The 142,227-nt window shown below is 49.9% G+C and overlaps 3 protein-coding genes across 4 annotated transcripts in view; 1 reads left to right on the plus strand and 2 right to left on the minus strand.

Moving 5' to 3' along the window:
* The first annotated feature begins 6,398 nt into the window (after positions 1 to 6,398).
* On the plus strand, positions 6,399 to 29,686 carry EIF2D (eukaryotic translation initiation factor 2D). Its single transcript, XM_056118950.1, has 15 exons — positions 6,399 to 6,655; positions 7,534 to 7,724; positions 8,866 to 8,949; positions 9,412 to 9,502; positions 12,636 to 12,743; positions 14,922 to 15,151; positions 15,566 to 15,683; positions 20,213 to 20,258; positions 20,683 to 20,786; positions 20,908 to 21,057; positions 21,395 to 21,484; positions 23,142 to 23,237; positions 24,549 to 24,669; positions 28,147 to 28,321; positions 29,530 to 29,686. Exons 1-15 carry the CDS (start codon positions 6,600 to 6,602, stop codon positions 29,598 to 29,600), a joined length of 1,731 nt encoding a protein of 576 aa, XP_055974925.1. The 5' UTR covers positions 6,399 to 6,599; the 3' UTR covers positions 29,601 to 29,686.
* Positions 29,687 to 36,802: 7,116 nt separating this feature from the next.
* Positions 36,803 to 114,729, minus strand: RASSF5 (Ras association domain family member 5). Its single transcript, XM_056118953.1, has 6 exons — positions 114,198 to 114,729; positions 90,573 to 90,694; positions 41,666 to 41,782; positions 40,285 to 40,582; positions 39,592 to 39,707; positions 36,803 to 37,406 (listed from the first exon to the last, which is right to left on the minus strand). Exons 1-6 carry the CDS (start codon positions 114,652 to 114,654, stop codon positions 37,254 to 37,256), a joined length of 1,263 nt encoding a protein of 420 aa, XP_055974928.1. The 5' UTR covers positions 114,655 to 114,729; the 3' UTR covers positions 36,803 to 37,253.
* Positions 114,730 to 127,776: 13,047 nt separating this feature from the next.
* IKBKE (inhibitor of nuclear factor kappa B kinase subunit epsilon) overlaps positions 127,777 to 142,227 on the minus strand; it is a 19,405-nt gene continuing 4,954 nt past the window's right edge. Inside the window, exons 5-21 of one of the 2 annotated variants that reach the window (XM_056119046.1) lie at positions 142,119 to 142,227; positions 141,813 to 141,973; positions 140,991 to 141,101; positions 140,583 to 140,762; positions 139,999 to 140,195; positions 139,274 to 139,338; positions 139,101 to 139,192; positions 138,894 to 138,980; positions 136,860 to 136,929; positions 136,649 to 136,761; positions 135,198 to 135,274; positions 133,229 to 133,268; positions 132,461 to 132,562; positions 130,413 to 130,509; positions 129,755 to 129,867; positions 129,426 to 129,497; positions 127,777 to 128,439 (exon numbers count right to left, since the gene is read on the minus strand). The exon at positions 142,119 to 142,227 is cut by the window's right edge and continues 73 nt beyond it. In XM_056119046.1, the coding sequence (XP_055975021.1) occupies positions 128,406 to 128,439; positions 129,426 to 129,497; positions 129,755 to 129,867; positions 130,413 to 130,509; positions 132,461 to 132,562; positions 133,229 to 133,268; positions 135,198 to 135,274; positions 136,649 to 136,761; positions 136,860 to 136,929; positions 138,894 to 138,980; positions 139,101 to 139,192; positions 139,274 to 139,338; positions 139,999 to 140,195; positions 140,583 to 140,762; positions 140,991 to 141,101; positions 141,813 to 141,973; positions 142,119 to 142,227 (1,720 nt within the window). In that variant the 3' untranslated portion in view covers positions 127,777 to 128,405. Of the gene's footprint in view, positions 128,440 to 129,425; positions 129,498 to 129,754; positions 129,868 to 130,412; positions 130,510 to 132,460; positions 132,563 to 133,228; positions 133,269 to 135,197; positions 135,275 to 136,648; positions 136,762 to 136,859; positions 136,936 to 138,893; positions 138,981 to 139,100; positions 139,193 to 139,273; positions 139,339 to 139,998; positions 140,196 to 140,582; positions 140,763 to 140,990; positions 141,102 to 141,812; positions 141,974 to 142,118 lie in introns of both variants that reach the window. The other variant, XM_056119045.1, reaches the window with a different exon arrangement.

Consider the following 142,227-nt stretch of genomic DNA (forward strand, 5'->3'; position numbering starts at 1 on the left):
AATAAACATTTTTTTGGAGTATTTCACTTGTGTACAAAATTGATCAATAAAAAAACAAAATTAAAATAAAATATGGACACCGACAATAAAACTGAAGTAATCAAGGGGACAATGTTTGTGGAAGGAGTTGGGAATAAGAGTGGATTGGTTTCAATCATGGCCATGCTCATGGCCAGACTCCACAGGCTCAGATGAGCCTCATCCAGGAATGAATCTGTTGAAAAACTCAAGTATGTGGGTTTTGTGATCGAAACCTCCAGGCTCTCACGGAGTCAGGGATGGGTGGCCTCCCCCCACCCCCCTGAACTGCTTCTGGAGACATATAAGCTCATTAACCGACCATGATCCAGTACTTATAAATAAATCTCGAAAGAGACCAGCAAGCTACAGAGATGTTTCTGGACCCCAAAGTCACCATCCAGTTAAACATTTAACTCCAGCTGTATCATCCCATAACAATTTTAGAGTTTCTAGAGCAAGCGAGACATCTCATACTCTACACCACTGATATACCAGGTATTGCACACCATATTGGATGGCATATAAAGTAGAAGGCAACCAATTCCAATTAAGAAAAAACATTAACACACATGTAACAACATGTTAGTAATCTCTTATATAGGGCTTAATAGCTCCAGGGTGAGATACAACAATCTTCACACACTTTCTTCTAAGGAAATCTTTTATGATCATGTTTAGTGAATCAATCAAAACAAGCAATAGAAAATAAATCATTTAGGGTCTGTTATTGGGGCAGGACTGGGTGGTGGTTGGGAAAACTGGAAATAATGGTGGTGGGGAGGTGTAAAGGTGTTCAAATTGGTGTTGGAATATTGAATAATAAATCACTATGAACAACTTTATAAAAATTTAAAAAAAGAGTCGATGGGTCTGATGAATAATGGTGGTGTTCGAAAAAAGAAAACACTCTTTGGTGGGAGATAACAGCCTTAATGATGCATGCACAAAGCAAAAATAAGTAAATTGGTTATTTCAAATAACCTCTCCCACCATTGCGCCAGATAACACATGCCAGAACATAGAGGAATTTGGACAAGAAAACAAGTGCACATACAGAACTGTCATTTTCTTCAAAGCAATCACAAACCAAGCCTTTAAGAGCACTTTTGGGTATGGGGATGGAATGATAGAACAGTGGGTAGGACATCTGTCTTGCACATGGCTGAACTTGGGTTTGATCTGCACCACATATGGTCCCCCAAGCCCACCAAGAGTGTCCCTAAGTGCAGAGCCAGGAGTCAGCCTTGCACCGCTGAGTGTGACCCAACCCCCAAAAAAGATCATTGTTAGGTAAAAAATTTTACATATTAAAATATTAAAATATTACATATTAAAATTGGGGTTGGAGTAGTAGTGCAATTGGTAGGGAGCTTGCCTTGCATGCAGTAGATCCAGGTTCAATCCCTGGCACCACATATGGGATCCCAAGTCTTTGGCGGGAGATAACAGCCTTAATGATGCCAGGAGTGATCCCCAAGTACAGATTCAGGAATAAGCCCTGAGCACCAATGAGTGTGGCCCCAAAATAAAAAATTATGATAACTTATGGGGCTGGAGCAATAGCACAGTGGTAGGGCATTTGCCTTGCACCTGGCCAACCCGACTGACCCGGGTTCAATTCCTCTGCCCCTCTCGGAGAGTCCAACAAGCTACTGAGAGTATCTCACCTGCACTGCAAAGCCTGGCAAGCTACCCGTGACACATTCGATATGCCAAACACAGTAACAACAAGTTTCACAATGGAGACATTACTGGGCCCGTTCGAGTAAATTGATGAACAATGGGAGGCCAGTGACAGGACCGTGACAGTGACAGTGATAACATATAAATAATAACAGTTTAAAACTAAGGCCAACAAGATAGCTCAAAGTTTTGGGACTCATATCTCATACGTGTGAGACCCAAGTTCAATCCCCACTACCACATTGCCCCTCAGGCACCACTGGGTTTGCCCTGGTAGTCCCTAGCACCAGAGGACTCAAACAGCCTTTCATCACTGGGATTGATCCATTTGCCCCAGTTAGCCACTTGTAACTGGGAGTGGTTCTAGGGTTCCCTGTGTATTGATTGGGAGGCCCCCAGCCCTCCAAAAGAAAAACTGGAGGAAGTATGGCATTCAGAATAAATCCCACAGCACCTGCATCTCAGATTCTGTGTAATTCTGTATAATCTACCGATGCAATTCCAACAATGAGTTTTGTTGGATATTAACCTAAATGTTTTAGGCTTCATTAGTGAATTGCACCTTTTCCTCCTCCCAGAGAAACTTAAGTGCTCTTCGAGCACCCCTAATCCCCTGAGTTTATCTTTAACCTTTCTTTTGTGCTTTACCTCTCATTGTTACATCCCCCTAGTCAGTTTTGGTTACTTATAAGCCAAAACTTCTGGTGATTCTGGACTTTGTATTTGAAGTGAATTACATACTTTTATATTTCCCCTATAGTCTTTTAATATTTTACCATAGAGCAGTGTTCTTTGATTAAACACAGAAAGACTATTTATTCTGTGCTACTAATATTTGGGCACTGACTGACTCTGATATATATATCTATTTATGGGATTCCATCATAATTACTTTACTCAGGTGTTGGTTGTGTAGTTCCTAACACCCCATAAAAGGGAGTCCCACTGTGGGCCTTAGATGGACCCTGGGGAGAGCAGCAAATCTACCCCAGCATCAAAATGGGACAGTCTAGAAAGCATAAAAGCATTGTCTATTTGCAAGCTGTTATGACTTAAGAGACAGGACCCCCATGGGGAAGGACAAGCTGAACCAGCCTGTGGACCTACTCTGGGATTTACGGTAAAGGCCTTGCCTACCCTTAGAGCCCCAAGAACTAAGTTTTGGAACCTGTATCTCTTACTGTTTTTATACAAATAACTGCAAGTATTAATAAGAAGTTTCATATGTACAACTAAAGGGAAAGAGAAAGAAATATAGATGTCTCTGGGAAACAGAATGTCTCCTTGAGTTAATCCCCCCTATAGAATTGCCTCCACTGAAGTACTTTACCTCTATAAATGATCGGTCACACCTACATGCAGTCCTATACCTTGAACCCCCTCAGATGTTCTATAAGCATGCCAACAGTTTTAAACAGGTCATTTTCACCATCTATCTGTGGTCCCCCGTCTCTCTGTTCCTCTGCTGGGGAGCTGGGGAGTTGGTTCTCTGCCACTGAACACGATGTCACTCACCCACACTTTGAACTCACAGGTTTGATGACAGGATCCTAAAGTATATTAAACAGTAGTTAAAAAGGAGTCTGGTATCATTTAAAATTCTGTTAATGAAGTTTAAGAAAATCTTGACCTACCCAGCTAAACTCTGCTAATCCTCTGCCTTGTTTCCTTTAGAACCACAGAAGAACCCTATTTCTAACAGCCAGGTTTCCTCCCTCTTCCCTCTCTCACTACACACTTTGCCTTTCCCTTCTCCCAGTGACGTATACCAAGTTACAGAGTTTATAGGACTGTGGAGATGGGGACATCTGTTAAGGTTTCCTTCATCTGTGAAGTTTTCCCAGAGTCCATTAGGTTCTGAGAGTCTCCAAAGTCAGGTTTTGGTACCTCAGATCACTTCTTTATAGATTCATGCCAGGCAAGGAAAGAACTAATCTTCTAAGACATAGATGGTTCTACTTTTGAGAAGTTATACGAATATTTTTTTGTCCCATTGCCAGTCTGAAGTCTTCTTTAGGTTTTCCTTGGTATCATCAGATACAATAGTCTAGGAAAGTCAATGAAGAAGAAAGGGGATTTTGAAAACCCAGTAGATTGGTTTGAGCAGTCCCCCAAAGGAGGTCATCATATACACAGAGTCGTCACTGTTTGTTGGAGCTCTCATGACATTTTCAGTTGGCTGGCTGGGAAGTGGGTACAGTTATTCTCATGCGTGCTGTGGTATTGCTGGCCTTCCAACAGAGACCAGGAACTCTGTCTTCTTCAAATTCTCCTTCTGGTTTCCATTTGCAGGTATGAGCCTCCTAATATACATTCATAAAAACTCACAAATGTTACAGATTTATTGGCAAATGTTTTAAAATTGGGCAGGAGCGATAGCACAGCGGGTAGGGCCTTTGCCTTGCGTGCAGTTGACCCGGGTTCGATTCCTGTGTCCCTCTCAGAGAGCCCAGTAAGCTATCAAGAGTATCCCACGTACATGGCAGAGCCTGTCAAGCTCCCCGTGGCATATTCAATATGCCAAAAACAGTAACAATAAGTCTCACAATGGAGACGTTACTGGTGCCCGATTGAGCAAATCGATGAACAATGGGAGGACAGTGCTACAGTGCTGCCATTTCATGGTTTCTATAGGTAAGAAACTCAGGAAGGGAGAAAACATAGTGATATAGTGTAGGTGGCTAATCTCTGTTCCCTAGTAGCTGGGGCCTCATTTAGAATAATGAAATTTGTGGGAGTCTTGTCTAGGGATAGAGGCTGTTTCCAGGGTGGGTTGGTTACAGAGCAAGCAAGTTGGAACCATCAGGTTCCTTTCTACATGAACCTTTTTTACAGGCTTCTTGAAGTGACCTTTTAAGGTTGTGACTAACTTTCCCTAAAGTCAGAAATCTAGGAGACCAAATAGAAGCTACAGTCTTTTATGAGCTAATTTCAGAGTTATCCATTGTCACTTTGGTCATTACCCTATGGTTGCAGATGTTTGCCCTAAATTATATGGGAAGAGACCATAGAAGGGCATGAAGATTATGTAAAGATCTCTAAGGACCTTCTTCCAGATGGCTCCATAATCATCCTGGCCCCTCATGTTTGGTGACCTTCTTACATGCAAACCTCTCTCCACAGGCATACCCACAAACCTAAGCACGAATGCACAGCTGTTCCTCCCAGAGAAAACCCATCCCTCATCCCTGAGATTTCAAAGAAAACTCTTGCCTACTATTAATTGTAAATTCGCAAAGGACTATGCACCATCACACATACAGTACCTCAAGTGATTCTCAAGAAAAGTCGCTAAGGTACATATGACATTTATATATACCTCTCTGAGGTATATATTACAAAGAATACAAGCGTCAGAACCATAGGGCGACTGCCACAGAGGCAGGGTGGGAGGGATACTGGGATTAGTGGTGGTGGAGAATGGGCACTGGTGGAGGGATGGGTACTCGATCATTGTATAACTGAAACCCAAGCACAAAAATTTGTAAGTTTACAACTGTACCTCATGGTGTTTCACAATAAAAATTAAAAAATAAAAATAAACCATAGGGTGAAACCAAGCCATATTTTGATCCAAATCTGTCTTTGATTTTTAAAAAATAATACTTTGTTATTACTGTGGAAACACACAGACCCCCAATCCCCCCTACACAATAAAGATCATTTGTAGTCTTTCCTTGTGATATGAGAGACAAACCTGGGGCAAGAGTGAATTTCCTCTTGTTATTACCGATCCTTGTAAATGAAAAAAAAAGAAACAGGGCACAGAGACTCTTGAAGGGAATCCTCCCCGAGGCCTCCTGCATACAACAAAATGTAAGGTTTTTAATAAAGAGACAAAACACAAGAATTCAGTTAACGTAGAACTGAACGAAAAGGAGCTAGCAGAGCACCTACGCAACGCACGATGCCTACAGAGTGGAAAAGCTGTCAGCCGCGGCAGGTCACTACCTAGACAGGCGCCACTCCAGGGCTGCGTGAACCTGGCGCAGAAACTGACGCTGCGGGATCCGCCTCTCCCCGCCTCCCGCCTCTTGGGCCCCGCCTCCAGGGCTTCGCCCCGCCCCTAGTCCTGCATCTCCGTCTTCCGGACCCCTCCTCCTACCTTCCCGGCCCCGTATCCCCACCTCCCGGGCTCCGCCCCCCGCCTCTCAAGCCCCGCCTCCCGCCCTCCGGCCCCGCCTCCCTGGCTCCGCCCCGCCCCGCCTCCCCGCCTCCCGGCCCCCGCCCCGCCCCTAGCCTCCACATCGCAGTCTCCCGGATTCCGCCTCCTACCTTCCCGGCCCCGTACCCCGACCTCCGGGCTCCGCCCCGCCCCGGGGCCCGCCTCCCGCCTCTCTAGCCCCGCCTCCCGCCCCTCCGGTCCCGCCTCCCCGCCTCCCGGGTTCCGCCCCGCCCCGGATCCCTTCTTCAAGGCCCCGCCTCCCCGCCTACCGGACTCCGCCTCGCCCCGTATCTCTTCTCCAAGGCCCCGCCTCCCGCCTCCCGAGCCACGCCTCTCCCCTCCCGGGCTCCGCCCCACCACGGGCTCCGCCTCCAGGGCCCGGCCTCCCGACTCCCGAGCCCCGCCTCCAGTCCCCGAGCTCCGCCTCCCCGCCTCCCGGGCCACGCCTCCCGGGCTCCGCCCCGCCCTGGGCCCCGCCTCTCCGGCCGTCGGGCCCACCTCCCGGTCCGGCGTCTCCTTTCCCCGCGTCGCCGCTAGGGGCGGCCGCTGCCGCCAGCGCTGCGGTGGCCTCAGAGCAGGGCGGCCCGGGTTTCCAGCCGAGCCACTTTCCGAGCCGGGCCCCAGCATGGCTGCCCGCAGGGCCGCGGGTCGGAGCGCTGCCACGCGCTCGCCTTCCTGACGGCCCCGACTCTGTGCTGTCCCCCGTCTTCCTCAGGCCACTACCGCAGACATGTTTACCAAGGCCTTTCGGGTCAGATCGAATACAGCCATCAAGGGGTCCGACAGGTGAGGGAGGGCCGGGGCCCGCTCCCCCACGAGGACACCCCGGCGTCCGCCTCCCACAGCCCCATCTGGGTTCAGCCGAGCAGGGGTGGAGGCCCGCGGGGACAGCCGGGCGGGAAGGAACCCGGAGGGTAAGGGTGAGTTAGACACATCCTCGGGATGAAATAGAAGGACCCGACTGAGCGCCTCAACTCTCTTTGGATACTCCGCGTTTAAAGGAAAACGTGATTGATCGTCGTTTGTTGGTTGCAGACTATTTCAGGATGCAAAAAATTTGAAGGATGCAAAAAAAAAAAAAAGGAAGGAATATAGGGCTTTTAACCCGCAAAGAGCCTCTTGGGAGAGAGCTAGTGAGTAGTACCAGGAACTGGCTATAGAAGGAACAGCCAGTGTCTAGTGATAACTTCTGGCAGGAGAGAGATGGAAGGTGAGGTAGAAGAGGAGAAGGCATCTGTGGTCCGGAGTACTGCGTCTTTTCAGTATTGCAAATACGGATAGCACGTTGGGAATTTAGGGATGAGTGTTCGAAGTGTATCAAGAGTGAGTTGTCATTCTAGGTGTTCTGGTATAACTAATGATTAGTTGGCTGACAGATTTGCCACGTACATATGAGAGAAGCATGGGTCCAAGAGGTAAGTATGGACTGAATTTCCAGTGTCAGTCTGCTCACTGGAGCTCAGCTTTTCCTGTACAATTGTAAAAACACACCTAGCAGCATGTGAAAATAGGGGTATGTTGAATTGGATGGAAAGGAGGAAAAGGTGAGAAGTGGGCATTTTTCTTCGGCCCTTATGATTTGACAGTAAGCTCTTTGAGTTCTCAGTATTTATTAAACTTAAACCAAACAGCATTCATACCTGGTATCGATGCCTTTTCTGCAGGAGAAAGCTTCGGGCTGATGTGATGACTGCTTTTCCCACCCTGGGAACTGATCAGGTCTCTGAATTAGTGCCCGGAAAGGAGGAACTCAACATTGTCAAGTTGTATACTCACAAAGGGACTGCAGTGACTGTTTACATGAGTGGTGGTAATCCCATCCTATTTGAGCTGGAGAAAAATCTGTATCCAACAGGTATGACAATAGGTTGAAGTTGGCTATTAGAGAGACCTTGTTTCTCTCTGTCAACCTGTCTTTCATAAACAAGCAAAAAATCTTCCAATACCATCTCAAAGATCTTTGTGGGGATGGAGACATAGTACAGCAAGGTAGACACTAGCCTTGCATGTAGCTAACCTGGTTTCAATTCCCAGCACTCCATGTGGTCTGCTGAACCCCATCAGGAGTGATCCCTGACCGTCGAGTCAGGTCATGTAAAAAATGGTTCTTAAAACTTCCACTATTTGGGCTAAAATAGCACAGTGGGTAAGGTGCTTGCCCAAGTTCTATCCCTAAGTCCTGCTGGGAGTGATCCCTGAATGCAGAGCCAGGAATAAGCCCTGAGCACAGCCAGGTGTGGCCAGAAACCCAAAATAAACCCAACAAACCCGAAAACAAACAAACTCCCGTTCCTAGCAGGATTTTCTTAAAATGTTGAGGCATTCCTGTGATAGCAAAGAATTTGGATTAATTGAACTACATACCCAGTCTCTCAGTGGTATGTTTCCATGGAAATCTCACAGGGATTCTGTCTTGTCTCTCACTGTCTCTCTCTTTGTCAGGAACAGAGTCTCTTTTTTGTTCTGTAGCTGTGGACCCTCACTTTTTACTTGGGGCTTTTTTTCTTTGTAGCTTGGTTGTAACAGTGCATTGTGGTTTCCCCGGACCACACCTTGCCCCACCCCTCTTTGCTGCCATACAAATGTGATCTATTAGTCACTATGGAAATAGAAGAATTAAAAATAATAAAAACATAGGAAAGTCTTAACATTTTTTTCAGGCTGATGTCCCATTCTTGAGGTACTTGCTTATGCGGTTATAAATAGCATCTTCATTGGATTTCTGTAGCCACCTTTATCCACCATGGCCATTTTTTACTGTTGCAATCCAGATGGAACAGTCTGGCGACAGTCCGAGTCTGAAATGTCAAATTACCCTCAATTTTCTCTGCTGAATTCAGGAGTCAAACCTCTTTGGCCTCGCCCTCACAGATTCTCTCTTTGAGTCAAGTTTCTCTTCTGTATCTTAATTAAAATGATTGTGGTGTTTGGTTTGCCAATTTCCTGGGGGGAATGACTTTTTTGGCATTGTTTTTCTGGGTTTCTTTTTTGGACAGTGTACACCCTGTGGACTTATCCTGATCTTCTCCCAACCTTTACAACATGGCCTCCAGTGCTTGAGAAAATGGTGGGGGGAGCAGGTAAGATGATTTTCTTATGTTCTAACTGAAACTTATAGTAAGAGACAACTAATTTAATAAATGTTCCCATTTCCTGTGTTTATATGGCTAAAAAAAATGTGCATTGCATTCTCACTTGACTGGTTTCATGAGCTCTCCGGGCCTCTTCGATGTTGTTGGAAGGCTTAAATAAATGATGTGAAAGTACTTTGAAATGCCAAATACTGTACTTTAAATCAGTAAGCTGAATGTAGGAAGCCAGGATAGGTTAGATCATGGAATTGATCCCTTTGCTTGGTGTTTCAGTTTGACCACTTTCTCGAGAGGAAAGGTCTGATATTCAGGTTCCCATTTTTAATTTTCATTATGAATAATGTATTTGATACTTAATAAATGTTTTGTTGAATGCATGAATAAATGATGAAGTAAATGTGGAATTAGAGGGAAGCATAATGTAGGTTGTGATGCTTATATTTGCTGCAGATTTGATGCTGCCTGGACTAGTGGTTCCCCCTGCTGGTCTGCCTCAGGTACAGAAGGGAGACCTCTGTGCCATTGCTTTGGTGGGAAACAGGTACTGTGCCAATCAGCTGAGACTGTGGGGATAAAACTAAGGTAAAAGAGGGGCATGTGGTGGGGAACGACGACTTCCAATACACATGGGTAAAGTGTTAAATGGAAATAAAACCCTGGGTTCATCTGGAAGAACCAGAGAGTGGCCCAGGGGAAATGACAGTGAGCCTGTGGGATGGTGCTTCTGGGCTGAGTGAATTTGTTGTTGCTGCTGTTTCTCCTTTCAATTTTTTTTTCCTTTTTTTTGGTGGGGAGGTTGCTTCAGGGAGTTGTTCAAGAGGCTCAAGACTCCATACCAATGATTTCCAGCCAACCAACTTGTGGTTCAATGCAAGGGCTAGAGGATTCAGCAGATGCGGTGCTCTAGGGTACTAGGGATTACCTGGGCCACCCTGGTAGTACTCGGAGATCTCTAGGACTGCACCTGGTGATGCTCAGAGGCCTCTAGGCCTGCACCTTGTAATGCTAGAGGACTTTGTGGTGCTGGGAATTGAACCTGGGTCAGCCACATGCAGGGAAAATGCCTTTACCCCTGTACTAACTCTCCAACCCAGTGTGAATATTTTTCATGTTGGTAAGCACAGATATACTGAGTCTTTTTACCAGCTCTGTGTGATAGGAAAGGTCCTCTTGTAATGGACTTTGTGGTTATTGCCAGTATTTTGCAAAAGTGAATACTATGAAAACTAAGTAGACTGAAGATCATCTGTATTTTCTGTTATCCAACAGAAATGTTGTATCACTTTTCACTATGCCTAAAGGGTCTCTGAACTCATTTCCATACATTCTCATGGCCCTTGATATGATGGGTCACTTTTATTTGTATGATTCTTATGAAAAATGTAATCATTCTTTTTATTACTCATTGTTACTTCATTGCCCCTTTGATATAGGAAAGGGAGATTGTAGGTATGAGAGGTGTTTAAATACCTTTTTGCTCCTTAGGTTCTCCTGTTTTCCTTCCAAAACCAAGCACCTTCATGTTTTCTTCCTTTTTTACCTTAGGTATAGTGGGTTGGAGGCATCTTACAGTTAAAAATAATGACGGTGTTATTGTTTCTGCCTCCTTATACCACCCATTCTATCTGGGTTAGGGAGAACTACACTGTGGTTGTATTGACCTGTTCAATTTGACCCAAAGGGGAGTACACATAGGGGCGAAGGCAGGAAGGATGACTGCAACAGGGCTTATTAAAATTAGAAGTCATAGTCAAGACTAAAGTTCTTGAGCCACTTTAAGAGCACTTCTAGCTGTTAAAGAAATAGGAACTGACTTTTAGAAACCAAAAAAGGAACCAGATTCAAAGTTTCTGTTGCAGATTGTGAGCTATTGACATAGTAAGTCGAAACAGCAGGTTGAGACCAGTTTGTGAAGTTCAGGTGTCTGTATAGCTAGCTGCCCTTGAGGTTTCTCCCATGGATGTAGATAGCTTGCTTTGCTGTGTGCCCCCTATTATAAGCAGACTTAGAGGATCAATTTGGCAAAGCCTCCAACTGGGCTCTGTAGGTTCTTGTAGTTACTATAAATATGGTTGTTTTATATTTTGTTGGACACTCAGATATGCCCAATGGTAAATCAACCTTGAAGGAACCTCTTTAGTTTGCACCACTGTATAACTTTTCTCACTTCCCTAGAAAACCCTCAGGCTGATTCATGGCATCTGAACCACCTCCCTTCTCCGCTTCTTTATAGGGTAACTATACTTTCTTTAAGATAGGGGAGGTTAGGCCAGAGCATTACACTTAGTACACTTACCTTACACGTTCACAATCTGGGTTCAACCCCTGGCACCACATTGGTCCCCTAAGCCCCAGGATCATGAGTGATCCTGAATGCAGAATTAGGAATAAGCCCTAGGCACTGGGTGTGACTCAACAAATCAACCAAAAAATAGTAATGTAATTTAAGTATTTTTAAAATTTATTTGTATTTGCTTTCCTAATTCGGCTTTTAGAGCATAGTTTTAGCTGCCTTTTCTTTTCAACAGTAACGTTTAGAGACATTAATATTATTATTAGTGTTAGAAACTTATTTAAACATCTTTTTTTTTTTTTTTTTTTTGCTTTTTGGGTCACACCCAGCAATGCACAGGGGTTACTCCTGGCTCATGCTCAGGGGACCATATGGGATGCTGGGAATCGAACCCAGGTTGGGTACGTGCAAGGCAAACGCCTTACCCACTGTGCTACACAGAGGGTTAAACATCCGTTTAAATAAAGGATATACAGAGTTTTTCACAAATGTTTTTCAGCATTCTCACACCAGTCCCACCACCAGTGTGACCTTACTGCTACCATTGTCCCCAGTTTCCCACCTATCCCTCAAGGCTGCCTCGTTAGCAGGCAAAACCAAATTTGCTTTATTTGGCTTGTTACAATATATATTTCACAATGGTGCTACTGAAGTCATAGAGGATTTGTTGAGCTGTTAGTTGCTGTTGAGCCTTCTGTATTACTGTTTTTGCTCATTGAGCTCAGTGGGCTTCTATGCAACTTTTTTTTTTTATCTAATTTGCTGTGCTCCCATTGGATTGTCATTGGTATGAAATTTGGAGATGTTGCAACCACTCCAGGAGCTGTGGAAATGGAATGATTCAGCAGCATGGCTTCTCTGCCATTTGTATGATGGAGGAGGCCAGGTGTGGGTGGGGCCTGGGCCATCCAGCAGGGTGGGGGACCTGTTCCACCTCCTTCCGCAAGAGGCTCCAGTGATCTCAGCTCCGAGACCTGACCTACCTGTGGTGACTCAGTCACGGTGTCTCTCCAATATTGTTCATTTATATTTTTGAAATGAAAACAGTTTTTTAAAAAAATATCTTTCCTTGTCCTACCTGGATATAATTCAGAATAGGGATAAAGCAAACGGACTGATAAGGTTCAACAAAGGAGTTGCCTATACAGAAGAGGTAACTTCTGTATAGGTAAAGGATTTTTGAAATCCTTCTGTTTGGTGAAGGATTTTTGAAAGTCATCATTGATAGGTAATCTGAAGAAAATTGAATAGACTGGGTCTAATTCTATGGATGCTTTGTATTTGTAACTGGGTACTTTTAGCACATGTATGGAGAGATGGTCCTGACATCTGCCTTCCCAGAAGACACCCGTGATCCTTGTCTCTGGCCTCCTCTTTATAGAGCCCCTGTTGCCATTGGAGTTGCTGCCACATCGACATCTGAGATGCTGACTGCCAACCTGAAGGGAAGGGGCTTCTCTGTGCTCCACACTTACCAGGACCACCTGTGGTGGGTTCCATCTTTCTTCTGCTTTACAGAGAGTTGAGGAGGGTTGAGATGGGGAGAGCACAGGACCTGAGAGTTCAGAAGTGAAACTTTTGGTCCTTACTGTATTTTTAGGTATGGTGCTACCCCCAGACTCATTTCCTTGTTGAATGTGGAGCAGTTATTATTACTGTTATTATTTTGAGGTTTGGGTCACCCAGCAGTACTGAAGGGTCAGTCCTACAGGGTTAGGGGTGATGTACCAGGGATTGAAGCTGGGCGCTTCCTACTGGCAAAGCATGTGCTAGCTTTTTGAGCTATCTCCCAGCTAGGAAATATTTTTTGTTGCCTATTCAGAGAAGAAGTTAGAATTTTGATTATTTTCTGGGTGGATTGTATTTTATAGGCCTGGAAGAAGACTTTAGGGATTATCTTCTTTGTCCTTCAGCATAGCATCTTGATTTATTTTCTCATTCTGGTCGATCTGACTTTGACTTTTGGCCTTCACATTTTTGTTTTGTTTTGTTTTGTTTTTTTTTTGCTGCATGATGAGGGCTCTGAGCAGTTTCATTTCTAAAGCCAAATCCTCAGACTCCAAGCGAGAAACTGATTACTCATGTTGTATCATCTCACATTTTGAAGCTCCATTTCTTTACAGTTGCAATTACTTTTTCCAGCCATATAACATCAATTTATTTTCTGATTAGTCTTTGTCATTCTAATAGAAGAGCAAATGGTGATGCTCTCAAAAGCACTGGTCTTTTTGTTGTTGTTGTTGTTGTTGTTTGGGCCACCCCTAGTGATGCTCAATGGTTACTCCTGGCTCTCACTCAGGAATCTTTCCTGATGGTGCTTTGGGGACCCTTTGGGATGCCAGGGATCGAACCTGAATCTGCCATATGCAAGACTTGTGCCTTATGTGCTATGCTATCACTCTGGTCCTTGCTCTGGTCTTCTGTTGTGACCTGCTTTTTTTTGACTTGGGGATCAAATCTGGGGCTCCGACATGGCAAAGCATGTGCTCAGCCCTTTGTATGGTTTCGTCAGTTCTGCTTTGTAAGAACTTATTATCCTATATTTTAGCAGACATGTGAAGGCTGCATATTGATATTTGTCTGCATCTGTAGTCTGGGCAACTCTCATCGAAATTCTGTAACTTACCAAAATTGTTTTATTAAAAGTTTTATTGCTCCTCCATCCCTCTATCCTCCTCCTCTCAGCCCCCCTGTACACACACATACTTAGAATAGTTATGTTATTTGCCTGATCAGACTGGCCTAGACATACTCTCTGGCTCTTCTGTTAATAATACTAATGAATCATGCCACTATTAGCTGAAACTTGTTTGATTTCTATAATCTTGATTAGAGTGAGACTCCTTACTTTCACCTCTCTACATGCTCTCTGGCATCAGATCTTTTTCTGTCTTCCTGAGGTTTAGTCTCCGTAAGTGAGATTGTATTCCAATTTAACATAGCAGTCTTTGCTTTTGTAGTCCTTAAGGAGATTATGTGTTTTACACTTTGGGCTGAGACTGTATTTCACCAGACTGAAACTGCAGATAGATTTGAAACCTTGATTTTATTATTTAATTCAAAATATATTTATTATTTCTAACTCAAATAAAGAAATACTCTTTTTTAAAAGTCGATTTTATTTATTTTTTATTTTTTAATTTTTTGGGTCACACCCGGCGATGCTCAGGGGTTCCTCCTGGCTCATGCACTCAGGAATTACTCCTGGCGGTGCTCAGGGGACCATATGGGTTGCTGGGAATCGAACCTGGGTTGGCTGCGTGCAAGGCAAACGCCCTACCCACTGTGCTACCGCTCCAGCTCCCAAGAAATACTTTTTAAGGGGTGGGGTCTTACAAATTGCTTCCCCCCCCCCCCCCCCGTCCCCATCTTTCTCTGTCTTAAGCCTATCTATTGATAATACTCATTCCTTGGGGATAGGGAGGAGGCCAGAATTGTTCTCCCAATTTCAGAGGTGAGGAAACCGAGGCATGGTACTGTCCTGGGCTCAGAATTGGAACTGTAGTAAGAGAGAGAGAGAGAGAGAGAGAGAGAGAGAGAGAGAGAGAGAGAGCAGGCTCTCTGCCTTCTTGATGCCTATATGCTTTGGGACTTTTGGCTGAGCACGTGGCCAGGGTTGGAAAATTTTGTGATACTGCTTGGTGTTCCTGACATAAGATTTTTCCAGGCAATCTGGGCAAAAGTCCTCACCACCCTTTATCGCTCCACTGACCCTGGATTCCTCAGAACTCAGGGAAGAGAAGGGGTCTGTCCATTCAGATCCCACTCTGCAGGAAGCCATGAGAGGCCTGATTCTGGAGGGAGAGGAGGAGAAGAATGGAGAGTGTCCTCAGCTCTGTGGGATGGAGTCCCTATCAGAAGCCTCAGAAGATCCCAAGGACAGCAGGACCCTTCAAGGTTTGGCGCTTTGTGTGTGGGGCTGTCTCCCTTCTCCCAGTTCAGGGAGAAGCTGTGCTCTGCTTCTGCCTCTGGCAGCACAAACCTCTGGAGAGGGGTAAAGGCCCGTTTTGGGCTAAGGGTGGCAATAGCTTTTGCCTGAAGTCCTTTCCACGTAACGCACATTTCTTGGGAGTCAGTCTGACCTCATGTATCCTTGTTCTTAATGGTTTAGCTTGTGGTCTAACTGCTTCTCTGGGGCCAGCCCTTTTTTAAAGGCTCAGTGCTCAAAGAGCCTGAGAGCTTTGGACCCTGGGTATGGGTTCCATGGGAGGTAAGAGGGTGGAACAGAGAGGGAACTGGGGGAGCGTTTGTTACTCTGTGGAATGCATGTCTCTCCCTCAAATGTTGTGGCTCCCTGTCTTTCCCTTGCAGAGCAAATGGATGAACTGTTGCTGCAATGCTTCTTGCATGCTTTGAAGTACCGAGTCAAAAAGGCCGACCTCCCTTTGCTCACCAGCACACTCCTTGGCAGTCACATGTTCTCCTGCTGGTATGGAAGGTGTTGGGGGTGGGGGTGGGGGCTGGCTCCGGCTGGTTGGAAGTCTGAATGTTGAATGGGACATGTAGGGGAGAGAAAGCAATGGAGGATTTATCTGGCCAATGAATTAGGTCCTAGATTATTTATTTCTATACATTTAATTTTGTGGTGCCTTGAGCTAAACTCAGCATCTCATACATGCGAAATAACATGTATGAGACTTACTGAGTCTCCTTCCCTCTCTCACTCTACCACTGAGCCATATCCCCAATCTTGAGGTCCTTAGTTTTAAAAATGCAAATTGTAAGACCAAAGAGATAATTAAGGCACTTGCCTTGTACGCAGCTGATCTTGGTTCCATTCCCAAAGCACAATATGCCCCCGCCCCCCCGCACTGTCAGGGGAGGAGCACATGAGCACAGAATAAGCCCCATGAATAAACCCTGAGCCATTGCCGGATGTGGCCCCAAACCCCCCTTTCCCAAAGCCATATTGTAGCCAAGTGAAAAGGTATTGAGGAAATGGAAGGTTGCACTCACCAAGATTTTTGAGTCCTGCTTCTCCTGTACTGATCCCAGGCTGTCTCTTAAAAAAACTTTTTCCCTTTTATTTAAACATCTTGATTTACAAAGTTGTTCACAAAACGTTTGTTACAGGCATACAGTAGCATTCCACCAACAATCCCATCACCATTGGCCCTATTTTCCCAACCACTCCCTAAGCCTATCCCCTTAGCAGGCAGAAAATAATTCATTTTATATTGCTTATTATAGCTAGCTAATGGAACTATAAAAAATTACTTCAGTAAAAGAAAATTTATGAAAATGGTTATATCTCACCATGGGGTCAATAAGTCCTTATCTGAGGATTTACTGAGCTCTTTGTTACTAACTGAGCCTTTGGTGCGACAAATGCGACCTCATGCTCCAGAAATTCCAGGATATTTAACTGGGCTAAGAATTTTCATGGCAGCAGGCATGAGATGTGGGTGTAGCTGCTATGGCTTCCGGAAGTATGGGTTGGGGGAGGTTGCCTGCTCCCACTCTGAGAAGACCCCAGAGTTCTCAGCCTGAGGACTGATGCACCTGGAATTTTCGGCAGTTTGGTGTTGGCAGAGATTCTCTGTGAAGCTGTGGACTTGGGCAGTTTGCATGGCGGCAGCTGTGGGGCTGTGAGTGCCTCTGTGGGGGTCTCAGCCGAGTTGGGACTCTGCTCGCCCCTCTCCTAATGACACCCCAGAGTTTTCAGCTGGGAGACCTGGTGTACCTGTGGATTTTTGTGGCTTGGCGTGCTTTCTTCCAAGATTTAATCACGGTCTGTGAAGCTGATGCCAGGCTCTCTCTTCTTCTGGCTAGGAAGGGTGCTGGCTCCCCTGTGTCCAGAGACTGTGGAACTTCATACTTCAAAAAGAGTAGGAGATGAGAATAGATTGTATTAAGAGGAAAAATCATTGTAAACCCTCTTTCCCCATTCCCAAACTAGGGTCAGCAGGACAGAGTGTTGCACGTGGATAGGACCTTTGCAGGCAGAGCCATTTCAGCTCCAATGCTGGCTCTCCACAGTGTTGATGCAGTTTGAATTCAAACTCAATTCTGGGCTTCTCTGAGCCCTCAAGTTCAGCACTTGTTGAATTGCTGTTATAAGAACCTGATAAATACTAATGTCAGAATGTTTGCTCATAGGGTTTTTTCTTTTTTTTTTAGAATTTCACTGTGTTTCATTTTGAATTTGTTTTCTTTTTAAAATGTAATGTTTTAATTCCCTCTGCTCCCCTTCCCTTTGCTCATATTGTTTTGTTGATGTTGTAATGACCCTCAGTTTACAATGCTCTCCAAGATGCTTGTACACGTGCTCCCTGGGGGTTGCCCTTTTAATAAGGCCCACGAGTTATGGTCATGCTTTAGGGAAGGTGGGGTTGTGAGAGTGGAGTTCACACACATTCTCACCAGGGGCCACGCTTCCCAGCTGCGTTGCTCATGCATCTTTTAGTTATGGTGCTCACTGGGGGTCTCAGCCCATTGTTGTGTTTATACACACCTGGCTCTGCTAAAGCTGAAAATCATTTGCAGTGGTAGGGATCACTGCACAGTGATTAATTTTTCTTTCTTATTTATTTATTTTGTTAAATTTATTTATTGAATCACTGTGAGAAAAGTTACAAAGCTTTCAGGTTTAACTCTTGGTCATACAATGATCAAATACCCATCCCTTCACCAGTAATTATTTTTCACCACCAAGAACCCCAATGTACCCCTCCTCCCACCCCTCCCGATGCCTGTGAGGCAGATGATTTCTACTTAACTCTCTCTCTACTTTGATTACATTCATTATTTCGGCAAAAGATGCACCATTATTGTTTGGAGTTTTCCCCCAACAATCAGAACTGCTGAAAAGGCATTGTGAAATAATTGGTTTTTTATTGCTGATTATGAAAAACACAGTAACACGAGTCTCATGATGGAGACGTTACTGGGCCCGCTCGAGCAAATCGATGAACAACGGGAGGACCGTGACCGTGACCGTGATTATGAAAACCATGTGATGTCACATGGCTGCTATTGCGGCTGTGCAATTGGCTGTGTGATTTTGGATTTCTGATATTTTACTAATTAAGTCTGGAGGGATTTCTGCCAAGAGCCGCATAATTACGAGATTGGTTTGTGTGCCTCCGGTGCCATGGCTGTGCTGGACAGCCACTCGTGTGGGGCAACTCGTGGCCTCGGTAGGGCGTGAAGGAAGTGCTGGTTCCGCCCCCCCATCCCATGAGGCTGCAGTTGCCCCGTCACCGCAGGCTCATTCCTGGCTGTCTGATAAGCTCTGAGGTGGCGGCCACCTGCTGCTGGGGGGAAAAAGGCAGAAAAGACAGACACCCTTTCCCTCCCGGGGGGGGGCATGACACCATAGTTTAACTAACGCATAGTCTCCATTCACATTTCTGCCACAAGCTGCTGGGCTCTGGATTAGGTCCGTGTGCCTCTGGTGCTATGGCCGTGCTGGAGAGCCGCTCATGGGGGGCAACTCGTGGCCTCGTCTCTCTCTCTCTCTCTTTTTTAAATTATGGTGACAGCCAGTGGTACTCAGGGGTCCTGAGATCTACTCTTTTCCTCTTTTTTTTCCCCCCATTTTTTGCTTTTTTGGGTCACGCCCAGTGATACGCAGGGGTTACTCCTGCCTCTGCACTCAGGAATTAATCCTGGTGATGCTTGGGGGACCATATGGGATGCAGGGGATTGAATCTGGATTGACTGCGTGCAAGGCAAATGACCCATCTGCTGTACTATTGCTCCAGCCCTTGGGATCTACTCTTGACAGTTCTCAGTCTGGCAGTGCAGGCCTGATGGTTTGTGCTAAGGCTCAGCACTGTGGTGCATGAATCCAGTGATGCTGGGGACCCTGTCAGTGCTTGGGGATCAGCAGGCCTAGAGCTGGCAGTGACTGGGGTCAGCGGGGCTATATTGGGAGTGCTCAGGGGACCATGTGGTGACTGTGCTCAAACTCAGAGCCTGACACATGCCAGGCCTATCTCTGGTCTTTTGCTATATTTATTTATATTTATATTTATTTTATTATTATTGGGATCACTTGTATGGCTCTGGGATTTGAACTCAGGTTTGCCACTTGCAAGACCTTATCTTCTGGCCCTTGCTCTAATTTTCAGAAAGTAGATTTATTGTAATTCTTTTCATGTTTAGGTGTGGGCTTCTGGAAGGCCGATAGAAGTGTGGGGTCTGGAGTCTATGGTGGAATTCTTGGTAGTTCTTATCTTTATAGGGAATTGGGAAAAGGATCTTGGAAAACACCCTAGGGTAGAATTTCTTAGCTTAGGGAGAGTTCTAGGAGGGTTCTCTGTGCATCCCATTGCCATTCTTTGTCACAATTTGAAAAGCAGGTGTAACTTCTGGAGAAAGGAAAGAAATAATACTGCTCTCTTTAGGAGCCTCCCCAGGAATATGATAGCTCTAGGGTAAAGAGTAGCAACTTTTCGAGAGTAAATATTGAAATACTGTAGGTTTTGCAGGTTAGATAATCTCCATTGCACCTCCTTGGCTCTGACACTGAGACGCCAAGTCCACTGGAGACCACAGATGCGACTGTGCAGGCGAGTTTGTGGTCCTGCTCTAGCCCCAGCCACCACGGAGACTTTGGTGTCAGAAAGGTTCACCAGGCGTAAACTTTTGAGACCATAGAAGGTTGTCTCCTTCGAGTGGATTCTAAAGTTCTCTCTACGGCGGTCGTTGCTAGCCACATGTTGCTACTTAAATTTAAATAAATGGAAATGAAGGAAAGTGTACCACTCCATTCCTCAGTCCCAGTCCTCATATTTCACATGCTTACGAGCCACATTTGGCTAGCAGCTGCAGTAATGACAAGAGAACCTTCGTCTTTACTGAAGCATCTGTTAGATGCTGCCAGCTAGTCTCACAGCGACTGCCTCTTTGACCACAGGGCAGGAGGCCTGGGGAAGCTGCCCTCCTCAGAGCCAGGCGGGTGCTACCACTACTGCCCTGTTGGTTTAACTTGCCTTTTCCATCTGCCATCAGCCCCGAAGGACAACAGCTGGACATAAAGAAGTCAAGTTACAAAAAGGTAAGCGGTACCTTCTCTGCACAGCCAGCCCGATATGCAGGGCACTCAGCACCTGGGCTGGACGGACATGGACGCAGCCTTGTTTCCAGGGCTGGAATGAAGCTTTCTGATCTTTGATATCCCCCAGGGATAAGGTGGGGGAAAGATAAACTCCCCCAGGAGAGACAGTTGGGTGGGCCCCCATTCCCCTCTCTCCTATCAACCCCCTTCTGTTTGATCCTCGCTTTGCCAGACTCTACCACTTAGTGTCCAGTGTCCTCCCTCTTCTCAGGTAGGGCCTCGAGTGGTCTCAGAGTTGAATGAGGGCAAGGACTGTTACACATCCCTCCCCAGGACCTGCCTAGCCCAGTGTCCGGCACATGGAGTGTGCTTGGTATGTGCGTGGAATTGATGAAGTCCCCTACCACTGCCCTCTCTCCCTTAGCTCTCTAAGTTCCTGCAGCAAATGCAGCAGGAGCAGATTTTACAGGTGAAGGAGCTGAGCAAAGGGGTGGAGAGCATTGTGGCTGTGGACTGGAAACACCCGAGGTGAGTGCAGGGGGGCCTGCTCGCTGGAGCTAGCGGGCCCCACAAGACCTGGGCCACATCCTGGGAGTTTCTGAGACACGAGTATGAAATGTGTTTTTTCTTTCCTTCTGCTGGGTTTTAGGATTACATCTTTCGTCATACCTGAGCCCTCCCCGACCTCCCAGACTATCCAGGAGGGTAGCAGGGAACAGCCCTATCACCCTCCAGATATAAAATCCCTCTACTGTGTCCCAGCCAGCATGACCCTGCTCTTCCAGGAGTCTGGTCACAAGTGAGTTTTTGGAGCGCAGAGCCCCTCTTTGCCTGCTTGGTATTCTGGCCTGTAGTTCTTAATCTGACTAGTGTTCTGTGACGGGCAAACGTGTTCTACTCTGGCCTCCTTTTCTCCTGGACCCTCTTTAAGCCTTCTTCCCCCGGGACATGTCTCTGGACTCTGAGCAAGAGAGTAGGTCTTTTCTACCTGTAATTACTCTCCACACAGTCCTTGCAGTCCTTGCTTGCAGGAAAAAGGAAGAAGGAGGAGGAAAAGGTGCCTTGCAGAGCAGGGCATGAGTCTCTGTATTTGGAGTTTTCTCCAGCCCTACATGAACCATCACTTCTCCTCATAGGAAGGGGAGCACGCTTGAGGGCAGTGAGGTCCGATCAGTCATCATTGACTATGCCAAGAAAAATGACCTGGTGGATGCAGATAACAAAAAGTGAGTGACTCTTTAATTTGATGTAGTCTCATTTGTTTATTGTTCCCGTTATTTTTGATATGTGCCATTCTCACTGGTGTGACATGGTATCTCATTGTTGTCTTGATTCGAATTTACTTAATAGTAAGTGATGATGAGCATTTTTTCATGTGCCTGTTGGCCATCTGTTGGTCTTCCTCAGAGAAGTCCCTTCTTGCCAATTTTTGTCAGGGTTTTTAGATATTTTTGTTGCTGATCTTTGTGAATACTTCATATATCCTGGATATCAGTCCTTTATCTGATATGTTAACTGCAAATATTTTCTCCCATTCAGTTAACTTGTCTTTTAGTTTTAGTCTGTGTTTCTTTTGCCGTGCACAAACCAACTATGAGTAACTTTGTAGCTCGTAGTGCTTTAATAAAATAAAATTTGGGAGGAAAAAGTGCGTGAATGGAAGCTTAGGCATGGGGTCTGTGTCTTGTGAAGTTTTTCTTTTTAGCAGTCTTAGAAAAAATTGTTAAAGTCTGTGATGGAGGAGAGTGAAAAGACCAAAGCCTTTTAGAAATGACCAAGACGAGTATTTTCTTTCTTTTTTTTTTCTTTTTCTTTTTCTTTTTGGGTCACACCTGGCAATGCTCAGGGGTTACTCCTGGCTATGTACTCAGGAATTACTCCTGGCAGTGCTCAGGGGACCATATGGGATGCTGAGAATCGAACCCGGGTCGGCTGTGTGCAAGGGAAATGCCGTACCCTCTGTGCTATTGCTCCAGCCCCAAGACAAGTATTTTCCAGTCATGAGGGCGACTGCCTGGAGCTACCTTCTAGGGCAATCAGGTAGTTGGATGCGTTATCAACACTGATAGTTGACTGAGCAAAGATCTCTAACATACCCATTACTGATTTTCAAATGCAGATGTTTCACTAAAGTCATACAATTTTTTTGGTACTAGTCTGTATTTTCTGAATAAAATGAAAGACATTTCATCACTTTTATTTATTTTTATCTTATTTAATTTGCTTTTAACTTCCAAAAAACAGCCCATGAAGAACCTAATTGTCATAGTAGCTGAGCTGAACCAAGACTCTTGGTCTTTGGATGACATCCCCCAGCCCCCCTTTCCCCTCTGCCTTTTCTCTAGAATCTGGCTCTGGGAAGGTGTACTTAACCTCCTCCCTGCCTCATGCACTGTGTTCTCATCATAATCCTGATGACCTGGAGGCCACATCAGAGAGGGATCCTAAATTGACGTTTAGGTCATTACTTTTTGGGTCACACCCGGCGATCCACGGGGGTTACTCCTGGCTCATGCACTCAGGAATCACTCCTGGTGGTGCTCAGGGTACCATAGGAAATGCTGGGAACCGAATGCGGGTCGGCTGCATGCAAGGCAAACGCCCTATCCACTGTACTATCCCTCCAGCCCCGACCTTTGGGTCATTAATGGCAGGGATTTCTTGTCCTATTTTTTTTTTTTGGTGAAGTACAAAAGTTTTATTAAAACTTATTTATTTACAAGATGTGAGGGTAGAGAGAAGTCCATATTTGAGAGAGAACACAGGCTTCTCTAGAGTAAAAATAGGCAAGCATCGAGATAAGTGAGTTACACATTCAAGGGAGAACACGGGCTAGAAGAGCAAGCGGGCAGGGATTTCTTTACTACTCTTCTTTCCCTCTAGTCTTGTGAAATTGGATCCTATCCTGTGTGACTGCCTCTTAGAAAAAAGTGAACAGCACCAAGTCATGAAACTTCCCTGGGATGGTCTCCTGACTAGGTAATTCTGGCTGTCCCTCTTCAGTGCTCTCTCCCCTCTGGTTGATATCTATCTATAATGTGGTACTTTTGTTTGAGTGTTGTGGGTGGGTGGGGCAAGGGTGTGGAGGTTGTCTCCGGAGCAGTGCTTGGGGTTCAAGAGCCATTGCTAGCAATACTTAGCCCACCGGGCCAGTAGTTCAGTACAAGAGCCCCAGGATTTGGCGTAGTGCCAGGGCCTGTCCCAGCAGTGCTTGGGGGGTCATGTGGTTCCAGGGGTCCAAACTAGGTGCACCCTGATTGTATCGTGTCCAAGTTTACATTTACCATGTTTTCTCTCTGACTTGTTCTATGATTCACACCTGGTCAGTTAACATAAATACAGAGTTAGGTAGTTCTAATAATTTGAGCCAACATAATGCAGGAAAACTTTAGATGGAAAAAGAAAAGGAATATTAAATTGAAAATAAGAACTTCAAAAAGATTTAGAAGTGAAAGAAGGCATGGGGGAAAGAAATTCCAACAGAAATAAAGCTAAAAAGAATATATATTAGGAATTAGCAAACTGGACCAGATCTGCTGCCTCTTTGTGTGGATAGGTTTTATTGGAATGCAGCCCACCCTGTTTGGTTTTGGGGTCATACCCAGGGGTACCCAGGACTTACTCCTGGCTCTGTGCTCAGGGATCAGTGGAGGTGCTCTGGGTCAGCCATGTGCGAAGCGAGCACCTTACCCACTGTACCATCTCTCTGGCCCCCAGCCCACCCGCATGCATATTTTGTGCTGAGCTACTTGAGCTGCTATGGCAGAAATGAGTAGTTCCAACCTGAAAGAGTTACCGACTGGCCGTGTAAGAGAAAAAGTCGGTCCTGATATATATATATATATATATATATATATATATATATATGTATATAAAGGTGACTAGATGCAAGGGTGGTGGTCTGTAAAAGCTGCATTACTGGGACATGTGGGAAGATGAAAGAGCATTCCCAGGCTCGGGGAAGGGTCCTGGCTGAGCATTATGCTCCCAGGGCAGCCCAGGGCCATGGTCTGAAGGCAGATCCGAGATAGGTATGGAATCACAGACACTCCTTTCCCTGATTAGGTGGGCGTCCGCGTGGGCTGCTCCTTGGGGAACTTCTAAATTCAGAAATTCTGAGTCAGTTGGTCTAGGATACAGTTCCCGAGGTGATGAATGAGTCTCCTGTGCAGCCAGCCTGCCACTCCTTGCAAAGACACCTCCATCCATCCCCAACTCCTGAGAGCTACTGGGTGTGAGGCAATGGTGTCTGTTAGCTCTCAACCTGTTACTCATTAACTACTGTTTCAGGTGTTTCGAAAAACTGCAGCCTGCCTATCAAGTGACTTTTCCTGGACAAGAGCCCATTGTGAAGAAGGGGAATATTTGCCCAATTGACATCTCCCTGGTACAGAGGGCTTGTAACAAAAAGGTGATATTAAAAAGGCAGTGCTTTATGTTTCTGCTAAGGGGAGGGGTGTAGTTTGGCCTCAAGGACCTAAGGTGGTTTTTTTTTTTTTTTTTTTTGCTTTTTGGGTCACACCCAGTGATGCTCAGGGGTTACTCCTGGCTCTGTGCTCAGGAATTACTCCTGGTGGTGCTTGGGGCACCACATGGGATGCCAGGGATCAAACCTGGGTCGGCTTCATGCAAGGCAAATGACCTACCTGTTGTACTATTGCTCCAGCCCATTTTTTTAAAATTTAATTTGATTTTTATAAAATTGTTCATGGTAATTGATTACATTCAATATTCCAGCACCAGTCCCACCACCACTACACCTTCCCACCACCATATTTCCATTTATTCCACTCTGATCCCCAAATTCTGCCCCATAAGCATAACCTAAATAGTTTATTTTATTTTTTTTTAAATTTTTATTAGTGAGACACCATGAGGTACAGTTGTAGACGTACAAATTTTTGTGCTTGGGTTTCAATTATACAATGATCAAATACCCATCGCTCCACCAGTGCCCATTTCCCACCACCACGGATCCCAGTATCCCTCCCACCCCCCATCCCCCCTATCCCACCCTGCCTCTGTGGCAGGGCATTCCCTTTTGTTCTCTCCTATTGGGTGTTGTGGTTTGCAAAAGAGGCATTGAGTGGCAATCATGTTCGGTCCATAGTCTACTTTCAACATGCATCTCCATCCTGGGAGGATCCTCCCAACACTCTATTTGGTGCTCCCTTCTCTATCTGAGCTCCCTTTTCCCCTAGCATGTGTGGCTGGCCTCCAAGCCATGGAGTAAAATTCCTGGTACTAATCTCGGCCATTCTTAAGTGTTAGTCTCCTATTTTGTTACTGTATGTTCCCCAGATGAATGCAGTCTTTCTGTGTCTATCCCTTTCTTAGTCATTTCAGCTTAACATGATACTTGCCATGTAGTACCACTTGTATGTAAATTTCGTGACTTCGTCTTTTCTAACAGCTACATAGTACTCCATTGTGTAAATGTACCAAAGTTTCTTTAACCAGTCTAAATAGTTTATTTTTATTGCTTGTTATGAATATATGCTAAAATGATCCAAAAATGTTTCCTTAGAGGAAAGTGTGTGAAGATTGTTGTATCACCCTGGAGCCATTAAGCTCTTATATAGAGTATGAGATGTCCATACTCCAGGAATTCTAAGATTTTCTTTATTTTTTTCTTTTTTTTTCCTTTTTGGGTCACACCCAGCAACGCACAGTGGTTACTCGTGGCTCTGCACCCAGGAGTCACCCCTGGTGGTGCTCAGGGGACCATATGGGATGCTGGGAATCAAACCCGGGTCGGGCGCATGCAAGCACCCTACCCGCTGTGCTATAATCGCTCCAGCCCCTTCTAAGATTTTAAATAGGGTAATACAGCAAGAATTAAACCTTTAACTGGATGGTGACTTTGGAGTCCAGAGACATCTCTGCAGCATGTTGCTCTCTTCCAAGGTTTATTTGTGAGCCTGTGAATCATGGCCGTTAATGGGCTTATATGGCGCCAGAGGCAGTTCCTTTGGTGTGACTGCCAAGGAGATGGGAGAAGGTCACTCATTCTTGACTCCGTGCAAGCCTGGTTTTTTCAGTAGATTCACTCATGGATGGGGCTCGTCTGAGCCTGTGGAGATAGACTGTGAGCATGGCGGTGATTGAGTTCTGGAGGTTTTTGGCTGCCAGGGCCCTTTTGGGGCAGGTAGTAGGACTCAACTGCACCCGTTTCAGGTTGCCCCAGATGAGACAGGCTGGTGTGGGGTCCATTGGCATCTCAGCAGCATGTTGCTCTCTTCCAGGATTTATTGTGAGTCAGAACCTCAGGGTTTTTTTAATGGGATACCCAGGTTTGAGTGGTCTTCTGGTAGTATCAGTAAAACTAACCCCTCACTGAGTGTCCTTTGCATTTTGTGCTAGGAAATGTACTGGAGCCTGGTTTTGATTTTCTTAAAACTATGTTATGGGACTTCAGCTTTTACTTTTGCTCAGTGAAAATAACTGGCAAAAAATTGCTGAAGGAACTGAGTTTTTAGCTTGCTCACACAAAGCTAGAGATGACAAACCACATCTGTCCTCTAGCCTATGAAAGTGAAGTAATTAGTAGGTCTTGAGATGACAAGTAAGATTATGGAGAGGAAGCAGACAAATGAGTTGAAATACTTTGTAATACTATGTGGTTTTGAACATGGACTTGGAGTTTGAGACCTGGGTTCAGTTGTAGCTATTGTCTCACTGCTCAAGTTACTGTCTTTTTCACCTGAGTTTCCTTATGTGAAAAGTGAGGCTACTTCCTACTTTTTCTACACTGTGGAGATCAAGTGAAGAGATATATATGGGTCAAACACTTAGAATAGTACATGGCCTATTCATTATTAAGAACCAAAATAAACCTTAATAATTAGCCATAGCCATTAATGTATAATTATGTGCCAGACTCTGTACTAAACAAGTTCTAAAACAGCTTATTTTAATATTGATTTTTAAAACTAATAACAGCATCTTCTAAAATTGGAATTGTTGCTTCCTGAAATAGTTATTTTCTGCAGGTCTGCAAAGATCAGGTGATCTAATAAGGGGATGATGTCGTGTCGAGATGTAGTGTTAACCATGTAGGGGGTATCTATCTCTGATGTTTTACTTATTATTTATTTGAGCTTTTGGGTAACATTTACTGGTACCAACTCACCATTCCTAGCGGTACCAGGGGATCATGCATTGGAGATCAGAGATCAGATTCAGGGATCCACATGTACTCCAACCCTTTAGGTGAGCTCTCGGGTCCTCTGATGTTTTACTGATTCTAATTTTCTCTGGGGTTTCAGTCCCTTGACAGTCCTAAGGTTTTAAAGAGCCAAGGGGAGACTTATTTTTAAAAAATGATTATGTTTTCCTTTTTTTTTTTTAATCTCAGGTTCCATATTTTCCATTTGTGAAATGGATGAATAAAGGACAAGTACATGTGTTACAACTAGATATTTGTTTTTAGGGAATTACTGATCTTTTTGTAGGAGTGATGGTAGTTTTGCTTTTTGTTAAAAAAGAGTTTTTATCTTTTTGAGTTTTATAATGAATTATTTATAGATGAAATGTTCTCATATCTAGGAGGATTGACTTCAAATATGGGCACGAAGGGGAGGATGAGGTAGCAAGTAATCAAGGGGAACCCTGAGTTGCAAATAGTTTACATTGGCTATGAGCACTTGGGACCTCACTTTATTTATGTTTAAATTCTCTACTATAAAAAGTATGTTTTAAAAAGTCTGTATGTGGGACACTAAATAGAAAACAATGTGTTGGATAGGTAGAAAGAATATATAGGCACAAGAATAAGTCACTTGAATGAAGAGATGTGGTGCTCACAGGGGTTGTAAGGCTAGGCTAGGAAAGCCCTCTGAAGGGGCCAGCATCCGGTCTGCATCAACTCAGCTTTCTGTTCTCCCAGGTGACCGTGGTCCGGAACTTGGAGGCATATGGTCTGGACCCGTGCTCAGTGGCTGCCGTCCTCCAGCAGCGATGCCAGGCTAGCACCACTGTTGCTCCTAACCCTGGCGCCAAGGATAGCCTGCAAGTGCAGATCCAGGGAAACCAGATTCACCACCTCGGCCGGTTGTTGCTTGGTGAGCATCCCTCTAAAGCAGCAGAGACCCTGGTCTCTGTGTTGAAAAAAATCCTTCCACTGACCAGCTCCCTCTAGATATTGATGTGTGTGTGTGCATAGATATTTACAAACGTGTTTAGACATGAAATTTTAGCAGCTAGCATGTACTGTTTGAACCATCTCTGTGGGCTCCCAGATTCTTTGCTCTCTCTGCCATCCATTTAGAGAACATTTGTGGAGCACCCAGACTGTGCTAGTTCCTTTGCTAGACTTTTCTGATCCCTCGATGAGCTCTTTCTGTTTCACAGCCGAGGAAACAGGTTCAGGGAGGCTCCGTACCTTGCCCTGAGGTGTTTAGCTGCTGACGTGCAGCTGGGCTCTGAACTTCAAAACTAATTCCATAAATCAGACCTGCAGGCCTCCCGTGCAGTCAGCTTGCTGTTCACCAATAGACCACACACCCACAAACAAGGATGCTTTGGCTTGTTCTCTTCCCTCCCCAAGGCTACCCCCCACAACTTTCGTCTGCCTGACCTTAAAGGCTCGCTCAGGGGGTCACAGGAAGCCTGTCATAGGCCACATCCTATTTTTTTTTTCTGAGCTTCCTTGTTAAATTCATATTTTTTAAAATGCTACTATAGCTCTTTCCAGTTGGGTTGGCTACTTACAGTTTCTGCAGCTTGGCTCATCTTTTGGAACATTCAGCTAGACAGAGACCTTGAGCAAAGACCTTTCCTTGTTTATTATCCTTTCATCCCCAAGGCCTAACATAGAGCAAATGTTCAGTAAGCAAATTTATTTCATGGCCCAACACAGTTAATCTGTTGAGTTGAGGCCCATTAAACCAAGAACCCCACATGAAGACACGAAGACAAACACGTGACTGAACACAGATACACACATCCTCAGCAGAAAATTGTCAGTGCCCAAGCCTGGTCAAAGTAGCTCTCAGGGGAAAACAACGCACAGACTTAGCTTTGTGGAGAAGGAGCGGTGGAGTCTGAGCCAATCACATGATGGAAACCGTTTGACCAGAGGTCTGAGAGCCGGAATGAGAACTGTGAGATAGAAGTCTGAGTATGATGGGGACCGAGAGGGGTGGGAATCCCAGGTGTGTGACTCAGGACCCAGGAGGCCAAAGGAATGACATTGTCAGACAGAAGGGAAGTAGGGTAAGTGGACAAGAGAACTGCATCCCCACTGAATGTTTTGCTTTTTGGATTCTAGAAGAATATCGGCTCCCTCGAAAACACATTGAAGGCCTGGAAAAGGCCCCCAAACCTGGCAGGAAGAAGTGAAACACGTAGTGGACCCTGTGAAAGCTAAGCGCCATCTGGGGATCTTGTGAGAGATTTTAGAAATAAAAAATATAATTCTTTACCAGAATAAATTTTTATTCTCATCTAACTTGGACTTCCCTCTTGTTTTCTCCACTTAGCTATTTTAAAGTCTGCAGCATTTTATGTCTTTTTTTGGGGGAGAAAGAGAAATGTTGGGGATCAAACCCCAGGACCTCAAACATGGAAGGCATGTGTTCTACCACTGAGGCACATTCCTGGTCTTCTTGTCATAAGTATTTTTTTCAATCAAAGGAAGAGACTGGTAGCTTCAACGAGTTAATTCCCCCTGGTTTTATTATTGTTTGTTTTAGGGATTATACCTCAGGACTTACTCCTGGCCTTGTGCTCAGGTTGACCCCAACAGTGCTTAGGTGCCAGGGATCAAACCAAGGTTGGGCACATGTACAAGGTAAACACCTGAACCCTGTACTATTTCTCTGCTCCCCCATGCTCCCACCCCTTCCCTGATTTTATTTATTTATTTTATTTATTTATTTGGCTTTTTGGGTCACACCTGGTGATGCACAGGGGTTACTCCTGGCTCTGCACTCAGGAATTACCCCTGGTGGTGCTCAGGGAACCATATGGGGTGCTGGGAATCGAAACCGGTTTGGCTGTGTGGAAGGCAAACGCCCTATCCGCTGTGCTATTGCTCCAGCCCCCCTTACCTGATTTTAAATAGTCGATCCAAAGTCTGTTAAGTGGGGGGGGGGAGGGTCTTTTTTTATTTTCTTGGTGGGGGATTGGGTGCATACCCCACAGTTCTCAGGACAGAGAACTGCCAGCTCTGCTCAGAGATCACTCCTGGCAGTGCTTGGGGCATCATATGTGGTGCCTGGGATCCAGCTGGGCTTGGAAGCATGCAAGTCCCTGTACCAAATATTCCACAGCTTTTAATTTATGTGTTCCTACTGTCTAATTAACCTTCCCCCCATCCCCAAATATTTCTGTCATATTTCTAAAGAATTATTCGGCTAGAAAGCAGAACCCAGCTGTTCTCTATCATCAAGATAACAGAGGAAAGAATCCGCCCTAAATTGCAGCAGATTTTGGCCTGGACAGGACTGAACACATTTCACTGGGGATTCTGCATGACAACAATTATTCCACAGTATTGATACACTGCCACCAAGAGTGGCAAACTGCTGAGCTGATGAGCTGGAACACTGTTGGCTTTGTCACAGTGAAAAGTCTCCAATTAATGCCTTCTGTAGCTCTGAGCTTCTCAACCTGCAGCTCAGGGGTCTTCACTTGTCTTCAGGGGGTATAAACTGCACCCAAGAGGATGCTCAAGTTTTGTATGATCATCTTTCTAAAAGACTTGCTATCTATTTGTCAAATTCCCAAAGGCATTGCTCAATTGATACCCAAGAGACTGAGAACCACTGCTCTGGTCCCTGTGAATATGTGGAAGTTACTTCTGAGACCAAAGGTTGTCTTTATAATAAGGAATGAACCCAATTGCTTATTTTACAACAAAAAATGATTATTCTAGTTTGCTTTTTATTTTTTATTTTCTTAAACAAATATTTGAAAATACCTACAATATTCACAAATTTGTATATATATTTTTTGTATTATTTGTATCACCTGGATCTTGGAAAGAAAAAAGGAGATGAATATGAAAATGTGTGTGAGATGCAACCAACCTTTTATTAGCCCAGAATTGACCATTACACATATTTAACTCACTGTAAGAAAAACTCAACTCACTAATGCTGACATGTACCTGTGGGAGTTCACAGATGAATGTGGTCTAATTAACACAAGTTGCAGTTAATTTTACTAATCCTCTTGGCCCTCATGAGCATAAAAAACTGAAAAAGGATTTTTAGATATTGAGCCCAGATTCTAATATACCAAAACTTTTGGATAGCTAGAGTTTCATCTGAGGTATATGGCATATATAGCAATAATAAAATATGGTGGTTGGGCTGGAGCTATAGACAGGTAGGGCGTTTGCCTTGCACTCGGCAGACCTGGACCCATGCAAAGCAAATACCCTACCTGCTGTACTATTGCTCCAGCCTCTATTGCGCTGCCCTTTCTAATTTGATTGTATCAGGAAAGTTTTCATAGGTCTGTATCTATTTCTCTACAATATGCAGTTGATAAAAATAAAATGAACAGGGGTGGGAGGGATAGTGGGAGCATTGGAAGTGGGGAATGGGCACTGGTGGAGGGATGGGTACTCGATCATTGTATAACTGAAACCCAAGCACAAAATTTGTAAGTCTACAACCGTACTTCATGGTGTTTCACTAATAAAAATTTAAAAAAATGAAAGTAAATTTAAAAATTATACCTAGGTATTTAATCTGAAAAAAAAAAGAACAGCTCCTATTACCTAGTCTACCCAGAACTTTTATTTATTTATCTATTTATTTATTTTTATTAGTGAGACATATGAGGTACAGTTGTAGACTTACAAATTTTTGTGCTTGGGTTTCAATTATACAATGATCAAATGCCCATCCCTTCACCAGTGCCCATTTCCCACCACCATGGATCCCAGTATCCCTCCCACTCCCCATCACCCCCATCCCACCCTGCCTCTATGGCAGGGCATTCCCTTTTGTTCTCTCTTATTGGGTGTTGTGGTTTGCAAAAGATAACCCAGAACTTTTTAAGGATACAATGCTGCCACATTTGCATCAGGTCACCTTCCCTTTCTCCTTTGTAAACACCATGGATGGGTACATGTTAGAGGGCAGGGGAGTTTGACCATGTGTTGGTTTTTTGAACTGTGCTAAGGCAAACAGTCAAACCCCGGTCCAATTTACAACTTTTTTTTTTTTTAATTTAAGGGCAATTTTTTTTCTTTCTTTTTTTTTTTTTTTTTTTTTTTTTATTTATTGAATCACTGTGGGAAAGGTTACAAAGCTTTCAGGTTTATGTCTCAGTCATGCAAATATCAAACACATTTCCCTTTACCAATACTTATTTTTTCCCATGAAGAACCCCAATAAAACCCCACCCCCCACCCCTCCCCGTCCCTGTGAGGCAGATGAATTCTAGTTAACACTCTATCCGCTTTGATTAGATTGTTTCAATAAAAGATTCACCACTATTATTTAGAGTTTACCCCCCCCCCCAATCAGACATGCTGAAAAAGCATTGTGAAGTGATTTGCTTTCTCCAGCTGGGTTCAAGAATTAAATGTTGGTTTTGGATTTCTGCTCTTTTACCTATTGACCCTGGAAGTATTTCTACTGAAAGTCAGATAGTTAAGAAATTGGTTTCTGTGTTCTGGAGTCGTGGCCGTGCTGGAGAGCCGCTCGTGGGGGGCAACTGGTGGCCTCGGTAGGGCATGAAGGGCGGAGCGAAACGCCCCCCTTCCCATGAGGTTTTTGTCGCCCCCACACCCCCGGCTCATACCTGCTGTCCACAAGGCTCCCATGTGGCCGCCATCTTTCTTTCCAGAGGGAGGAGGGCGGAAGGGAGCAACACCCTTTCCCCTCTGGGCAGAAATGATTGCCTGGATTAACGCATAGTCCTTTCACTTTTCTGCTCCAAGCTGCTGGGTTCTGCATTAAGTCCTTGTGCTTCTGGGGCTGTGGCCGTGCTGGAGAGCCGCTCGTGGGGGGCAACTGGTGACCTCGGTAGGGCGTGAAGGACGGACCGGAACGCCCCCCTTCCCATGAGGTTTTAGTCGCCCCCACACCCCCGGCTCATACCTGCTGTCCACAAGGCTCCCATGTGGCCGCCATCTTTCTTTCCAGAGAGGAGAGGGCGAATGGGGCAACACCCTTTCCCCTCCGGCAGACTTGATGGCCTGGGTCAATGCATAGTCCGTTCACTTTTCTGCTCCAAGCTGCTGGGCTCTGCATTAAGTCCTTGTGCTTCTGGGGCCGTGGCTGTGCTGGAGAGCCGCTCGTGGGGGGTGACTGGTGACCTCGGTAGGGCGTGAAGGACGGACCGGAACGCCCCCCTTCCCATGAGGTTTTTGTCGCCCCCACACCCCCGGCTCATACCTGCTGTCCACAAGGCCCCCATGTGGCCGCCATCTTTCTTTCCAGAGGGAGGAGGGCGGAAGGGAGCAACACCCTTTCCCCTCTGGGCAGAAATGATTGCCTGGATTAACGCATAGTCCTTTCACTTTTCTGCTCCAAGCTGCTGGGTTCTGCATTAAGCCCTTGTGCTTCTGGGGCTGTGGCCGTGCTGGAGAGCTTTTTTTTACAACTTTTTTTTTTTTTAATTTAAGGGCAATTTTTTTTCTTTCTTTTTTTTTTTAAAAACATTTTATTTTATTTTTTTCCAGACTTACACATTTTTGTGCTTGGGTTTCAATTATATAATGATCAAACACCCATCCCTCCACCAGTGCGCATTTCCCACCACCACGGATCCCAGTATCCCTCCCATCCCCCAGCCCCCATCCCACCCTGCCTCTGTGGCAGGGAATTTCCCTCTCTCTCCTTTTGAGTGCTGTGGTTTGCAAAAGAGGCTTTGAGTGGCAATCATGTTTGGTTGATAGTCTACTTTCAGCATGCTTCTCCCATCCTGGGAGGAAATTGATCCAATTTACAACCATGAACATTGTGAGGTGGGGAGGTTGGGCCACACCCAGCAGTGCTCAGAGGCTATTCCTGGCTCTTGTAAAGACCCCAGCAGGGAATGGATGTGACAGACATGCCCCATTCTTACATCCCTTTAAGAACATCTGTTGGATTAAGTATTCTCTCCTGCGGGGAGTTATGGAAAGGACAGGATGAGCTCTGAATAACCGTGCAAACCCAAGAGCCCTGCTCATTGTATGATGGTGACCAGTCCTAGGAGGCAGGCAGGAAAGAGCGAAAGAGCTTTTTTTTTTTTTTTTGCTTTTTGGGTCACACCCAGCGATGCTCAGGGGTTACTCCTGGCTCATGCACTCAGGAATTGCTCCTGGCGGAGCTCGGGGGACCCTATGGGATGCTGGGAATCGAACCTGTGTTGGCCATGTTGGCTGCGTGCAAGGCAAACGCCCTACCCGCTGTGCTATTGCTCCAGCCCCGAAAGAGCTTTTTTTTTTTTTTTAAAAAGAAAAGATTAAATGAGACGTGCCTTTGATGGAAGTTAGATGATGCTAACAGGGGCCATTCTGGTCAGCTAGCCATTCTGGTTACCTTCAGGGAAGGTGATTTTACCCTTTCAAAGGTACATTCCTGGCTTCTTAAGGTATGTCCCTACATTTTTACTAATTCTGGAAGTAGAAGAGTCTGATTTCCTCAGTATTCAGTGATGCTGGTTTGGCATTATGGACTCCAGCATGTTCTTTCTCTTTTCTGCCTCAGTGTCCCCTATGCTCTTTCCTCCTTGGCTTTAGGGAGAAGCAAAATAGCCAGTTACTAGGTAGCAGCCATCAGGTCAGGCTACTAATTGACTTCAGCCTCCATCCTTCTGCTTGCCAGAAGCTGCTCCCGTCAGGAACGTGTGCTCATCCGGACCCTCCCTCTCTCCAGCCACTTCATAAAGTGGCGGAAGTTCAAGGAACGTCTCCAGTCTGAAGCATTTTTCACAAGCTTTTATTACTTTATTCCCCCCAAAACAATATACTAAAGACATTTAGAAAAAAAATATTCTCCAAACAACACAGACATATTGGGGACACAGTGATAGAAGGCACTGCCAGCGTCACACCACTGCAGGAGAAGGGAGGCTTGAGACACAGTCCAGCCTGACCTAGACCCACCTGTGCTTCAAATACTCCCTCCCCCCATAATTTTGTTATTTCATAAACACCTTCTCTTTATATATATATATATAACAATTTGCCTTATGTATATATGATATGTACATGACTTTTTTTTCCTTTTTGTCCTTCTCAAAAATACTATAGCCTCCCGACAGCGGGGGGGCTCTGAGCAGCATTCACAGCAGGAGCCATGCTTCTGTTCACATTTGAGCATGCAGCAGGAACAGGAACGGGTTCTCTCTCCCAGGCCATTTCATACACAGCAGGAAGAGGCTTTTAAAAAACATTTTTTTTTTTTTTTTGAGCGAGGGAAGCCATGAGACTGAGCCTGAGATGGCAGAGAACCAGGGGAATTCTGTGGCTCACAAATCTCATAAAGATTTGCCCAGCCTGGGCAGCTTGGAGAACCACACAGTTTGGAGCCTGAGGGGTCAGCACACACCCTCTGGGGCCAGGGGTGGTGTAGATTCAGCAAGCATCAGGGAGGAAACTTCTGAGGCTACACAACAAAGACTGGGTTGGAACCAACCCAAGCGGGACTTGCAAAGGCAGAGGACAGCAAAGAAACGGTCTCTCAGAGACTGGATTCAAGTTCACTGTCCTCCTTCTGTACTGGAGTGTCTGCAGGCTGGCTACTTGCATGAACTGTTGAATAACAACTCAACTTTATTTCCAAGTTGGAGCATAAACAAAGAGCTGGAGAGTCAGATTTCAGTTTGACAGCACTTTCCCGGGAGCCCAAGACTTTGGTTGGGAAGAGATCCGTGACCCTCACACCACAGGATTCCCTTAGTCTTGTCTCCTGTACAACAGAAGCAAATCAGGAGCAGAGCTTCAAGCTGACACCCTGCTCCCGTGTCTTTGAGAAAACAAAAAGGCACTGAGGTCAGCAGGGAGGCCGGGTCCACAGGCTCATCAGATGCAGTGCCAGGGTCTGGCCGGTGCTTCTGAACAGCAGTTTTCAAGCTGGCCGAATGGGAGGCTGCCCCCGTGTGACCAAGCTTCTGGCAGAGACTCTAGCGTCCCACTGGGAGGAGAGAATGACCAAGAGGAAAATAGTGGCCGTCAGGCTCTCTCGTGCTCTGCTGGGGGGGGGGAGGATGGGCACAAGTGTGCCCTTGCTTCTCAGCAGAGCTCTTTGGCTTTCTCCAACTGTTGGATTTCCATACTCATCAGGAGACTTTAAACATCACAAATGGCGGGTTTCCCTTTGGTGGAAACACATGAAAATGATGGCAAAGTTAACTTGCAACTTCAAGCAATTGTTGACAAGATTTGGCTTTGTGCCACATGTCCGCAGATATATGCCTTTGGGTTTATCATATGCACAAACTCCCGGGTGCTGGAGCCAGGGCAAACTGCAGTGTTAGCGGAATCTCGGAGCCAATGGCAGCTTTGGTCTCATTTGGCACCTGGGCCGGTGGCTTTATGACCCTCCCATAAGCAGGAACAATGGTCCCTTGGGACATTGAAGGATAGTCCTTGTCATGAGCATAATCCTGCATTCAAGGGCTTAGCTCAGACCTGCTCAAGGGACACGGTGCAACTTTCATCTCATAAATAAAGGTACGGTGGGTGGCAAAGAAGAGAAGTAGAAAGGGAGCAATCCCGTGTGAGAACACAGAATTCTAAAACCATTTCTTTTTCCTTTGCCAGCTGGTAGGAAGAGATCCACTTTGTTGATGGAGAAGCAAGTGTTCTGTCTGTAGAGGCCCACAGATGATGGGAGGCGCCCAGGCCTTCCCAGGGGCTCTAAGCCCAGCCACTTCAAGCCCTTACCCCACACACATCACACCAGAGACCAGGTCACATCTGCAAACATTGGCTGGGACAGACATCCCTGCCAGAGACATCCTGAGAAGAAATGTCTGTTGCAAAATAATAATTCAGAATAAAAATAAATTTGAGGGCACCGGGGGAGGAAGAAGCAGGACCGGTTAGCCAGCTTTGCCCTGGGAACCCCTTAATGCCTCCTCTAGTTTCTGCCTGAACTTGTCATACTTTTTCTGCACTTGTTGAATTTTGTCCTGCTCCTCTTTTTCCAGGATTGTTAGGAAGTTCTGGAGCTCAGGGATGGAGAAAGCGTCCCACTGCACAGGAGGAGGGGAGGAGGGAGAAAGAGAACAGGAGACAGTTAGAAGTTATGGAGTGCAGCACCCTTTCTCACAGTTTCGACATCTGCTGTGAGTGACTAAAGCATGGGCCATGCCCACCTTATTAGCAGCAAAGTTTTTTTTTCTTTTAATTTTTCTTAGAACACCATGATTGATACAGTTATTCATAATAGAGTTGTTTCGGGCATAGAGTATTTCAACACCAATCCCACCACCAATAGTCCCTTCACTCCACCAACGTTCCCGGGTTCCCTCCTACTCCTCAGCTCGCTCTCTTGGCAGGCACATAACAAATTTATTTTATATGACTTACTCCAACCAAACTTAAGGGAATGGCAAATGGAATTGTCATAAAATAAATCAATAAAAGTCTATTTGGGACGGTTGCTATGTGATTTTAACCAATATGAATGAAGACTCTAAGTCATTATTAAAAAATGTATAAAGTCCCTCAGCAAGTTAGCCGCGGGCAATCATCAGTGAGTAGTACCATACTCAAGACCACAAGTTTGGAAGCTTGTCCTGTCCTTTGAGAAGTTATTTTTTTTTCTTTTTTGGGTCACACCCAGCGATGCACAGGGGTTACTCCTGGTTCATGCACTCAGGAATTACTCCTGGCCGTGCTTGGGGGACCATATGGAATGTGGGAATCGAACAGGGGTCAGCCATGTGCAAGGCAAACGCCCTACCCGCTGTGCTATCACCCCAGCCCCTTGAGAAGTTCTTTTAATGCTTCTTGCAAAACTGGTTTCAAGGCTCTGAATTCCCTTAGCCAGGAGCAAAAATTTTAAATCCTGGCCTCTCCAGGCCAAGTGTCCAGTTCCTTAGGCCAGTTGTTTGGGTTGTGTTCTTCATTTGTTCATTTGAAAATCAATAATCTTACATTTCCTCTGTGTCAACCAAGATCTCAACACTGATGTAGGAATCTCCCTGGGTCCCTGCCGACCTCCTCCAACATTCTGCTTTGGGGTGAGCTCTCCTGGCTCCTGGTGTGATTCAGATGAAGGAGGGCTGGGCGTGACTCAGAAGCTGCGTGACCTGGCGTACATCACGGACTCTGAGCAGCCATCAGCTGCTTTCTCACTGGCTAAGGAACCTGGAAAAACCCCAGCACCCCACCCCTGACAGCGCAAGTAAGGGGAGGCAAGAATTCCAAATTGCTGCCCTGAGGCCATTGAGATTCTATTCCTAAACTATCTGAGTACAGAGCTTAGCAGGTTTAAGCCCCACCTGAGAACATGGAGAGGTCCACTGAGGAGGGCTAGCGCCACAGCCCTCGGGTTCTTGGCAAGAAAACACAAACTGAACCCAAATCTAAAATCCCAGGTGCCTGAGCTTCCACTGCACCTGCAGTGCTCAAACATCTTGAGGGGATAGGATACATTTCCCCCCTTGTTTGTTTGCTGGGAGCCCCCTCTCCTGGCACTATGTAAAGCAGGTGGAGGGCACCGTGTCAGAAGGGACAGCCTTGGGCCGGAGCCACCACACAGTGGCAAGAGCGCGTGCCTTGCACACAGCCAACCAAGGTTCAATTCCCGGCATCCTATACGGTCCTCTAAGCACTGCCAGGAGTAATTTCTGAGCACAGAGTCTGGAATAGCCCCTGAGCACTGACAGGTATGGCCCAAAAAAACGTTAAAAAAAAAGAAAAAAGAGGAAGGGAGAGAGTCTTGTCTGCCTCCGTTCCCCAGAGTGACCCCCACCTTCATCCAACCTTAGACGATCATCACCATGAGACACTCCCCAAACCTGGTCATTGCTCTGAGACATCCAGACCACCGCAGCTGCAGCCTGGCTTTTCCGCATCTCCCATGTGAGCTCCCCTCAGGGAGAGGAGGCCTATCTGTGAAGGACCTGAGTGACAACTGGTGGCCTTGCAGTGTGGCCTCAACGGCTGCGGGCCATCCAGAAACAAAGACAACTTACGCTGCCTCTCCACCCTGAATTTTCAGAAATCTAGTACATGAAATCCTTTTTTATCCTGGACACAAGCCCTGACTCATTATCCAATCCTGGTAGTTCCAATCCTGGTTAGAACACTGAACCTTGACCTGCTTGGCTCCCTTCCAGCACATTCCTGCCAGAGTGGGGCCTCTACCTGCCCACGCCCACCCTGGTACCCTGCTGGCTGGGTTCCTGCTGCCCGCTGGGCTGGACCTACCTCTACCTCTCCAGTCTCGTTCTCCTTTAGCACAAAGCTGAGGACATCTGTGTTGGGCCCAGCAAGTAAGCGCAGGTAGAGGGGACAGTCAGCCACGGAGAGTTTCTGGAAGAGCACTGCAAACCAAGAGAGGGGAATCGAGCTCACTTGGAAAAGAGTGAAGGGGCCGGATGGGTGGTATCCCCCTGGGATGGCAGAGGTGGGTTGGTTCTAACAGCAGAGATGAACTGACAGCAAGAAATGTTGTCTCTGGTGATACTTAAAGTTTTTTTGTTTTGTTTTGTTTTGTTTTGGGGTCACACCCAGCGATGCTCAGGGATTACTCCTGCTAGTGCTTGGGGGACCATATGGGATGCTGGGGATAGAATCCAGGTGCAAGGCAAATGCCCTACCCTCTGAACTATCACTCTGGCCCTGATACTTGAAGTTTTAAACTTGTTTCCATTCACACCATCTTCCCAAAGATGAGCTGTGCCCTGGGCTGGGAAGTCACAGATGGACTGGGGGTGGGGGTGGGGGGTCAGGGTGGGGGTTGAGCAAGCATGAGATCTGCCTAGAATGCACATAGGATTCTGCTCAGAGGGGCGCCTTTCTGGAGCTGGACATGGTGCCCAGAAATCCCTCTCAGATCCAGGGCTATAGGGGATCACACAGGATGGGGGAGGCATCCTGCTGGGGTGCTCATCCTCCTACCTTGCCCGTCCTTATGGACCCGCTTGAAAAGTGCAAACTTCTGGGGGTTGTCCACGACCATGAACTTCTTGAGCAGCCCTTGGATGACCTCGCTGACCGTGGTGGTGCTGCTGATGTGCAGCTGCTTGATGGCATCGAGCGGCAGGTAGAAGGACGTCCTCTTGTCCGTGGTGTTGGCGGGGTTCACATCCTTGATGGCATCGTAGATGGACTGGGGCCGGATTCCGGCAGGCACCGTCACCGGCCGCCGGAGCTTCAGATGCACTTTGATGAAGCCCGTGTAGGTGCCATCTTCACTCTGGGTGGGGGAGGTGGTGGTACCATACGGGGTCAGACCTGCCTCTCCTAACAGCCCCTCCTGCTTCCCGGGTTCCTGGATACTTCCACTGACCCTAGTGTGCCCACCGGGCCCAGCCATCAGAGAGGAGACTCCAGGTGCCTGCCCCAATATCCTGCACCAGGCAGATGCCAACTGCCTTAGGTGAGTTCCCACCTTAAGGGATTTGGAGTTTCTCTCTAGTTTGCTCCTCCAGACCAGCAGCAGCAGCAGAAGGTTCTGTAAGAAGGTCTTTGGAGAATCACCCTGGATTTCCCTGTGCATTTCTTTCCCAAGAACACTTTGGAAAGGCTTAAGCCCCAGGACCCCACAACTGCATTTTCTGGCACTCTACCTGACTGAAACCCCAAAAAGGTAGTTGCTGTCACTCGCCAGCAGGGGACAAAGTTCTCTCACTGTTTCTCCTCTCCCCACTGCAAACAGCCTTTCCCATCTGCTCAGCGCACTGCACACAGAGGAGGAGGAGGAGGAGGAGGAGGAGGAGGAGGAGGAGGAGGAGGAGGAGGAGGAGGAGGAGGAGCAGGAGGAGGAGGAGGAGGAGGAGGAGGAGGAGGAGGAGGAAAAGGAGAAGGGGAGGAGGAGGAGGAGGGAGAGAGGAAAAAGGGAGAAGAAAAAGAGGAGGAAGAAGAGGAGGAGGAGGAGGAGAAGGAAGAGGAGGAGGAGGAAGTCAGGGATGTGGCTTGGCAGTAAAGAACATGCCTTGCATTTATGAGACCTGACTCTCATCCTTGGGGGGAGACAGAGAAGGGGGGAGAGAGAGGGAGAGTGAGTGAGGGAAGGAGGGAGGGAGGGAGAGAGAGAGACAGAGACAGAGAGACAGAGAAAGAAAGAGAGACAGAGACAGAGAGAGAGGGGGAAAAGCATAAACCTACTAAAGCCCCCAGACCTTTTCCAAAACCCCCTATTCTGGCTTCCCCAAAGCACAAAGGGCCCCCTCTCCTCCAGCCAGCTCCCAGCCCTGGCCAACAGTCTACAAAGCCCTGAGGCCTCTGGAGGTTCTCGAGGGAGGGAGGGGCCCTAGTGGGCAGAGCCGGAGCCCCTCACCAGTTTCATGCCCAGGCAGTTCTTCTCTCGCGTGTTGTAGCTCTCGATCTTCTGCTTGAGCTCCTGCAGTGTGGGCGGGCTCCGCGGCGCGGGCGCTTCCTCGGTGGCACCTGCATTCTGAGGGGGTGAGAAGAGAGGCTGGCACAGTACCCCAACGGCTTCTGACCGAGAAGACATGCGCCAGCAGGAGAGGCTGGACAGATGAGGCCAGCCAGGCCAGCCCCCACCGCCAGTCCCTGGGGAGGCAGCAGCCGGCTCCCAATCTGTCTCCTGGTACCTCAGTGCTCCAGGGGAAGACATGCAGCAGCCCTGGGAGGGGCTTGGGCTGACGCAGAAGTAAAAGGAGGTTCTGAGCCCGCTGCGCCCGCCCCTGACACCCTGATCCTCCTCTCACACCTTCCATGGGTGAGCCAGGAGAGCAAAGTTGAAGAATCGGACATCAATCTTCTTCCTGCTGGGGCGGAAGCTCCAGCAGGAAGGAAATGCAGGGTCTTGTGAGGTCTCCACAGTCAGCCCAGGTTAAGTTCCCAGTGTTAAGCCCAGTGCCCGCTCAGCCTATCTCCTGGTGCTGTCTGTGATTGGTCCAAACGCCCTCAGAAGGGGACAAATCTCAGAAACAGCCAGTAGGAAGGCAGCGGCAGTTGGGTTCAGAATCCTGCCTTCGGAAGTGTGGAAACTGAGGCCTGGTGAGCAGGGACACCCGCGCTTCCTGGGCTGCCTCCCCGGCACCATCCTCTGGCTGTTGGAGGCACTTGGCTTGACTGGGGAGTTTATAGGCCCCTGCATCATGACCCCAATTCGCCATGAGCCACCCCCCACCTCTGCTGTCCGTGGGGGACACAGCCCACCAACAGCACCAGCCCCTTTCCACTGTGACTGCCACGGGAGCATGTGCCCTCCCCTCCCCTCTGCAGGGACACGAGTGACTCCTCCCTGTTACGATGCCTCCTCTAGCCTGTCTGTCCTCACCGTGCCCTTCCTCGGGTGCTCCTTACAAAATCCCGCTGTTCATGATATCCTACAGCTTTCCTGTGTCTCCCTGTCACAGACCTGAGGCTCAAAGATGCTGGAAGAAGCCTGTGACCTCACTGTAAGGACAAGCCCTAGACCCACTGGAGCCTGGTGGTTCTCAAATCCCACCTACAGCCACCCTCAGGAGCCATTTTCGGGGAAGGGCTAGGCTGGACACGTCTGCAGACGCTCCCCACAGAGGTGAGTGGGCGGTGGGAGCCTCACACAGTCTGTTCGCTGCTGATTCACGAGTCCAGAGGCCTTTAAAATGGAGATTTTTCAACATGGAGATCTCGCAAACATGGGACTTGAACCACCACACAACCCAGTTATCTGTCACCCAAACACAAAGACACTAATTCAAAAGGTGTGCACCCAGGGTCATCACAGCACTTAGTACACAGGTCAAGATATCAAAGCAACCCAAATGGCCATGTATGGATGAATGGATAAAGAATTTGGGGACAGAAGCTGTTGGGAAAAATGAAGTTATGAAATCTGCTTATAAATGGATGGGCCTGGAGAGTATGATGCTGAGTGAAATGAGTCAAAGGAGAGTCACAGACACAGAATGACTGCACACTTTTGTGGGGTATAAAAACATAAGACGAGATTAATACCCAAGGACAGTAGAAACTAAGAGTCCAGTGATGCTGGGGAGCCTGGAGCCATTCCTGGTGATACTTGAAACAAGAGCCATGAGGACTGGTCCATGGTTGAAGCCTGCCTCAAGTGCTGGGGAAGAAAGTAGTTGGGATAGAGAAGGGACCACTATGACAAAGATAGCTGGAAATGAGGAAATGATCACCCTGAATAAGAACTGTGTACTAAAATTAGGTAAAGGAGTAAACATGATAACCTCTCAGGATCTATAATGCAAACCCCAAAAGGGGGGGGAGAGAGAGAGAGAGAGAGAGAGAGAGAGAGAGAGAGAGAGAGAGAGAGAGAGAGAGAAAGTGAGAAAGTGCCTGCCATAAAGATAGACTGGTAGACTGGGGGGGGGGGGTGGTGGCAGGAGAGAAATTGAGAACATTGATGGTGGAGGGATGGGTGTTGGAATACTGTATGACTGAAATCTGACCACGAAGAGCTTTGTAACTCTGTATCTCATGGTGATTCAATTAAAATAAAATAAAATAGAAGAATCTGGGGCCAGAATGATTGTACAGTGGGCAGGGCATTTGCCTTGCATGCAGCTGACCCAAGTTTGTTCCCTAGCACTACATATGTTCTCCCAAGCACCATCAGGAGAGACAAATTCAGGAATACGCCCTGAGCACAGCTGGGTCTGGCCCCCAAACAAAAAGAATTTGTGGTATCTATACACAATGGAATATTATGCAGCTCTAAGGAAAGAAAATCATATAATTTGCAGTAACATAGATGGAAAAAATGGATGAATTCATGCTGAATGAAGTCAGTGTGAAGGAAAGGGATACAGAATAATCTCTCTCATATGAGGGACTTAAAGGTCAACACAACAGCAGGGCTGATCCACAAAATAGAGATTGTGTTTGTTTGTACGGTATGTGTTGGGGGGGGGGCTGGAAGGGAGGGGTATTAGAGTCCTTTCAGAAGGGAGGCAACTGCATTGGTGATGGGTGAGTTGTTGAAATTATGCGCACGAGGAAACATTATAAATAATATTGTAACTCAAAGAATCTCAAGAAAAAATAAAAATAAAATGGTGCCTGGAAAATTCTGGCTGTCCCAACCATGCTGGCACACGTCTAGGAGGGACCTGACTATGGCCGTCCCCACCTGCCCTGTGGGAGCTTCCACTCAAGTGCCAGGTGACTGTGGGCACCAAATGGGTCCATCTCTGCTGCACCCACGTGGTCACTCCTCAGGAGGCACCAACTTTCTCACACCTAACTAGCAGGTAGGGCGTTTGCCTTGCACGCGGCCAACCTGGGTTCGATTCCTCTGTCCCTCTCAGAGAGCCTGGCAAGCTACCGAGAATATCCTACCCGCACGACAGAGCCTGGCAAGCTCCCCATGGCGTATTCTATATGCCAAACACAGTAACAACAAGTCTCACAATGGAGACGTTACTGGTGCCCGCTCAAGCACATGGATGAACAATGGGAGGACAATGCGATAGTGCGACTGCTACAAGCAAAAGCTCAACAATGGTGCAGCTGGAAGACCTCTCTCCTCTTCACCTGAGCTATGGTCATTTCCTGTGAGAACAGGCCACTTCTGGTTATGAGCATAGCAAAGGCCAGAGATGCCTTCACCCAAAGTTTCTTCACCCTATTTTCTTTTATCTCACAGAAGGTCACAATGATTCCCTCTCATTCCCACCCCAAACCTGGGGAAGTGATGCAAGTGGCCCCAGGCCCCCTACTCTCTAGAACTTATATGAAAGTGGTACTCCTTACCCCACCAGCTCTGAGTTCCAGAGCCCTGTGGCTTCCCCTGGAAAGGCAGCACCAGGGGCTGGGATGGCTGCAGTCCGTACCAAACTGGAAGCGAGATCTGCTTTGTGGACAGAATGAGTCGCCTCCAGAAGCCCACCACAGCCCAAAGACCCTGCTAAGTCTCTCCCATCAAGGATACCACAGAATCTAGACCAGCTCCACTGGGCTGCCATGGAACCACTGGGATCTTTAGAAACGTGTTCTGGGGAGGCTCTGATTGGAGGATGTTTGATAGAGCCAGGCAGAGAGGCTTCCAAAGTCTCCAGATGACTTTAAAATGCATAGAATGCTTGAGAAGATTCGTATCCACCCTTGCAGGGAACTGCAGACCTCAAAGCCCCATCCCACGGCAGAGTTCACACTTGTGTGTCAGTAGGTCTCCACCGCCACTAAGGCTTGCCTCAGAGCATCACATATCAGCGATGTGACCAAGAATCAATAATAATTTTCAGGGGAACAGTGCAGACAGTGCTAGGCAAAGGCCCACACTTTAAATTTTATTTTTTAAATTTTGGGGCTTTACCCAGTGGTGGGCTGGAGTGATAGCACAGCGGGTAAGGCATTTGCCCTGCACGTGGCCAACCCGGGTTCAATTCCTCTGCCACTCTCGGAGATCCCGGCAAGCAACTGAGAGTATCCCCCCTGCACAGCAGGGCCTGGCAAGCTCCCCCTAGCATATTCGATATGACAAAAACAGTAACAACAAGTCTCACAATGGAGATGTTACTGGTGCCCGCTTGAGCAAATCGATGAACAACGGGAGGACAGTGCTACAGTGCTACCCAGTGGTATTCAGGATTCATAGCTGGCTCTGTGCTCAGGGATCACACTCCTGGTGGTGGTAACCATATGGGATGCGAGGGATTGAATCCAGATCGGCTGCATGCAAGGCAAGCGCCTTACTGTCCTAGCTCTCCAGCCCCAAAGGCCCACATTTCTATTCACTTGCCAGATGTCCAAATCTTTGAAACAAAAGATTGTCACTATCTAGGAGAACAAGTTATAAAGCAGACAAGGTGAGAGTTCTGTCTCCTGGGATGGCTCACGATGGAGACAGAATGAAGAACTGATTCATGATTTAATAAGCCATTATCCTATAAGATGTCCTCCCACCCCCACCCCACCCTAAAGACTTTACCCATTTTAAGGCACAGATACTGAATTCATCTACTCTGGTTAAGCTTCAGGACACTGATGAAAAGGCCACTGGTCTTATAAGTTCTGGGTTCTGGGAAGGTAAAGACCAAAGAGGCTGGGTGCTAGGAGTCTGCAGAGATTCCTTCTGTGAAAACAATCCTCAACTTTCTCTAATAAAATACACTTAATAAGGCCGGGGAAATAGCTCAACTGATAGGGCACATGTCTAGCATATGCAAGGCCTTGAGTCTGACTGTTGGCATTGCTTGGGCCCCCAGATGCTGCTGGGTGTTGCCTTAATGACTGAAGCCTGCACCAAAAATCAAGTATCACCAGGAATGGCTCCAGGCTCCCCAACATCACTGGATACAGACTCTATAAGAAAACACCCTTAACAGCAAGACCAAAGGTACCATTTCTGGGTGACTGGAGTCCAGTTTCAAGATTCATACTAAGCTGAATTTACTTTAAGGGGAAAAGAACAATGTAACTAATTTTTCTTTCTTTTTTTTCCCTTTTGGGTCACACCCAGCCATGCACAGGGGTTACTCCTGGCTCTTCACTCAGGAATCACTCCTGACGGTGCTCCGGGACCATATGGGATGCTGGGAATCGAACCCGGGTCGGTCGCGTGCAAGGCAAATGCCCTACCCACTGTGCTATCGCTCCAGCCCCATATGTGACTAATTTTTCATTCTAATCATTGACACAAGTAAGGCTCTCATTTGGTCACTGGGAGTGACCAGTGATCTGAGCATAAGTACTTGTGAGTCCACAGGGAAGCTCCTTGCGTGGGCAGCCAGCCCTGGATCTCAAAATACAGCATCTTTTTCCGTCAGCCTTTCCTTCACTTGCTCCTGGAATTCATTAGATTCACTCACACAGGCTTCGTCTTGACCTTTATGACACCAACCTCCTTTTGCATCCAGTTTCACCCTCCCTTCTTGAAGCCTGCCATCCTCTTCCTCCCACACATGCTTCCATCATCAGTCCTGTTTGCCCTGCTGCAGGCTCTTCCTCTTGCCAGGCCTCTCTGACCCCTACCCCATGAATGATGATGATGATGATGATGATGATGATGATGATGATGATGGTGGTGATGACTATGATGGTGTTACTTCCTGCTATGTTCAGGCTCATCACACACAGGTACCATCCTCCTTAGTTTGTATCAGACCATTTCAATATTACAATACCTATTTCACAGATGGGAAAACTAAGTTCCAGCAAGGCTGTGTCTAAAGTAATCCTTATTCTCTGCAGGTTCTCAAATAGGTATTGACTTCTAGGAGACTGACCTCTGAGGTTTTGCCTCCCAGCTAGATTGAGGCTCCTTAACAGGCTGCATTCAGGTGGTCTCAGAATACTTCCTACAGGGAAGCTCTTTCTCTAAGAGTTACAGTTCAATGGCTTTGGATTCCACTTGGACAGAGGTCTATGAGACAAAAGCCTAAGTCTATCTTGTGCCCTGTGGCATTTTAGGACCCTGCTCTGGCATGGCATGTGGTAGGGGCCCAGGCAATACGTGCAGGAGGAGCTCTGGACATATTCAGATGCCCCATTACTATGAACTTAAGAACGCATAAAGGGTTGGGGAGAAAGGGCTGGAGAGCCGGCTTTGCACGCTGGTTCCCTGGGTTAAAGCCCGGCACACGTAGTTTCCTAAGCATCAGACTTGTAGTAGTTCCTGAATATCACAGAGTTTGGCTCCCAAACAAACCAATCTACCAAATAAATACAACAACAAAAAAAAAAAACAAAAAAGCCCACAAGACTCCTTTAAGTAAGTCTCAAGTTCTCCATCTATAAATTTATAAATCCTCTCATTTCTTATAGGACTATAGGTCATAGAGGATTATCATGAAGGTAAAACCAGCTATAAAAATTATCAAACCCACCCAAAAGCACACAAAGCCCCACCTTCTCTGCCTCCCTCCCTGAGTCCATCTCATTTCTTACTTCCCATGCAGCCAGATCAGCTAACAGACCTTAGGGCTTGGCCTGCTCCATCCTGTCCTCAAGTGAGGCAAAGCTCTGTAAGGAGCCAGGTAAAAGCCACTGTAGGCTCTGGCACATAGTCTGGGGCAGCTACTGCGCTGCAGGATAAGTTTGGCTGTATTTAATTATGAACATTAATAATGAAAACAGCCACATTAACCCTGTGTGTGAAATTTGGTATCTGTGCTCTACACCAGGGATTCTTAAACGTATTCCACTAATGACCGTTTCATTCAGAGAGAGGCAATATAAGGCCAGAAACACCTTGGATTCACTACACATTTGATTTTGAATTAATCTGGTTATTGTACATTCAGGAAACTTTTGCTGTTGCCAAATTGTTTGTGCCCCCACATTCAGTTACACGACCTCATTGGGGCTGCAGCTCACGTTTAAGACTCTGGACTCTACACCATTGTTGGTCCAATTTCTACCCACAGCATCCACTGCTCTCTTTCCCTCTGGTTTCATCATCTCTGATTAGCTTCCCAATGATATTCCCTGGTCCAGAATAACCTCCTCAGTCTCTGCAATCCTGTTTTACTAAATCTCTGACATTTTAATTTCTAATGGAGGTAGGACCAGAAATGTTTTTATTGGTTCTGGTTTTCCTCCGAAGTGTTGAAAATTGCAGGTTTCCTGTATATTTCCTCATGTCATCAGCTGATATGCCTTAACGTTAGTTTCAAAAATGAATGCTCTTCACATAAAGACAAAAGCCTAATGGCTTTACTGGAGTCCTGCTGACCATGTTCTCCAGTAAGGAGGAACACTGGGAAGGGTGCAGGTGGGGAGCCAGGGTCACTCACTGGCTCGTGGTCTCACTCCCAAACCCCCGAGCGCCAGGGCGCCAAAGCCTAATTTCTGTAGCAAAGCTGCCACCTTCCACGAAGCTCTGCAGTGGCTTGTGAACATTCCATCTCCGGCAGGTGAGGTGCCTGCACAGTATGGCTACACATGGCATCTGATTATATGCTGTCTTTATTGCTGAATTAATATTTGCCGCATGTTAGCCCCATCATCTCGGTTAGATGCTTCCTGGAGGCAGACAGACTAGATGTCAGATGGTTAGATCTTTTGGTACCTCCATGCTGAGCATGACTAAAAACTGGGTTGACCTCCAAGGACAAACACCTGATTCTTGGGTGGCAGGGTGAGGGCAGAGTATGTGGATAAGTTGCTGTTCAGGGGCCTGACCATATGCATTAGTCATGTCGAAGAGCTTCTCACTAACCTGAACCCTAGAGTCTCACGTAAGAAGTTAAAGGTTGCCACTCTCGTCATTTCTATTCAATATAGTACCAGAAATGCTTGCCATAGCAACGAAGCAAGAAAAAGGTATCGGGGGCATCCAGATAGGAAAGGGAAAAAGTCAAGATCTCAGTGAATGACATAATATTATACTTGGAAAATCCTAAAGACTCTACAAAAAGCTCCTATAAACAATAGGTTTATATAGAAAAGTGGCAAGCTACAAAATTAATAAGCAAAAGTTCATGGCTTTCCTATATGCAAACAATGAAAGAGGAAAGAAAGATATTTAAAAACACAATCCCATCAACAACTGTGTCTCAGAAAATCAGGTACTTCAGAATCAGCTTAACCAAAGAGGTGAAAGTCCTATACAAAGAAAACTACAAAACACTACTTCAAGAAATAAAAGAGGACATGAGAAAATGAAAACATATTGCTTGCCACAAGATGGGGAGGATTAATATTATTAACATGGCAATACTCTCCAAAACATTATACAGATTCAATGCAGTCCCTATAAAGATACACATGACATTTTTCAAAGAAACAGATCAAACACTCCTGAAATTCATATGGAACAATAACCCCCCAAAATAGGTAAAGCAATCCTTGGGAAAAAGAAGATGAGAAGCATCACTTTTACCCAACTTCAAACTGTACAACAAAGTGGTAATAATTCTGGTAGTAACACCATGGTACTGGAATAAAGACAGACCCCTCAGATCAAGGGACTAGAGTTGAATATCCTGAGACTGATAATCTCTGATAAAGGAGTAGAAAATATAAAATGGAGAAAGGAAAATCTCTTTAACAAGTAGTGGTCAACTACATGCAAAATAATAAACTCAGAACCTCTTTCTAATGTCATGCACAAAAGTCAAATCAAAGTGGAATAAAAAACAATATCAGGGGGCCAGAGCGATAGCACAGCAGATAGGGCCTCACATGTGGCTGACCTGGGTTCAATCCCCGGCATCCCATATGGTCCCCCAAGCACCGCCAGAAGTAATTCCTGAGTGCAGAGCCAGGAATAACCCCGAGCATCACTGGGTGTGACCCAAAAAGCAAAAATAATAACAATAATAATAATAATAATAATAAAATATCAGACCTGAATCCGTAAGGTACATAGAGGAAAATGTTGGCAAAATTCTTCATGACATTGAAGCTAAAGGCAGTTTCAAGGATGAAATACTGCTGACCAAGCAAGTGGAAACAAAGATCAACAAATGGAATGAGAAGTTTCTGTACCTCAAAGGAAATAATCACCAGAATACAAAGACAGCCCATAGAGTGGGAGGAATTATTTACCCATCACTTCAAGATACGTACGGCACTGGTAGAACTTTTCAGGGAAAAAAATCCAACCCCGTCAAAAAATGCAGAGAAGAGATGAACAGAAACTTCTCCAAAGAAGAAATCCAAATGACCAAAAGGCACATGAAAAAATAAATGCTCTACATCACTAATCACTGGGAAGATGCAATTCAAAACAATGAGGTATCATCTCATGCCACAGAAACTGGTACACATCAAAAAAAAAAAAAACAACCAGTGCTGATGTGGATGTGGACACTCATTCACTGCTGGTTGGAATGCTGAGTGTGGTCCAGCCTTTTTGGAAAACAATGACAGTTCTAAAAAATCTTAGAATTGAGCTTCCATTTGACTCAGCAACCCCATTTCCCCACTTCTCAGCATATACCCTACCCACCCCCCGCAATGGAGAAAAGCTATTTGCACCTCTATGTTCCTTGGAATACTATCCACAATGGCCCAAATATGGAACCAATCCAAGTATCCAAGAATAGATGAATGGATAAAGAATATATATATATATATATATATAATGGTATATATACACAATGGAATATTGCTCAACCATAACAAAACTTAAAAGTCATGAAATTTGCTGCTACATGGAGTGACCTGGTCAGTACCATGCTGAGTGAAATGAGTCAGATGGAGAGAGACCAACACAAAATAATCTCTCTTTTATGTGGGAGATAAAGAAACATAATAGTGGAGTAACAAATACCCAAAGACAATGGGAACAAAGAACAAAGAACATGAGAACTGGTATTCGGTAGGAAACATGCCATATGAGGGGGTGGGAGACAGGACAGGGACAATGACTATGGTGGAGAAATTTGTTCAACTGGGAGGAGGAGGTAGTGCTGAAAGGTGACAAAGTGTTATGTATGAAGCCCTATCAGCAATAGTGCTGCAAATCACAGTGCAAAAAATTATATATATACATACATATCTGTATATGTATATAGGTGTATATATCTATAGATATCTATTAAAGCACCTCTTGTAGAAGCAGATTGGTGGATGGGAGGCAAATGAGGTTGGAGGAGCATTGTGGGAGTAAGGGGATTGGTATATGACTTAACATCATATGCCTGAAACCCAATCATGAGTAACTCTGTAATTTCACAGTGACAAAAAAATTTTTTTAAATTTCTTTAAAAAGAAGATAGAAGTTGCCAGGGGCTGTGGGCCTCAGCTGAAGTAAGTCCCATGGCTCAGCTCTTTGCAATTTTCTGGAGCCGATGAATGCAAGACCATCAAATGACCTCTGACCTCTAGCAAATACCTCCGCCTCTCAGGGTCTCAGTTTCCTCATCTCTGAAATCATGAAGTGAGACCCGAGTCACTTCAGGCCCCTTAGCAGCACTGCATTTTCCATATAGCGGGTAGCATCTCACCGCTTCCTCTTCTGTTTCACAGAACTGGGGATGCGGAAGGGGCCTCTCACTGCACAGCTGGGCTGAGGGCAGCGTTGAAGACCTCTAGGACTTCTACTTCTTCACTTTTTTCATTCCTTACCTCACGCTTCTTCTACTTTTTTTTTTTTTGTTAAGACACTATTTAACCAAGTGAAGCCGGTCTATACCTTCTTAATTCATACAATCAAAAACAAAACAAAACAAAACAAAAACTACTCCGGAAACCCATTCACCACCAGCCTTTTGCCACATTTCCTCTTTCTTCGCTCTTAGCAAATCGTTCAGCAGTAGTTTATCTGTTTGTCCCTGGGGTGGAAGCCTGTCCTGGCTGGTGTCAGCAGAACTCAGACACGTGCTGTGTCAATGTGACTGTCTACAGACAACATTCACTGGGTCCTGCTCCCCCCGCTGGGCTGTCCCAAACACCTGATTATTTTTGCTAGTCTCTGCTGTTGGGACCTGCTGGGGGACAGGGCCTGGGCTGGGGACTCTCTTCTGAGTGCCCTGACCACAGTCAAGGCTCTTTGCGATGCCGCAGTCAGAGGGCAAAGAGGAAGTCCAGGATCTCCCTGCAGGGACCCTCCTGGCTCTCACAGGGCTTGTTCTGAGCCAGCTTCTCCAACAGCACCCCAGAGAGAAGAATTGAGGCCCACAGCACCCTCCCAGAGTTGTCCCAGAAGAAAAAGGTGAACATGCCTGGTCCCTTGCAAGAAGACACTTCCAGCAGAGCAAGTAATGGGAGAGGCTTCAGCACGAAGTCATCACAACAAGCAGAACAAGGCGGTTGGGGTGATGTAGAAGAGGACCATTAAAAGGTGTGAGACCATAACCCAGAGACTCAAAAATACATCTCTTGAAAGAGAGCATAGAATGATATGCCATAGCCATGCCTCCGGACCTCACACCAGGCTGTTTCACTTGGGGCAACCCTGAGGGGGTGGGTGAGGCTCCTCCTGACCCCAACAGACCCCACCCAGCAGCCAAAAACCTCCAGAACTCAAGCGCCACCATGCTCATGGCCGCCCTCCACACACTCAGGTCAAGCCTCACCTATGAGTGAACCTATTTCTGGACCATTCGGCCTCATTCCCGGTCACACAACATCCCATACTTTATATCACTAATATTTCAAGAGTAGTGTACCACATTTGATGGGGTTTAGAGTAGAAGGCAACCAATCTTATGGGGAGATGTACTTTTACAGATATATAAATATATATGAAAATAAATATATTTTTACAGCAGGAGTGTGTCACTGGGATGGGTCAGGACCCAGGATCAGTAGCAGGAAGCCAACCAAGCCCCAGAGCAGATAGAGGTTCCACTTCTGGGACTTTAATCCCAAAATAACTCTATGAGGGGGATGTTTCCTCTAGTCTCCTAGTATCCCCCCACAGACCACCTGGCAAAGCCACCCACAGGCCGGCCTTGCAGGCTAGACACCTGGGAATTCAGACAAGCCATCTCCCTCAATTTTCTCTGTGTAGCACAAAGAAGACTTATGGACATGGTCCTTGTGGGCATTTGGAAGAGCTGAGCACAGCAGACTGGTCAGTAAGTGGCGGGAGCACAACACATCAGAACCATCATTAGCAGTAGGTAGACTGAGGACAGTCTGGCAATGCATGTCCTCTGGCCTTTTACCTTGACCCAACAGCCCTAGGGTCACACTGACTCTCTGGTTCCTGAGAACTTGAGTCCTGGAGCATAGCTCCCCCAGCCCCACCCCTCATTAAAAACTATAAGAAATTAAAGTTTAGGGTAATATTGATACAGCGACATACACTGAAGTACATTTATCAACCTAAAAGTTCTTTGTTTTTTATCCCTGGCCCTCCGTGTCTACTGTGTTTCATAGCTAAACCAGTGGGGCTTTTGACTCTTGGGCCCCACAAGATTCCCGTCTGCCCCTGACTAAGAGTTTGGGAGAAGGACTGGAGCCATAGCACAGTGGGTAGTGCGTTTGCTTTGCATGTGGTCAACCCGGGTTTGATTCCCAGCATCCCATATGGTCCCCTGAGCACCGCTAGGAGTAATTCCTGAGTTTAGAGCCAGGACTAACCCCTGTGCATCGCTGGGTGTGACTCCCCCCCAAAAAAAAGAATTCAGGGGAGATGCAGACCTTTCTTGGAGAGAGTCTGGACAGTATTCCTTCCCCCTTCCCTCTCTGCCACATGTCCCAGGGGCTCTCTGTCATCTTTAAGCTGTGCCCCTGACTCCTTTTAGAACTTTCCTGCTCCCCTTATCCTCCTCCTCATTCCTCCCCAGACTGTACAGCTGTGGTCTGTGCACAGCTGCCAGCCGAACCAGGAGCTTGATCCCGAGTGTTAGCTCCCAAAGACGGCCAGTGCAGCTCCGAGGGGGACTCATCAAACACTGGGCCAGTGAGTAAAACACAAGGAAGAAGGAAAACATACACATAGACACACACACACACAACCCGAAAACAGATATGACTTGTGTCCTCTCTATGTTTCTGAGGCCAATGATGCTCTCACATCCACTGCTAGTCCTCCCTTGCTCTGGTGCCTTCAAGATGCCCCTTTTCAGTGTCCAGAGTGAGTCCAGGCACAAGAAGGGGTTTGGTGTCCATTCTATTGCCAGGGCTCGGAGGAGGGGGCATTTCCTCACTCTCCCAGGGTTTCCACAGATCTCTCTGCATCTGGTTTCCCCTCACGGATCTCCACCACTGTCTGTGTCGTTCACCCAGACTCCTTTCAATGAACCTCACTAGTTTGATCATCCTTTTTTTTTTATTTTTGAGTTTCACCTGGCATTGCACAGGAGTTACTCCTGGCTCATGCACTCAGGAATTACCCCTGGCGGTGCATGGGGAACCATATGTGATGCTGGGAATTGAACCCAGGTTAGTTGCGTGTAAGGAAAACGCTCTACCCACTGTGCTATCGTTCCAGCCCCTAGTTTGATCATTCCTGTTGAAAAAGTCCTCCTCCTCATCCAAGAAAACTGTTCTCCTGCTCCTGACATACGTGCTTAGGGTTCCCTCCTTCTAGCCAGAGCTGGAAAACTTTGCAACGACATCAGCTATTCATCCTTTGGTCTTGTTCTTTCCCTAGAAGATCTGTTTGCGTCAAAGCCTGCTGTCTCCTTCATTAGGACACAAACACCCTCCAAACTGCACCTTTATTCTTTCTGTGTCCAGAAACAGAGCACTGGGGAATGAGTTAGAGACCATGGTGGGTGGGGTCCCTAGGGAAGGGCACTTGCCTTGCACACAGCTAAGCCAGGTTTGATCCCTGGTACCATATATGGTTCCCAAACCTGTGAGGACCTGGAGCAAGTCTGAGTCTTTCAGGGCAACCTGCAACCCTGACGGGAGCAGGTGAGTCCAGTGCCCACCCAAACAGAGCCCTAGAGCCCCAGCAGTCAAAAACCTCCACAGTCCACAATGCTCCTGGCTGGACTCCACTGCTTGGACTAGTCTCATCCAGAAATTATTCTGTCAGGTGTGTGGGTTTTGTGACTGAAATCTCCAGACTTTCACAGAGTCAGGGATGGGCTGCCTTCTCACATCTCCATGTACTTTCAGAAGGCCTGATAGTCATGCATATGTCCCAAAGCTGCCACCCAGTTAAAATTTTAACTCCAGCTATATCACCCCATTAAAAATTTTAAACTTCTTGGAGCGCATGGCCGCAAATGACGACTCAAACTCTACAACACTGATAAACCAGGAGTAGCACATCAGATTGAATGGGATGCAATGAAGAAGGCAACCATTTTTTTTTTGTAAGAGTACGGCTATTTATTCAGCCACTGATTAGCTGATTGAATTGGGCATGAACGCCACCTTAATTTTTATTTATTTATTTATTTATTTTCTTTTTATATTTATTTATTGAATCACTGTGGGAAAATTTACTAAGCTTTTAGGTTTAAATCTCGGTCATACAATGATCAACCTCTCCCTTCACCAGTACTCATTTTTCACCACCAAGAACCCCGGTATACCCCCCTCACACCCCTCCAAATGCCTGTGAGGCAGATGATTTCCACTTAACTCTTCTCTACATTGATTACATTCATTGTTTCGACAAAAGATGCACCGTTATTGTTTAGAGTTTCCCCCCAAACAATCAGAATTGCTGAAAAGGCATTGTGAAATATTTTGTTTTCTATTGCTGGTTATGAAAATCATGTAATGTCACGCGGCCACGATTTTGAATTTCTGCAAAGAGCCAGATAATTATAAGATTGGTTTCTGTGTGTCCGGTGTTATGGCTGTGCCGGAGAGCCGCTAGTGGGGGGCAACTCATGACCGCGGTAGGGCATGAAGGACGAGCTGGTACCGCTCCCCTTCCCATGAGACTACAGTTGCCCCGTCACCGCCGGCTCATACCTGGCTTTCCAATAAGCTCTGAGGTGGCGGCCACCTTGCTGCCAGGGGGGAAAAAGGCGGAAGGGAGCAACACCCTTTCCCTCCTGGGGAGGCATGGCGGAAGGCAACCAATTTTGATTAACAAATTTTAAACACAGAAGGCTTAACCTGAGACACCTTAGTAACCTCTTATACAAGGGTTTAAAGGCTCTATGGTGAGATGTAACAATCTTCACTAACTTTCTTCTTCTTTTTTTTTTTTTATAATTTATTTCTTTATTGAATCACTGTGGGAAAAGTTACAGAGCTTTCGGGTTTAGGTCTCAGTCATGTAAATATCAAACACATTTCCCTTTACCAATACTTATTTTTAACCGCGAACCCCAATAGAACCCCACCTCCCACCCCTCCCAATTCCTGTGAGGCAGATGAGTTCTAGTTAATACTCTATCTACTTTGACTAGATACATTGTTTCGATAGAAGATGCACAATTATTGTTTAGAGTTTACGACCCCCCCCCCATCAGACATGCTGAAACAGCGTTGTGAAATGATTTGCTTTCTACAACTTGGTTTAAGAATAAAATGATGTTGCGCGGCCGCAATAGCGGCCGCGCAGTTTTGGATTTCTGCTATTTTACTTATTGACCCTGGAAGAATTTCTATATGGCCGTGCCGGAGAGCCGCTCGTGGGGGGCAGCTGGCGACCTCGGTCGGGCGTGGAGGACGGCCCAGAACGCCCCCCTTCCCATGAGGTCCCTGCCGCTCCCACCACCCCCGGCTCAAACCTGCTGTCCACAAGGCTCCCGTGCGGCCGCCATCTTTCTTTCCAGAGAGGAGCGGGCGAGACTAACTTTCTTCTAAGGAAACATTTTTTGATCATTCTTTTAGCAAATTATTTATAACAAGCAATATAAGCTAAATTACTGAGGGCCTGGAGCGATAGCACAGCGGGTAGGGCGTTTGCCTTGCACACAGCAAACATGGTCGACCCGAGTTCGATTCCTCCACCTCTCTCGGAGAGCCCAGCAAGCTACCAAGAGTCTCTCGTCCGCATGGCAAAGCCTGGCAAGTTCCCTGTGACGTATTCTATATGCCAAACACAGTAACAACAAATCTCACGATGGAGATGTTACTGGACCCGCTCAAGCAAATCAATGAATAACGGGAGGACCGTGACTGTGACTGAGGGCCTGCTATGGGGGCAGGCTTAGGGGATGGTTGGGAAAATTGGAAATAACAGTGTGGGATAGTGCAATGGTGGTGGAATTGGTGTGGACCCGAGTTCGATTCCTCCGCCCCTCTCGGAGAGCCCGGCAAGCTTCCGAGAGTATTCGATATGCCAAACACAGTAACAACAAAGTCTCCAATGGAGACGTTACTGGGCCCGCTCGAGCAAATCGACGATCAACAGGAGGGCCTTTACCTTTACCTTTACCTTTACCTTTACTGAATGCCTTAACAAATCATCATGCACAACTCTGCAAACCACAGTATTTATAGAAAGTATAAGTGCAAAATAAAATTTAAATAAAAAAGGAGACTCCAGGGGCTGGGGTGTGAATCAGTGATAGAATTAGTCTTACATGTGTGAAGCCCTGCATTTGGTTTCTGGCACTACCCAAACTTTGGCAAGGGTAGGTGGTTGGAGGGAGGAAACCACTATAAACCAAATGTGTGTGAGAGAATTATTTAGATTTAGACCCTACAGGGAACTTGTATCACAACAAAAAGAACTCCCACAACTCAACAACAGAAAAATACAAATAACCCAATCAAAAATTTGATAAAGCACTCGATTTGTCTCCAAAGACATTAAAATGGCCAACAAGTATGTGAGAAGTTGTTCCATATCACTAACCATTAAGAAAATACAAATTAAGGTCACAAAGAAATGCCACTTCTCATCTGTCAGTTTTGGTGAGACTGAGTGCAACCACTGAGCATCATTGGTGCGGCCGTGAAACTGTGAAAAATGGTACGAAAATGCTAAAAAAAAAAAATGAGACACAGAATTACCAGATGTACCAGCAATTCTACTTCTGGGTATAAACCCCAAAGAAGGGAAAACAAGGATTCAAACAACTATTTATACACTCACGATCACAGCACCATTGTTAACCCTAATCCTTCTCAGACACTGAGCCGCTAAGTAAAATGTGGCTCACAGACATTTACACAAAGATTCATCTGGAAGGAGAGCCTTCTGACTTGCCCTGCAGCAGTGCAAACTGCTCTTCTTTTGTTTTGTTTGGAGGTCACACCTGGCGATGCTCAGGGGTTACTCCTGGCTCTGCACTTAGTAATCACTCCTGGTGGTGCTTGGGGGACCGTATGAGATGCTGGAAATTGAACTGGGATTGCGGCATGCAAGGCAAGTGCCCTTACCCGCTGCTCTATTGGTCCTGCCCCTGGGGTAGCATTATTCTGTCAGGCATGGGAAGGTAAAGCTAAGAGCTGCAGGCTCCAGAAAGGGGTGACTGGGAGAGCCTCACTGGGAAGGTGACTCCTTAGGAGGTAAGGAAGCAGGAGTGCAGACATCCAAGAAGGGCATCCCAGGAAGGGGTAAGCGTTGGACAAAGGGCAACAGGTGGGTTCCCTAAACCACACAGGTCTTTGCTCCCTGCAATTTGTTTGAGGAGCAGATGCTTCAAAGCCCCAAGCATCACTGGTCGCTGGGCACTGTCTCTTCCAGTGCCAGAAAGCTTTGCTGCTTCAGAGGTGAGGTGCCTCTCTCACACTGCCCTGTGGGGAGAGGTGTTCCCTGCTGCCTGTGAGCCCACCTGGGTCCTGAGTTTGAGGGTGCAGGTGCTGCTGGCCATTGAAGTCTCTTAGCCAGCCGCACTCTGCTGCCTGCCCCGCTCACTCCAGCCCATGACACTGTTCCTGGGTTGTCATTCGTGGCACAGAGACAGTTTGTGGTTGTTTATGAGCAGTCCCGTCATCTCAGTCAAGGCTCAGGGTGGCGGCACTGCATTTCCTCTCTTTTCTCTGTCTTCACTCTCAGGATAAACACCGCTGAATGGGGCTTCACTGGGGGGCTCTTTGCCTCATTGCTGGGGTTGCAAAAAATTGGTTAGTTGCATTCTGGAACGAGCTATAAAGGACAATATAGCTTAGGGATTAGGAGCTCTGGCACTAGGTCACTTGGGGCCAGATTCTCAATGTGCCCCTTATGACTGTGGCCCCTGGGCATGTCCCTTATCCTCTTCTGGGTCTCAGTTTCTTACTAAATGGAAACCATAGAGCTGCTGAGAAGACCACGTGTTTGGCCCACTCAGGCTGAGTCATTACCACCAAACGCTGCCCTTTCTCTGGTCTGCTACTGGAAGGCAAACCATGGCCCCCACCTCTCCATGTCAAATGACATCTGCTTTTATAAAAGTGGCCTCTAACCCAGGTAATGCGGAACTTTGTAACCCTGGACTCTGGGCTCAATGGGACCAGGAGCGTAGATCCTCTGACCACTTCCCCCAGTCTCCATCAACCCACGGGTCACGCCCAGAAGCCACCTCCTGCCTGTGCTAGATAATCTCATCATCGGTCACTGCCAGATCCCACGGCTGCTTCTCCCAGAAGGGAGCATAACATGAGGCCCCCATAACCATGCCACTGGACTCCGCGCCAGGCTGTTTCACATGGGGTGCCCCAGAGGGGGGTCCCGTCCCAAGGGACCCAGCTCTGGCAGCCAAACAAACTCCACGACCCAACCACTGCCATGCTCAAGGCTGCTCCCCACACGCTTGGGCCGAGCCTCACATATAAGTGAACATATTCCTGGACTGACACATCATAAGATACTCCCTACCCATTCTCCATAATTACCACACCACATTTGATGGGGTTCAGATAGTAGGCAACAAATCATCAGGGGAAATATATATATATATATGCACATATACATATTTTCAGATATATATATATACCAAAGCTCACATCACCCAAACTTTAACAACATGTTAGTGATAAGGTAAAGGTAAAGGCCCTCCCGTTGATCGTCGATTTGCTCGAGCGGGCCCAGTAACGTCTCCATTGGAGACTTTGTTGTTACTGTGTCTGGCATATCGAATACTCTCGGTAGCTTGCCGGGCTCTCCGAGAGGGGCGGAGGAATCGAACTCGGGTCGGCCATGTTGGCCGCTTGTAAGGCGAACGCCCTACCTGCTGTGCTATCGCTCCAGCCCATGTTAGTGATATCCTTTAGAATGTCTTAATGGCTCCTGCCAAAATAGAACAATCTTCACACTGTTTCCTATATGAAAACTTTTTTGTAAGCATATTCAGCCGTTCTTCATAACAGAAAATATGAAATATATTATTTTGGTTGCTTTTTTGGGACAGGGATTGGGGCTTGGGATGGCAACATCTCAAACTTGGTGGTGGGAAGGTGTAATGGTGATGGGATGGGTGTTTGAATAATAAATGTAACCAAATATTGTGAACTAACTTATAAAATTAAAAGATTTTTTAAAAAGTGGCCTCTACAGGCTGGAGCGATAGCACAGTGGGTAGGGCGTTTGCCTTGCATGCAGCCAACATGGCCGACCCAGGTTTGATTCCTAGCATCCCGCATGGTCCCCCGAGCACCGCCAGGAGTAATTCCTGAGTGCATGAGCCGGGAGTAACCCCTGAGCATCGCCGGATGTGACCCAGAAAAGCAAAAAAATAAAAATAAAAAGTGGCCTCTACTATTCCAAGACTGGAGGCCTTCTGGGGTTTTTCGCACAATCAAAATTTGGCCCCTTCTAGCACTTACTCTCACCCGAAGGGCAGATTCTTCCAGTCAACAGAGGAGAAAAATAGGAGTGGGAGAAAGACAACGCTTTGTGAGGCCCCAAACCTCTAGGTACAAGTTCCCAGGCCCAGATTGGTTCATGAGAGGACCAGTGTCCCTGACCACTCCACCTGTTGTCAGAGAACTCCCGGATTACCAAACTTGATATTTTCTTGGAATTAACGTGGGACAGTGAAACAAATGAGAAGTGTATGGCTCTTCCCTCCTCAGCCAGCCACCATCCCCACCAAGGCTTGATGGCCGCTAAAGAAAACCTCTCCAACACCTCCTCACATGGCCTTTCACCCCACCCTGAGGTGGACCCCACATGAAGTGGCACTGCCAGCAGGCGCCAGGGCATGGCCCTCCCATTCCAGAACCAACACTTGGTTTGCAAAATTATTCTTGCATTTTCTGATCACCTGTGAAATTTTTTTCTTGGTATTTCTGGGGGGAAAAATCTACTGAATTCATTCACAGAATCTTACCCACAGTCCCGAGACCAGCTGGTACACACCCTACCCAGAGCATTTGTGCACAGAAGCCCAGGGCTGCTGCCTCTTAGGGCTCTTGGCATTGAGGAGAAGCTCCAAGACCCTCCTTTAATTAAATGTCCATTAAACACTGGAGATATCCAGGGACATAGTGAGCAATGACATATGGTCTCTATGCCACAGCTCTTCTAATGAAGAGGTAGGAGAGAGGGAAGCTCAGGTGAGCAAGGGTCCAAGTTCCAACTGGACACGCCCTCTGCATACCCCACATTCTCCTCATGAACCCGCACTTTGCAGCCACACGTGAATGGGGGTGCTCCACTCACCCACTACCTCTGTCATTTGGTCATGGGAGGAGATGTGTGGCACCAGAAGCTTCTCCCGATGCCAGGCCCTGAAGAGCTGTCTCCCGCTTGCTACCTAGACCACTACGTGGGGGATAGCCCAGTCACATTTATTTTGAGGGTGAGCCACAAGAAGAAAATAAGGTGAGGTGGATGAAATGGTGACAATAAAGGATGGTGACCCAGATTTCGTGACTGGAACAGGAAAAAATGGCCTAGATTTTAGCATCAGGAAATTGGCTGAGTAAGAAAAACAGCTCCTCAAACAGCAGGCCACAAAAGCTTGAGACGGATATTTGAAATTAGGGGGCCACTTCAGTGCTTGGCGCTCACCCAGGCACTGTGTGCAGAGCGAAGAGCGAGTGTCTGGAGTTGAGCCAACATGGGCTGGGTTTTACTTTCTCACGCATTAGCTCACTGAGTGTGGTACTGGCTACAGGTCACAGAGACTTTGCCAGTGTGGTCTGCGTGAGCCAAGCCCTCCATCCTTCTGAGTCCGGACTATAACTCCACATGCGGCAGGGGTGCTGCCCTGTGACAGGCAGCTCTGTGGGCCAGAGGGGTTAGTGGTCAAGAGGACAGTTTTCAGGACCACTGCCCACGGAGGTCAGGTGCTTGGCAACAGAGAAACGTTAGAAAAATGATAGGGAGATGCCTAATAATCTCCTTTAGATACAGAGGCCTGCATTTCTCAGAGCTCCATTTCTCACTATTCTTGTGGGTTTCTTGTGCCCAAACCTTTTGCTTTTGGAAGGTGGTTCCTTATCTTCCCCATGTGGGCATAGGACAGTCTTCTTGTGGACATCCCACTGCTTGCCAGTTCCATCCCATTACTTAAGGGTAGGAAGGAGAATGACTGGGCTACTGCACTTGTCACATGGGAGCCCTGAGGGCTTCAAGAATAATGACAGTGTTTTTGCCTCTGCATCCCATTATGTGTACTCAGGACAATGAGAAAGTTAAAACAATGCTCAGATGGAGACTGGGAATGGCAGAACCAGGATGCTTATAAAGCGCACAGCCAGATGTGGACTTCAGTGTCACAAATTCCCACATAAAGAAGGAGGTAACCATCACCAACGGATGCAGGATGGGGGCTGGAAGAAGAGGCATTGACTGCAGCTCTGAGGAGGCAGGTTCACAGTGAGAGGATGAATGAAAGGGAGGAGGGAAGCTCTAAGGTGCTGAAGGTGGGAATAGGAAGATGGACAAGACAGGGAGACAAATAAGTCATGGACAAAACTCTCAGATGGTCCTGGACATACTAAATTTAGGCGTCAGAGGGGACTTATAAGCCTGTAATATGCCACAGAAGCTTTTGTTCCAGAATCAGAGGAGGAGTGAGATTCCACCTAAGGCTGGAACAGGAAGTTAAACTGGGGTAAGGTGGGAGAAGAGGCAGGATGGCACCGTGAGCAGCTCAGTGACTGCAACCCCAAACACTTTAACTTCTTCTTCCTCCTAAACACTGCAACTGATGTTCTCTGTGATTTATCGGGTACTCCTGTCTCCATGGAATAGGCTACGCCCTGTGGTCTCCATCCTACTTATTTGTTTATCTAGTGGGGACCATCCCCAGTGGTGCTCAGGACTTATATCTGACTCTGAGTATGGGGATCACTCCTGGTAGGGTTTGGGGAATCAAACCCAGGTTGGCTACACACAAGGCAAGCGCCATACCCACTGGACTCTCTCTCTGGCCCCTATCCCATGTTTTTTAATGAGTAGAAGAAGGGGAGACTGAGGTATGGGATGGGGACAGGGCTGAGTTCTCCACCACAGGGAAGGCGCCACAGTCAGAGAGTGCACTTTCCTGTGTAGACTCTCCTGGAGTCCACAGCACAAGAAAGAGGAGCCCAGAGGGACTGGAGAGCGAGATTAATCGGTGGTATGAAGTAAGAGTTGAGGTCCTGAGATGACCTTCCTTCCCTTATCCCCACATCACTGAGTAGGTGGAGACTACATATTTCTCCAGCTGTAACTGGAATTGTTTTTTTTTTGTTTTGTTTTGTGTTTACTTTTTGGGTTACACTGGCGGTGCACAGGGGTTACCTCTGGCTTTGCACTCAGGAATTACTCCTGGCAGTGCTCGGGGGACCATATGGGATGCTGGGAATCGAACCCAGGTCAGCCACGTGCAAGGCAAACACCCTACCTGTTGTGCTATCACTCCAGTCCCCTAGAATTTTTCTATAGGGAGAGTCCAAAGAGGGAAAGATAGAGGATCTACACTTGTGAATTAAGAGGTGTGGGGTAGGAGAGAAGAATATGGAAACAGAGATGGTAGATTTGGGTGAATCCCAGATGGTTCAGGAGAGTGGCCTCCTGCCAGTTATTCTGGTTCTCTACCTTTCATCCTTGGGAAATGTTCAAGGTAGGGAACTTGGTCTCCATTTTCTATTTATTAATGTGGCCAGGGACAAATTCTCTGACCTTGTGGGTCCCTATTTCCAGCCAAGGAACCTCTCTAGAATTGGTGATAAATGCCCAAATGCCTCCTCAATGGGCTGTTCTGAGATGTCACATATAAACCAGTCACTTGGGAAGCGCATACAAAAGTCAATCTGAGGATCCTAGTTCCACGATCCAGGAGCCAGTTAGTCTATGGGGGCATCCTCTGAATCTCCATTTCTGGAAAATGATGTGAAGAGTGATTCTGGTGCAGATGACCACACCCACACTTGGAGTGGCTCCATAGGCTCCGAGGAGCTAGAGGAGTCAGAGCAGTGAGGGAAGGAAGAGTCTTTGAGGAGTTCCCGACACAGTGCAGAGGGACCCCAGGAAGGGCTGGTTCTTGGTGACAGATGGAGCGGAGGTACAAGGTAAAGAGGCAGAGGTTCTGGTGCATCACCAAGAGAGCATAGCAGAACTTGGAAAGTGTTGGGGCAGAGGAGGCAGAGAAGCTTACAGGAGGCCAAATGTTGGCTGCAGCCTTGTGGGCCACCGGGGTACTAATTTCCCATATCCCCAAGTGGCTAGGTCTGGTTCATGTTACGGAATTCTGGCCAACACTGTGAAGATGTAAAAACACACATCACTTCTGGGCCTGAGCTGGAGAGAGAGCACAACAGGTTGAGTACCATGAATATAGGAAACGTGAGTTTGATCCGGAGCACTGTGCGTGCCCCCAAGCACCGAGCTGGGAGAAACCTTCAAGATATGCTGAGTATGGCCCCAAAGCAAAGTATGTGTGTGTGTGTGTGTGTGTGCGTGTGTGTGTGTGTGTGTGTGTGTGTGTGTGTTTTAAGAGATGAAGATTTGTGGGCCAGCCCCAGCAAAACCTCCCTTAAATTATCCTGTGCCTGAGATAGATAAATGGGACTATCTTAAACTAAGAAGCTTCTGCACCTCCAAAGAAACAGTGACCAAAATACAAAGACAGTCTACAGAATGGGAAAGGATATTCACCGAATACACATCTGACAAGGGGTTGATATCAAGGATATACAAAGTACTCTACAAGAAGAAAACATCCAACCCCATAAAAAATGGGGCAATGAAATGAACATAGACTTTCTCAAAGAAGAAATCCGAATGGCTAAAAGGCACATGAGAAAATGCTCTACATCATTAATCATCAGGGAGATGCAGATCAAAACCACAATGAGATACCATCTCACACCTCAGAGACTGGCCCACATTCAAAAGAACAAAAGCAACCGATGCTGGCGTGGATGTGGCGAGAAAGGGACACTCCTTCACTGTTGGTGGGAATGTCCACTGGTTCAGCCCTTCTGGAAAACAGTATGGACGATTCTCAAAAAATTAGAAATTGAGCTCCCATTTGACCCAGCAATACCACTCCTGGGAATATATCCCAGAGAGGCAAAAATGTATAGTCGAAGTGACATCTGCACTTGTTTGTTCATTGCAGCACTCTTTACAATAGCCAGAAACTGGAAGAAACCTGAATGCCCAAGAACAGATGACTGGTTAAAGAAACTTTGGTACATCTACACAATGGAGTACTATGTAGCTGTTAGAAAAGATGAAGTCATGAAATTTACATACAAGTGGTACAATATGGAAAGTATCATGCTAAGCGAAATGAGTCAGAAAGAGAGGGATAGACATAGAAAGATTGCATTCATCTGGGGGATATAAAGTAACAAAGTATGAGATTAATACCCAAGAATAGCTGAGATCAGCACCAGGACGATTACTCCATAACTTAGAGGCCAGCGGGTATCCTAGAGGAAAGGGCAGTTCAGATAGAGAAGGGAGCACCAAATAAAGGATGTTTGGAGGATCCTCCCAGGAGGGGAGATGCATGTCGAAAGTAGACTATGGACTGAACATGTTTGCCACTCAATGCCTCTTTTGCAGACCACAACACCCAAAAGGAGAGAGAGAACACAGGGGATTGCGCTGCCACAGAGACAGGGGGGATAGGGGGATGGGGGTGGGAGGGATATTATCCATGGTGGTGGAAAATGGGCACGGTGTAGGGATGGGTATCTGATCATTGTATAATTGAAACCAAAGCACAAAAAATTGTAAATCTACAACTGTAAAAAAAAATAAAATAAAATAAAGGGAAAAAAAATTATCCTGTGCCTAAGCCCTCCCAGTGGAGAAATGACTTTCTCTTATGGACAAGGGAGAAGAGCAAGGCTGTTTGTTACAACACAACTACTGTATGTTGTATATGTGTAACAGCCTGATTACCAAGAATGCAGATCATAAACTGGCTGACTGCACGTCTGATTCTGTAGCCAGGACTTACTGGTGCTGAAAGGGTTGCAAGTTCCGATCTCATGGGAGGGCCCCATTTTGGTGGGGCAAAGCCACAGCAGGAATCACACAGAAGGAAAGAGGGAGCGAAGCCCATGCAGGGCACACAGGGTAGAGCTGCGAGGAGTGTCGCCCGGGGCTCTGCCAATGGGAAGTCACTGAGGTTAGTCTTCCACTGTGCAGGCCTCTAAGATAGCACATAAAGACTAGTTAAATGGTCCAATGACTCTGAAGGTCTTAATTTTGTTTTTATGGCTCAAATTTTCAGTATTTTTTTCTTATTCCGAGAAGGGCCGGGGCAGTGCTATGAGAAAGCTGGATTTCTCTTGATTGGCCTAAGGCTGTCCACAGGCGCCTTGTTGAGGGAAGGGCCAAGTGACGAGGGCAGGCCTGAAGGAGTGACTCACCTCTGACCCCTTTCCTCTTGCCTTTTCCTGACAGTTTCCAAATCCAGGTCTGAGGAGAGCAGAGAAGGCCTGAGGGAGTGATATGCTCCACCTCCTATTCTCCAAGTCAACCTTCTCTTTGTCTACAGGACTTATAGGATCCCTCCAGCAAGTGGTGGACAGATATCAGGAGCCTCAAGTGACATTATATACGGCTCTGGTAGTGAGTCTTAAATGGGGGTAAACGTGTCACCTGTTCCCAGTGAAGGCTGTTTGGGTCTTTCCCTTTACAGAAATCTGAAGGCATCTCAGGTTCTCCTGGGACCCACTGAGTAAAGAAGACCAAGAAGAGCACTTGACAAGGAGACCAGAGGTGTTAGTGCTGGATCCACCCTTGAAGATACATTGGGGAAATTTGACCATTCCTCTGTTTCTTCATCAGTACAGCAAGGTGACAGGCCCATTTAAGAGCTCAAAACCCCAAGCTTCTTCCTACAGGCCTGTGTTCCCAAAGCTGCCCTGGGTGAAGCTGGCACAGTGCCAGGGTCTGATCCCAGTGGGAAAGGGTGGTCCGCAGGACTGCTGAGCTCTACAAACTGCCAAATCCTGCTTTAGCTGGATTACGGTAGAAAACTCTCTGAACTGGGACTGAAGAGGCAAAGGTTCTGACCAACATCTTACCTTCTCTTACGGACAAGGGAGGAGAGCAAGGCTCTTTGTTACAGCAAAACAGTTGTATGACCCCTGAGAGACTCTCTGTATGGTTAGAGATGGAGCCTATCCTTCCCTTGGAACCAGTGTTGGGGCCCGCGGAACACAGTTCGGTCCCCTCAGGAGCCCACATTGGCCACTCCTGTGAGGAAGCCGCTCTGCTGTGGCCCAGCCCAGAGAAGTTTCTTCAGGGCTCTGCTGAGCCTCCTGAGCCTGCCAGAGTGACTCAAACCAGGCACCTCTCAGACAAGGCAGTGAGCCCCAGGAAGTCGCCATTTTCTGAAAGGGGAAAGCAGGTCTGCCCCTGCCCCTTGCTCTGAAACTCTCTCTCTCAGGCCTTCCTCAGGGGTCTCCTCTTTGTGAATGGGGCAAGGGGGTGGTGAGGGTGGTTCTTATTCATGCTCTCGCCTTGGAGATCTGGCTAGGAGGTCTGGCCAGGACCGAGGACAGGTTCCTCTGAAGCTCTATTCCAGGCAGGCACACTTCAGCCTAGAGGCAGATACAGCAGGCGTGACAAGACTATTTATAGAAACTGCCTCGGCCTTTGTGAACAGGGGCCGCAGTCTCCCAGCGACTAGGAACATCCATGCCTTTCCTTGGAGACCGGAAAGAGAAATTCTCTTAGGAGCTCTGATGTGATCTCTTCAGCTAGGAAAGAAGTATTGTTGGGGTCAGAATAAGGCAGATCTCTTTGAAATCCTTTCAGGGGTGGCTCCAAGGGAGAAGAGAATTGAAAATGTTATTAAAGGTGGACAACTACACTCAGAGAGTGTAAGACAAATACTTAGATGGCTCCTAGGACAGTCACACCCCCTCCATGAGCCAGCAGGGAAGCCCAGTGCTCGCTTCCCTACCAGAGGCACCTTCACTGCCTCCTGCAAGGTGCAGCCCTGCAGGAAGGTCTGGAGTTGAGGAATATTCTCCCTAAGACAACTCCCAGCCAAGACCATAGTGCAAACACAGTGACGTAGACGCCAGGTGTCAAAGGGCCTTCACCTTCTCCTCAGAGGAAGCATTTGTCCTTGTCGTCCTGTCTGGGTTTCAACACAAAGTTTCTTAGAAGGGGTTCCTGCCCTCCGAGGGATTATGGGTCTGGGAAAAATGCTGCACATAGCCTCATGCTTCCCAGGATAGTTGAGAACCAAAAAGGGTTTGTGGAGGCCAGCCACATCCAAGGAGTGATTTCAGGAGGTCTGGACCAAAAATCTAGACCCCACCCCATCCCATGCAGAGTTTTTGGTAGAATATTTCTATTTCTCCCAAGAAATACCTGGAACTGCTTCCTTTTCCATTTTATCAAGTATAAGAAATCCCAGCTACCTGCTGGCATCCCCACCCAGGGAGTCACAAGCCCCCTGGGGCCACAGCCTGACTGTCAGTCACCACACAACTAAACCTTTTGTTTCAAAAACAGGAACCATTTCCTCCCTAACCCCGAGCACAGCTCACTAGCGCCATACTTCACAAACTCAGTACCATATCAGCATTACCTGGGAAATTAAAAAAAAAATCCTCAGACAAGGCTGCTAATTAAATCAGATTCACAAAATTTCAGTATTTTCCTAAAGCTTCCATGTCATTCGAGAATGTAGCCAAGGCTGAGAGGCACCAATGACTGGGACAACTGAAGTGACTCGTGGTGGTGATGGGTGCTTGGGGGAGAGGAGGTGTTCAACAACAAGGCCAGATAGTGGGGCACCTTCCATTTGCAGCCATGAGCCCACCCACAGCCCAACCTAACCCCTGCCTAGACTCATGGCAAGGGACAAGGGATACCCCAGAAAGTGGATGTTGGATCCAGGGTCCAGTTTTAGTTAAAATTCCTTCAAAGACACAAAATAAAAGTCTCCTTCAGTTTTTGGGTACCCTCACCATGGAAAGATCTAGAACATTTGCTTAGTGTCTGAACCTAGCAAACGCAGGACCTACAGGTAGGAAGAATTCTCCAACGAAGAGGTACCAGGGTTAGGCCTGGGGAAGTTTGGGTTAATTTTAGAAGGTAAAGGAGGACCCTGCCACATATCTCTGTGATTTAATGGCTCATTTCTTAATATAAACAACCCTTTTTTGGGTCACTTCTCAAGGACATGACTTAGGGCCCTCGTCTAAATAAGTAAACAGAGCTGGCTATGAGGGAGACTGGGGGCTAGGAGACTGGAGGGCTCAGGGCCCAAGGCGGACTCACGAGGAAATTCAAGAACTCCTTGTAGACCATTTCAGCTAGCGTGGGAAACAGAAATGGTTTCAGGAGCGAAGTTTAGTTCGCATCTACCCTCCTCCCAAACTTCTGCAATCTTGTTCTGTCTCAATTCTGGCTACTCAAAATACGGAAGTCTCAACCCACGAAGGCATGTCTCACGGAGGGGTTGGCAGCCATCAGCGTTTGAGCTGAAAACCTCTACTCTTGGCTGGGGGACTGGGGGAGAACGAAGCCCTGCTGGCCCTCCCAGACACAGGTGGCTGTGCAGCCAAACTGCCCCAGACTGGCAAGCTGCGAGAGCCAGACTGACCCAGATGGGCAAACTCCTGTCCCCAAGTCCTAGAGAGCCATTTTGTAAAGGAAGAGGAAACGCTGAAGAGAACATTAAACAGAGAAAACACTGGACGGCTCCTGACCGATCCCTGACCCCACTCTGGACTCTTGATCGCCTCAATCACAAGTTCAAGAGGGTCCCCCAGGCTAACTGCAGGCCCACCTGGGGAACACATGGCCCCGGCCTGCTTGCCAGGAAGGTCACTTTGCAACTCCAGGGGGAAGCCGCCCTCCGTGGCTCTGTATATTACCTTGGAAGGGCGTTTGCTCTGCACACTCCTGAAGAAGGTAGTCTTGGCCGTGAAGAAGCAATCCTCCAGCTCCTCCTCCAGGCTGCAGTACCCACTGCTCATGCTGCGGTCCACCGTCCTCCACCCCGCGCATCTATCAGTCTGCAGGCGGCGGCGGCGGCGGCGGCGGGAGGTGGCACCGCTGCCCGGGCCGCGCCGCGCGCTGGGGTCCCCGCCCGAGGTTGCTCCGTTACGGGGCGGTGCCCGCTGCCCCGCAGCTCACGCAGCACGGGGCCCGAGGGTCGCGGGGCGCAGGGGACTCGGCTCCCGCGGCACAGGGGGGACCTGGGTGCCTGCCTCGCGTCTCCCTCCCAGGGCAGGCGGCATCTGCGGAGGTGGCAGGTCGCTGCGGTGCAGAGCGCACCCCCGGCTCCTGCGCCCCGCGGCCCCCGACCCGGCCACTTCCTCCGCCAGGTTCCTCCACGCTCCTCCCCGCCCCTCCCGCCGCGGGCTCGGCGGCCGCCCGCCCTCTGGAGACGGTTAAGTCGGCCGGCCGGGGTCGGACTCTGGATGCAGGGGTAGGTAGGCCGGGATGGAGTGCAAGAAGAACCCTGCCCTGCTCTCTCTAGCCCTGGGCTCTTGGCCGTGCCTGTGGGCGCTGCATGCAGGTTAGAAAATGAAACCCTTGGGTTCAACCTCTCACCCAGGGCTCGGGCACGTTAAGAGCACACTCGCTTTAGAGTAGAATGTGCTCCACAGGGCAGCAGAGTGGAGTGCTACACACACACACACACACACACACACACACACACACACACACACACACAACCGTGGTAGCTAGGGAAGGGCCTGGCGAGATGAAGGATATGTGGTCTGCCTGGAAAAGCAGCAATATTTTTACCTGGAAATACCATGCAACCTGCAAGGGCCTCCTCCCAACCCCTCCCCGCCAACCACAAAACAGGCGAATTGGATGCAAAGTAACAGAAACACCCAGAACCGACCCCCTCCCCGACACAGGACACTGTATTGAGTCTAGGGGAGCTTGTCCACACCGCCAGGGTACAAGGGCTTTTTCCTGCCATTTGGGCATCCCCACAGAGACAGCTATGCGCCTTCTCATCTCGACCAGGACTGATGCTTCAAAGGGACCTGCATTTCAATGTCCAGAGAATCAGGCTCAGCGATCAGTACACCCCATTTGATGGATAAAGAAATTGAGGCTCTCTAGGGTCTCTGCTCTTGGGTCCAGTGATGTTATGTCTCAATAGAGTCTGCCAGTTGGGGCCACGGGTTCATGAAGCCTGGGGACAGGGAACTGGGAGCAGCTCTGAGAGTGACCGAGGGCTCATCCTGACTCTGCAGGCTTTGCTGCAGCTCTGACTAACCCAGTCCTGAGAAGTAAAGCTAGCTGGATTGTTGGGTACAGCGCCCCCATGCGCGGCCGATTGCATTTCAAGATCTAGATACTTTAAGGAGGAACCTCTCAATTACCATCCTCAGCCAAATTTGCCTTTGCTCAGGACTGTTTCTAACTCCAGGACTACATGGCTCTATCGTCTCCCAAAACCTCCAAGTCCGGGCCCAAATGATGGCGCTGTGGATGCAACCCCTGACAAGTGCATACGCACCCCCTTTATTGCAATAACAGCATCAATAACAGGATAGGAAGGGAATAAATAGGGATAGAAAGTAATGAGCTGTGATAAACTCTTTTTTAACTTTTTAATTGAATCTGTTTGTTTTTCTAATTAAGTAGACTTCTAGGGAGGGTGTCAATAATTTTTTTTTCTGCAAAGGGGGAAATAAGTAAGTAAAAGTAAAGGCCCTCCCATTGATCTTCAATTTGCTCGAGCGGGCCCAGTAACGTCTCCATTGGAGACTTTGTTGTTACTGTGTTTGGCATATCGAATATGTCACGGGTAGCTTGCCAGGCCCTGCCGTGCAGGCGAGATCCTCTCGGTAGCTTGCCAGGCTCTCCGAGAGGGGCGGAGGAATCGAACTCGGGTCGGCCATGTTGGCTACGTGCAAGGCAAACGCCCTACCGCTGTGCTAGGGGGAAATAGGTCAAATAATTTTGGAACCTCTACTCTATAACCTTGAGAGGAGGTATTATGCCCATTTTTTAAAATTTTTATTAGTGAGACACCATGAGGTACAGTTGTAGACTTAAAAATTTTTGTACTTGGGTTTCAATTATACAATGATCAAGTACCCATCCCTCCACCAGTGCCCATTTCCCACCACCACGGATCCCAATATCCCTCCCACCCCCCATTCCCCCTCCCACCCTGCCTCTGTGGATTATGCCCATTTTATAGATGAGAAAATGGGGGGAAATGTGTTTCATCACAGCTCATTACCTTCTATCCCTCTTTTTCCCCTTCCTTTCCTGTTACTGATGCTGTTATTGCCAATGAAGGGGGGCGCATATGTGCTTGTCAGAGTTGCATTTAGCTGTGGTTCTCAAGTACGTGCTGAGGGTCACCGAGGGTCCCACTTTATCGTGGTGCTCACACACACGCTCTCTGGGCTCACACTCTGGCTCTGGTGTTCCCTCATCTATTTTTGTTGTTTTGTTTTGGAGCCACATCCAGTGGTGCTCAGGCTTTGTGCCTTCCTGATTCTAACTGTGCTCAGGGATCATTCCTGACAGTGCTCAAGGGACTGTAAATAGTGCTGGGGATCAAATCCAGGTCAGCCATGTGCAAGGCAAGCATCTTAACCTCTGTACTATATCTCGGGCACCTCTCACGTCTTTACTTGCAGTGCTTGCCCGGGGCTGCGCCCTCCAGTCGAGGTGCTGCTGTGCAATCAGAAATCACTTGTGGCACCGGGAATCACAGATGGCAGAGCTGCCAAGTACGAATAGCGGAAGTAAAGGACTGTGCTTGGAAATACACTAGTACTGGGGATTGAACTCAGGCTTGTTCACCGACCTACTTGAACAAGGTGGGAGTTTTGTCCACAAAAACCATCTTCTGGCCCTTTCTAAGCATTTTAAGTCCTAATTAGTATTATCTCCCCCAGGGTATTCTTCCTGTCAATGAATCTAGGCTTGGATTCTGACAAAGATAGTAAAAGAAACTGGCCAAGATGATAGATAAGGGACAATTTTTAAGGAGAAACAGTCAAGATTGAAGCCCCCAGGTCTGCTTGGAGGGAGACTGGTCCCCTTCAAAGTTTCATGCCCCTGAATGAACTGCTTCCCTCTGAAGAGGGAGCAGTAGTGATGATGGGAAAGGGGACCCAAAGATTTGATCTGTAACCTTTAATCCACTGGAGGTGACTCACAAAGGACTCCATGTCCCTCTGTGCTCTTGGAAGAGGATGTCTGGCTCTAACTGGCACTGGGGAAGAGAATGAGGCTCTAGCTGAGGTCAGCACTGAAAGAGGGATCAGGTGGCATTTCTAGCTCAGAGAGTCAGACATGAAAGGAATTATTTAACATTTTCTTCATCCCGCAAATATAATTTCAATATCTGCTCAGAATCACTTGCAAATCTACCCTGAGTTTCTATGTGTTCTAGAAAACCTGCAGAGCAAGGCTGGATGTCAGGAGCTGTTATTCTAGCACCACTCCTTGATTCACTATCTCAAGAGACTTTGGAACTCAGGCTCCTCATCTGTCCAGTTGATGGGAGTATAAAGTGGGGACCTAGGGCTGGAGCAACAGCAAAGCATATAAGGTGCTTGCCTTGCACATGGTGAACCCAAGTTTGGCCCAAGCCCCACTAGGAGTGATCCCTGAGTGCAGAGCAAGGAGTAAGCCCTGAGCACTATTGGGTTTAACTTGAAAACAAACAACAATGAAGAAAGTGGGGAACAAATTTGGAGTTCAATGACCTACTGAGAAACTGAAGACTGGGGTGATATGCCACTCTACCCTATAGCATATTTTTAAATTGTTCTAATTCTATTTTATTCTCTAGTAGTGTTTAGGGCTTACTCCTGGCTCTCTACTGGTTCTCCACTTAGGGAACATTCCTGGTGGTTCTTGGGGAACCGTATGTGATGCTTGGCATTGAATCTGAGTTGACCATGTGCAAGGCAAAAACCCTACCCTCTGTACAATATCTAAAACATATATTTATTTTATTATTCTTTATTAATATTCTATGCAAGTGATCGAATATGAATAACAGTTTTTCATGCATATAATTATAACCACCCACCCATCACCAGTGTACCCATCTCTCTTCTCCAGTCCAAATGATTTAATGAATCCTTTTAACTAATTAACTGCATCATTCCATTTATTTTTAATTTTTTTAAAATTTTTGTGTTTTGGGCCACATCTAGCATTGCTCAGGGTTATTCCTGGTTCTGCAATCAGGATTTATTCCTGTTGGTTTCTGGGGACTATGCAGGATGCCAGGGATCAGACCTGGGTTGGCTACAAGCCAGGCAAATGCCCTACCCGCTGTACTATCACTTCAGCCTGCATCATTCCATTTAATCACTATAACAATCTGAACAGGAAGTTGCAATTACTGCCTCTGACGTAGAGAAGGGAAAGTAGGTCAGGCAGGTTCAGTACCGCGTGCAGTCATACAGGCTAGATAACGGTCTATTGGGCTGTCTCCAGAACTCCAATCCCCACACACTGGAGCAGCGCAAGATGCCAGTCTGTGACTGCCCTCCTAATGCCATGCTGTCTGAGATAACTGTTACACATGCAAGCTGGGCGCCCCCTTCTCAGGCAGTCTGTGCCCTGCCCTTTCTTTAGCTACCTGGGGTTTCCAGCTGGCTGCACTCTATCTTCCTCATGTGCCACCTCATCTGTGCCAATGGTGCCAATGACCCAACAGAGTCATACCTCGGAATTCTCCCTCCCAGCCCTGTAACAGCACACTGCTCGCCACCCGATGCTCACTCTTCATGCCCATGGGGGCTCTGCTTCCCTGCCCCTCAAAGCTTTCCCGTTGCTCCTCCTCAGCATTCCTATCTCTGGAATGCAGCTGACCGGGGGCAAATGTGAGGCCTTCCAGAATTCCCTGCTGCCATCTGTCTTCTCCACACTCCCCCTCCATTACCAAAATTACCATTCTAGACCACGACTTGATTCAGGAGTTTCTATCATAACATCTCTGTCTAAATTACCACTAGCAGTTATGATATAAGAAGTATGGCATCCACTCAATGCCTCAATCGCAAACCACAACACCCTGTAGGAAAGAGAGAGCAAAAGGGAATGCCCTGCCACAGAGGTGGGGCGGGGTGGGGAGGGATTGGGGAATGGGAGGGCTACTGGGTTCACTGGTGGTGGAGAATGGGCATTGGTGGAGGGATGGGTACTTGATCATTGTATAAATGAAACCCAAGCACGAAAGTTTGTAAGTCTACAACTGTACCTCATGGTGTTTCACTGTCACTGTCCCTGTCACTGTCCTCCTCGTTGTTCATAGATTTGCTCGAGTGGGCCCAGTAACATCTCCATTGTGACACTTGTTGTTACTGTGTTTGGCATATCAAATATGTCACAGGTAGCTTGCCAGGCTTTGCCGTGTGGGCAAGATGCTCTCGGTAACTTGCCGGGCTCTCTGAGAGGGGTGGAAGAATTGAACTAATAAAAAAAAAACTTAAAAAAAAAGTATGGCATCAAGTTCTGTTGCTTCTGCTTCCGCTCCTTGGACATGAGCGCCTTTGATGTGGTGAGCAGCAGACCTGGTCCTGAGGCTGGGTGATGAATAGAACACAGTCCCTGCCTTCTCATAACACAGTCTCGGAGGACAGCATGAGCTAAGTCAGTGCATCAGTGCCGCTGAGCTCCTACACATTTCACTGAATCTCCACAACCTGAAAGAAAATCCTTGACAGATGAATAAACCAGGCAGGTTGATCTGCTCAAGGTCACAGAGCAAGTAAATGGGAAAATCTGCTAAAACAACTGCTAAAACTTTCCGTGACCCAAGAAAAGCATGGTGCCTATAATGATTCCGAATTCCTAAGAGGGCCCTTTAAGACCCAGACTTCTCCAACCACAGTCCACACCCTTCCCTAGCCATAAATTAAGCGGTTATACCTGCAAACACTTTGATTCATATTCCCAGAAGCCCGGGTTGTTCCCTCTGCTTGTGATAATCTTCTTCCTCTGTCCTCCTCACCTCCTGATTCAAAAGTGTCAGTCACACCCACCCCTCTCGGCTTCACCGTGCCCTGGACAATCCTCTGGGCTGAAACTGAGAAAGCCCCTGTCCATCAGCAAGAAAAGGACAAGTACCACATGATCTCACTCATAGATGAACTATAAAGAAACAAAGCAAGGAGACAACAGACTTGGCACCGACCTGGACACAGAACTGAGGTTAGAGGATAGGCAGGGTGGGCGGGGCAGAATGGTCAAGGGCACAGGACAGGTGGCAGTGGGGATCTTAGCATTGGTGGTGCACTGTGACAACTTAGTTTTGAAGTTATGAAAAAGTAGCGAGACAGAGAAGGATGCCAATATTTCCTCAATTAAAGATGCAAGGCAGGGATGTGGCTCAGTGGTACAACACTTGTATGTGTGAGGTCCTGGGTTTGATCCCTGGCACAATAAAAAGGCAAAACAAAACAAAAGGAAAGGAAAGGAAATCTCCCTCATACCCCACCAGTGTTTTCTAGCATTGCAGATGCCGTAAAACACTGCACTAAACAGCAGTTTCTCCCTGACAGTCTTTTGTTCCTGAGGTAAGTAGGTCCCACTGGGAGAAGACTCGCTTTCTCTATGTGATTCTTCACATGGGGTGTGCCCCATACCACACCTCTCTCTTGCTTGGCTATCAGGCTAACAGCTTTAATAGGGTCCGTTGCTTAAAAACACCGAAGGCAATTAAATAAGCCCACACCGAGAGGCAAAGCCCTGAAGATCTTGTGCGAAGGCTGAGACGGACACAGAGGTTCTGCCTTCTAGCTGGTCTCCATCAGGAAGCCTAGGGAACCGCAAAAGTGTTTCCACCCTTCTATGCCAATGAGCCCTCTGAAGGGTTCTGGAAAGGCAGTTGGGGAGGAGGTGGGGGTGGGGTAAATGTGGTGGGCTGCCGAGTGAGCACAGGGCGGGGAGCCAGGAAACTCAGCTCCCCACGCCAGCCAGTCAGCCAGCCAGCCAGCGGAGTCTGGGTTCAGAGGCTGCAGGGGCTGAGGGAGGTGAGTCCAGCAGGGTCTGCTGAGGAATGAGTGACCCAGTGGGTGTGGATGTATACCAAGGGGTGGCAAGGACAATAGCTGCATGGAAGCCCCCTTCTCTCCTTTGGCAAGGGACCCCATATTAGTGTTTTCATTTGCAAAGTGGAGCTTTACAATCCCTGGCTCTGCACTCAGGTATCACTCCTGGTGGTGCTCAGGGGACCATATGGGATGCCTTGGGCTTCAAAGGGGGAGTTAATCCCATCTAGTAGTAAAATGCCCTCCCTGGGGCTGGAGCGATAGCACAGCGGGTAGGGAGTTTGCCTTGTGCACGGCCAACACAGATTCGATTCCCAGCATCCCATATGGTCCCCCGAGCACTGCTAGGAATAATTCCTGAGTGTAGAGCCAGGTGGAACCCCTGAACATCACCGGGTCTTACCCAAAAAGCAAAAAAAAAAATAGGGGTTACTCCTGGTTCATGCACTCAGAAATCACTCCTGGCGGTGCTCAGGGGACCATACGGGATGCTGAGAATCGAACCCGGGTCAGCCGTGGGCAAGGCAAATACCCTACCCGCTGGGCTATCACTCCAGCCCTCCAACAAACTTCTTTCTTTTCTTTTCTCCTTTCTTTTTGTAAAAGGAAATTTTATTTATTTTTTGTTTTGTTTTGGGGTCATACCCAGTGAATCTCGGGCTCTGCACTCAGGGACCACTCTTGGTGGTGCTCAGGGGACCATATGGGAGGCCAGGGATTGAACCCTGGTCAGCAGCATGCAAGGCAAGCACCCTATCTGCTGTACTATCACTCCTGTCCCAGACTTTCTTTTTTCTTTAAGAATGTCTTCACTAGCCCAGATAGAGAAGAGAACACCAAATAAAGGGTGTTGTGAGGACCCTCCCAGGGTGGGAGAAGCATGCTAAAAGTAGTCTATAGACCAAACATGATTGCCACTCAATGCCTCTCTTGCAAAACACAGTACCCAAATGAGAGAGAAAGAACAAGGGGGAATGCCCTGCTACAGAGGCAGGGTGGGATGGGGGGGATGGGGGGGGAATGCTGGGACCCGTGGTGGTGGAGGATGGGCACTGGTGGAGGGATGGGTACTTGATCATTGTATAACTGAAACCCAAGCACAAAAATTTATAAGTCTATATATAACTGTACCTCATGGTGTTTCACTAATAATAAAAAAAAAAAAGAATGTCTTCACTGTGGGCTGGAGAGATAGCTTGCTTGGCAAACGCCAAGTTCCTGCCACCTATATGGTGGATCACCCAGGAGTGATCCTTGAGTGCAAAGTCAGGAGTAAGCCCAGAGAAGAGCCAGACGTGTCCTCCCCCACCAAAAAATGAAAGTACTGTCATTACAAAACATATTACTAGAAAAATTTGACAACACCTGCTTGTTAAAATAGCCTCCAAATAAGCAATTGAAAGCTCAGAGTTGGGGGCTGGAGCAATAGCACAGTGGGTAGGATGTTTGCCTTGCACGCGGGCTAGGCAGGTTTGATTCCCAGCATCCCATATGGTCTCCCAAGCACCACCAGGAATAATTCCTTAGTACAAAGGCAGGAGTAACCCCTGTGCATTTCCGGGTATAACCCAAAAAGCAAAAACAAGCAAACAAACAAACAAACCAAAAAGCTTGAGGTTGTCAAATCAAACAAAAGATAGTTCAGGGTAAGACTCTTGCCTTACATGTGGCCGACCCTGGCTCAATCTCTGGCACCACGAGGAATGATGGGGGAGCAACCCCTGAGTAAAGTTACAAAGTTATTCATGATTGGGTTTCAGGCATAAAATATTTCAAGAGTTTTAACACCCTTCACCAGTGTCCACTTCCCTCTACCAATGCCCCCCATCCTACAAGTCTGCTTCTACAAGAGGCACTTTTAAATATATATTTAAGTAAATATATATATATATATAATTTTTAAAAAATTGAATCACCATGAGATAGTTACAAAGCTTTCATGATTGAGTTCCAGTCCTAAAATGATCAAACACCCATCCCTCTACCAATGTGCATTTTCCACCACCAATGTCCCCAGTTTCACTCCCACCACTCCCACCTCATTCCACCCCCTGCCTCTGTCACTGTCACTGTTCTCCTGTTGTTCATCAATTTGCTCGAGCGGGCCCATCATGAGACCTTTTGTTGTTACTGTGTTTGGCATATCGAATACGACATTGGTAGCTTGCCAGGCTTTGCCATGCGGGCGAGATACTCTCAGTAGCTTGCCGGGCTCTCAGAGAGGGGCGGAGGAATCGAACTCGGGTCGGCCATGTTGGCTGCGTGCAAGGCAAACGCCCTATCCGCTGTGCTATCGCCCCTGCCTCTGTGGAAGACAATTTCCTTCTTACTCTTTCTTTACTTTTGGGCGTTATTATTTGCAATATAGAGAGGCCATCATGTTTGGTCCTTAGTCTACTTTCAGCACACATCTCCCATTCCGAGCAATCCCTCCAACCATCATTGACTTAGTGATCCCTTTTCTATCCCAACTGTCTGCCCAGGTCTTGAAGCAGGCTTCCAAACCGTGGAGCAATCCTCCTGGCCTTTGTCTCTAAAGGAAATATATATAATTTTATTTAAATATATATCACTGTCACTGTCCTCCCATTGTTCATCGATTTGCTCGAGTAGGCCCAGGCTTTCGGGTGAGATACTCTCGGTAGCTTGCCGGGCTCTCCGAGATGGGCGGAGGAATTGAACCCAGCTCGGCAGGGCCGCTGTACGCAAGACAAATGCCCTACCACTGTGCTATCACTCCAGCCCATTTTATTTAAATACATACATACATACATACATATATATATATATACATACATACATACATATATATATATATATATAAGTTTTTGCACTGTGGTTTGCAGTACTGCTGCTGATAGGGTTTTCTACATACCACTTTATCACCTTTCAGGCCCACCTCCTCCTCCCAGCTTCATGTCTCCCTCCACTATAATTGTTGCCCCTTCCTGTGCTACTCCTGCCACCCCTCCGCCCCCTGCCTCCACCTGCCCTTCCCACAGCGGCATGTATCCTACTGACTACCAGTTCTCATGTTCTTTGTTCTCATTGTGTTTGAGTATCTGTTATTCCACCGCTATGTTTCTTTAATACCCTGCATATGAAAGAAATCGTTTGTGTTGATCTTTTACCCTCTGACTAACTTTCCTTAGCATGAAACTCTCCAGTTCCCTCCATGCAGCAGCAAATTTCATGACTTTATCTTTTCTTATGATCAATTAGTATTCCACTAATATGCAATATATCATATGCCATTCAATATACAATAGTTTCTTTATTCTGCCATCTATCCGTGGACACTTGGGTTGTTTCCAGATTTTGGCTATTGTGAATAGTGCTATAAGGAACAATGGGCTACAAATATCCTTACCCTATCTTGTTCAGGAGCCCTTAGGGTATATTCTGAGAAGTAGGGTTGCTGGGTCACATGGAAGCTCAATTCCAAGATGTTTTAGGAATGTCCATATTGTTTTCCAGAAAGGCTGGACCAGTAGGCATTCTCACCAGCAGTGAATGAGAGTCCCCATATCTGTGCCAGTCTTGTTTTTTTTTTTCAATCTATACCAGTCTCTGTAGCATGAGAAGATATCTCACTGTTATTTTGCTTTACATCTCCCTGAAGAAGAGTGATGCAGAGTACTTTTTCATGTCACCCATTTTATTTTTTTACTGGTACAAAGTAGTTCTGCTTTAAAAGGGCCCCTGAGGTGCAGCTGGTTGGTATTTAGTTGCAACATCCCCAGCTTTCTCCATGCTTCTAGGGTCCTTCAGGCACCCACCAGACCAAGGGCTTAGCAAGTCGGCTCAAAGTGTGTGTGTGTGTGTGTGTGTGTGTGTGTGTGTGTAAGGAATGTGATGATTAAACACCTGGTCTTCATTTTAAAGATTAAGCACTAATTTAATTGGAAAAATTCTTAAGTACACCGGGGATTCAAAAACTATTGCTTCAGCAAGTTTAGATTTAATAAAAAGAATCTACCTAAAGAGCACAGGAGGAACATGGCAATGGTAGGAGTGAGTGTGGAAATGTTGGAGTTTGCTGGACGTGCAGCCAGGGAGCTGGGGGTCTGCCTTCTGGAAGCTGTTCCTGTGTTCTGGAAAGCTAGAAGAAGGGGGAGGAAACTAGACTGAAAACAGACAGCTCCCTGGCCACAAGGATTTATTTTTTTTGTGCTTTATTTGGATCACACCTGGCGTTGCACAGGAGTTACTCCTGGCTCATGCACTCAGGAATTACTCCTGGCAGTGCTCAGGGGACCATATGGGATACTGGGAACCGAACCTGGGTTGGCTGCATGAAAGACAAACACCCTACCCACTGTGCTATCACTCCAGCCCCGGCCACAAGGATTTTGAGTGAAGAGAAAGAGAGCCCATGCCCCTTTCCTTTGTTACCTGTGTATTCCATGTACCAAGAAATGTGGCACCATGGCCAGAGGGACAAAGCTGCCCTGGTCCTGCTGGACTGCAAAAGGTCATACTGAGTGTGGCCAGGGACTTCTATCCCAAGGGCTATAGAATGACAGGATCAAGCCAGCAGATTCTCACTTCATTGGAGCACCTGGGGTGCCACTGGAGGGTTTCTCATCACAGGAAATAGCTCTTGACAGCCTAAGAACAACTTTAAGACACTTGGAGTTAAAAGTCTTAGGAACATATACTCAAGTGAGTAAAGAAACTGTGACCTGGCAGCTCTCCATACGCTTGGGCCGAGCTTCACCTATGAGCGAATCCGCAGAAAATCCAGGTAAGTGGGACTTGTGAGTGAAAACTCCAGGTTCAACAGAACCGGGAATGGGTGACTTTCCACCCATTCCCCCTGTTTCTGGCAACTTGGCAGTCATCAACGCCCACATCAACGCCCACATAAATTTTTACTTCAACAAGTTTACGTTTAAGAAAAAGAATCGACCTAAAGAGCACCGGAGGAACATCGAAAGGGCAGGAATATGTGTGGAAATGCTGGAGTCTGTTGAACGTGCAGCCAGGGAGCTGGGTCCTGCCGTCTGGAAGCTGTTCTTGTGTTCTGAAAAGCTGGGGGGCAGGGGGCATGGAATCCAGACTGCCATTACATGGCACTCTGGCTGGTGCCATATAATCTCATCAACGGTCTGATCCAGAGACTCATTATAAATCTCTTGGAAGAGAGCATAAAATGACTTGCCATAGTCATGCCACAGGACCCTGCGCCAGGCTGTTTCATTTGGGAAAATCCAGAGGGGGACGGATAAGTTCCCCTCCCCACCCCAAGGAGGCAGCCCCAGCAGCCCAAAAGCTCTAGAACTCAATTGCCACCATGGTCACAGCCACTCTCCACATGCTCATGCCGAGCCTCACCCACAAGTGAACCTTATTCATGGACCACACAGCCAAAAATATATATATGTGTATATATATATGTATACACACACACACACACACACACACACACACATATATATATATATATATATATATATATATATAACACGTTAGTAATCTCTTATAGAGGGGCTTAATGGCCCCTGGGTGAAATACAGCAATCTTCACAACCTTCCTCTAAGGAAATTTTTTGGATAATTTTCAGCGGTTTATGCATAACAAACAATACAAAATAAATTATTTAGGTGCTGCTTTGGGGCAGGGGTTGGGGTTTGGGACGGAAACATCCAAAATATGGTGGGAAGGTGTAATGATGGTGAGGTTTGTGTCCAAATATTAAATGTAATCAAATATTGTAAACTGTCACTGCCACTGTCCTCCCGTTGTTCATCGATTTGCTTGAGCAGGCCCAGTAACATTGTAAGACTTGTTGTTACTGTGTTTGGCATATCAAATATGTTATGGGTAGCTTGCTAGGCTTTGCCGTGCGGGCTAGATACTCTTGGTAGCTTGCCAGGTTCTCCGAGAGGGGAGGAGGAATCAAACCTGGGTCGGCCGGGTCGGCCGTATGCAAAAATCTTAAAAAAAAAAAAAAGAAGAGAAAAAGAAAGAAACTGTGACTGAGAGGCCCACTAACAGAACTGGATGTCACAGGCCTCAGTATAGGAGAGACAGAATCCTCTGGTTTAAGGGTTCAAAAGTTCAGGCAGGTAGGGCAGGAGAGACAGCACAGCAGGCTGGGCTCTTGCCTTGCACGTGGCAGACCCAGTTTCAGTCCCAGGCACCCCGTATGGCCCTCCAAGTCCCACAGGAATATCCCTGAGGGCAGAACTCGGAGTAAACCCGGAGTACAGCTGGGAGTGGCCCCCAAACAAAATAAAAAACAAAACTTCCCTAAGTTCAAAAAACTATGGGTTCTGCCTGTTTCTTCACAACCCTGTAGCCTGGTGAGTTTGCAGTGAGGGGCTCCAAGTCCATCCCTGCTCCCTTCACCTGCCTCTCACTCACCTGCACACACCCGCTCCTTCTCTCAAGGCTGGGCAGAAACATACAGAACCTGGGGGACCGCGTCCCAAAGACTGAAGTCAAAGGGAATAAGAATTCCATCATGTTGGTTTAGGTTTTGGCTTGGTTTAGGGACCACACCAGGCAGTACTCAGGGCTTATTCAAGGGTCACTCCTGGTGAGGTTTGGGGTACCATATAGGACTTGGGGGTTGACCCAGGGTTGGCTGCATGCAAGCTGAGTGTCCTATTTGCTGTATTATCCATCTATCTGGCCCCAAACCATGTTTTGAAAGTTATATGCACTTATAGGAAGAAAGTAGAAAAATGATTACTGCCAGTGTTTCTCTTGGGATAGAGGAAAACCAAAAATTGTCTCTTTCTCTCTCTCTCTCTCTTTTTTCCTTAAAGAACAGAGAAAAGAAATGCCATCCAGCTAAAGACTTCCTAATGGACGGTTAGACCTTCTAATTCCCCAATGGGTGGGACACTCCAGCCCCCACCTCAATCACGCCCCAGGAAAATTGCACTGGCACCTTGGGTTAGCTGGGTGAGGGTGGCCCAATGACCGTGTCCCGGGGAGAGATAGTTCCATCCTGGTATTTAACAGAGAATCAAGCCAAAGAGGAAATAAGCACAAACAAGCTTTTCAGAGAAGGCAAATGAGCTGGAGCAGTGCCGAGGGTTTGTTGATAGAAGGCTCGGTCCTGCCCCTTGCACTGAAGCATGTGGTCCGGCCTGTCCAAAGCAAACACTCAGCCTGGCCCCGGCTGGGCAGGACCCAGTACAGGCTGTCTGGGAGCACACAGAGCTTCCCAGAGGCTCCCTTTCCCCGAGGTGGGCGCTACTGCCCTCCGGGACTGCTGGAACCATTTGTTTGTTTATTTATTTATTTTTATTAGTGAAACACCATGAAGTACAGTTGTAGACTTACAAATTTTTGTGCTTGGGTTTCAGTTATACAATGATCGAGTACCCATCCCTCCACCAGTGCCCATTCGCCACCACCAATGATCCCAGTATCCCTCCCACTTCCCATCCCCCCCATCCCACCCTGCTTCTGCGGCAGGGCATTCCCTTTTGTTCTCTCTCCCCTTTTGGGTGCTGTGGTTTGCAAAAGAAGCATTGAGTGGCAATCCTGGGAGGATCCTCCCAACACCCTTTATTTGGTGCTCCCTTCTCTATCTGAGCTGACTTCTCACCTAGCATGTGTGGCTGGCCTCCAAGCCATGAAGTAAACCTCCTGGTACTTATCTCGGCTATTCTTGGGTGTTAGTCTCCTATTTTGTTACTTTATATCCCCCAAGTGAATGCAATCTTTCTGTCTGTCCCTCTCTTTCTGACTCATTTCGCTTAGCGTGATACTTGCTGGAATCATTTAGAGGGAGGGGGTATAGCCTTGGGTATAAAGAGGGGTGCGGGGGGGTGCTATTTGCTCACATACAGGTGGTAGATTTCCTGGGAGCACTGAAGAGCATTTTTTAAAAAAATATTTTCAGTAAAGGGGGCAGAGATAGCACAGCGGTAGGGCGTTCGCCTTACAAGCGGCCAACATGGCCAACCCGAGTTTGATTCCTCCGCCCCTCTCGGAGAGCCTGGCAAGCTACCGAGAGTATTCGATATGCCAGACACAGTAACAACAAAGTCTCCAATGGAGACGTTACTGGGCCCGCTCGAGCAAATCGAAGATCAACGGGAGGGCCTTTACCTTTACCTTTTTAAAGGGGGCAGCAAGCAAAATAAGTTTGGGAACCTCTCACCAAGACACAGACAGGCCTGGTTTATTTGTCGAGAGGTGCCAGGTTGTCCCGTCTTCCCAGCAGAGGAAAGGGGTCTGCTGTGGCAGAAGAGGCGCCACCCTGGGACTGCCACCCAGCACACTCTGGGATGGACTCGTCTCTCAAGAGAAGGGCAGGGCTTCCCCGCTCTGCGCATGTACAGAGCTCAGGAGAAGCAGCGTGGCCTCGGCCCACTGATGCCGGGAGCATCACCTCCATCTCCACAAGCAAAACTGGCTCTAGAAACTGACAGGTGTCCCCGGGATGGAGCCCCAGCATCCTTGCGCGTCCACTGCTCTAGCGGAGGATTCCAAGACTTTCTCTGTGTGCAGCCCCTCCTGCTGAGAATCGCAACCCAGACAAACACTGCCAGAAAGAAACACCGCTTGTGCCTCATGTGGATTCAGAATACACCTGAGTTGGAATTGTTTGTGGCACATTCAGAAACCTTTTATCCTGCCAAATTCTTCGAGACCCCCCACGTTCAGTTGTAAGACCCCATATGGAGTTGTGACCCCTCCACCCCCCAGACCTGAGTTTAAGAAGCAACGCCCTACAGCAGGCTTTTCAACTGCCACTTGGTGGGCTAATGCTGGCCCACAGATGCAAAAGGCTGGAGCTTACCGAATAGACTAGAGGCTCCCAAACTGTCCTTATGTCAGGGGGAAAACAATCACTCAACCCCTCCTGTAAATTTACCCTCTTTAAATGAACAAATAGAGACCCCCCAACTTCACTGAAGATCCTGCTGCTCACCCCAAACATGGCAGTGCTCTCAGGGGGCAATGTGGACCCCCTCGGGAAGCACTGGCCTTGAGGAAGGATTGGAGAGGGGCAGAATGAGGAGAATGGGACACGGTGGGGCAGCTCCAGGACAGAGGGGGTGTAGGGCAAAGGGAATCGAAAGAAGAGAGCTGAATGCTCCCAGGAGAACAAAAATCGGAAACAAAGAGCTTGAGAAGATGCGCTATGTAAACGCTGCTCCATCTGACAGGTACATCTTCAGCAAAAGTTGGTGTCACCCACGAGGTCTCTGGGACACAGACCTGTTTCCTGTCCCTCTCCCCCTCCCCACTGAGTGGGCAGCTGCAGTGAGGAGCTGGGCGCTCCCGGGAGGCTGGCTACAGGCAGTGGCAGGGGATGTGCACTTTAAGACCTGTATTTTGTCATGAATCTGGTACCACTCTTACAAAACACACCTGGTTTGCTTTTTAATAAAGGTGCCCCGGGGGGAGAGAACAGACCCAGGCTCTGCAGTGTGGTCAGAGTACCACGGCCAGACAAGCATATGGAGGCGGTAGGGAGCTGGGCTGGACCCAGAGGCCACCAGTACTGTGTTTTCTTCCAGAAGTAACCTGTGTCTCGCACCCACACTATAGACAACAAACCTCACAAAACCAACATTTACTTGTTGACATTTAACCCCACAACACGGCAGTTTTCTCCATCACTAAGTCCCTGGCATTTGAATGTTGAATGGGCAACATTCCATTTATTCATTTATTCATTTAACAACCATAGTTGTTAAATGAATAAATGGATGAGGTCCTGGAACATACCTTAGTTCCCTGACTAGCAAACTCTGACTCATACTTTAAGGCTCAGATCAAATGTTACCTCCTCTAGGAAGTCTTCCGTGATTACTCCTGACAGAAATAACTTCACAGTGTACTCAAAGCATGTGATTGCAGCCTGTGCCACTGTATATATTATTGTGTTTGTCTTCTGCCTCCCCTGTCAGGATGTAAGCTCACTGAGGATGGAAAAAAAAAACTCTGACACATTTGTTATCCTCATTTTAACCCATGCTTAGTGCATAATCACGGTCACGGTCACGGTCCTCCCGTTGCTCATCGATTTGCTCGAGCGGGCCCAGTAACGTCTCCATCATGAGACTTGTTGTTACTGTGTTTGGCATATCGAATACATCACGAGTGGCTTGCCAGGCTCTGCCGCGCGGGCGAGATACTCTCGGTAGCTTGCCGGGCTCTCCGAGAGGGGCGAAGGAATCGAACTGGTGTCGGCCATGTTGGCCGCTTGTAAGGCAAACGCCCTACTAGTGCAAAATATAATATAGTGCATAATACTCGATAATGACTTGTTCAATGTAAGATTCAAACAACGCCCTCTTGTCTCCATTCCAAATCCTCAGCATCAAAGTTTAGACACCTCCTGTTTCCAATCTCTTAGCAAAACCCAGAACCAAGAGCTGCTTTGGGTTTTATCTTGCCTTGGAGAAAGAGCTCTTTCTGCTCAGCTGTTCTCCTGGCCTGGCTCACGGGCAGGCAGGATGACAGACCAGAGGACTCTCAGCCCCAACAGCCCTCCTGTCCTGGGCCTTAGGGATTTAAGGGTCTTCCGATCTTCCCTGGACCCTTCCCCCATCCACACCACTCCTCTGGCTAAGAGGATTAATCCCACGCAGGACTACGCACGCTTGGGAGAGTGACAGTCTCTTCTTCTCCCCCCTAGAAGTGGTGTGTGATAATAAATATATGTGTTTATAAGGAATATATGTGTATGTCCTTTGTCCTCATTTCTGGCACAGAATCTCTAAGACTCTAATTTTGGGGAGTGACCTAGGATGGAGGTTGGTTACCAGGGATCAGAAGGTTCCCAACCCATCCACCCACCCACTCTACTTCCTCTACCAAGTACCAATCCCTCTGGGGAGGGAACAAAGGGGATAGAGTCCAGTCATTCACCAATGGTCAATGATGGGACTCTACTGGGCCCAAGAAATGAAACCTTCAGAAAATCGCAAAAGGATGAGTTCCGAGAGCTTCCAGGCTGGTGACTGCGCTGGTGCTCAGTTCTGCTCCCTCCTCCCCCCTCTGTTCTGTGCATCTCCTCCTTCCTGCTGTTCCTGAGCTACAGAGCAAAAGCTCAACGTCTGTTGGAGTACACGGAGCTTAGGTTTATCGGAATCGCACTCATCACAGTGCTCCCGAGTCACTCCCATTACTTTGTCTGCTTGTAACCACTTCTATGCTCTCTTCCCCAACCAATTTGTAAGGTCTCATCCTTCTTAGACACTGAAGCTGTACTGTAAGTTAATATTGTCTTTCTCCTCTCCTTATGTCTTTTGAGCAGTTTACCTTAATGCAATATCCTTTTGTATAGATACAGGAAGACAATTAATTAATGTGCTCCGTAACTTAGGAATTGATTGGCTTTGAATGTTATTCACTCCTGGGCATCTGCCTTCTCAACTTAAGCCTCAGTTGCCCTCACTTCCTAGCATCCCAAGGGCAGGGTCCCGACATGGGACTGGATGGAACCAGGGCAAGCCGGTAAGTTATGTGCTACCCTGGCATCGCGATGGGCCAGGCCAAGGTGCCAAGATTCTTAACTATAAGTTAGGAGTTTGATCATAGGCAAATGCTGTCATGATCCAAAAGTAACGACAAGACTAGGGCCCTGCTGCTAGGAATAGGAAAGATATCTGGCCTGAGCACTGCAGTCTGAGATCGAGATGGCCCTAGGAGAGCAATTCTATAAGCTCAAAGTATTTCTTACTGTGTCCATACGAAATGATTAATATTATGTATGCTTATATGTTGGTTGGACAAGGAGAGGAGAAACACGTCATAGAAGCAGTTTCCTGTGTGTCCTGACTAGCTTGGATGAGACTGCTTTTTTGGAGATGTAGATTCCAAACTCTAGCAGACTGGTCTTTGTTGTGCTAATCTAAGTGCTTGTAGCTTGTGAAAAGGTGAGGCCAGGATTACTGGCCTGCGGATGTAAGGAAACAATGTATGTTTGCCACCTCAGTGTTCTTTCTGTAACTCCTTTTGATGACATCATTATATTGCGCCCTTTAGAGGTGCTATGATCTATATAAGGAAGATTTCAGGGCTCTCTGGGGGGACGCGTGCATCAGAGAACCTGGGAAGATGGGGCTGAGGACAGAAGCGGAGAGAACAAAGGCGCACGTGCTTGAGGATTCCTGAGGCCTCCATGACATACATCTCTTCCATGTAATAAACGGCTACTAAGACCAACTAGCTTGGCCTCGTTTCCTTCCTTCACCTGACCATCGCCATCGACCTCCCTGGAGTGGGGAAACGGCCAGACCGCCGGCCGTTCTACTTGTGTGTGTTTACACAAACGTCCTCTGAGCCAGGGGAGCTGCTCTAATAAAGGAACTGAGCCCCGGGGCTGGGGGAGATTCTTGGGGACCTCTTCTCTCTAACCAGTGAGTCAGAAACATACGTGACCCCTGAACTTGTAGCCGGCATCACAAGCAAGGCAGGGAATATTCGATGGTGCTGAACCGCTGGACACCAGCTATGAGTGCTTTGGTGGTATGGGCAGGCATGCTCGGGGGACCATATGGGATGCTGGGAATCGAACCCGGGTTGGCCGTGTACAAGGCAAACGAACTACCCACTGTGCTATTGCTCCAGCCCCCATGTGCTGAATTTTAAGTCCATACCTATGCACCTCATCTAGAGACAAGGGGACCCTGATATCCAGCCAACAGACTCTGCAGGCCACCCCGAGCTCTGCCTACCTGGTGGGAGGGTGGAGCGTGGCTGCTCTCTGCAGAGGGTCTGTCCCGGGCCGGCCCTCCCTGCTGTCTGCAGTCCAGCTGGATCAGGCTGCGGCATTCCGGGTGGCACGTGAACTTACAGTCTGTGGGAAAGAGCCAGTAGGGTTAGTGTCAGTCTGGGCTCTCCCCATTTCTCCAGAAACATCTCCCCCCACTCCCCTCCCCCCGCCGCCAGGAGGTGCCTGTAGCTTCCCAGAGCCAAGAGCCCCTGGACAGAGGAAGGCAGGTGAAGGCTGAATGCCTGGGCTGCTCCCGCCTCCTGCGCCCCCACCAGCACGGCACACCCTCACAAACTGCCCCTGCCAGCGTTGTTCCTGCCACTTCATAGGACAGACCAGGTGTGCCGAGACCACCAGCTGCAGGCTGGCATGCCTTCCATTTAAATCACACTCATCACCAGGGGTCACGAAGCTCTGGGGTCGGGGGGAGAGAGGGCGGGCGGTGCTTTTGCTCATTTTGTTTTTGGGCCACCCTGGTGATGCTCTTCACTCAGGAATCACTCCTAGCGGTACCCCTAGGGTACCATATGGGATGCCGGGGATCGAACCTGGGTCGGCAGCCTGGAAGCTGTCTGCCTTCCCACGCTGTATTATTGTTGGCCTGGCCTTTGTTAATTTGTAAATACAAGGTAATAGCCAATTGCCTGGGCACAGGGATATATATACATATATATATACAGCTGAATCTTGCGAAGACAATGTTTATGAGAAACAGCCTTGTTCCTGACGCTCCATTCGCTCTCAACGGAACCACCATCTCCGAATGCAACAGTTATATATACCTAGGTCGAGAAATCAACATGATGAATGACCTGGCACCTGAGTTGCGCAGGAGGAAGAGAGCGGCTTGGAATGCCTTCAAGAGCATTGAAGAAATAACTAAAAGGACAAAGAACCTCCAGCTACGAGCACATCTCTTTGATTCCACTATTCTTCCTGCATTAACATATGCCTCAGAGACCTGGACCCTACGAAAACAGGATGAGAACACTATTCGGATCTCTCAAAGAGGAATCGAAAGAACTATGCTTGGAATATCACGATTCACTCAAATGAGAGATAGAATCCGGAGTTCTGATCTTCGTCAACGCTCAAGAATCAGGGACACTGTCTCATTTGCCAAGACATCAAAAATCAGATGGGCTAGACACGTAATGAGGTTTACAGACAACCGCTGGACTAGAGCCATTACTGATTGGATTCCACGAGACATCAAAAGATCATGTGGACGCCCCCCTATAAGATGGTCAGACTTCTTCGTCAAGACCCTAAATGATCGGTTTGAGGCTCTACATGTTCCTAAAACGAACAGATACCATTGGGCTACGCTAGCACGCAACTGGGATGAATGGAGACGTTACTGGCACCCGCTCGAATAAATCGATGAATAACGGGGATTAAGTGATTAAGTGATTATATATATATATATATATATATATATATATATTCTGGCCAGAACAGGACTTAGCACATCAGAGACACCTCCAGAGGCAAAGCTGCTCTCAGGAAGGCCTGCCCACTCCCACTGCTGTCTCGAACGTGGGCGGCGCCAGCCAGCGGAAACAGCCAGCAGACATCAGGCTGCAGCAGGCGCTTCTTCGGTCACACCATGGAAGCGGGACTGGTGGCCAGAGACAGAAAGAGACTCTGGGCCAGGGAAACAGGCCCAGAGACATGAAGTGCGGTGCCACAGTTCAGGGCATGGCCAGGGTGCTGAAGAACCCTCCGGTCCACTCCCGAGAACCTCCTTGACCGGGGAAGGAGAGGCTGGAGGGGCAGGAGGCTGTATGGCTTGGCTGCACACGGGAAAGGGGAGCATGTGTGGAGAGTTGGGGTGAAGAAACACTTGGCAGACAAGGAATTCAAGCCCAGCCCATTAGCAGGTGAAAAAAATGTTCAAATCTCTGTATGGTCCAGAGGATCGCTGAGGTCAGAGGGGCCCCAGGCCTGGTCGGCCACAGGACCTGAAACCAGAGGTGTGTGTGTGTGGGGGGGGGGGAATGTCCTGGCTGGCATCTGGGCACCCAGGGAAGGGCTGGGTGGTTTGCTTGCAGCAGGCCCTGGGCTGTGAGGAGGAGTTTGCCAGGCAGGGCTGAGCAGGATCACGCTCCCCGGGCACAGCGGGTCTCTGTGTGGGATGGGCATGCCCTTCCTTCCCGCTCTGCTGGGGAGCACTGACAGAGCAGCACACTCCCAAACTGTCCCTTCCTTCGGACCCCTAAGGTGAGTGCTCGGCATTTTCCTTGGACAGGCTGATATTCCCCCCTGTAGGGATGTCAGAGGTCCCAGGACTCCACAGTCTAGCCGGACGCATCTCGATCTCTGGCCTCTTTCTTGAATGTAAGCTCTGCTGCTCCCCTCCCTCCTGCCTACAGGTGAGCACCCACCCCCACCTCCTGCCTCCTTCAGACCTTTCTGGAGGCTGCCCAACTCCTCCACAGAGCCTGCCGCTCACCCTGCACCATTTCCCTGCAAGCACCCACGTGTCTCTGGGGCCTCCCAGTCGATCTCTGGCCAGCACAGGTGCAATGCGCAGACCACGGCTTCCAGGTGTCAGGGGCCCCGGAGCATCAGGTTATGATGAGGCCACCCTGGCCAGATACCACTCAGAGGAGTGCTACTGGGGGGCGCCAGTCCAGTCCGGGGACACCCCTGGACCATTTTCCACACCCCCACCCTGGCATCAGGCTGATGCAGGAGCTCCAGAGCAGAAACAAGGAGGACGAGGCGGGAGGGCATGGGGGTGTATCTCTAACTGTACCGAGAGGGGGAGCGCCTGGCGAGGCCTCCCAGGCTCCCTCAGCTCCTGCCTCAGACACGGGATTCTCTCTCACTCCGGCCTTGCCATCCCCATGTTTTGAAAATAGCACCAAGACCTCAGAAAGACTGTGCTGCTCTGAGGGGGCATGGAGGAGTGTGTGCGAGTGTGGGGTTCCCAGACTGCACAGCTATGCCCTCGCACACAGCCGGCTCCTGCCCCCTGCCCACACCTGCACTCTCCCCACCTGCAAAGGCTCAGGCTCTGTGTGTGTGGGGGGCGGGGGGCGTGGAGCCAGGGCTGCTGAGCCCATCTGTGGGGCTACCCATGAGATCCCCAAGGCAAGCCCTTTCGGGGACCATGGTTGTGTCCCCTCCGCCCTGGTGGCTCCTCTCACGGGTGGGACGACCCTTAGGGGCTGAAGCCTTTAGCAAGTGCTCAGTGTGGCCTAGGAAAGGGAATGGGGTGGGGTGGAGGGAAAGGCACGATAGTGGGGAAGGCATTTGCCCTGCACACAGCTGACCGGGTTCGATCTCTGGCTTCCCATATGGTCCCTCGAGTACCGCCAAGAGTAATTCCTGAGTGAAGAGTCGTGATTAATCCCTGAGCATCACTGGGTGTGACCCAAAAAGAAAAAAAAAAGGAGGGAAGGAGGAAGGAAGGGAGGGAGGGAGGGAGGGAGGGAGGAAGGAAGGAAGGAAGGAAGGAAGGAAGGAAGGAAGGAAGGGGAATTGGAATGCAGCCCACACTCAGGGTGGCTCCACCCCCCAGACAGGAGCTGTGAGCACAGAGTTCCTGCTGCCTGGGCACCCGGGAGAGAGGGACACACAGGTAAAACAAGGCATGTCAGGTTTAGCCTCCGTGATGGCTGCCAACACAGAAGCCTCAAGCTAACAAAGCAGAGGCCATGGAAGTCCCTGTCTAGGAAGGCCTCATGCACGAGCAGGAGGCTCTGAAGAACTTCGGGGTGACGGGTCCCCCATCCTGGAGCCAAAGAAGGGAGGGAGCTCTGGCGCTGAGAGTGACAGATCTCCCCAAGAGGGAGCCGTGATAGACGAGGGAGCAGATTCGGGATCTGTTGGGGGCAGAGCTCTAGTGTCGGGACCATGGGCCCTCATCTGGGAACCAGACTTACCCCTTCCCTGGCCACTGTCCTGCCCGCACAAACCCTGCCTCATTCCCAGGGAGCTCTGGAGGAAGCAACTGTACTTCAGAACCGGGGAGAGACGGAGGGAAAGCACGGGAGAGATGAGGGGCACCAACCTGCCCAGAAGAGAGAGCCTGAAGCCAGGATGGAGAGAGGCTCAGGGTCCCTTGGCACCTCGGCCTGTGGATGGAGATCTCTCCCCAGCATGGGACTTGCCTGCCTCCCTCTGCAGCGGCCCCTCCAAGCACACACATTCTGAGGGGAGGGTCAGGACTTCAATGCGTATATTGGGGGGGGGGACACTGGGGGCACTCCTGGCAGTTTTCAGGGAACCATGGAGTGCCAGAGGTCAAACCTGGGTCTCTTGCATGCAAAGCCAATCCAGTCTTTGGAGCTGTCTCCTCAACTAAGACATCTGTTTTTGGGGGAAGAGCATGACTGAACCCATAAAACAGACCCATACGGGAAGCAAGAACCCTTAGGCCTGGCCAGATGGTTCGTGGATACCATCACAAGAGACAGAGGCAGGGACCAGGGAGGGAGGGAGAGAGGGAGGGAGGACCTGATGCTCCCCCGCTGGCCTGCACTGCCCTGAAGCTCACCACCAGTTAAACAGGGTGAAGCCCAGAGGCTACAGTCAACTCTGCCCAGAGGATGTGTGCAGAGGACGGGACCCCAATAGTGGGACATCCAGACCAAGATATTGCTTCTCTCAGAATGCAGAAGCCCCACCTCTGCTCAGCCCCAACAGAGCCGGAACACACACACACACACACACACACACACACACACACACACACACACACGCACACCCCCGCTCCACACTGGCCACACGAACCAAGCAGCTAATTTTTCTGAATTTTTTCGCAGTGATAACGAACCCTGCCAGTGTTAAATGCAAGGTCCCGAGATAAAGTGGGGCTCTCAGATTAATTCTGCCTGCCCCCAGGCTCTGCCAAGGAGCAATTAAACAAGATAACATCCATGGTTGCCAGGGACCGGGCAGAGGTGACTCGGCAAAGCACCGAAGGATTCAGGGCCGTGGATCTGCTCAGTAGCACCCTCTGCAGGCACGAGCGCAGCATCCCAGCCTCTGAATGTCCCACCCCCAGAGTGAACCCTGACCACAGCACAGACCCCCCCTGTGACAAGTGTGCCATCCTCTGAAAGGATTTCTACTTTCCTTTCTTGTGACTGTATTTTTTTGTTTCTCAAAGAAGTTTTAGGTCCACAGCAAAATTAAGTAGAAATATAGCAAGAATCCTCCCCCCACCCCCAATGGCCTCCCTACCATCAACGTGCCTACGAGGGCAGCACACTTTTAGCGGAGACTAGGGATGGGCTTCATTGTGAGTGGAGGGCCGAGGGCACTGAGTGGAGTGGATCTGGACAGAGTGCTCCCGACATGGAGGAGTTGGGAGAGCCCGCTCCTGCCAATGGGCCACACAGTTCCCATCCTCAATTCAGTCAAGATGGGCGGCTGGAGCGTTAGCACCTACCATGCCATGGGCCTGCCCTGAACTGGTTCTCCTGCAAGGCCTTCCTCTCTGGGCTATAAGTCTGGGAGACTGAAGGACACCCACAGTTCTGTGGTTGGCTCAGAATGAGGCAGTGGACAGGCCAGCTCTCCTGCCCCCACCCCGGGAGAGATGAGACTGCGGTAGAGCCTTATTCATGAGCAGCTGCGAAGCCCACATGTGACCCAAACCCAGCAGCTCCCTGGAGCACAGGGTGTGTGGGATCGGGTCTACTGGAACGGGGGCAAGGACACCAACAAGCTCCAACACGACTGCAAGGAACTGGCAGAATTGGACCTGCAGATCACAGAGCACTTAGGACTCAAAGCCTTGTTTCTCATTGCCTGGATAATTTACTTTACTTCGGTAGAACGGGGAATTTATTTAGCTTCAACTTCCTCATTTGCAAGATTCAGGCAAATGACATCCTCCTGAGCTGTGGATTTGTAGCCAAAAGTCGAGGGAATATATATATATATATATATATATATATATATATATATATTTAACACTGAACAGTGCCTGGGGGTAGAGTGGCCTGGGGTGGCCTCCACAGCAGTGCTCAGCAATTGGATCTGTCTGCATGCCAACCCCAGGGGACACTGAGTCTGGGTCCTCAGCTTCCTATTGGCTCAGCCTGTGAAGCCAGACCCAAACTCTCATGGTCCTGCTACCTGCCCCGTCCTCCCTCCGGCCCTATTTTCCAGGGCTCCAGAGCAGAAGGGCAGCATGGCGAAAGGACAGTGGCACTGCAGAATAGTGAAAGGGTGGTGGCACTGTAGGACGGAGAGGTGGGAGCCTGTAAGTCACAGGCATGGAGGTCTCTGGCCATTGCCAAAATCAACACTGGCCGTATGTCCTCCTGGCTAGCCTCCTTGTGAGGCTGGCAGATAGAAATGGAAATTCCCCACTCCTGGGCAGCTGCTCAGCTTGGGTCTCCGCGTCTTTATGCTTCCGGAAAAGAGCCGGAACCCCTGCTATCTTGAGACCCTAAACTGTCGTTCCTGCTTCCGGGTCACTCCCAGAGGTACTGGAGTCAGCACCTCCACCCAGGTAAGGTGGGCCCCTGCATATACCAGGGCTCTCTGTGCAGGGACGAGAGGGATGTGCTGGAGCATGTTCAAGTCCGGATCAGACCTCCAGTTCCCACATAAAGCAGAGGACTGGGATGGGCGGGGCTGTGGGAAGCAGGATCCCAGTTCCAGAACAGAGCGCAGAAATCTCAGGAGGTGGGGCAGGGCCGGGGAGCTGAGACTGCATGGAGGACAGCAGACTGCAATGACATCTTGTCCCCACTGTCTCCCCGAATTATCATTCTGCTTCACAGGTAGAGAGCTGTGCCCCTTTATACAAGAACAGGCAAAAGGTCTGCTCAGTAGCGGTGGCTCAGGGCTGAATCCCTCAGGGACCGGCCTTTGAGAACTGATGCATCAGCAGTTTCCCCCTGACCCTATTCCTGCCCCATTGCCAGGGTGGTACCCTCTTGGTAACTGGCAGGTCGGTACCCTCTTCCCAGCATAGCCAGCCTGGCAGATGCTCGGTTGCACTGCTGACCTGCAAAGGCCTAGTTCTCCCTATGAAGGGTGGGGAAGTGCCTCTTGGTCCATGAATCATCTCTCCCCAACAAGCCCTAGGCTGCAAACCCCAACAAAAGGCAAGGAGGTTCTTCTGGGTGGAGAAGGTGGAGGAGGACAGGCCAGTTCACAACAAGTTTAAGCAACGAGGCAGGAAGCTGAGGCCTGCCCGTGATGCCTGCTCTATGCAGGGGGCAAAAGGGGGGATGGCGGGCAGGCCTGAACCCGGCCACCTTTCCCACATAGTCTGTCCCCCATGTTCTGACATATCTACATTCAAAAGCATAAACCAATTTGAGTTGAGCAATTTTTAACAAAGTCATGCTTTAACTTCAAGTAGTATGTATGCATGTATTTATTTATTTTTGCTTTTTTATTCACACCTGGCGATGCACAGGGGTTAGTCCTGGCTTTACACTCAGGAATTACTACTGGCGGTGCTGGGGGGACCATATGGGATGCTGGGAATCGAACCTGGGTCGGGCACATGCAAAGCAAATACCCTACCCGCTATACTATCACTCCAGCCCCAGTTTCAAATAGTATTAACTGGCTCCCTACATGGAGGATGGCGAGGGCTCGTCCCTCTTTCTGCCCCATGCTGTGAGTTTTGGCTGTGTTTATTTAATTTATGTGTCCAATGTTTGTGACATTCTGTTGTAGTCATAACTCCCATGGTTGTCCAAAATTAATTTAAACTGATTCCATTATTTTTTTATTACAGCAAAACTTTTTGGGCTGGAGCAATAGCACAGCAGTACGGCGTTTGCCTTGAAAGCCGCTGGCCCAGCCAAGTCGGGTTGGATTCTTCCGCCCCTCTCGTAGAGCCCAGCAAGCTACCGAGAGTATCTCGCCTGCATGGCAAAGCCTGGCAAGCTACCCATGACCTATTCGATATGCCAAACACAGTAACAACAAGTCTCGTAGTGGAGACGTTACTGGGCCTGCTCAAGCAAACCGATGAACAATGGGAGGACAGTACTACAGTGCTACATGTCCAACCCATCTTTTGATTGAGTAATGTTAGGTATATCTTTGTAGACATTATATATCCCAAGGATATTTTAAGCCCCTCTAAGAGATACACCCTGATTTACTGGCCTTACTGCCACACAGTGACAGCTGACAATACCGCTGAGGGACCTGGAGCTGGGGACAGAGTGTGGAGACAGCTGAGTGGTAGCCCTCGGCATGACAGTAAACACCCCAAGAGTATGTCCTTGACCTATTAGGATAAGGAAACAGGTTTGGAAAAGGTAGAATGACTAATTCAAGGTGGGATCCCACAGGGAAATTATTCTTTGTCTCTTATTCTTTGTCCCTCATGTGCAGGAGACGGTCACTTGAACCTCGGTGCCATATCCTCAAAGCCTGAGTTGCATTTAGAGACTGGTCTCCCCAACAGAAGTGCAAAGACAGCGCCATTTCTGAACAGGCGTCCCGAGTTCTCAGACAAGAGGGCTGCCTTATCTCCAATTGTCCTCTCTCTGCTAGTCACTAGTCACTCTTTTTTAAAGGTGCAGGTATCCACTCACTTAAACAGATGACCCAGTAACTCATTATTCTCAAAGAAAATCAGGAATAGCCCAAAGCTTTCTATAACAAGAACAAGCATATAATAAAAAGAATATATGTGTACGTGTTTCTTTTCCTCAGTACAGATATAAAAATAAGTCCTATTGCCTGAGCACCATAAGAAAAGAACAAATACTTTAAAAACCTTTCAGAGAGTTGAGTTTAAGAGAAGGAGCAAACAGCGACAAGCCCATGGCATGCCTGTCCCGTGTGGAGAGGGCAGCCGTGCACGCTCTCAGGAAGGGCCTCCCTCCTGGAGGCATGTGTCACTCTGCTCTGGGTGTAAGAGAGACAAAGCAGAAGAGGTCCCCTGCCCTGACTCGGGTTCTTCTGCGCCCACCCCTGAGGCCCCCAAGAAGGTGGGGGGAGCAAGAGTGGACGTGGGCTCCTCTGGTGAGGAGCAGATATGGAAAGAGTCAAAAGGGTTTTTGTCTTTCTGCTTCTCTATAAGAAAACTCTGAAGGAGGGTAAGGAGCAACCAGTCTCTTGCCGACCCTGAAGAGACTCTGGTACCAAACAGGCTGCAAAATGTCCTGCCTGGGCACCTGTGAACTGCAGGCTGGCAGAGGAGGGAGACACAGATGCAGAGGCTCATGTACACAGGTACACTGCCCCATTTGGCCAGTCACAGGAGGTCATGGGAGGCCGGGAGCAGGCAGCTTCAATGCTTATAGAACAATCAGGCTACGGCACCAAACTGGTCTTTCCACACCTGCTTTGATGTCACTTGCATTCAGATTTCCAACCACCAACTGAACGCCAACCAACCAGGTAAAAGGAGATTTTTGCAGTAAAAAAGGAGAGTAAACAGATGACGTCTGAGGGCCTCTTTGCAGGTCACTCCCATTAGCTGCTTTACGGCTGGCGTGAGGAGCACCAGAGACCTTTGGGGGAGAGAGAGGAGCATTTCTTGCTGACCCCTAGTGTCTTTTCAAATGATCTATAACATGCTCCTTGGCAATAGACTTGCTTAGCTCCTACAGATGCCTGGTGATCTCGCTCTGTCTATTCATTAAGTGGTGTGGGGAATTCAGTGGTAGGAATTCAGCGCTGGGAGTGTCCAGAGGCACCTCCTCCTCCCCTCCTGGACGGCCTTCAGGCCTTCTGGGTGACAAGAACACACAGCTGAGAAGAGGCTGCACAGATGACCCACTGGGCACAGTTGTTAAGTCTTTCCAGGAGTAATAAACTATGTAGCTGCCAGGGAGGACCCTACCGTGGCACAGTCACATTAGCTGGTTTACTAACATCCAGGTCGTGTTTCAACCTCACAGCACCAGTTCAGGGCTGGGTTCTGTATTTTTCACGGGGAGGACTGAGGCACTAAGAGGTTTATCTGTAGGACAAAGGCTACAGCCAGGAACTGAGCTGCCAGACAGAAACTGGCCTGGCTCTGGGCCCATTTCCTTAAGCGCACGCTAAGGGTGGTTCACGGTGCTCTGCAGTAAGATGGGCTGTTCTGGAAGTCTCCAGTCTGCGACCTTCTACTGCCATCAGCTTGGACACCTGCCCACCCCGCACCCTTCTTCCAGGCAGTCCTGTCCTGGCAGGATGAGTTTAATGACCACGCTGCAGCTACAGGCAGTCTCTGTCCTGACCTAATGCTGCCACCCACAGATCAATTCTGTGAAATCTATAACTCCTTGGGCTGAATAACAAAGGAGCAAGGGAATAAACTGCTGACTAATCTTGAATGGGGCTGGTGAGCATAAAGACACTGTGAGGATTCAAATAGAGGAACTTGGTACCCAGCTGCCCCTTAAGAGTCATGGTACAGATGAGGCTACTGAGAAGGATGAATCATTCAGGCAGGTTAAAGAGTATTTGTCCCCAAATGGGGTTAATATTGAACTAAAATTCCCATTCTCAAAGGTAAAACATTGATCAGAAAAATAATCATTTTCTGTACTGAAGATTGAATCATCTTTTTCTGGAGTGGGGGTGGCGGGTGGGGGAGAGGCCACACCAATCAATGCTCAGGGCTTACATCTGGCTCTGTGCTCAGGGATCACTCTGGGCCGGCCGTGTGTGAGGCAAGTACACTACCCACCTTTAGCCCCTGTATTATCTCTGTTACTTTGCTTTCAAGAACATCCCCGAGATGACTTTTCAGTTCCAATCCATCCCCAAACCCAGAACTATGGCTACCAAGGGGCCACCTATTCCTGAGTGCCCAAGAGGATACCAGGAGCATTCACATGCCCAGAGATCTGTCCATCAATGGAAAGCAACTCCGTAAGATAGGAGAATCTGGGGTGAGGTGCAGCATCAACTCTCCCCCACCCCCCAGCAAGGGATCTGAGACTTTGAGCTGGCTCCTGTGAAACAGAATAATCCCGTTCCCACTCCCATTGCATATCAGAATTCTGGAGGGAACGATCATGCTGAAATTAAGCATAAGCCTTTGAATTCTTCCACAGGAGAGTGCTGCGGAAATACAAGATGCCTGAGACCACAGAGCACAGCAGGAAGAGTTGAGGCTGGAAGGCAGGAGTCACTGACAGACAGACCTCTGCTGGCTTCAGCCTCCTGTCTTTGACCTACGATTCTAGGATGGTTTGGATCCCTTCTTCTTGCACTTTGTCTTTCTCTCATCACATGCTGTCCATTATCCACGGCTAGCGAGGAGTATTCTCAAGCGAATCCGTGCTTCCCGAGGGAAACGCCCTGCCCGGAGCCTACCTGGGCCTACCTGGATCACCAGGTGTGATCCACCCGCCATAATCTTTTCAGGTGAGAAGCCTCTGCCCAGGACACTTCGCTCCCCTGGGTCCTCTCAGGTCGACGCAATAGCCTAGCAAGCTCTCATGGTCCTTCCTTCCAGTGTTAGGGTCAGAAGAAAGGAAAACAGCGGCCACCCAACACACTCATTCTACCCTCTCGGGGACCCTGATTATAGTGACCCCGTGGCCTGAAATTCTCGGCAAAGGAACAGTCCAGGGCCAACTCAGAAACTTTCATGCCAGGCTGTCGCACTGAAACCCACCTGGGGGGCTGCACCTGAGCCTGGTCTCTGAAGGGGTCGCCTCGGGGGTGCTGAGCTCAGCCTAAATAATCAGGCTGCGAAGATGCCGGCCTTCCCTGCCGCATAGACAGACCTCCGGCCGAGGCCTTGGGACGCGCACGTCCCCTTGGACACCCTGTCTGGAAAGCCTTGAACCTACCTGGAGCCAAGCGAGCCTCACGACAGAAGCTCTGCGGGGCCGGGAGCTTCCGGGAGTCGGAGCGGCTCTTAGGGAGCCTGCGGAAGAGCCGCTGCAGCCGCGCCGTGACTGTTCCAAAGCAGGCGGTGGCTGCCGCCTCCTCCCGGCCCTCGGTCATCCCCGCTGGGCTGCAGACAATCAATAGCGTCTCTCTGAGCCTCAGCGAGGAGGGAGACAGTGGGGGGTGCCACCGGGTCTTCCAGGGTCTTGTGTGAGGATGGCCCGGCCCTCCCGACCGGTGCCTTCTGCTCAGCACAGTCTTCTCCTCCTCCCCCCACGGAAAACTTTCTATTCCTGGGGCTTTTAGCTTGATAAGATAAAAATGCCCCCACCAAGCAGGCTGCAGCAAAGAGCCTGCCCGAGCCTCACTTCTCAGCAGCGCCCGAGCGGCTGGAAATCAATGTCTCCAAAGTTTCAGCAGACGACAGAAGCGATGGGTTAGCTCACACCGTGCACCGGCCCAAGCTCGTTAATGGATTTCTTCGGGGAGGGGGTTACTAATGCTTTACCAGCTGTCCAGGCTCTGTGGGGACACCGCAGCCTTCCGCTGTCGGCGGCCAGGAGGCCGCGCTGCTTTAGGAAAGGAGACCCATTTGTCTCCGACAGATACCTGAAGAGGAGAGATGAGGTGACAGGCAAGGGGAAGAGAAAGAAGGAAGCAGAAGAAGGTCGGTAGGAGACTCTCAAAGGGCAGCAACGTGGTTCTTTGCCTGAAAATGGCACTCCAAGGCGCTTCCCTCAGCTCTGGCTCTCAGAGGCCCCAGATACCAGGGCTGCTTGGGTGGGGGGTGGGGGGCTTCCTGGAGGCCCTGAGGCCCAAGCCGGGACAGGCACACACCACTGGAGGGGGCGCCTGCTCCCAGCTGCTCAGAGACCCCAGTTCCTCTACCTGCCGCCAGCGAGGGTCAGCTGGGATGAAGGAGGGATGCTTTTCTCTGGCCAGACGACTGTCACTGAGCACAGGTGCACAGAAGTGAGATGCATGGCCCAGGTGTGTGCTGCCGCCTAGTCTTAGGGCCATCGGGGGTTCGGGGGGGCTCTGCTATTCCCCCACCTCCCACCTGGCTCCCTTCCTTACTGTGGCACCCCCAACTCTAGGTCACCAAGACAACCAATGGACCCCAAAGCGGTGTCCTCAGATCACTCAGAAAAGAAAACAAGCTTTCTCTTCCCAAAGGGCTGGGCTGCCCAGGGCCTTTCCACGGACCCCCCTTTAACCAGCAAGCTCTCTGGGAGAAGGTTGGTAAGCAGGCAGGTCTGACAAGGTCCCACCAAGCAGATGTCTGGAGGGAGAGCAGGTGAGAGGGGCAGAAGGCGGCTGCTGGGCACATCCACCAGAAAAGAGAAAACTCATGCTAGGTGGGAAGGCGGGGAGTGAGTTTTGAATCCTACTCCAGTGTGGCCGGGGAATCTGTGCCCAGCTCTCCTCATCTGGCTCCTCTATCGCTACAAAAGTTCTGCCTTTGCTTAGGGGCAACCAGCAGGAAAGAACTGGAAGAGGGGGCTGGAGTGATAGATAGCACAGCGGGTAGGGTGTCTGCCTTGCATGCGGCCGACCAGTGTTCGATTCCCAGCATCAGGGGGCTGGAGACAGTACAGCAGGTAGGGCGTTTTGCCTTGCAGGCAGCCGACCTAGGTTCAATCCCCGGCATCCCATAGGGTCCCCCGAGCACTACCAGGAGTAATTTCTGAGTGCATGAACCAGAAGTAATCCCTGTGCATCGCCAGGTGTGACCCAAAAAGAAAAAAAAAAAGAAGAAGAAGAACCGGCAGACTGGAGAGAGAACTTGGAAGCTCTAGAATCTTCACACCTGACCCCTGACCTTTCAAACAGAACAGATTTTCGACTGCATCTGATTCAGGAGGAGGGCTAAGACAATGACCCTCCAGAGGTAAGCATGGCCCTGTGGCCACAGTGACCATCGTGAGGAGGAGGGAGCGCAGACATAGCCCAGTTCATGCTTGTGGGGGAGCAGGCCCTGGGGATTGATTGATTTTCTTCATTTGTGTTCAAAATGCCCCGGAAGCACTTGCTCATAGAATGCACCGCCAGGACACTTTCAGACTTCCTCACTTCCAAACTGCATGCTCAGCGCTTTCTCTCAAAACTGTCAAATTACAACTGGAATCTGTTCCTCCATTTGAGTGGGATGACATCTCTGACTCTGAGGGGGAAAAAAATGACTTTCCTCGTTTGCAGCAAGGATTTAATTGCTTCAGCAGAAACCACAAAACCTTCCATTCAACTGGGATGCTGAAACATCAGCAAGGAAAGTAAGCTGCGATATCCAAGTGGGAGTCTGACCTGGATAAGGAGCAGGCAGAGTGGGGCCTTTTCCCCAGATCCGCTGTTCCCCACCGGGTGGCAGGGGTTCAAGCCAGAGGTTTGTCAGGCAAGTTGCAGCTTCCTGTCCACTTCCCGCCCGACTCCTGTTCCAGGGGGCTCTCCCCTCTGACACGAAGCCTGTCCCTGGCCCCTGGGCTTCCCAGGGAAAAGTGCTGTGTCCTGAAGTCTGGCCCTGCGTGGGACAGGAAAGCAAGTCCCTTCCTCACTCCAGTGTCCCTAGCTGCTGGGAAACGAGAGGCACACTTATGCCTTTGATCTTGGGATTTAGACAAGTTTTACCTTTGCTGTTTTACCTCAAGGTTTTCACATGCTGATTTTCCACGTGAGGAAGGTTCTTTTTTTTGGAGGGGGGGTCACACACGGCAATGCTCAAGGGTTACTCCTAGCTCTTCACTCAGGAATTACTCCTGGCGGTGCTTGGGGGACCGTGTGGGATGCCGGGGATTGAACCCAGGTCGGCCGTGTGCAAGGCCTACCACCCTACCATTGTGCTATCGCTCAAGCCTGGCAGAGGTTCTCGGGCTCTTACTTGGGTGGGGTTGGGACACAGTAACTGCACACAACAATACCGTGAATACCATTTTAACCACTAGTCTAGAGCAAATACATTAAAAAAAATTTAAAACTACACATGTTGAAAATAGATTTAGAAACCCAATGCCGAAAACGGGTGAGAGTCCAGCTTCCTGCCCACTGTGCAGGCTTCCACATGACTCACTCACCTCCTTTTCCCCCCCTGCATCTTTTTTTGAACACAAATGAAAAAAAATCAATCAACTGGCATGCTTTGCGATATTAGGTCACATGGCAAGAAGCCGTAAGGTTCTGGTGTTGGTTCTGCTACAGATGAGAGGTCACTGCAGGGCTGTCCTTTGACTGGCCACAGCTGCTCTTCCTTGTTCTCTAGCCACGACTCAGTCAGCCCTGCCCACCTCATGGGCTCACCACAGGCTGGGGCGGGCCAGTACAAGCAAAAGCTTCAGAGGCAGCCACGCCACCTCAGAACCAAAGCTGCTGTCTCTGCCCCTACACCCCACAGCAACCCTCAGCCCTTCCGGTTCCATATGAAATCTCGTGCCGGAGGCCCCAGAACCCTTGTCTGCATCTTGAGCAATCACAGAGTTCTCACATAGATCCAACATCCAGGAAATCATCAAAAACAAGAACTAGTTATTATTTTTAATTTCTTTTTCTTTTTTGGTCACACCCGGCAATGCACAGGGACTACTACTGGCTCTTCACTCAGGAATTACTCCTGGCGGTGCTCAGGGGACCATATGGGATGCTGGGAATTGAACCTGGGTCGGCCGTGTGCAAGGCAAACACCCTATCTGCTGTGCTATCGCTCCAGCCCCAAAGTAGATATTTTTTAAAGGATAGCCAAAGAGCACCACTCTTCCTCTGGGCGGGTGAACCTTCGACCTGCTTTTTCCCAAGGAAGCCAAGTTTTTGTGTTCAATGCTAGCCAATGGCCACCAGAGCCATCTGGGTGGAAATCCCGCCCTGCAGACTGTTTGCTTACGAACCAGGGAGGGGCTGAGTGGAGGTGGTGTGCAGCCTCCCACAGCAGGGTAAACAGGACCAGCCCCTGGCCCAGGTGACTGACATTCCTGGCCTCTTACCGGGACTGCCAAAGTTGCATGCCAACTCTTTCTTCCTTCTTTAGCCCACCTAAGTCAGGGCAGGAGGTGGGGGAAGGGAGCTGCTTTAGGGCCACATCAAGACGCGCCACGAGGCCCCACACCAGGACACACTCTTCACCCCTGGAGACTAGGTGCCTGGCTCCTGGGACCCCTGTGGCTCTTCCGCCCTCCCCCAAAAAAGGTGGGGAAGAGAAAAGAATCAGATTCACAGATCTCCTGTGAGTGCATCTCTCAAGCACTTCCTCCAGGCAGGAGCCAAGGCAGGCTAGACCAGGCAGCGCATGAGCCTGGCAACCCCTCCTGTGGCCTAAGAACACAAGCTCTCAGGGCCCCGGGCTCTGTCCAGTCTCTTCTCTGTGGGTGCTCCGGAGAATACAAACATCACCTCCCCAGGTCTGAGTCAAGTCTTGACCTTGGGGCAGGACTTCCCATTACCAGTGCCCAGTGATGATTTTATTCTGCTTAAGTCAGGGCTGCCGAGCACTGAGCCCCGCCTGACACAGCCTCTACCTCTTCATTCTTTCCTCCAAGCCTAAATGCTGGCTCAGCTTCCCTCCGAGCCTAAGATTCGGCCTGCGACATGTGGAGAGATGCTTGCCAAAACTCTTGAAAACACATCGAAAGTGACTAAGTGCACAACCATCTCCCCAGCCAGAGTCTTCCCGGCATCGGTGCTTGCCAGCGCTTCCGGCCCCAGCCAGGGCAGGAGCAGAGCCCTAGGGAGGAGGTTAGGGGGAGAGGCAGGCACCCCGAGAAGACGCTGCAGGAGCTCTGCCCAGGGCAGCCCTGGTGGAGGTGGGGCAATGTCCCAGCTACATGCTTCGCACACCCACAATATTCACTCCACCAAAAATCTTTAGCTTGTCTTCTGAGGAATGTGAACAGGAAGAGCCTCCAATGAGGGCAGAGATGAGTTTACAGCTTCCTTGCCAACTTTAATAATGCCCTGGCAGTTAGGAGTGGCAAGCAGTCTCTTTTTTTTGTTTTGAGGCTGGCAGGAGGGTCCTTCAGGAAAGCAATGAAGGACCGAGAACAGGATAAGCTCTCACTGTTCTGGGGCAGGGAGAGGGGGGTGTCTTTGGGGGTCCTGGTTATGGCCTGAAGGAGGAAAGTGGCAGCTTGAGACAGGACCAAGGCCCTCTAAGAGCAGGATCCCACCTGGAGAGATTCAGACCTTACCCATCCCGGCTCACAGCCAGGTAGATGACTGGCTACCAGTCAACTCCTCTCAGGAGACCCTGCAGAAGCATCCCCCAGTTCCAATTTCACAGGGCTACCCTGAGATGAAAGCAACAGTAAGCAAAGCAAACCTTTGGGCTCTTCCGAGGAAAGGACTATTGGCTGCAGGGAACACTTCTGGGTTTGTTCTCAGGGCTGGGCTGGACCTGCCATTAGGCAGGTTTGTGCCAACACAGGAGACTGGAGGCAGGAGAGATTTTGAGACTGGGCAGCTGTGCTGGGGGTGTCGTTAATCTTGTCACTCTGGGCTGAACCGCCAGGCTTAACTAGCCCCCACTGTTTCACTGGAAAACTTGGGGAGAAGAGACAGACCAAATCCTAGTGCTGAGGGAAGATTCAGTTACACCCACTAACTCCACAGGACAGCAGGCGAACATACACTCATTACCAAGTCTAATTGGTAGGCTGGCAGACAAGGGGCATTAATCATTTCTGACTGTACCTGGGAATCAAACCCCCCATACTCCATAATCGGAAATTTCCAAGCTCTGATGAATAGGGGCCTGGGGGATCTCAAGCCCTCACTAACTCTTTCACTTTCATCTTTAGAAGACAGGAAGCAGGAAGGAGAAATGGAGGGTAGAGTGGGGGGCCTCAGAATTAATTGTCTCAAAGCATTCCAGGTCCTTTCTCTGTTCCAAAATAATATCAATACACAGACATAGACACAGACACACAGACACACAGACACACACACAGACACACACACACACACTCGTTCCACTAGGACTTTTCCCAAGAATACTGCAAAACAGGCAAATACTGCAAACATGAAAGATTGGGAGGCGGCTTGATGGCAGGGTACTTGCCTTGCACAGAGCCTACCTGGGTTCTATCCTGGCACCACTTATGTTCCCCTGAACCCACCAGGAGTGATCCCTGAGCACAGAGCCAGGAGCAAGCCCTGAGGACGGCCAGGTATGGGCCAAAAATTAAAACAAAACAAAAACAATAAAGATTGCAAATTGATTGCAAATCCCTCTTCTCTAGACAGAAGAGGGATTTAAAGTGTGTATGTGTGTGTGTGTGTGTGTGTGTGTGTGTGTGTGTAGGGGGGTGATGGAGGAACTAGTGCGGGGGGGGGACAGTATTCAAATATCTTAACAACAAAGTATCCATTTCAGTCCTTCAGTTTTCTAATATCCAATGTCATATCTTACCTTGGCCTAAATCAATGAGAACACTTGAAACAACACACATCAGCACTACTAGTTTACTGAATAAATAAAATTCCTTCTAATACTTGAGCTCGCTGAGTGTCTACTACCAGAGCACTCAATGTCCCAAGGCCTCTTCTCCTAAGAACCCACAGCTGGACACTGTGAGATCCAGTAACTGTTAAAATCCAGACTCTGCAGAGAGCTGTACCAGGCCTTGTCATTAATGCAGTGACAAGACAGAGCTGTAACAGACACACACAACACATGGAATAGGGGCCTTGCAAGATAGCAGCTTTACTCACCGAGAGTCCCCAGCACCCTCGTGAAGTTGCCATGCTCAGTGCTACATCTGCACACATAATTAAAGGGCAACACAAAGAGGGGATTAAGGGAAAAGGCCCCGAGTTTCCTCCCAAACCTTACAGTTCCAACCCCTCACCACTCCTGAGCTCTGAGCACTGTGTGGGGCTCACTAGAATCATGCAAGGTATGTCAAGCTTCCTCTTTGAATTGAACTTGGTTTCCTCTCCAGAAAGGCTCACAAACTCACCAAAACAGGATGAAAATGTTTCAAAAAGGTTCCTAGAGAAGGAAGGGTCTGAGTGGTCAGGGCCATTCTTGGAACAAAGCCAAGGGAAGCAGCTAAGTGTCTCGATCTGTTTGACTCTTCCTTCCTAGATGCAAGAAGTGAATTCTCAGCACCATCACCAGGCCTGCTGGGCATGCACAAGCCACGCCATCAATCTCACTCTCTCTTCCACCTCTCTTCTCGACCCCATTGACTTTTTAAACTAACACGTAATGACTTATTTATTTGAGTCACACCCAGTGGTGCTCAGGGGTTACTCCTGGCTCTGCACTCAGGAATTGCTCCTGGTGGTGCTCAGGAGACCATACAAGATGCTGGAGATCGAACCTGGGTCAGCTGCATGAAAGGCAAATGCCCTACCCACTGTACTATTGCTCCAGTCCCTATTTATTTATTTTTAATTTTGGGTCAGTGTTCTACACTCAGGGATCATTTCTGTCAGTGCTCTGGGACCATATAGAGCCAGCGATGGAACCTGGGTCAGGCACATAGAAGGCAAATTCTTTACCTGCTGTACTATCTTGTTGGTCCAATAATGACTTCTTTAATTCTAGAAATTCTCTCTCTCTCTCTATATATATATATATATTTTTTTTATATATATATTTTAGATTCCTTTTCAACCTGGGCTTCCTGGGCAATGAGCTAGCTATGAGACAAAAGCCTTTTTTGTGCTCTTTCTATGTGCCCACTGAGCCCTGTGAGATGGAGCCCTCAGGAGAGCCAGAACCCCTCAGGGAAGCAGGGGCTTGTCCTCCACTTCTACCACCCAAACACAGGGCTCAGCCCGTGGCACCAGCTGCATGTCGTCCTTGTCCTTTGGGGAAGGATGGCTGGATGCGGTTCAGCCCGGATCTGGGGAGGCCCTGGTAGAATATCAAACCTTAACCAAAACTGAGTTACAGACTTTGAAGACAAGTACCACTTAAGACATAGGAATTTTCACAGAAAAGGCCAACAGTGGGAAGTTTCCTTTTGAAAACTCATTTTGCTAACACGTCTTCCACCGCTGAGGTTCAGGCTCCTGCTCAGTCTGACAGATGTCACCCTCATACCCTTTACTTACTTCAAAGAACACAGAGATATAGGGAGCTGGAACAATACTACAGTGGGTAGGGCGTTTCCTTGCATGCGGCCGACCCGGGTTCAATTCCCAGCATCCCATATAGTCCCCGAGCACAGCCAGGAGTAATTCTTGGGTGCAAAGCCAGGAGTAACCCCTGTGCATCGCTGAGTGTGACCCAAAAAGCAAAGATAAATAAATAAATAAATATTTTTTTTAAAAAAGCCAGGAGTAATTCTTGAGTGCAAAGAACACAGAGATTTAATAGTACAAACAAACCAGCACCTTCATCAAGTACTACCATAGATCATCCTCCACTCCTAGAGGCAGCTACATCATGATAAATCCACCAGTGGATTTATCATGCATGGAACCCACCCAGTCTACTAAACTTCACAGCTTAGCCTACCTCGACTATCTTAAGCATATTCAGAACACCTGCATTAACCTTACATTTGTTGAACAAAATGATCTAACACGAGCCTATTTATAGGTAAAAGGTAAAGGCCCTCCCGTTGATCGTCGATTTGCTCGAGCGGGCCCAGTAACGTCTCCATTGGAGACTTTGTTGTTACTGTGTCTGGCATATCGAATACTCTCGGTAGCTTGTCGGGCTCTCCGAGAGGGACGGAGGAATCGAACTCGGGTCGGCCATGTTGGCCGCTTGTAAGGCAAACGCCCTACCCGCTGTGCTATCGCTCCAGCCCGGTTTGGGAGCCATACCCAATGGTGCTCCTGGATCAGTGCTCAAGAAATCATCAGGTCCAAGAAGCTCCTGAACTGAGCCTCCAGCATACAAAGCAGGCTCACTTCTGTGAGTTCTCTCCCCAGTCCAGTTTTATAATGCAATTTGATTTTTGTTAGTTTATTGGGCCATACCCATCTGTGCTCAGGGCTTATTCCTGGCTCTATGATCACTCCAGGCAGAGTCTGGTGCACGGGGATTCAATACAAGGTGGCCATGTTGAAGACAAGTGCCCTACCCACTGTACTATCACTCCAGTCCCTACGATGTAGTTTATTGAATATATCTACTGAAAGTGAAAAATGGCATTCAAAGTTTGAAGAGCAGTTCCTACTAAAAATATTTCACTTGCGCATCATCCAAGGTCAGACGTGAACCCATCATAGGGAGTGATGAATGGAGACTGTGCTCCCCATGAACACTTTGCCAGATGCAATGAGACAAAGCCTTAGCGCCAGTGTCTGAGTCCCTCTGGCATTGTTGAGGGGGCACTTCCAAGCAGCAGGTCTCCTGCTATGGGGGCCTCAGGAAGCACTTGCATTTCTAAAGGACAATTAATACCCATACATACTTCTGGGCCCTTGAGGGTACTCACTTTCCCCCTTAGCACTGCAATTAGACAGTGTGCAGTCAAGACTGGAAGTTGTTTTAAGACATCAGGAGCATAAATTAATTGTCATCACTGTTGGATGGAAGATAATGGCATTCATCCTGTAGTTTCCCTGTCATAAACACTTCACATATATGAATCTATTTCATTTTCTTTTCTTTTTTTTCTTTATGTGTCACACCCAGCTATGCACGAGGGTTACTCCTGGCTCTGCACTCAGGAATTACTCCTGGTGGTGCTTGGGGGGACCATATGGGATGCCTGGAATTGAACCCGGATTGGCTATGAGCAAGGAAAACACCCTACCCACTGTGCTATCTCTCCAGCCCCGAATGTATTTCATTTTTCACATAAAAATTATCAAGTAGGTAATGGTATTATCCTGTTTGGGGGCTGAGGAGGTGAAGCAGTGCTCAAGAGGCCCCAGGGGTCTCTCCCAGTCATTGGTCAACCAGGCCAGGTGCAATGCTTGGGCCCTGAAGTGCCAGGATCACCCTCTGCCCCTCCCCCACAATGGTGAGGGGCTGCAGGCCCACATCCAGCAGCACTGAAGTGGGGGGTGATCCAGAACTGCAACTGGGGACGCTTGGGGAACCATGTGGTGCTGGGTATGGAACCAGGGCTGGCTGCATGCAAGGGATGTGCCTTAACCCCTGTACTATCTCTCCTTCCCTCTCTCCACTCTTCAAAACAAGAAACCGAAGCAAAGCTTCAGGACTCAAACCCAGGTCTCTGATTACAGTTTATTCTCTTATTCGCCAAATATTTCTGCCTGTTGTGACTCATATTTTCTACCCTTGCTTTCCAAATGAAGCTAAAACCGACAATCTCAGGTGAAATACAACCTTTATCTGCAAGATGCTTAGTGAAGTTCAACTGTTGCATCTCCACCCAGCACCTAACTTGCTCTTCAGAATACTTTCCACCCACTCCTTCGAGCCATTGGTCCCTGATAAACAACAACAAACAGAGATGCCCTTGATTTTTTGCTCCCCTCGCTCTCTGGGGACCAGATGTCCCTGGATGACATGATACCAACTGTGCAGGGATGGTGGAAGTCCAAAAAGAGAGAAGAAACTCCACAATATACATAGAGTCGAGACCATATACCTTGGTCTTTTGGCCACAGACACTATTTGTAAAGGAGAGAAACAATTCTAACATGAAGGTAGCAGATTCACTGTGTAGCACGCACAGAAGCATGACATTATCAGCAACGCCCCAATCATAAAACTGAGTGGAACCCTAGCCCCCAAATGTCTCCCTACAAACTAAAACGCCAATGAAGTATATTTCTTGGCATTCCGTACAGTGAGGACACTGCTTCTCTGTCTGGTCATAAGATTGGTGGGCACAGTAAAGTACTGCAGGACCCCGGCGAGGGCAAAAGCCACCTTTGACAAGGTCAGGAGCACTCATGGAGCGACACCAGCGCCCACCACAGTACACACCTCTATAACATCTGCTTTGTCCTTGAAGTTAGTGCCTCAACTGCACACCCATTTTCCTCTTCCTCTTGACCGTGGCTTAACCTAAGCTCTCTTCCCTGCAACCAATCACCACACAGCCACAGCTGGGGCCACAGATGAGTGTCCCTGCACCCCAGGTGGGCTGACCTGAGAGCCACAACCCACACCGGCGCACAAGAACTTCCACGGCTGCGCACTGCCCATGCTTTGTGGTCCTCTGTCCCTGGAAACACGCGGGATGAATCAGTGGGAGAGGTCACCACTAAATGCTGGCAGCCCAAATTCGTGCCAAGTAGACTGAACATGCTCAGGAACCCACAGCCTGGGTGTCAGTGGTTTCTACCAAGCTTTGAGGAGAATCCAGCACAGGGGCCCAAGAACCTGGAAAAGCCACAAGGGCCAGGTGGCAAATCCGGTCATTTTAAAGCATGGCCATGGGTGCAGCGGCACAGGAGGAGACAAGACACAACAAACATCAGAGCCCCAAGGTCTCAGGGGCCAGGTTGAGGGCAGCAGAAGGCCCAGGGCCGGCAGGGGGCTGTTTCCACCCAAAGCCTGAGCAGGCCTCCCGCTTCAACAGGTGCCCCGTGGGAGGGCGGCCCCGTGGACCGTGACCCAGGCTCCACAGACAAAGCTCCCTCCGTGCTGATGTGCCAAGGGTCCGCCGCCCCACCCCCCGCCCAAAAAAACACACCAGACCCACGCCGCAGTCCCAAGACCACAACCGCCGGTGGGCGTGAGAACGGGCGTGACCTTGCCCGGGACTCCAGCCCGGCACGGCGCATCGCGTGCGGGTGCGGGGAGAGCCCCGCAGACAGATCCGGCAGTGGCCGTCGTCCCTCAAGGACACCGGCAGGGACTGGAGCAGTGTCCCGGGGTGGGGGTCCCCCCAAGCTCCAGGTCCAGGGCTCCCCGCCCAGCCCCGCGCCCTCGCTCCGCCTCACTCACTAGCGCAGCGCAGCGCCCGCCGCAGCACCTCTCGTCCGCACAGGTCGCACCAGCCCCGGCTGCCCCGCAGCGCCAGTTCCGCGAAGCGATGCCCCTCGCCTCGCTCCTCCGGAACGCGGGGGTCCTGCGGCTGCTCGAAGATGCTCCGCACGTCGCGGGGCCGGGGCGCCCCGGGGCGTCGCCGGAGTCTCTGCTGCAGCCCAGGCCGGAGAGGGCGAGCGGATCGCGAGGCCCGAGGAGGCTGGGGCTCCGGGTCCCCCCGGGCAGCCCTCCGGGCACCGTGTCCCTCGTGCGCCCCGGGCGCGGCGGCCGTGGGCGCGGGGACGCATCGGCGCGGGGAACGGCCGGGGGTCGCGGCGGGTTCGGGCGCGCCCAAGGTCTGCAGGTAGCGCGGCGGCTCCGGGTCCAGGAGCAGCCGGTACGGGCGCTGCCCGATGGCCGGGGACGCCATGGCCATGGCCAGCGGGGTTGCAGCTCCCTCCTCCCGAGGTGGCCTCGAGAGAAGGGCGGCCACGGCCGTGCGCGCCTTTAAAGGGACCGCAGCGCGCAGGGCGGGACGGGGGCGGGGAGACGGGTGGAGGGGACGGACCGAGGGGGCGGCCCCGCACAAGGGGGCGCCTGCGCGGGTGTGCGGAGAGGCCAGGGGAGGCTGAGTGGACCTGGCGGCCGCTGCGGGGTTTCTGGGGCTCAGCACACCGCGCAGGTCCGAGAGGCGTTTCCGTAGGGCATTGCTTTCGGCCCCGTTCCGGCTCCCGGCATCCTCCCCCCAACGTCAGGCGCCCCCCCCCCCCCCCCCAGCACACACACCCCAGTCTGCCCAGCTCTCCCCGGGGCACCTGTCCCCCTCCCAGCCCAGGGCCGCGCCCCCGCGTTGCCGCCCGCGGACACGGTCCAGGCTCCTGGCGCTCAGCCGTTGGCACGCGCCACTCAACAACTTGGGTTCAGCTCCCAGCTGCCCGCAGGCCTGAGCATCCGTCTTCCGGAGACTCGGGTTCGATGTGACCGTGCTCATCAGAGTTTGTCTCCAGCGTTTCTCTTCATACGCACTCACCTGGGAAACAGCAACCCTTGGCGCGCTGGACCTACGAGGGACGGGTCAGTGGCGGGACCCTCACCAGTCCCATCCCTTTCAGTTTAATGCGCTGCTCCCGACGTCTGGGAAGTTTGAGCAGCTTTTAAGCCGAAGGGCCAGGGTTTTCTTCGTGCACACAGTCCCGCCCGTTCTGTACCGGGTGCCAGCGCCTTTGCCCGAGGAGATGACCCTGTCTCCTGGACTGGAAACAGGGCAGATGCCTCCTGGTCTTTGAACTGTCTGTTGGGTCCCAGACCAACGGGGAGCTAGCGCCCTCTCCAGTCTCTGCCGTTTTATCAAGGGGTCACGGGTCTGTGATGGGGATCACGGGGCTGCGTTCCCCATCCTCCTGACCTAAGGAACACTTCTGGTCCTCCGCAACACTCTGGCACCTGTTTGGTGGGTTTATCAAATGTCACCTGCAACCAATTTTGAAAACAGTCTACATTCTCCTTAGATCTCGGGCTCTCCTCTTCTCTGGCCAGAGACGGGTCTCCCCCTGCTGTCGGGAAAGGGTACATTCCATTTGTCTTTTGTTTTCCCCTTAGAGGTAATTTAGGTAATTCCTAAGATCTCTGCAGCACCGGGGTCAGGGAGTTCCCCACCATCTCTGGACCTGACCACCAGTCACTGCTTGGGCAACCAGTGTTCTGTCTCAAGATGCTTTCTGAAAGGATGGGAAGTTTTTCCAGAAGCCAGCCCTGGTCTCCACAAAACAAGAGTTGGGATGGGGGAATTATGGATCACAAGTCATACCCTCCACCTAGTTCACTCCTGCCTGGGCCTCACTTTCTCCCGCTCTGTGGCTTCCAGACATTGGCAGTTAACACAATCTCCAGTTTGTTCTCAGTGACAGTATGTCTGGGGTTGGGAGTAGATTCTGCATCTTTCATAAGGCCTCTGTCCCAGTATTGCTGGGGGATGTACAGAGGGCAATGCAGAAGAGGTTGGCGGTCACTTTCTACAGGGAACACTGGCCCAAGGCCTGGCTGCAATGCTTGAGGCCATCAGGGTCACCCTGAGGTACTGTGTTTGTGAGGGGGGTGCTATGCAGTGTTGAGGATCAAACTTAGGGTCTCTCACATGTCAGAAATATGTTCGATTCCTTTAACCCATACACCCAGCCTGAATTATTGTGGGACAATACCCAGTTATACTCATAGCTTACTTCTGGCTCTGTGCTCAGGAATCATTTTCAGGGATGCAAAGTGGACCATGTGGGGTTCAAAGGATCAAACCCAAGTCAGCCACGTGCAAGACAGGTGCTTTTCCTACTGTACTATATCTCCAGCCCCTGAATTTTGCATTTTTCACCATTTCCTAAAAGATGTTGATGTCCCTGGTCCAAGGAAACCTCTTGAGAGCCACTGCTGTGGATTTAAAGCAGTGGCAAGAGCCCGGGAGATAGATGTTGTAGGGGTGAGGGTGCATGCCTTGTTGGTGCACATATGATACGCTGTGCACTTCTGTGGCAGCCCCAGAGGGCCCAGCGCTGCAAGACCTGACCATCCCACAGATGGAGGCCCTCACACTGACCCACCGGCATGGTTAACCGAGAATCTCCAGGAGAGCCCCCAGGGTTCCCTGAGCACTGCTTGGGAACCCCCCCAATAAAATAAAACTGTTATTTTCCCATGGAAAATAACACTCTGGGGGGCATCGCTCAGGAAAACCCACCGGGAGGGGCGTTATTGCAAAAGTTCAATTTGCCTTTGTGGCCTTTATCTCCTTCTCTCCCATATTTTTTTCTACAAGCATTTCCCCCAGAGCTGGTGTAGAAACCTGGGCTGCTTGTACATATTTGGTGTTTCACCCACTGTTATCCAGTCATTTCCACAGGCTGCAGACTCCTTGCATCCCCCCTGCCCAGGAACCTAGGTGGTGTCCAGGGTGTAGACCCATCTTAAGTTCTACATGACGGTTTTGTGTGGCAAGAAGGTCTAGTAAAGAGTGGAAGGGTCATTTTGAAATGTGGAATCACCATCAAGAACCACCATCTCTGTCCCTCCTGCCTCCCCTGCCTCCAAGCATGAATTTGGGCTGCCCAGACCTGGTGGTGTGGATAGGGGAATTACGGATTAGGGTCTCCTCTGGCTCTTGGAAACTGAAGACTCTGCAGTCACTGTCACTGTCACTGACGCTGTCTTCCTGTTGTTCATTGATTTGCTCGAGCAGGCACCAGTAACATCTCCATTGTGAGACTTGTTGTTACTGTTTCTGGCATATTGAATACGTCACGGGTAGCTTGCCAGGCTCTGCCATGCGGGTGGGATACTCTCGGTAGCTTGCAGGGCTCTCTGAGAGGGACGAAGGAATCGAACCCAGGTTGGCCGCGTGCAAGGCAAACACCCTACTGGCTGTGCTACCAGGCATCATCTCTTCACGGTGATGGTCTGGTTTTTGTTTTCCTGCCGCAGCTTTGATTTGGAGGCGAGGTGGAGGCCACACTGAAGCCGGGAGGAACCCATGGCTGGCCAGAGCCTCCACTTGCCTCCTGGGATGAGAGAAAAGGTGAAAATATGAAAAAGGAGATAACAGACCTTTAACTTACCAAGAAAAGTTTATTAAATGTATTTTGAGATTCATTTCCCTGCACCAAGAAATTGTTGTCAAGGGAAGGAATCCCCTCCCAGGTCCCAGCAGAAGCTCCCGTCTTGGGACTTGCTGCCCTTCTTCCCAGCACCTCATCCCTCCCACCACACCCCCATCTCTCCTTCTGCAGGGAAGAGTGTTAAATAAATGAGGCTTCTCTTTTGGAAAACAGTATGGACACTTCTCAAAAAATTAGAGCTCCCATTTGACCCAGCAATACCACTTCTGGAAATATATCCCGGAGGTGCAAAAAAATATAGCAGAGATGACATCTGCACTTGTATGTTCATTGCAGCACTGTTTACAATAGCTGAACTCTGGAAAAAAACCCGAGTGCCTGAGAACAGATGACTGGTTAAAGAAACTTTGGTACATCTACACAATGGAATACAATTGTTAGAAAAGATGAAGTCGTGAAATTTGCATAGAGGTGGATCAACATGGAAAGTATCATGTTAAGTGAAATGAGTCAGAAATAGAGGAATAGACAGAAAGATTGCACTCATTTGTGGAATATAAAGTAACAGAATGGGAGGGGGTATGGTGCTGCCAGCAGGTCAATCTGTACCTGTGAGGTGAGTGCATCAGCAGCCTGATGGCAACGTCAGACTTTCAGATACCCCCAAATTGCTGCTGTGCCTTTGGCCAGACCCCAAAAACTTGGGGCAAAGTTTACCAAGAAAGTAAATGGCCAAAAGTTAGGTATGTGGGAGACACACCCATAAACCACCTCCGGCTCAGCTATATAATTGGAGGCATGGCCTCTCTGGTTCATGATCATGCTTAATGGCCATGATTCCAGAGACTCAGAAACGAATCTCGGAACCCAAAGGCTTTTGTCAGAAATGCGCCCTGTTCCTGTAGTAGGTTACTGGCACTGGGCCACTCCAGGTGGGTATAGGTTTCGTACTTGGCCTATTCCCCCTGGCGGCCTGGTGACCACCATCCTCCATAGGCCACTTGGACAGTCACTTTTGGGCCTGCAATGACGAGACACACGGGGCTTCACCACATGGAGCCGACCCTTTCTCCCCATCCCAACGAGACCCTGAGTCGCTGCCTACAAATGGCCTCTCTGGCTCCTGATCAAGCTGATTAATAGCCATAATACCGGAGACTCAGAAACAAATCTTGAAACCCAGCGGCTTTTGGCAGAAATGCATCTGGACTGCATACAAGGTGGCTGCCGGCTCAGAGCTTATGAGCTGGCGGTGACGAGGCAACTACAGTCTCATGGGAAGGGGGGGCGGTACCGGCTTGTCCTTCATGCCCTACTGAGGTCATGAGTTGCTCCCACAAGCAGCTCTCTGGCATGGTTATGGCTCCAGAGGCAAAAGGACTTAATCCAGAACCCGGCAGCTTGTGGCAGAAAAGTGAATGAACCATGCGTTAAACTACGGCGCCATGCCTCCCCAGGAGGGAAAGGGTGTTGCTCCCTTCCGTCTTTTTCCCCCTTGGCAGCAAGGTGGCCACCGCCTCAGAGCTTATAGGAAAGCCAGGTACAAGCCGACGGTGACGGGGCAACTGCAGTCTCATGGGAAGTGGGGGGAAGTACCGGCACGTCCTTCATGCCCTACCGAGGTCACGAGTTATCCCCCACGAGCGGCTCTCCAGCAGGGCCATAACACCAGACACACAGAAACCAATCTCGTAATTATCTGGCTCTTTGCAGAAATCCAAAATCGTGGCCGCGTGACATTATATGATTCTCATAACCAGCTATAGAAAACAAAATACTTCACAATGCCTTTTCAGCAATTCTGATTGTTTGGGGGGAAACTCTAAACAATAACGGTGCATCTTTTGTCGAAATAATGAATGTAATCAATGTAGAGAAGAGTTAAGTAGAAATCATCTGCATCACAGGCATTTGGAGGGGTGGGAGGGGGGTATACCGGGGTTCTTGGTGATGAAAAATGAGTACTGGTGAAGGGAAAGGTGTTTGATCATTGTATGACTGAGACTTAAACCTGAAAGCTTAGTAACTTTTCCCACAGTGATTCAATAAATAAATATAAGAAGAAAAATAAATAAATAAAACTATGAAAAAAAAGTAAGGTGGAGTTCATGCTCAATTTAATCAGCTAATCAGTATCAGTGGCTGAATAAATAGCAGTACTCCTACAAAAAAAAAGTAACAGAATGGGAGATTTACACCCAGGAATAGTAGAGATGAGTACCAGGAGGATTGCTCCATGGCTTGGAAGCCAGCCTCACATGTTGGGGGAAAAGGCAGCTCAGATAGAGAAGGGCCCACCAAGTAAAGGGTGCTTGGAGGGCCCACTCGGGATGGTAGGTGCGAGCTGAAAGTAGACTATAGACCGAACATGATGGCCACTCAATACCCATATTGCAAACCACAACACCCAAAAGGAGAGAGAGAGAGAGTAAAAGGGAATGCCCCACCACAGAGGCAGGGTAGAGTGGTGGGGATGGGAGGGTGGTGGGAGGGATACTGGGATCATTGGTGGCGGAGAATGGGCACTGGTGGGGGGATGGGTACTCATCATTGTATGACTGAAACATAAGCAAGAAAGTTTGTAAGTCTGTAACTGCATCTCACGGTGATTCACTAATAAAAACCTTTTTAAAAATGAGGCTTCTTGTGGGGCCAGGTTCTCTCATGCTTGAGCCTGAAAACTGTGGATCTCTGGTCTGTGGGCATGTGGATAAGGTCACATGTGAGCCGAGGCACCTCAGAGGCCTCCCCCTTTTGCAGAGCTCCTGGCTCACAGCCATTGGCCTTTTCTGTGTGTGACTCACCCATGAGGGGAGGGCAGATGTTTGTGTCTTTGGCTTGAGGGGGAGAATTGTGACCTCGAATGTGAGTGTGGCCACGTGTAAGGTCACTTCAGAGCGAGTCGGCGCCCAGCTGGGGGAGTGTGTCAGGCTCTTCCCAGCTTCTGAGTAGGAAAAAAAAGAAAAGGACCAAATGTTGCCTCACTCTGAGGCAGAAGTTCGGGGCTTGTTCAGCTTTAAGTCATCTGAAACTGCTGAAATCCCCATTTCCAGGGGCCTCCCAGGGTACTTGTCCACACTGCTGTGCTCGCCGGGCAGTCAACACCCATGAAGTTATGCTATTGCTAAATGTACCCGGGGCCCAGGGCCCTTAACCAGAGCTATCCTCGGTCAGTCATATCCTGTGCCCTTTGCAGGCAGAGGGAGACTTTTCCTCACAGTCACTCAGACCCCTGGGTTGATGGAGTAGCCACCACACCTCTGACAGCCAGCCTACAGGGAGAGGGAGTACAGCAGAAAGCCCTGGTCACCTCTGCTCATGTCCCATGAGCCAGTTCCCAGCCCCATGTTTTTACCTTTCAGCAACCACAGATATTCCATTCGAGGTCATGCTTATGAGGCAGTATATTGATGCATTTCTGATAAGTGACACCTGGCCATGGTTGTGAAGCTCACCTGTCAGAAGCAGGACATGATGCACAGTACTTGCCTGTGCTTGAACTGGGAACTCTGAAAATAGTGGGTGAAGAACACCAATGATCACTGCAATTTTTAGGGGTCCATGGTAGTCATTCATTTCATGGCTAATTGCCTAACACCCAGTCTTCATCACAGAAGCAACCCCAGAGAAGTGGACATTTTCAAAGCTTGCATCTTAGCGGGAGCAAGCACACGGAGGAGCGGCGTTCAAGAGGGGAGGGAGCCCAGTGGCTTTCATTCTGTCCTTCCACTGGGTGGTCAGAAGCAGGCATCAAACACAGACCTGAACAGTAGACACAAGGGCCAGGAATATTACCCCATAGTTGGAAGCCTGTCTCATGATCTGGGGGAGAAGGCAGCTGGAATAGAGAAGGGATCACTAAGACAATGATGGTTGGAGGAATCGTTCGGGATGGGAGGTGTGTGCTGAAAGTAGACAAGGGGACAAACATGATAGCCTCTCAGTACCTGTATTGCAAACCATAATGCCCAAAAGTAGAGGGAGAGAGTGTGGAGGAAATTGTCTGCCATGGAGGCAGGGGTGGGTTGGAAAGGGGAGTATACTGGGGAGATTGGTGGTGGAGAATGTGCACTGGTGGAGAGATGGGTATTTGATCATTGTAATGACTGAAACTCAAACATGAAAGCTTTGTAACTGTATCTCATGGTGATTCAATAAAAAACCAAAACAAAACACAGACCTGAATGCCAGTAATCCCGGCTGAGGGCAGAGCAGGTACACCAGCTCCAAATCTCCAAGCTTCACAAACGCAAGTTCATTCACAAATGTGCATTCCCACAACCTTCAGAGACAGATTCAATCAGTTTGGGTGATGGCCTGGGACCACACGTGGAAAACAGGAGGAAGCAGAGAGCTGCTGACATTGTGAGCTCCTCCCAGGACATTCGAGATTCCATGCTGTGCCAGGCTTTCTACTCTCTGCACTCCTTTCCCAGTACCCAGCCTAGCTCTCAGCTTCCTGAAGTGATGGGTGTTGCCTGCAACATATAATGGGGTCAGTGACACCTGGCATTGCTAGTCTATGAGCAGCGAACATGACACGTGTTGTCAGGGCATTAATATGCTGGTTAAAGTCTCTTGTAAAATGCTGCCTATTAACACATCTCCTCAAGAAACATGCCTTGAATACCTATTGTGTGGCAAGCACTCTTGGCTTGAGTGACTTCGCCTTCATGGCAACTGTAATATAGGTCAGAGAAGTCATATGACTGCCTCCAAAAGATGTAAAGCCTGGGCTCAAAGTCTTTGCTTTTGATTTTTTCCTGTCCCCTCCCTTCCTGGTCAGGCTTTGCATACATTTGGTTGTGTTGCAGGAATCACATCTGGCATGTGGGGCTGTTCTGGGGATCAAACTCCGAGTTTCTTTTCTTCAGGTTTTGGGGTCACACCTGGCAGTGCTCAGAGATCATTCCTGGTGGTACCTGGGGGGACCACATGCATTGCCAGGGCTGAACCGAAGACACTTCTATGTATGGCAAGTAACTTGACCCCTGTGTTCTATCTCCACTCTGAACTTGGTCTCAGCATATATGCATCTACTGAATTCTTGTGATTCTGTTTTGAAGCTTCCCATCTGGTGTCATAAAAAGCAGATTCTTTTTTTTAAGTTTTCAATCTGGGACTGGAGAGAGTACGGCAGATAGGGTACTTGCCTTGCACACGGTCAACCCAGGTTCAATCCCCATCATCCATATTGTTCCCCAAGCACTGCCAGGAGCGATTCCTGAGTACAGAGCCAGGAGTAAGCCCTGAGCATCACTGGGTGTGGGCCCCAAACAAAACAAAGTTTCAGTCTTACTTCATAGGTGAGTTTAAAGACAGCCCCACCTAACCCCAGTGCTCTCTCCCTACTGAAATTTTGTTCAGTGCTCCAGGTCTGGATGGAGCGATAGCACAGTGGTAAGGTGGTTGCTTTGCACGCGGCCGGCCAGTCTGAGCCGGGTTCAATTCCTCGCCCCTTTTGAGAGCCCAGCAAGCTACTGAGAGTATCTCACCTGCACGGCAAAGCCTGGCAAGCTACCCGTGGAGTATTTGATGTGCCAAAACACAGTAACAGCAAGTCTCACAATGGAGATGTTACTGGGCCCACTCGAGCAAAATTGATGAACAACAGGAGGACAGTGCAGTGCAGTGAGGACAGTACTCCAGGTCTAGTCCACAGCCAGTTTTTACACAGCCTTCCCAGAGTCACACAGACTTGATCTTCTGGGTCCGAGAGCAAGTTTCTTGTGCCTCCTTTCACCGTTCATGCCATCCTGACAGGAGTCACTGTTGTTTTTACCTACTTGCCTCACTCAATTGGGTCTTGCAGATCTTTCCCAGGGACACTGCAGGGCACGTAGGAAGCTCATTAATGAAACTGCACCTAATCCAGGACTTGCCTCTTAGCATCAGTCCCTTCAAGCCATGGCTTGTGCACCAGAAGGGCAGATGAGGGTGCTGTCTGGCGGTGGTCCCAGACCAGCAGGGCTGGGGCAGACTCTCCTCTGATGGCATCTGCTCCAAAGTGGCTGTTCCCTGGGGTGGATTGCTGGCCTTCAGATGCTAGTAATTGACCAGGGCTGGGGGCTTCCTGGGCCCCATCCTCTCGCTAGCAGATGTCAGCACCAATCTCGTATGCCCCACAGGCACAGCAAAATCCCTGACAGTTCAAGTAAGGGTGTGTGTGAGGCCGGCAGCTGGAGGCTCCCAGAAAGATCTTCTGGGGTAGGGGTGGGGATACACATTCCAGGTCTTTAGTGGTGCCTGCTCCAGCTGTGTCTGAATTATGGAATATTTCCATCCTAAGATACTCCATCAGGTTCTGATAAGATGATCTGTGTATTTTAGTTCTGTGTCAGAATAAACAGAGATATTCCAGGCAGGTTATCAGTTGTTTTCTCTCCTCAGCTTCCGGGTCCTGGGCACCGGGTTTCGGCACTGGGCACAACAGGCCAGTGAGCAGTGACCTGGATGGCCTCAGGCCCCCCGACTCACACATGCACGCATGTTCCGACACACTCACCATTTGATCTGTGTTGTTTCCGCTTTCGTCTCTCTCTCCCTGTATCTGTCTGTCCTTGCATCTCCTTCTCTTTGCAGAGAAAAGACCCAACCTGCTTCAAGCACTGCTGTAATTCTGAACGTTCAAGGAAGAGAAAGACTGAAGTTTCTTCAGGTCCCCTGGTCCTTTCCTTTCCATCACCCACCGGGGCTGTCTGCTTTAGGAGTCTTAGTGAGGTGTGGGAGAAAGAAGCCCACCAAGACCTCCAGGAGGTAAGTGTGACAGGCTTGGTTCAGTCCCTAGACTTCATGGTTCCCCAGGTACTCTGGGGAGCTTCCCCTGAGCATCAACCAGAAGTAGCCCCTGAACACCACTGGGTGTGATCTAAAAGCATGCATGAAAAACCACCACAAACAGCCCACCCTTTACAAAACCATGGGAGCAGAGCCCCAAACGACCAGCGGACGCTTCCCCTACCACAAGGCGGTTCTAATAATGTCCCCCTGGTATTGGCCTCGGCACATGTCCCAAGCAGAGTATTAGTGCCATAAAATCTGTAATAACCAGATAATAAGGTGGACTAGAGGTAATACAGGAGAGTAGGGGGGGTCTTGCGCATTTTGGTGGTAATGAAGGTGTAGTAGCTGTGTACGTGAAACCATCTATCCAGGGCTGAGGAGACAGGACAGGGATTACCTGCCCGGCATCCAGCAGACCTTACCAAGATGCCCAGCCGGAGTCACTCCTGCGCAGAGAGAGCCAGGAATAGCCCCTGTGCAGTGCTGGGTGTGCCCCCAAAGAGCCCCTGTGAGCACTGAGTGTGCCCCTTAAAGAGCCCCTTGCAGCACTGGGTATGCCCCCCAAGGGTCCCTGTGCCCTGCTGGGTGATCCACCCCCCAAAATAAAGGTTAATACCATTGTAATCATGATGCTTAATAATAATAAAAATAAAATAGCACTGTCCTCCTGTTGTTCATCGATTTGCTCGAGTGGGCCGAGTAACGTCTCCATCGTGGGACTTGTTGCTGTGTTTGGCATATTGGATACGGCACAGGTAGCTTGCCAGGCTTTGCCTTGCAGGGGAGATACTCTCGGTAGCTTGCTGGGCTCTCCGAGAGGGGCGGAGGAATCGAACCCGGCTAGGCCAGGCCAGCTGCGTGCAAGGCAAACGTCCTACCACTGTGCTATCGCTCCAGCCCAAAAATAAAATAAAGAAGAAGAAGAAGAAAAAAGAAGTCCTAGAGAAGTTCACCCACGGGATACCGGGACCACCTGACTTACTGAATCCAGGAGGGCAGGTCCCAGAATCTGCAGGTTTGTTTATTTTATGAGGCCACCCGGTAGTCGGAGGCCACCAGAGCCCCACCTGGTGGTGCTGGAGGATCTTGCAGTGGAGATGGAACTCGTTTGCGAGCACGGCAGGCATGGATTCTGGACTAGATACCCCCAGAGTGTGTATTCTGACTCAGACCCCTGACAGAGGACAGCCCTGGTGAGAATAGCTGAGCGCCACCCCTCCGCCTGCCCGAGATGCCGCCACTCCATGGCTCCCCTAAAACATCTGAGCTGTGGGAGCAGAATTACCCCTTGGCCCAGGGGGCTGGGATGCAGAGAACAAACACTAAGCGACTGCACCGTGCTCTGGAAGCGTCCCCTCCGTTTCACAGGTGGGGATGCTGAGGTAGTTTGTGATTCCCGACCCTCCCTTCACACAGGCGACAGAGGAGCAGCTGTGAATGTCAGCCAGGCTTCGAGCTGCTTCTGAGGGCGCCTGAGGGAAGGCTCGTGCCTCAGTGGTCTCCAGGGCCTCTGGTTTTGGCCCTTTCCTCAGCACAGTCTCCCGCTGAAATGGACCCGGTACCACATTCTGCCCCACTGCCTGACCAGGCCTCTGCTCCCGGCCTTCCCTGTGTGATGACAGTGACAGGACACTGTCTCTCTGGGACATGAAGACCAGGTGTCTGGCAGAGGCACTGCCAGTGGTGCCCACGCTCTGGGCTTATACTGTCACCTCGACTTGCCACAGAGCATGGAGAGGGAGGTCCGAGGGCTTTGGGTACTGCATTCCCCCGAGGTGGAATCGGGCGAGGGGGCGCTGAGTCAGTGGCTCTGCCTCCAGGTGCAACCCTCACTGGACCTGACTCCAGAGAATCCAGGAACAGGACTTGGGTCGTATTCCCCCAAATCTGTACTTGGTGGGGCTGGGAGCGAGCTCAGAGGACCGCAGTGCAGGCTTTGCCTAGAGGGGTCCCAAGTCCAACAGGAGCAACGGGGAGCTAGGAATGACCCCTGAGCACTGTCGGGAGGGGGTAGTCAAGGCATAAAACCAGCATTCTGCACGTGGCTTTCAGGGACCCCCTGGCTCTGGCTGGGCTCCGCCAAGCTTGTGAGGTTCAGAAGCTACCTGAGAAAATTCATTGTGTGCTCCCTGCCGGGGCATCAGCAGAGCCAGAAGTTGGGCCCAGCAGAGGACAGGGCGCAGCTCCCGGGCATAACAGAGCTTCACCGTGAGGCCCAGCTGACCCCACAGGCAGGAGGTCCATGTGGTGCCCAGAGGTCACTGAAGCCTGATGTAAGCAAACTCCAGGACTCTCCCCCAGGCCTTCAGAGGGTGGTGTCCACTGGAGAATATGGCAGCAGTGCCTACAGAGCCCCTGGGAACAGGAGTCCCCAGAAAGTTTTCTGGGATGATGTCTTCGAAGCACAAAATTTGGGCTCCTCACTCCTGGACCCTCTGCTGGGCTGGACAAGAGCACAGGCAACTGAAGTGCTACAGCAGAAAGATGAGATTCGCAATCAGCTGGCACACACCTGAGGGCCTGACCCCCAGGCACCAGGCCAGCTTCTGGGTGAACCCTGGGAGTACTCACAGCCGCCCCTTCAGTGCTCCTGGCCAGCACTCAGGAAACACTAGCTTCCAGCAGGGCACGGAGGGAAGAAGAACAGCCTCAGGTGGTCAGTGTGGGGTTTAAAGGAAATAAACCGGGGCAGAGTGGCCGTGCAGGGGTTAAGACACACGCCTGACGCCACAGGGTTCCCCAAACACTGCCAGGATGCCTGCATCCTCAGTGCCTCCCTGCAGACCAAGAGCGCTACTTCCTCAGGCTTGCAGTGAGCTGCCAACCCAGAAGTGGCCCCCAAGCACCCTGAGCACTATTTGGGAGAACCTTCTGTCCCCCCAAAGAAGACATCTTCCTTCCCAAGTTTCACCCCTTCTGACAGGCTGGAAAAAGAGAAGGGGCACTCCAGAAGTGCCTTCAGGCTGTCCCCTGGAACTTCCCAACTCCGTTTCCCAGTCTGTCTGTGCCCAAGTCTGCCAGAGACCCAGTACACCCAGATCCCTGCCTCCCACCTGTAGGGAGGAAGGGGAAAAAGTGGGGAGAGAGGGAGGGGGGATGGAGGGGGCAGAGAGGAAGAGAGGAAGAGAGGGGGAGGCAGGTCGCAGGAAGGCCATGTTTATTCCACTTGAGGACTCAGTCCTAGGCTGCTCAGGGCTGTCACCCCTTGCAAAAGGCCATGGTTACCAGGAACTAGACCGGCTGCAGATCCAGAACTGGGGCACCGGGAGGGAGGAGGAAAGGGGTCCCAGGCACTGGCACCCCCAGCCTCCCCCTCTTAGTCATGGCCAGACTCGGGACAGAGGGAACCCGGGCTCTGGACTTTCCTGGGCTGCGAGACACCTCAGAGTCGCCGGCTGGGAATTCTCCTACTCCTGGGTCCTAGGGAAGGAAACCCCGTAGGAGAGAAAGACAAGTACTCTGCACCCGGGGAAACGCCTGGGGGGGGGGGGTCTCCTCAAGGGACCTCCTTCTGTCCCGTGAGAAGCAGAGGGGTAGTTGAGGGCCTGGCAGAGCCTCATCCTCGGACCAGCCGTTCAGTCGTGCCAGGTGACAGGCTCCCAACAAAGTTTCTGCCAGGCAGCCCAGCATCCGCTGTACAACGGTCCATGGAAAGGTCTGGAAGGCTGGGGCCATCTCTCAGGCCTGAGGGAGGTAGTAGCTGGTGCGAAGGGACCAGAGAGCTTCCGGTGCTGGCCCCACCTCGAGGGCTGAAGAGCAGAGCAGTGCTCAGGGCTGCTGTGTGCCTCTGCTCCCCTGGAGCTCAGATGCCGGGCGCTGACGGGGTCCTGCTTAACCTGCAAGCAAGGAGGCAGTTAGCGCCCCTCACCCACAGCCCGTGGGCACAGCTGCCCCCGACAGCAGCAACTCACAGGAGCCAGGGTCGCTCACAGTGGCAGCTCTGACCCCCGTCCCGCACTCCAGACTCTGACTACACATTAGAACCCCTTGGGGGACTTCCAGAGGTGCCCCCTGAGGCACCCACGGCCTCTGAGGGCCGCCCCAGGGTCTGCACCCATGAAGGGCCTGGGTAAATGGTGTGAGCAGCCGGGGACAGGCAGGAAAGGAATTTAAAGCAGGCTGTTTTGACTTTTTGGTTGCAGCTCTGAGGAAGCACACATTCACTAAAATAAATCTGAGCGATCTGTAAATAGACCACAAATCACAGAAGGAAAATTGATGTCAGCACTAAAATTAGGACTTCCTGTCCTTGAGGGCTATTTGGGAAAATCGTTGCGGGGAGCCTGGAGTTTCCTCAGTAGGTTTCTAGAGGCTGGATTCTCCCGGGCAGGAAGAGGGTGGCAGAGAAACCTCCTGAGCTCACGGACCCCTCAAATCGGGGGCCAATGCAGGCCCCTACCGCCTGCCCACTCAGGCCTCACGCCAGGGGGCAAAGGGGATGGGCAGGAGTTCACAGAGAAGGACAGCAGGGACCCGGCAGGGCCAGAGTGGGGTTGGGCTGAGCTCTGTCCATCTGCTCCCAACCCCTCTGGCTCCCATCTGGGACGTGACAGACAGGGGGTGAAGGCTGTGTCCGGCGCTGGGGCAGTGCCACCCTCTCCCAGCCGTGCTGACTGGCCTGTGGTCTGCTGCCTCAGTGGAGCCCCCTCCTGTGAATCTCCAGTTTTCTCCCGTGGAATCACCCAGCCCCTCTCCAGCAGCTGCTGACCATGCACCTCTCAAGGGCCTGCGATGAAGGCCCACGCAACAGAGGGACTCCCGTGCCCCCGCTCAAGGCTCTGCCGCACCCATGCGGGGCTGGAAGGGTCCCGGCGCATCTCACCTTTCGATGATGCGGTTGTTGTCCTGGAGGTCGAAGGCCAGCAGCTTCATACTCTCGCAGAGCTCCTGCATGCTGTCAACACGGGCAGACGTGACTCTACAGCAGGCCGGGGTGCTCTGCACACCCCTGCCTCTACCTCCACACCCCTGCCTCTCCCTCCACACCTCTGCCTCCCCTCACACACCCCTGCCTCCCCCTTCACACCCCTGCCTCCCTTGCCATACCCCTGCCTCCCCCAAGGGTCCGCCACAGTTCTTCCCCCGCTAAGGCCTTAACCTCAGCGCCCACCCCCACCTGGGGCCCCCTATCCAGCCTCACTCTGCACTCACTGGAAGATGAGACCCTCAGACTTAGGGCTGGGAGAAGCAGCAGTGAGGGGAGGCGAGGCCTGCGCACTCCTGGTCTGATCCTGAAGGAGCTGGTGAGACAGCAGGTCGAGGATCTGAAAGGAAGCCACGCTTTGGTCAGGGGGCATGACCCCGCTCATGTGGGAGGGCGGGGGTGCTAATGCCGGGTGATAGCCTGTCTTCTGCAGGCCTATCCCCCAGGCTCTCAAGGGCACTGGCACAACCCCCTGCAGGCATCTGCATTTGGCATGGGCCAACAGCCTGTGGGCCGAGTTCTTCCACCGTACAGACGGGCCTGGACTGAGCGGTGCAGGGCAGGGGCAGTGGGCACCCAGCTCTGGGCTAGGTTGGGGAACAACACTTCCCTGTGGCCACGAGGGCGGCCTCCCAGAACTGCCTGGGCTTTCTTCAGAGAGGACAGCGCCATGTGCCCCATGAGCCTGGCAGAGTGCAGGTCTGGGGACTGAGGTGGCCGGCAAGTGTCTCTGCTCCTCATTCCATTCCCCCCTCCCCCCACCCCTGTCTCTGAGGGCCCAGAGACACTCCACCCACCGGGTGGGTGGGACTCAGTCTAGAGACGCTCTCCCTGGACAGGGCGCAGCCTGCACACCCGGTGCTTGGGGCCCCTGAAGATCCAGACCTTGCTGAGGCTCTCCTGCGCTCCCTGAGCTTCTGTGTTACAGGCCGCCACGGAGCAGCCAATGAGGCGCAGGTGGGTCCTGGTCTCATGCACTTCCCTAGGGAGCAGAGGAAAGTCAGCCAGGTGTCCACGCCCGCCACATGGTCCCAGAGAAGGGAACTCCGAGGTGTGATGGCAGGAGCTGGCGGCAGCAGAGCCGGCCCTGCCCACTGTGCCCGTGCTCTCGGGTGCTTCTCACAGCTGAGCATCACAGTGGGAGCTGGGGCTGGAGCCCGGGGCCACACCAGGCTCCAGGGGGTCGAGCAAGTCCAGAGCAGGGTCTCCGCAAGGACCTGCCCTTGTTCCCATTTCCAGGGAAAACTGAGGTTAAGGTTCTATCTTTTTTTTTTTTTTTGCTTTTTTTGGGTCACCCCCAGCGATGCTCAGGGGTTACTTCTGGCTCTGCACTCAGGAATTACTCCTGGTGGTGCTCGGGGAACCATATGGGATGCCAGGGATCGAACCCAGGTCGGCTGCGTGCAAGGCAAATACCCTACCCGCTGTGCTTTCTCTCTAGCCCAAGGTCAAGATTCTTAGGATTCTCTCTCTCTCTCTCTCTCTCTCTCTCTCTCTCTCTCTCTCTCTCCCTTGCACAGGGAGTGAGCATGGATGCTCCCACTGCACAAAGGAAGGAACCAAATTCCAGAGCAATTTGCCCAGCCCTGGCTACACAGGAGAGCGAACAGTGATTCTCGGCTGGCCCTAACCATGGCCCCTGTTAAGTGGCTGATCCCCTGGTCTCCAGCTGTCCCCCAACACCCTCCCCACCCTTCACACGATTTTCACAGCACTAGTCATGGTAGACAAGAGTGGGAAACAGCCTAAGAAGCAGCTAAAAGACTCGGAAGAAGAAGGTGAGACTCTGGCATCTGCAACTCTATGGCCCCTGTGTGGTAAGATCAGTCCAGAGGACAACCCCACAGGCTGGCATACATCTGCAGTTGGGCGAACTCCAGAGCCAAGAAACTAGCTACATGAAAACAAAATAAACTTCTAGAGTGCTGGAGAAATTAGTGGCCACGATAAGGGAAGGGGCCTGGGTCAACCAACTAGGTAAGGGGTCGCTGAAGAAGGAGAGGACTGGACTTCTGGTGCATCAGCATGGTCTACACACACTTGCACAACACACATGCATATATGCACCTGAAACATACAATATGAGACGGGAACAGAGACATCCTAATGCAACATCTGTCGCACTGTAGCACTGTCCTCCCGTTGTTCATCGATTTGCTCGAGTGGGCACCAGTAACGTCTCCATTGTGAGACTTGTGGTTACTATTTTTGGCATATCGAATATGCCACGGGGAGCTTGCCAGGCTCGGTTGTGCGGGTGGGATACTCTCGGTAGCTTGCTGGTCTCTCCGAGAGGGACAGAGGAATCAAACCCGGGTCAGCCGCGTGCAAGGCAAATGCCCTAACCGCAAGGGGAAAAAAAATCCCACCAGTATCCCAAACCCAGGTGAATCAGAACTGGAGTCTAATATGGGAGAGGGTGAGTGCCCGAGTCTCAAGCTGCTGGTAAACATGACTGTGAAGGTCTGTGGGTCTCAGCACCAGCCGCTCACTGCCCTCTCCTCCCTGAGGGGACACAAGCAGGCATGAGGGGCTGGCCTAAGGGAGAAATCAAACTCCTGGGAGAGCAAGTGGAGCCACACAGAAGCCCACCAACCAGTGCGTCCTCACCCTAGAGGGTGGACACCCCATATTTTGTCCCAGATCCACTATTTACCACTGTATGACAGCATGGTAGAAGCTTGTTCTCCAAACCTCAGTTTCCTTATCTGTGAAACGCAGTGAGAGTGTCTAGTGCTCAGGGGAGACTGTGAGACAGAAGGTGTGGGGGGGTACATGATCCCCCTGAAGACTGCCTAGTTTTTTGCCTGGTTCCTCTGCTGTCTGCTCTCCCGGGGGACTGTGTGTAGCTTATGTGCAGAGCACAGGGCTGGGGTGAGAAGAGCCCAACCCGGGGTCCATGTGCTCCGGGAGGGTGGGGGGCAGGTCATTACCTCAGCCACTTGCCATACGTGACCAGAGACGCGTGATACTTCTGAGCACACTCTTCCTGGAACGCCTGCAGGAGCCTTTTGGCTAAGTGACTAAAATTCACTCTGAAAAGAGAGGGACGGCCAGGCACAGAGATCAGCAGCAGAGTTGCTTCAGAACGAACCATGCAACCCTGGGGTCTCCACCATCTCACCACGCATGCTCTGTCCCTGGGCCCCAAACAGGAAGGGACGGTGTCATAAATTTGAGCCGTGGGGCTCAATGTGATGGTAAGTGGCACACACCAAAGGGGAGAGAAGGGAGGACCAAGCCCTCCTTTGGGGTGCACAGACCAGCAATCTAAGTCCCCAAGAGGATAGGGAGAGAGAGACAGAGGAGGGAAGCAGGAGACTGGGAGAAGGGATGGGCGGAAGAATCACATCCCGAGAGGCTCCTGGGAGGCAAGTGCCTAGGAGACAGGCGTGGTGGGAGGGAACATCCAGGCGGATGGGAAGCAGGAGGCGGGAAACCGCTGAGGACAATTAGGGAAGGAAATCTTAAAAACATCTTGCTTGAGCTTGAAGCAAGTTTAGGGTACTGTATCCAGTTATTCCATCTCCATCCGGGCCGCAGAGACTGCCCTAGACCCAGCCACCCTCTCTCCTGCCAGGGTCAAGTTGGGGCCTGAGGTCAGGGCTGCCAGCACTTCCGGTTCTGGTCTGGCCCAGACAGCTTCTCTGCCCTGGTGGCCCTGTCCTGCTCACCCGCCTGCCGGGGGACGGGCCACTCACTTATCCAGCTTGTGAATCTGTTCTTCATTGTAGGCAAGCCCTGGAGGGAACAGAGAAGAACCATGTCAGCTGGACTTTGTCAAGAAAACAAACAGCCACAAAGGCTGGGGGGAGGGGCAGTTACAAAGTTGAGGACCGCCAGCCCGGAGCCTGTCCCACAGCACCTCACAGGCCGGGGCACCAAGAGTGCACCTGACACCCAGGCTATTGCATTAGGGTGAGGTAGGGGCCTGCAGACCTTTTTTTTGGGGGGGGGTCACACCAGGCAATGCACAGGGGTTACTCCTGGCTCTGCACTCAGGAATTACTCCTGGCAGTGCTCAGGAGACCATATGGGATGCTGGGAATCGAACCCAGGTCGGCTGTGTGCAAGGCAAACGCCCTACTCGCTGTGCTATTGCTCCAGCCTCAAGGGGCCTGCAGACTCAGCAGAAGCACCAGCGGGCTCCAGGGAGGCAGATAGGTGGGGATCTGGGGGAAGCGAATGGGAGATGGGCCTCAGGGCATTTGATCAGCCTGGCTTCTCACTCCCCAACAGCCCTTTGGACACAGCCAGGGACCTGCCCCAGCCCTGCTGCCCTCCTCAACTCAGGAGACTCCAGAGGCTGCCCCTTCCGGGTCAGGCGCTATTCCATCGGCCCAAGGCCTCTGGGGCCTGCACTCAGCCCGCTGAGCCACTGTGCCGAGTGCAGGCCTGTCTCCTCTAGGAACACGAGGAAAGGAAGAGCTCCCCTCCTGACATGTGCCAGGCGGGACAGGGAAGGAGCCCTCAAACGTCCCGAGCATTGCCCCAAATAGCTTCTTTCAACACCAAGTGTTGGCATGCAAGGGTTATTTATTTTAAAGCTTTTTTTTTTTAAAGGGGGTTTCTGCAAGATCAGCAGGAATAAACGTTCCTTTGCAGCTCCTAGAGAGGGTGGTAAGAGCACTCAGGTCAGGTGGTGAGATGCACTGTAAGCCGAGTCCAGATTTGCACGTGGTAGTCCTGGGCTCCATCCCGGGCACCCCCAGCAGTGAGCAGGCAGGTGGAGAGGTAACGCAGACTCCCCACATAAATTCATAAAGTAAGTAAAGTAAAGTAAAGGCCCTCCCATTGATCATTGATTTGCTCGAGCGGGCCCAGTAACGTCTCCATTGGAGACTTTGTTGTTACTGTGTCTGGCATATCGAATACGTCATGGGGAGCTTGCCAGGCTCTGCCGTGCGGGCGAGATACTCTCGGTAGCTTGCTGGGCTCTCCGAGAGGGGCGGAAGAATCGAACTCGGGTCGGCCATGTTGGCTGCGTGCAAGGCAAATGCCCTACCGCTGTGCTATCGCTCTAGCCGCCATAAATTCATAAATAAGTGAAATTAAAATGATAATCTTGTTTATACTAAAAATGTGAAGTGATCATTTGGATGTGCTGCGCTGAAGATAATCTATTATTATACAATCTTATGCGTTTCTTTTTAAATTCTGCTATTAGAAAATGGAAAATTTCTCCTGCGACTGTCATTGTATTTCTAAAGGGACTCAGGGAACTTGGCAATGAGGTTGCTGCAGGCTGCCCAGCAGGGGGCACTGCGCCCTGGCTCTGGGTGTCTGGAGTGTTTGCTAAACCCAAAGCAGCCGGTACCTGGCAGCCTCATCCCAGAGTCTCTAGCTGGCTCCAGGATGGCAAAGGCCACAGTCAGCTGCCAGAGCAGCTGCCGTCTGGTGCTGAGAAGGCACTATGGGGACCAGGATTTGACTCAGGATACTCCAGACCACCCCATCTTTCCCGAAAACCTGGGTCCAGGAGACTGTCCAGTCCCGTCAAGTACCCTGCAGCCTGCGGACGCATCTTCTTCCAAAGAAGAGGCCACAGCTCAGGGAGCGGGCCTTGGAGCTCCCGCACACAGGGGGCTCTGAAGGCCCCACCACACGGAGCATTTCGGGCCAGTGGGTGTCAGGAAGGCGGGGAGGACTGTTCTGCTCTCCCCAGCTCACCTGGTCTCTGTCTGGATTTCTTGAACTGTTTGTAGATGACGAACATCTTGTCCACACAGCACTGAATCTGCTGGATGCTGGCAGCAGGAGACAGGCCCAGTGAAGGGAGAACCACACGGGGGCGGGGGAGGGGAGCTGGGTAATGGGGGAGGACTTGCAGGAGCTGATCACTGTCTGAAGGACCAATCTGGGAGTGGGCGGAGACTCTGATCTCTCAACCTGAGCCATTCATCATTCCTTCTCAGGTTCTTCCTTCTCTCTTACACCCATGCCCATGCCTAACATGCTATGTAAGCCACAGGATAGACGCTGTGTGCCACCAAGAAGGCTTCAGAGCCCACTCTGGGAGGGACCCTGGTCTGTGCTGCAAGTGACAGACACAGTGAGGGCTGCTGTGAGTGGACAGAGGCCACTCTCAGCCTACTGGGCCAGGACAGAAGCAGTGGGCAGTGCTTTCCTGGTACTTAGCAAGGGCTGAAATAATGTGCCAAAGAAATGTGCAGCAGACCCAAAGGAATCAGGTTTCTACTCCCTCCAGGAGGCAGGGCTTCTCCTGCCCTGCCCAGCCTGAGTTTCCGGGCACCGTTTTGTGGTTACAGCCACTTTGAGAATTTCTGGGCAGAGCACAAACTTATCAGGAGCCTGCCATGCTCCATCAGAGAACCTCACTTCAGTCTATCCACAGGCCTGGGCTGCAAAGTGCTGAAACGAAGCATCGCCCTTGATTTCCGAAAGCTAACTGTACAAAGACGCTATATCTGGAACATTCCTACCGGGTGTGGCATGCGCCCCTCCCACACTCAGACTCCAGAGACTCAGAGCCTCAACTCTGGGTCCAGCATGACTGGACTCAGGATGTCTTAGTCAGCCGAAGCCGGCCTTGGTGCACTAAGAGTCCAGAACAAAGCCTGTGATGGGTCTCGGGGTTCTGAGTTTCAAGCTGTGGCCCCGCGTTCCCCTGTACCTCGTGGCTTGCTCAGAGTGAGCAGGTGGACCTGTCAACCCCTCTGCACGCCACGGGCTCAGGTGGGCAGCCCTGACCTGAAGCCCAGGTGGCTGTGGCTTGGGGGTGGGCTGGGGGTGGTTCTCGGGAAAGTGTGATCATTTATAAAGGGGGCTCAGGGAGTCAGCACCATATGGAGCGAGAGGATGTAAGTAAACATTTCGAGAGAGACCCGAGCCAGGCCCAGAGGGTTCAGAAAGGGAAGAGAACTGTTCTCTGCGACAACTGCACATGTTCAGACTCCTAATTCCCTCTCTGAATCCCCAGTGGGGCGGGATCCCAGGTCCTTTTCCTTCTGACCAGTCTCAGGGGAGGTCTGGCTGGTTCCTGATCCCACCCAGGGTGCCCCCCAGCCTGTGCTAAGTTAACGACAGAGGGACCAAAGCTGGACCCTTTGAGGTGTCTACCTTTCTCCCCCCTCCGCCCCCCAGAAGAAACGCCCACAGACCTTTTGTCCGCATGTACCTGGTCCCGGCTCTCCACCAGCTGGGCGCTGAGGGCACTGAGGCTCCTCTGGGTCTCTCTGACACTGTGGGAACACCTGGAGAGGACCTCCGCCAGCTGCAAGGTCAAAATGCAGGTGGGGGGAGGGCGGGGGGCTCCTGAGCAGGGCTCTGGGGGGCGGTTCCCAGCTCCGCCCCGGCGGCCCCACCTCTCACCGTCTGTAGTCTGGAACGAAGCTCTGCAGCCTTCTTCACTTCCGGCAGCTCGGGCACCCCAGCCGCACTGCTGAACCTCGGGAAGAGACAGGGAAACCTTCCAGGGGGGGCTAGAGGGCAGAGGCGCTCCCTATGCATGCTGGCGGTGGCATCCTGGGTTAACTTCACTGGGGGTTGGTTTTGAGGTCTCTGAGGGAGTCTTCGGTTGGAAATGGGGCACCCGCTTGAGGAGCGCCCTTCTCCCCGGGCATTGCAAGGAACAAAGGCTGAGTGAGGGGCCTGAAACAGCTTGACCCGAGAACAGAGCTCAGCTACACGAAACAATCAGCTGTGGATTTTACTTGGAAAATGTGTGACCAACGGAAAAGAGTGAAACTCTCCTTGCCCTTTCCCGGGAAACTATCTCACGATAGCTAGCTTATTGCTCAGGGAAGGATATGTTTCATTGGCGAGTAGCTGCCAGGACTTGAACCCCTAGTGAGCATCGTGCTGGCCCCAGCGGAAGGATCAACTTGGGCAGTGTTAAATCAACACCGAATGACTGCGCAGCCAAGACAACACCCACAGACTCACAGGGAGAAGAATCTGCTCAAGAGAGACAATGGCCACTCCCAGAACCAGCTGGGCTAGAAGTGTTCCTGCATTCCTTATAAGGTTTCTATCCCTGAATATTGGACCTCACTCCACTGAGCATAGAACTCTGTATATAGGAAACACAGGGCAAGTACTAGCCAGATGCCACCCAGAGAATTCTGGAAGAATCTTTAAAATTCTAGAAGAATCTGGAAGGTGGGATTATGGGGGTGTCCCTCTGAACCAGGGCAACTCTAAAGGCAGGGCAACCTGCTTAGGTCAGGACATTAAGGGGATCGGCATTGCTTTTTGACTGGGTCCCAGTTTGGAGAAAACCAGCTGGGAAAAAAAAAAGTGTGACTGGAGGCCAGCACAGGCAGCTCTCCCGAGGGGCAGCTGACACTCACTCACACAGAACCTCGCGAAGGATAAACGCTGCCACGGCACTTGGACAACCCCTCCTGGGCGGATGACACGGATGACAGGCTACTTTAAGCTCATGTTTGCCCATCTGCTTTTCCCAACTTTCGACAACTAGCCTCACTTCTTGAATGAACACTCATAATTAGGAATAAAAAGTCCTATGTGTCTGGGCTCTGGAATAGGGGCGGGGAGCAGAGGTGGAGTGTCCAGGAATGAAGCAGGAGCTTGGCTCCCCTTCTGCCTCCGGGGTCTGGATGGAGGAGTGACCAAGGCAGGGGTCCTGGGGGGGCAGAGGGGATGGGGTGCAGCCCGGGCAGGCAGAGGGCCTGGGCTCGCCACCTGCACAGCTGCCAGCCTTGCAGCTCCTGTCCACGCTCACTCAAGCTCCCGTCTCCCTTGTGAGGAGATAAGCTCCTTCCTGGCCCTGAGTAGGATGCCGTTTCGCTCACTACAAGTCCAGTTCCACCGTGGCACAGTGGCAGGTGACTGGGATGCGAGGCAAGGCCTGGAGGTGTGCAGGAAAGAAGGGCAAGGGCACTGGGGGCGCCCCCCAGGAGAGAGGTCAGGCAGGGAAAGAGAGTGGCTTGAGGAAGCAATGGGGAGGACCCTGGCCGGGGGTGGGGGGGAGGTATGTCTTCATCTTCACCACCTAGGCCATACTGGAACTGCGTGTCAGCAGGGTTCTGCTCCGGCTATTCTCCTACCCTTCTCCCATCTAACACCCACCCCCCCAAACAGTCAAGAGGGGAGGCATGGAGTTCCACAGGACCCGAAGCCAGTGGGGACCGTCTGAGCCCAGAGGCCAAGGAACCTGGAGACTGAACCAGTGGAGCACGAGCTCTGGGCACGCTGATTGGAGAGATGCCCTGGAGGGGTGCTGCTGGGGGTTGGGGGCCTTCTTCAGGTGAGGGATGGTGGGGGGCAGGCTGACCCATTCTAGTCTGGAGCAGGGCTTCTCTGTGCAAGGGAGACGCGTATTCAGACCATCTGGACTGGTCAGCCATACTGGCTGTGTCCCCGCCCTAGCTGGACACTCACCTCTCAGTGCCCAGGCTGCTGCTGAGGAAGAGGAGGGCTGTTTGCGTGACGTCTAGGGTTTTCCGGCCTGTGGCCTGCAGCATCTCCCTGCGCAACGGGACAAGGGTCAGGACCTGCTCCCCTGGCCCCCACCATGAACAGAGGAGGTCTGGGCTGTACCCCCTGCCCCACCTGCCCACCTTCCCCTGGGTTTCAGGGGGGACTCACACGAACCAGTACAGCCCTCGAAGCATTAGCTCCTGCCCAGCCAGCAGGGTCCGTGCCAGCCGGAGGGCCTGGTGGCCAGCACCCAGTGCACTCTGGGACACAGGGGAAGGCGGGTCAGGTTCAAACACGGGCCCTGCTCAGTCCTGCCCCCACCCCTGAGGTCCGCACCTCACCTTGGCTGTACTGTAATCTGACTGCACGTCCACTTTGGGGACAAACCTGGGGACATCCAGGGCAGCTGCAGGTAAAGACCCAGTCTGAGTCCTAGGTGAACGCTGAGTGCGTTTCTAGCTCACGCACCATCAGGACCAATCTCCCTTCAACCTCCCTAAGAGTCCGGAGCCCCACATTCCAACGCTGTAATTTGCTTCTTTACGAACGTGGTCTCTCACTGCCCCCTTGTGTCTACTTTGGAGAACTACAAACGGGAAGGCCTCTCTTATTTTAATGCCGCAAAAGGGTTAAAACCATCTCCACATTTAGGGTATCAGGGTTAATTCTCCTTCCCGGCCTTGGAGACCTAGAGAAGGAGCTCTCCAGGAAAAAGTCGGCACCATTCAAATGAGATGAAGTGACATTTTTGCTAAAACTTGGAGGACAAAAGGACTAAAGTCCCGACCCTACTCCTTTCCACAGTTGGTAGAGATATACTAGACCCAGAGTAATGATAGAGGGGTTAAGGCAAGCGCAGCCTTATCCCGCCGCATCTAGATCTCCCTATTCCATCACTCTGGAGATGCTGTGAGGTCCAGAGTGGTCCAATGGCATTTCAGCAGCACCTGCAGAATTACAGCCCAGATCTGCCAAATGTACCTCAGGGGCCCAAAGGAAACTGGATGCCGCCCTGGACCTTGAGACAGTGCGTAGAGGAGAGGGAGGCAGCCTCTGGGCTACTCACGATCCCTGAAGGTAAGTCCCGTGGGGTTCTCGCTGGCATTGCTGAACAGGGTCAAGGGGTTGCTTGCTGTCGTGTGTGCAATGTGCTGGGCCGAGAGGCTGGGCTCAAGGACACACAGGTGACCCTCAAAGAGGTACTCCTGGTCCTGGGGTGCCACGCCAGTCTGCTCACACACAGCCTCCTGGAAGATGGCAATCCTGGCGGAGCAGAGAGAAAGTGGTGAGCAGAGAGGTGCTCACCCCAGAGAAAGCCTGGGTCTTCCAAGGGAGGACTTGGTGCTTTTTTGTCTGTCAAAAGTGGATGGAGGCAGAGGAGGGGCAGAATCCACGCCTCTTCCCACCACACTCCCATTCAGATTCACCGAGCATCCCTCCCTCCCACGCCCCTGCTCCCCAGAGACTTAGAGCTTATGTGATACTCGGAATCTCTACAGTCTGGCAGGTGTTAAATACAAAATTGCATTTCACCCCAATTTGGGTGGAAAGCGTGTTTTTCCATGCAGGGGAGAGACTCGGAGGGCCCTGTTTCTAAGCTCCCCCACCAAGTGCTCTGTGGGACGAGGCTCAGCCGCTCGGGGCACCCACGTGTTGTGTGCGTGGACGAAGACATGGTGCAGGAGGGCCTGGGACAGGGAGAAGACGTGGACAACGACGCGCTGCAGGATGTCACTGGTCTCCGCAAAGAACTGGTCGAAGCCCCAGCACTTGGTCTGCTCCACCTCCAGGATGTTGGCCAAGATGGGCACCAGCTGATTCTGCAGCCCCCTGCCCACCAGGACACGGAGACCATCAGGGAGAGGCCTCTGGGTGTCCCATCCTGAGGAGGTCATGGGGGCTTCCCCCGGGAGGGCCTACATGAAACCGGAGGTGCTGGGATGCAGGCAGGGGCCTGAGGCTGGCCAGCAGGAGACGGGGCTGCCTCCCACCCGAAGGAACGGGATGCCCCAAGGCTGCCACCTGGCACAGTGGGCTCTGCCCCCGCAGCCTGCTCACATGGACAGCTGGCAGGTGCCCGGGAGGCTGTAGCTCCACTCCAGGGGCCCGTTCTCCCGTCTCTGCATGCCTGCAATGGCTCCGGCCGGCTTCTCGGTGGTGATGCGGTACCTGTGTGTGTGGAGGGTGGAGCTGAGTCAGCGGGTCTCCGTCATCAGGTCTCCAGGGGTGGCAGGCTCAGCGGGGAGGGCTCAGTTCCAGGCAGCCAGCCTCTCCCAGGGAGAGTGTGTGTGTGGGGGTCCTGGTCCTCAGCCAAGGCCACCTGCTCGCCCTGGGGGTCCCCATTTGGGCCTGTGCACCTCCTCACCCCTCACATAGCCTTCCCCATTCTCTGTGCCCTTCTTCTTTCCGCATGTTGCTACCTGGTATGATTTTGAAGTTATTTTTGGAGCCTGGGAACATGGAAACCATTTCCCAAAATGACCTACCGAGTCATACCCAAGATGTGTGTTTTCCTATGCGACAGTGGGGAAAGCCCAGATACTGTTCCATGCAGCGGAGGGGGGAGGGCGAGGGGGAAGGGGGCGGGTGAGGGGAAGAGGGGAGCCCTGATTTGGGGTGTACCGCCATCCTGCCCCTTCACCCTGGTGGCTTGGCTCCAGGGGAGTGCCCTCGTGGGAACAATGCTCGCTCTCCAGAAGGCTGGAAAGGACCTCACCCCTGGGACTAGCACAGGCCGGGTTCTGCGACAGAGCTGAGATGTGGGGGGAGCGAGGGAGAGAGCAGGAAGCAAAACAGAGACCCCAGGTCAGGGATGAGGGTGGGAACAGGGGCTGAGGCTGGACAGTCATGGCCCATTCCCTGCCCCGTGGCCCACCGTACATGATCTCCTTGTTGCGTCGCGGTCCCCCAAAGGGGATGAAGGGGAGGTTGCCTGTGGCTGCATGGTACAGGGTCACGCCGATGCTCCAGAGGTCCACAGAGACCCCAAAGGCCTTCTGCTGGGGCTTGCGAAGCACTGCCCGCTCGTAAATGTCAGGGTGCTGAGGAGAGAGGGGCAGAGAGCAGGCATGGAGCAGGCCCGGCCCAGGGCGCCCCCCCCGCCCCGCCCCTGACTGGAGGTCACACACAGGAGCCACAGAGGGGCCCTGGCAACAGGGCTGGGCAGGCCCTCAGTGCCCTGCTCACCAGATACTCCTCAGTCCCGTAGATGGAGACAAACTTCTCGTCGTCCTCCAGCTCCCGGGCGGCCCCGAAGTCCGTCAGCTTGTAGATGCTCTGGCCCTGGTCTCCGACG

This window comes from Sorex fumeus, unplaced genomic scaffold (assembly GCF_029834395.1).
Source record: "Sorex fumeus unplaced genomic scaffold, SorFum_2.1 ptg000039l, whole genome shotgun sequence".
In the NCBI taxonomy this organism is placed as follows: Eukaryota; Metazoa; Chordata; class Mammalia; order Eulipotyphla; family Soricidae; genus Sorex; species Sorex fumeus.

Coding starts and splice junctions, on each gene's coding strand:
- RASSF5 (XM_056118953.1), bottom strand. CDS start 114,654: ATGGCCATGGCGTCCCCGGCCATCGGGCAGCGCCCGTACCGGCTGCTC. Junction 90,695..114,197: donor GCGGGCGCTGCGCTGCGCTA/GTGAGTGAGGCG, acceptor TCTTTCCCACAG/ACTGTAAGTTCACGTGCCAC. Junction 39,708..40,284: donor GGTCCATAAGGACGGGCAAG/GTAGGAGGATGA, acceptor CTTGGTTTGCAG/TGCTCTTCCAGAAACTCTCC.
- EIF2D (XM_056118950.1), top strand. CDS start 6,600: ATGTTTACCAAGGCCTTTCGGGTCAGATCGAATACAGCCATCAAGGGG. Junction 21,485..23,141: donor GTGGATGCAGATAACAAAAA/GTGAGTGACTCT, acceptor CTTTCCCTCTAG/TCTTGTGAAATTGGATCCTA. Junction 28,322..29,529: donor CCTCGGCCGGTTGTTGCTTG/GTGAGCATCCCT, acceptor TTTGGATTCTAG/AAGAATATCGGCTCCCTCGA.